Source organism: Capsicum annuum, chromosome 2 (genome assembly GCF_002878395.1).
Source record: "Capsicum annuum cultivar UCD-10X-F1 chromosome 2, UCD10Xv1.1, whole genome shotgun sequence".
In the NCBI taxonomy this organism is placed as follows: Eukaryota; Viridiplantae; Streptophyta; class Magnoliopsida; order Solanales; family Solanaceae; genus Capsicum; species Capsicum annuum.
The window spans coordinates 27999466-28143644 of record NC_061112.1 but is presented as its reverse complement, the minus strand read 5'-3'; the positions used below and the strand labels follow the sequence as shown (position 1 = coordinate 28143644).

Here is a 144179-nt window from a genome sequence, read left to right as displayed (position 1 = left end):
GACGTAAAGATCACTATAAAGAGAAGAGTGAAAAGTGTATTCCACTAGGTAGTCAAGATACATAGTCCAAAATGAAGGCTCTTTTGTCTAAGCTAGTCAAAGGACAAGAAAGTCAAGAGAACTAGCTGAAGGATATCAAAGCTAATCTATCAGGATTAAACCAGAAAGTTGAGTCACATGCTACAACAATAAAGCAGTTCGAGAAACAATTTGGTCAGATGTTAGCCATAGTAAATCAGAGACAGTGTGACACTATTCCAAGCAATACAGTGGTAAACCCCAGAAATGATAGTCAATGACATGCCATTACCACTCGAAGCGATAAAGTCACTACAAAACCACCTGTACCCACTGTTGATGAGTAGAAGAATGATGATGAGACGGTTGATGTAGAGAGAAGTTGCAAGCAGAATGAAGAAGAAGAGAAGGCTATAGAATCTATGCTAAATCCTATTCCAAAACCCCTTCCTCCTTATCCACAAAGGCTGAAAAAAGAAATAAGAAAATGGTAAGTACCAAAAATTTTTATCAATGCTAAACGAACTTTCAGTCAACATACCACTAGTAGAGGCATTGGAGAAAATGCCAGGATATGTAAAATTCATGAAGGATTTGATTACCAGGAAGAGGTCAGTCAGTTATGAACTAGTCAATAATATTCAGCATTGCAATGCTGTAGTTACTAGATCTTTCGTAGAGAATAAAGGAGATCCTGGCTCTTTCACAATACCTTGCACTATTGGGTTCTTTAACTTCATTCGAGCATTATGTGATTTGGGGTTAGCATCAACCTCATTCCCTTTTCCTTATTTAAGTAGTTGGGGATGGGAGCTCCTAAACCAACTACCATGAGACTAGTGATGGCTGCCAAAACAGTAAAAAAGCCTGTTGGTATCCTTTATGGCGTTTTGGTAAAAATGTCTTCTTTTATATTTCCTGCTGATTTTCTTATAGTAGATTGTGAAGTGGACTTTCAAGTCTCAATTATTTTTGGAAGACTATTTTTGGCTGCAGGTAGGACGTTGATTAATCTAGAGAAAGGACATCTGATGTTGAGACTCAATGATGAACAGGTGACATTCAACGTATGCAAGTCTGTAAAGCATCCTGATAAATTAAGAGTGATATCCATTATTGATGTATATGATAAGGAGGCAGACTCATTCTATGATGTTGATGTAGTTACTCTTTGAGATGATGGTTCTGATACGATTGTTCCAATTGAAGAAAGACTAGGTGTTGAAGCACTTGTAGCTGTGATCATAAATTTTGACTCTAATGGTATCGAGGAGTTTTAGGATTTAGTAAATGCACTATATGGGAGTGCTTCTCATAATTTCGTACCAAATAAGATTGACTTAGACTTAAAGAATAGAACGAATCCATCTGGTCGCCCATTCATTGAGTAGCCACTTGTATTAGAGCTGAAGGCCCTCCCATCTCACTTGCGATATGCATTTTTGGGAACCAACAACACTTTGTCGGTTATTATTGTGATATGCATTTTTGGGAACCAATAACACTTTATCGGTATTGAAAATTACCTTACCCAATTTTTGTGAAGGGAATTTGATGTTTTCTAGGGCATGCACATTTTTATCAACAATTTATCAATGACTTTTCAAAGATTGCTAATCCTCTTTACAAACTTCTTGAGAAGGAGATAAATTTTAATTTTGATGATGCATGTAAGAAGGCTTTTGAAATCCTAAAAGAGAATTGGTGACTGCTCCAATCATTGTGTCTCCCGATTGGTCCTCACCTTTTAAGATTATGTGTGATGCTAGTGGAGTGGCCTTAGGGGTTGTACTAGGCCAATGAAAATAAAAGATCCTTCGTCCCATCTACTATGATAGTAAGGCACTAAATTCTGCTCAAAATAATTATACCGTGATGGAACAAGAGTTATTGGCAGTGATTTTTGCCTTTAAAAAGTTCAAATCCTACTTGATTGGGACAAAGGTAATTGTGCACACTATTATGCAGCATTGCGGTACCTAATGGATAAAAGACACAAAGCCTGGGCTAATTCGGTGGGTGTTGTTGCAAGAATTTGACTTTTGGGTGAAGGACAGAAAAGGCACAGAAAATCAAGTTGCAGATCACTTGGCTAGATTGGTGGAGGAAGCTACGCTAAAGATTGCTAATGGTTTGGAAATTGATGACAGCTTTCTAGATGAACAGATACTGCCAGCTTCCCAAGATCTATTTCCATAGTTTGAAAACTATGCAAACTACTTAGCCAGTGATCTAGTCCCGGAAGACCTTTCCTATCAGCAAAGGAAAAAGTTTATGCGTGAGGTAAGAAAACTTTTCTTGGATGAACCTTACTTATTTAAGATTTGTGTAGATGGAATCACTTGCAGATGCATACCTGAGTTGAGATGATGAGCATACTTGAAGCTTGTCATTCATAGCCTATTGAGGGTCATCATAAAGGAGCCCGCATAGCTCATAAAATCCTGCGCTGTGGTTACTATTGGACAACCATATACAAAGATGCGCATGACTACTCTTTTGCTTGTGATCAATGCCAACGACAAGGTACAATTTCTAGAGGATATGAATTACCTATGACTCCTATTTTAGAATTGAAAGTGTTTGATGTATGAGACATAGATTTCATGAGAACTTTCATGAGCTCGTGTGGCATGAAATATATACTAGTAGTTGTAGACTATGTTTCAAAGTGGGTGGAAGCTATTGCACTTCCCAACGATGAATTACGCAATGTCACTAAATTTTTTAGAAAGAATATTTTTTTATCAATTCGGCATGCCACGAGCTATTATTAGTGATGAAGGGTCACATTTCTACAACCATCTATTCAAAATTTTTCTTGAGAAATATGAGTTAAACACGGTGGAAAATGGACAAGTTGAAGTGTTCAATAGGTAAATCAAGTCCTTATTGGTGAAGACTGTAAATGCCAACAAGACTAATTGGGCAAGAAAGTTAGATGATGTATTATGGGCTTACCTCACAGCTTATAAAACCCCCATATGTGCCTAACCTTATTAGTTGGTGTATGGCAAGGCTTTCCACTTACCAATCGAATTTGAGCATAAAGGCGCTCTAGGTGTTAAAGAAGCTGAACCTAGAGTGAAAGGATGCATCCAAGTAAAGGTTGAATAATATCAATGAGTACGATGAATTCTGGCTGTGGGAATATGAAAGTTCAACACTTTACAAGGAAAAGATGAAGTTCCATCACGACTACAAAATTGAGAAGAGCGTATTCAAAAAGGGTGGTCAAATATTGCTCTATAATTCCAAGCTTCATTTGTTTCCAGGTAAGCTAAGTTCAAGGTGGTATGGTCCATTCACGGTGATAAGAGTCTATACCTATGGCTATTTATAATTGAAGAGGACTGGTGAATCCCCGTTTAAGGAAAATGGTAAAAGAGTGAAGCACTACCTGGGAAATACAAAAGACGTTTAGCTAATATTGACCTTGACGAAGACTGAGTAGTCAAGGTAATTGCATCCTTCCATGACGTTAAATCAAGTGTTATGTGGGAGGTAACCCACAAGCTAAGTGGTGAAATATGAATATCCAACTTAGACACATCGTGTCATGAAGTTAAATCAAGCTCTACATAGTAAGTAACCCGTGTTTTTGTACCTATTCATAGATAGGTAACATGATTGTTCGGTGTGCAGGACTAAGGACTGCAAAAAATATCTAGAGAAGTTGTTTTGGTCATATAGACTCCTTACGAGTAGGGCTGTGCAAAAACCGAACCGACCAATAAACCAAACTGAGAAAAATGTTATTGGTTTATTTTTATTGGGTTATTGGGTTAACGATTTTTTAATGATTTTATAAAAAAAATTATTGAGTTATTGGTTCGGTTTGATTTCTTCTTATTGGGTTATTGGGTAAACCGATAACCCAATAAGAATATATATATATATATATATATATATATATATATGACTTATTACATGTTTCTCTACAAATTAACAAACTTATTATTTCAATTATACAACTCTTAATTTCTCCTAACAACATTTAGTTCAAACTTGAAGATTCTTGTAAATTAGAACACATTATATAGGATTTTTGTTTGCAACTAAGATTCAATTTTTTTTTTATGTTAGTTACTACTATTTCTATTATATGAGTATTTTCTTATCGATTAAATCAAAAATCGAACCGTTAAGGACTAAAAATAGATAAACCGAAAACCGATACAAAAATCTTATTGGTTTGGTTATTTGTTTAGTATATTTAAAAATTATAAACCGATAAACTGAACCGATAATATGTAAAACCGAACCGAACCACCCTATGCACACCCCTACTTACGAGTTGTATCTAGATGGTATGACTCGTAAGTAGGATTCGTGCAGACCTGGGAGAAAATCAGAATCAAGTAAAATTTTTTGGAATGAATACGATTCCCAGAATGAGTTGTACCATCAAGGTACGACTCGTCACCTTAAGTCGTACCCAGTCCAGAACAAAGGTAAGTTCTAGGTGTATACGAGTCAAATAAATAAACTATAAGCCTGGGTATGAGTTGTATACACAACTCGTACTTACGTTTACCATGTTGAATTATGGGTTGACCCAGCCCAACTCTTAAATTAAAAGGAAAAGGAACACCCCATCGGGCACCCGGTTGACCCAACTCAAACCCACACCATTTTTCACCCTAATTTCAAGCATTAATATGCATAATCAATGTGTATTCAACTTAATTAAGATACCAACAACTTCAAATCTTTTGTTCTTTGTAATTTAAACTCAAATTTATGAAGAAAGAGAAGTTGAGATCGAGCACAGAAATACTTCAAGCACTAAGTAAGTTCTTAAACTTATTTTTGCTACTTTTCAAGTTGAAATGAGTAGTGTTTGATATTCTAAACTTTGTTTGAATATAAATTATACAAACATTGAATTGTTGGAAACCTAGTTTGGGTACTTTTGTTGAAAATTGGAAATTATGGTAGAACTAGGGTTTGGGAAATGGATTTGGTATGTGTGTATGGCTAAAAATGATGGATATAGCTGAAATATGTAGTGGGTATTTTAGGAAATTGCCTTGGATTCAAACTTTAAAGTTGAACTTCTATGTTGCAGTGGATATGAGACCTCTTACGATATGTACCCACCGGTACGGGAGTCGTAATGGGATTTGTACCCACTGAAAACATGGAAGTCTAACAAATGTAAAGTTCTGGAATGGATACGACTCGATCATACGAGTCGTGCCCAAACCATATGACCCGTACTCTCTTATTCGTGCCTACCTGGGATGATTTAAGTTAGGATAGTTATTCCTGATATGCTTACGATCATTGGTAACCAGTCATACCTAGGTACGACTGGTTAGGAGGAGTCGTAAGCCGACCTGTGAACAAGGTTCATGTACTGAACAAGATATGACTCAGTTATACGTGTCGTACCTAGTTGGTATGACCAGTACCCACCCCTCATACTCGAATCAGAACAAACACATTGAACTTTAGTTTTAAGTTTTCTTTTCTTTACTTAGTTACTAATGAGGGTATTTTTGCAGGAACTATGCCTCCAAGGAATGCGTCCTCATCCAAGTAAGCTACTAAAAAAACGCTAAGCAAGCACCAAAACCTAGTAAAAAACCCAGTGATTCCGAGGTTAAAAGTTCATCTGAGAGCAGCAGTGAGATATATGACGGAACCATAACAAAGAAAGCTTCTCAAAATGGAAAGGAAACTGAGAAATACAAAGGGAATAAAGTGGTTCCCAAAGAATTAGAATCACCTCCATAATGCCCGAGGAGAAAAAAATCCATCTACTTCTCTCTCGTATACACCACTACTTTTTGATGATGAATACTGATGACAATGATAATGATAAAGATAATTTAATTGAATCTAGTTTAGAATAAGTGAGTTATGAACATGTTAACAATGCAGGAGATGTGAATGAGATACCACAGATAGCCCAATAGGACCCACCATTAGCACTTACCACTACTCCGGTACCCATAGTTGAACGATGGGTGTACCCCGGCATATAGGAGACAAACAATAGTGGATTAGACTAGTTTTTGGGTGGTAAATATAAAGGTTCCTATATTTGTAAAGAAGATTGATTACTATAAGGATAATAGAATTTTCTGGATTTGAGGAGTGCTTCAGATAATATGGGTTCTATTGGATGACACGAGCACCCGAAAAATATAGCAAAGTACTTGTTTGCGAATTTTATGCTGCATACAATGGAGAAATTCAGAGGCAATACCTACAAGGTTAATTGTAGAAGGGTGGTGAGTCGATTGAGTCTCTAATGATTTGAGGAGTTTGGGTAAACATTTTCCCCGTACCATTAGGAGGTTTTTATATGGATCAGAGTACCAGACTTTGGTCAACATAAGGGAGATGGATTATTGAACAGAGAAAATAAGGAAAATCACACATAGATCATTAGGTTCGGATGATAAGATGGTTATGTTTAGGTGGATTGCAGAGAGAATCACATCAAATAGAGAAAATGCTTTTTGGATTGTGGGAGGTCCCGAGGTGGTCTTCCAGAAGATTAAGGAGAGTACCCATAACTTTGAGGGTAAAGCATGGTGGAGTTTGGCTCAGCACAGGTGTTCCCGACTATAGGTGATGACGTATCGAAACCGATTAGAGTAACCATGATAGTTGGATTCATAGCCAGCTATGAATTCAATATTGGTGAATTGTTATTTTAGGAATTATGAGATCACGAAGTTAGGGGTGAGAAGTTATTATTGGCTTACCCCTACATGATTACCCAGATATGTTTAGCAGCTAGAATTCTAGAGCTCCCTGGTGTAGATGAGATGAATGAGGCCACTAGGACTACTAATTTGGGCATGATTAAAGATGCAACTAATTCATTGGCTTAGTAGGCACGGTAGGAGCAGATTTAATGACAGGCATGTTCCCATTAGGGAGGCAGGCAGATACTGCTGAGGCTGCTAAGGCTAAAATACAGATAGAGGAATTCCATACAGATGCACCGGGTACTTTTAACACCCTACCGCCAATCTATTTCATGCTACCCAAACATTGAGGTATGCTACCTGGTGTTATGCTTATTTCATAGGCCCTTTGGACTGAAGTTATGATGAGGCTAGCCACATTAGAGGCTAGAGTTGGTCATATAGAGGGCAGTGTGCAGCCATGTCCTGACACTCAGCTTGAGCATCAAGATTGGTGAGTTTAGAGCAGGTTGGATATTTTTGAGTCAAGGATGACTCGACAGTTGAGGGAAAGACAGACGCCTGATGTTACTGAGCTTAAGATAAAGATGGCGGATATCAAGTAGATGATGCATGAGCTTTATGAGAGATCGGTGTTTACTGAGCCTATTATAGAGATAGTGATTCCTACTATCCATGTCCCTAATATTTGGGTAGACTCATCTGCTGCACCGATTGAGGAGAGCAAAGAATAAAGAAGAAATAGAAAGAGAAAGAACAAAGAAAATTGAGCAACCAGGAATAAGGCTAGACATGAGAGTATTCAGGAAGAGTTGGACAGGCACATACGGGTCCAAGAGATAGCCAAGGGAGCTGGTGGATTGAGAGCTCCAATTGTTGATATTGTGGGGATTGATATTGTGCCCCCTACTTTTGTTGATGCAGTCCCAACTGATGGGATGGTTGATGATAAAAGTGGGACCCAATCTGAGGGCCCCTATCCTGATATTGATGTGCCAGTACCTTGAGAGCCTAGGTATAACCTTTATCCTTACTCTATTTTAATTTTTTATAGCACTTAGGACAGTGTAATAATTTTTATTTGGGGTGGGCGTTATTCCAAAAAATCTGGGAGTAGCTAAAAAGCATAAGTAGCTAAGACTTAAAGTCTGTTATGAATTAAAGGTTTGATAAAGGCAACTGAGATAGGGAGAAATTTAGCGCGCCTATGACATCAGATTATTCTATTTTTTTGTTTTGTTTATGAGTTTTTGAGGATTTTGAAAAATTTCAGTTGTAAGGAAAGATTTTGACTTTGTTGTTGATATTTTTAGTTGTGACTATTAAAACACTACTGATTTGACATGTTATTATGCTAAAATTATGATGAAAAAGTTGAGCCCCCACGAAAAATTTTGTTTAATTAATTGCATGCTTTCTATACTTGCGTGAGACTGATGTGAATATGATAATGGCATTAGGATTAGGCATAAAATAGTTAGGCATAGAATAGTTGCACAATTGGATAACTAGTACTTAGTAATGTAACCATGTGCAAGTGTGTGTGAGGTCTACTGAGTTCCTGGTATGTTGGAATCTAGAACTTACCTAGTTGTTTTTACCTATATCTCGTATAGCTAGGTAGAAAGTGATCATAGGCCCTGTTTGTGTGAGTCCACTTGAGCCTAAAATACCCTAATCGAATGCATAAATGCTTCGATCCCAATCTTTGATTTGTATAACCTATTTTTTTTGTTACACCTATCACCTTTCCATTTGTATTACAGTGAACCTGTTTTAGACCTAGTCCTCATTGGATATTGTGCACTTTAACTTAGGCAAATCCCCAAACTTGAGGGTGGCTATCATAGGGGTGTATGATATAAAATGGGTATGAAGACGGTTAAAATAAGAGGAAAGAAAGTATGGCTGGGTGTGGAAGAAAAAAAAAGAAAAATTATTTAAAAAATTGTGAAAAAAAGAAAAAGAAAGACTAAATGACCACACTAATCTGAATATGCTTTCAAATAAAAAGGGAGAAATAAGGGTGGAAATAAAGTAAAAATTGTTTAAGTGTGAACCCCAAAGTTATTTTAGCGTCAAGGAGGTTTAGTCACTTTAAATATCCATATGTATCATACCAGCTCCAAGCCTACGTTATAAGTCGAATGAAGTCCTGTAGTAATCTTACCATGACTGTTTGAAAACTTAGTAAAAGAGCATAAGGGCAAGCCTATGGTATTCTGTGCGCACCGGTGATACTTCTTTGGGAGTGAGAAAGCTATTTGTTAAATCTCTAAATAGAGTAGTTTATCCAAACAAAGAGTGAAGCGGATTTCCTTGACTATGAGCGCTCATGGGTTATGTTGCTCAGTTGCTAGATTGTTTGATTAATGTAATTTATGTCTATGCCTAAGTTTCTACTGGTAATATAATTCCATCATCGAATTCCTTCGTGTTTCTACGTGTGCTAATGTGTTATACGCAGTTTGATGTGAAAAGTTAAAATTAAGAGGGGAACAATAAGGCTTAAATCAGGTTCAAAATTGCTGCCATAGGTTGCTTGAGATCTTCCTATTTAAGCATCGACTTTGTGCTATAAAATAGTTATTTGGTTTTATTTGCTTGAGGACATGCAAAAGTGTAAGTTGGGGATGCTGATGTGGCATGGAAACATGACATTTTCAATGCTTAAAACCATGACTTCCAGAATAAACTTAGGATATTTTGGTAGATATGATGTACTTTGGGGTATATTGAAGGTAAAACAGGTCTACAATAGTGTTTGAATCAAAAGAGAAGGAAAAGACCTAAAAAAAAACAATTCTGATTAGGGTACGAGTTAGCCATAAATCAATAAACATCCTATATGACTCGTACGATGAATGGTATAAACAACAGAACCAAAATCCAACTTGAGGAGCTAAGTATGATAAAGATATTACTCAAGTATCCAAGTTGTATTCTAGGATACGAGTCATACAAATCAGTTGTAAGCATAACAGAAATTAAGCTACCATCCAAAAATTAAAGTCTTAGTAGTATACGAGTCAAAAGATTGAGTACGACTCATATAAGAAAGTCGTACATAAACCAGTGTTCAAATCTTGGAATGACAAAGGTCCCAAGTGGATACTAGTGAAAGACATGAGTCTTACACTAAGGTATAACTGTAAGCGGAAGTCATAAGCTGAATAAAAAGTTAAAGCCTTGGGAATTTAGATGCTGGACTGGATACGAGAAGGAAGGGTAAGACTCGTATAATATCGATATGAGTGATGAATGAGTTGTACCGACTGCCAACATAACTTAAAATTTGCAATTTCTATTAGGATTTTTATGCCATTTTGAGATACTATAAATACCCTATGGTTTATCTTTTATGGGGTTACGTCCTTTTACGCTTTTCTACATATTATTACAATACTTAACAATCATGTTACAATTGCTCTTGAGATTTTAGGTTTTTATTCAATTAAATACTTTGGAGTTTATTCATCATATTCTTGCTCAATTGATTTTATGAGTTCTTCATTGATAATCATGGTTTCTTGCACAAACATGAGCGACTAATCTCCTTAACTAGGGTTGTGAGAACCCTGGCAGATTAGCTATATAGAGAAAGTGTGAGACTCATCTATTCTAGGGTTTCTCCATGTATCTTAATCTTATTCACAATAATTAATCTCAAGTAGCTTCAATAGATTGAGATAGTTTGTATTCATATCCATCCCCACAAGGGAGTTTATGATTGGGCAGTGATTTGGGATTCACCTCCACCTTTTAGTCCTGACCGTCTCATCTAATCACTTGATCCCAAAAAGTTATAGTGAACTGAGGTCGTAGCAATAAGCAACAAGGAGACATCCTGAGACATAATTGGTAAAGTGTGAGATTTATCTCCACACCCATAAGTCAATTGATAATACTTATCTTGTAGACTTTGCATGTAGAATAATAGAATATTTGGGCTGATCACAAGAAATTTACGCAGTTGAGAAGCCAGGGGAACACAAGCCCAATGTTTGTCTCATATTGTATACAACTTAAAAGCACTCAAGATTTGGTTACTACTCATAATTGACACTAAAATTCCCCCATTTACTTTCCTATACTGCTCGTGGATTACATCAAAGCCAAGCAACTATTCACATTTTCCATGTGGGATCGATCGCAACCTAGTTGGGTTATTATATTTGCAATCGACCACTTTATACTTCTATTAAAGGTGTATTATAGGTGACATCAATGTGTCCATATTGCAAAATTGTATGGGAGATCCTTCATTGGTTTTTTTTTTTTTAGGATGTTGGTATTTTGAGCTCTTTGTCCTATGAAGAGGTCCGGTGAGGATCTTAGATCATCAAGTTCACCGGTTTCAAACAAAATAGGTGGCTTTGGTAAAGGTTCAATGGAGGAACCAAAAGTACGATGAAGCTACTTAGGAGGCGGAAGAGGACATGAAGTCCAAGTATCCGTATTTATTTTTCATTTGGTAAACTTGTGCTTGAGGTATATGTTGATCTTCTTAACATGATTTAGGTTTTTGATAGTCAATGGGTTTAAGTCCCTAAAGTTTGAAATGAGCAAGTGTTTTGATAGACAATGGGTTCGAGTGCCAAAGTCAATTGAATGAATGGTTAATTGATAATTATCTCGGCATGTGTCTTATCCTTGTTGTATGTCTTTGTTTTCTAACTTATTAAAGGTTAGTTTGATGTGTTATGATATGTTAACTCATGCTTATGCTTGCCTTACTCATCATTCAAGAACGAATAATCCAAGTGGGGGAGAATTGAAATACCTTGGCGTTGAATCCCTTACAAAATTTCCTAGGGTGGAGATTTTGGACAATATATATCTAGAAGGTACTAGTTGTATGTTGTGATATGGGTTAGGGTCCCCAATTCGTATGTTGCACAGTGTGGTTGGGTTTGGTTGTTGCCCTAGGTATGATTGATCAACATATAACTCGTATGATATTGTATGAGTGGTAAGTTACCAAGTTATATGATGCTATGAGTCTTGTCTAAAGTGTTCTTCCTTGGGTACAAATTTTTGGGTACTACTCATACCTTAGGGTACGAATTAAACATGAGGGATCGTATGTTGATCAATAATGGGTCCAGGGAAAAGTCTAGTGTATGAGTTAGGGTACCACTCGTACCCTATGGTATGGGTCAAGGGGGTGAGTCGTACCCTTCTAGGTTTAATTATTAGCTTTTAAGTTGAGGATATTTTAAACATTTCCCAGCTCTCAACCCTTATAACGCATGGCTTATAACATTGTTTGTTCTTCATTTATCACCTATATAAGATTATAACATTCCAAAATACTCTCCAAAACTTCTCTATCAAGATTGGGGCTATGGTTTATCAAATAGGCCATCTAGAGGTTTGAAGACCAAGAATATTTTTGTGAACCATCTTGTATAAGGCATGTGACTCTTCTCTTATTGTTATTTCTTAAATATCATGTGTTTTTAACCTTGATTATGATTTGTAAATGGTTGTTTTGAAATCAAATGTTGAGGGTTTTGATGCACAGTGATGAGTATTGTTTACTCTTGTTTAACCTTGTATTTATACATATTTTGGGTGATGATATGCATATGTGGGTGCTTGTTGATTATGGTTCAACAAATGGGCCATGAGTAACCCTACTCTTGATAGTTTGCACTAGGGTTTTAGTCATGGTAAAGGTATTTCCTTAAGGTATTTGTGAAAATGTCTAAGAGAAATAACTAGTTACATGCTAATAGTGTTTTGAACTAAGGCAATGGCTTAATTGGTAAGAATTATTGGTAAGTGACTTGTAAAGACATGGACGAATTATTGGTAAGTGACTTGTAAAGACATTATTGTCCATGTGATGAGTTAGTAGGTGACTTTGGTAGATGGTTTGGTCAAAGGGGTTAGAGTTCCTAACATGAAATTGAATTGTGTCTTAAACTAAGGTTTGGTATATAAATTCCAATAAAGAACGAATGGTGCTGTATATGTCTTAATAATAATAAATTGACTTGATGTTGGTTAAAACTAAGGTATTGGCTTAGAAAAATTATTGTTTGATAAGTTATTGATGAAGACCTGGTGGTCATGTGCGGTGTTAAATTGTAGCCTTGATGGATTGAAATGGCTAAGTGGGCTAGAGTCCTTGAGTGCTGAATTAAATAAATGTTAATGCATAGACAAATGGTTAGAGTCCCAAAGCCTACTAGTAATAGTTGCAACATCTCATGGTTAGAGTCCACTTGCTAATACGATGGCTTAAGGTTACAGTCCCTTGCCTAATAAAATGGCTTGAGGTTTGAGTCCCTTGCCTAATGAAATATCTTCAGGTTGGATTCCTTTGCCTAATGAAATGACTTGATATTAAAGTCCCTTGCCTAATGAAATGGCTTGAGGTTGGAGTCCCTTTCCTAATGAAACGACTTGAGATTAGAGTCCCTTGTTTAACATGATCGGGAAGTTCAATCCCTCTAACTTATAAGGTTGGAAGTTAGAATCCTCCAGTCCATGTATCATGATTGGATGGTTCAAAATGCATGTTAAGGCTTTGTTTCCTTTCCTGACACTCAATGTACCTATATATCTACAAATGTGCCTATATATATATATATATAAATGTGGTTGCTTATAATAGTTTTACTTAATTGTGAATAATGATACTATTTTATCCTTACCCTTGCGTTACATGCTAGTTTTCCAATAGTTAAACATCTCCAGACATTGTGTCCCCATGCGACATAGGGGCTGGAGCTTCTTCTTATTTTTCTGTACAATGATCAATTGTTCGAGAGGTTCCTATATTGACTTTAAAGTTGTGAGCTTCCATACATCCAAAGGAATATATTTCAAGGTCTTTCTATCTTATATCATAGACTTGTTTTAGACTTGTTTTTTTTAATATTGTCGGGGGCATGTCCATACATATTTAGACATTGAATCTGTAGAGGTTTGTGGATGACTGTGTACTTGGGTATGTTGTTTAGCAAGTTGATATTAATGCATTGATTAGACACTTCTTAAGTTATGATTATTAGTCTTGTTCCGCTAAGTTGTTATATATTAAGAGTTCATCTGACACTTCTAGAGTGATGTGGTGGTTGGGTTAGGTTAATGGGGCAATCTCTTATTCTTGTTGGGCTCAAGCTGTCCATACACCATGGCCTAGTTTTGGGTCCTATCAAGTTGGTATCAGAGCCTGGGTTCATGGTCAGTTGGGTATCCACAAAATTGAGTCAAGTAGAGTTCTTTTTATGGGTTTGTAGTGCTCCATACTTATAAGAGAAAGGCTACGAGGCATTTTAGAATATTTCACTTTCTTGTTGTCATATTTCGAGCTATAGAGTCTAAGGTCTTGGGTTCTTCTAATTTTCATTTATTCATTTTCAGATCATGCCTCCTCAATCCCAATTGGGGATAATATTTATCGGACTCGCTCTACTTATGAAATCCATACTCAGTCTAGAGGTCTGGTTCCTGATGGTCTGGGAGTTCCTCCGATTCCCTCTAGCCCTTCTCCTCCAGTTTCTCTAGCTAACATGATGAATACTGAGTTTTGTCATTCGATTCATATGATTGCTCAGTTGGTGACTTCTTAGGCTGAGTATGGTGCTTCCGTACTCCATCTTCTAAGGCCATAAAGTTTTACTAGTTCATGAGGTTGAGTCCTCCAAACTTTACCGGATCCTTAAGGTTTTCTGGATGAGATGGAAAAGATTTCTTGAGTTATGCATGCCACTAATACGGAATGGGAGGATTTTGTGGCCTATCATTTAAAGGAAGTGGCATACCAATGGTACAAATAATGGGATTAGATAAGAGGTGATATATATGAGTCATCCTTATGGGAGAATTTCACTAATACATTTATAGACCACTTATTTTCTCAAGAGTTGAGAGAAGCAAAGGTGGAAGGGTTTTTTAATCTAAAGCAAGGAAGGATGTCAGTCAAAGAGTATGCCTTAAAATTCCATCAGTTGTCTAGGTATGCTCTGGATATGGTGTCGGATATAAGGGCTCGAATGAGAAAGTTCACCTCGAGATTATCTCATGAGTTGGTCCTTGAGAGCAAGAAAACTTTGTTTATCAAATAAATGTTCTAGATTGGTAGTGTATATGTAATAAGTAGAAAAAAAGAAAAAGAAATAGGTTGAGTTTAGTGAAAGGCAAGGGAAGAAATTTATCCCTTTTGAACTAAGCGGTAGAGATGGTGGTAAATTACCAAGGAAGAAGTGAGGAAGTTTCAATTATTTCTTCTTGGGTAGTGATCCTTACTCGAGGCCATCAAGTGATTATTAGTCTCAGGTTAATAGTGGGTTCCGAGCATAGGTTGCCCAGTCTCAGGATAGTGGGGCTCAGTCGGCTCCATACTACTCTACTTGTAGATTTTGTGGCCATCATCATTCTGGCTAGTGTGAGAAGGGGAGGAATAGATGCTTTAGATGTGGTCAAATTGGTAAGATGCATCGAGAGTGCCTCTCTCTACTTGCTTCTTTGGCCAAAAGGGCCACTATTGCTACTTCATTCGCTCATGCACTGAAGTGTGATGCTAATGCTTATGCTTCTGTTTTTGGTACCGACACTGGCCAAAATCATTTGTATGCTCTTACATCTCGCCAGGATTCTAAGGCAGCTCTCGATATGGTTACTGGTATGTTGAAACTTTTCTTTCATAAATTGTATTGTTTACTTGATCTAGGGTCCTCTCTCTCTTATGTGATGCCATTTGTAGTTGTGCATTATGGTTTTGGTCCTGAGTCATTGTCGGTTCCTTTTTTTGTTTCTACCTCAGAAAGAGACTCTTTGGTTGTTAAAAGAGTCTATAGGGGGTGTGTGGTAGTTGTTAGTGTTATAGAAAATTTGGTAGACTTGATAGAGTTGGACATGGTCAATTTTGATGTTATTGTAGGGATGGATTGGTTGCATTCATGCTATGATTCCTTATATTGTCAAACTCGTACATGTTTAAATTTCCTAATGAGCCGGTTCTTGTATGGGAAAAGGGTTCTTTAGCGCCTAAGGGGAGGGTCATCTCATATCTTAGAGCCTAAAAGTTGATTTCTAAAGGGTGTTTATATCATTTGATCTGAATTAAAGATTTTAACTCGAAAGGTCCTTATCTAAAATCTATTCCCTTTGTTAATGAGTTTCTTAAGGTCTTTCCAATGACCTTCTTGGTATTTCTCTCGATAGGGAAATTGATTTTGGGATTGATCTTGTTTAGGACACTCGTCCAATTTCTATCCCTTCTTATAGAATGGCTCCAGCAGAGTTGACGGAGCTTAAGGAGTAATTAAAAGATCTCTTTGATAAAGGTTTTATCTGTCCTATCGTGTCTCCTTTGGGTGCTCCCGTTTTGATTATGCATAAGATGGATGGTTCCCTTCGAATATACATTGATTATCTTCAGTTGAACAAGGTAACCATAAAGAATAAGTATCCTCTTCCTAGGATCAATGGCTTGTTTGATCAGCTTCAGGGCATGAAGTGTTTCTCTAAGATTAATCTTAGGTCGGGTTATCATCAGCTTAAGATTATGGTAGTAGATATCCCTAAGACTGCCTTTAGGACCTAGTATGGTCACTATGAATTCCTAGTTATGTCTTTTAGGTTGACCAATGCCCCAGTGGCATTCATGGACTTTATAAATAGGGTCTTCCATCCTTTTTGGATTTATTTATTATTGTCTTCATTGGTGACATCTTGGTCTATTCTAAAAGTGAGGTGGATCATGTTGATTACCTCCATGAGGTGTTAGAAACCTTGAAAGATCATCATTTGTATGCCAAGTTCTCTAAGTGTGAGTTTTGATTGAAGGTTGTGATATTTCGTGGTTATGTTATCTCTAGTGAGGGGATCATGATGGATCCACAAAAGGCTGCAGCGGTTAAGAAGTGGCCTAGACCTGCGACTCCAACCATATCAAAGCTTCTTGGGTCTAGCCGATTACTATAAAAGATTTACGAAAAGTTTTTTTATGATAGCTGCTCCATTGACTAAGTTGACCCAGAAAAAGGATAAGTTCTCTTGGTCAAATGCGTGTGAGGGTCATTTTGAGAAGTTTAAAGATAAATTGACTTTAGCCCCAATTTTGACCTTGGCCGAAGGTAATGATGGTTTTGTACTGTATTGTGATTTTTCTTGTGTTGGGCTTGGTTGAGTATTGATGCAGCATGGTAGGGTATTGGACTATGCTTCTAGGAAATTGAAAGTTCATGAGAAGAACTACCCTACTCATGACTTGGAGTTATTACCCGTGGTGTTTGCATTAAAGATTTGGCATTACTATCTCTATAGGGTTCATGTTGACATCTTTTTAGATCATAAGAGCCTTCAGTATGTATTTACTCAAAAGGAGTTGAATTTAAGCAGAGAAGATGGCTTGAGTTTCTAAAGGACTACGATATGACTCTCTATTACCATCTAGGTAAAGCTAACATAGTTATTGATGCTCTCAGAAGGTTATCCATAGGGACTTTAGCTCATATGGATGAGTATAAGCGGGAGTTGGTGAAGGACATTCATCATTTGGCTAATCTTGAAGTTCATCTCAAGAACTCTGAGGATGGTGGTGTATTTATGCATTAGGTATCACAGTCGTCTTTTGTTGTTATGATAAAGGAAAAATTAATATTGGATCCCTATTTGAAGAAATTTAAGAGTAATGTGGGTCAAAAAATGGTCGTTGATTTTGCAATAGGTGGTGATGGTATCTTGAGGTACCAAGGTAGGATATGTGTTCCCAATGTCGATGGATTGAGGGAAGGAATTATGGCCTAGGATCATGGATCTCGTTATGCTATTCATCCCAGTTCTACAAAGATGTATCATGATATTAGGGAGCTCTATTGGTGGAATAATATGAAAGAAGATATAGATAGATTCGTAGCTAGATGTATGGTGTGTCAACAAGTGAAAGTTGAGTACTTGAGACCCAGAGGTTTGTAGGAAGAGATTGAGTTGACCGAATGAAAGTGGGGGGTAATCAATACGGATTTTGTTACCGCCCTTTCTCTGTCTCAGAATCAATGTAATTCTATTTGTCATTGTGGATAGAATGACAAAGTTCGCTCACTTCTTGCCGGTAAGGACTAGTTATTCGATAGAGGATTATGCTAAGTTATATCGTGCGGAGATTGTGAAATTGCAAGGTGCTCTGGTTTCTCTCATCTCGAATCGTGGTGCTCCATTCTCATCTTATTTTTGAAAGTCTTTTCAAAAAGGTTTAGGAACTAAGGTGTGCTTTAGTACCGCTTTTCACCCACAGACAGAAGGACAATAGGAGATGACTATACAAACATTGAAAGACATGCTATGTGCTTGTATGATTGATTATGGTGGTAGTTGGTACGACCATTTTCCTTTGATTGAATTCGCCTATAACAATAGTTCCACTCTAGCATTGTTATAGCTTCTTTTGAGGCATTGTATGATAGGTGGTTTCGTTCTCCTATTGGGTGGTATGAAGTTGGTGAAGGTAAGTTGCTTGGCCTCGATTTGATTTGCCAATCCTTGGAGAAAGTGAAGGTGATTCATGATAGGTTGAATGGCTCTCAAAGTCGCCAAAAGTCCTATGAGGATGAGAGGTTTAGGGATTTAGAGTTTAATATCGGTGATTAGGTATTCTGGAAGGTATCTCCCATGAAGGAAGTGATGCAGTTTAGCAAGAAGGGGAAGCTTAGTCCCCTATATGTTGGTTCATATTTTATCTTAAAGACGGTTGATAATATTGCCTATAAGTTAGAGCTTCTCTCTAGTTTGAGCTCCATCCATCTGATATTCCATGTGTCCACGTTGCATAAATGTATGGGTGATCCTTCATTGTTTGTTCCTTTGGAGGATGCTTGTATTTCAGACTTTTTATTCTATGAGGATGTCCCAGTGAGGATCTTAGATCATTAAGTTCATCAATTTTGAATGAAAGAGATGGCGTTGAAGGTTTTATCGAGGAACCAAAAGTCCGTGGTACTTAGGAGGTGAAAAAGGACATGAAGTTCAAATATCTGCATTTATTTTCTATTTCCAAAACTCCTGCTTAAGGTATGTGTTGATTTTCTTAACATGATTTATGTTTTTGATAGGAAATGGATTCAAGTCCCTAAACTTTGAATTGAGCAAGTGTTTTGATAGACAATGTGTTCGAGTCCCAAAGTAAATTGAATGAATGGTTGATTGATAATGATTACGGCATGTGTCTTATCCTTGTTGTATGTCTTTGTTTTCTAACTTGATTAAAGATTATTTTGATGTTTTAACTCATGCTTCTGCTTGCCTTACCCATCATTCGAATATGACTAATCCAAGTAGGGGAGAATTGAAACACCTTGGCCTTGAATCCCTTAGAAAATTGCCTAGGGTGGAGATTCTGGACAACGTATGACTAGAAGTTACTAGTCGTATATTGTGATACAGGTTGGGTCCCACTTTTGTATGTTGGACAGTGTGGTTGGGTTTGGTTGCTGCCCTAGGTACGATTGAACATCATACCACTCGTATGATAGTGTATGAGTGGTAAGTTACCAAGTCGTATGATGCTTTGAGTCTTGTCCAAAGTGTTCTTCCTGGGGTACGGATTATAGGGTAATACTCTTACCATATGGTACGACTTCTACATGAGGGGTCGTATGTTAATCAGTAAGGGGTCCAAGGAGAAGTTTAGGATACGAGTTAGGGTACCACTCGTACCCTAGGGTGCAGGTCAAGGGGGTGAGTTGTACCCTCTTGGGTTCAATTTTCAGCTTTTAAGCTGAAGACATTTTAGACATTTCCCACCCCTCATCACTTATAACACACGACTTATAACATTGTTTCGCCTTCATTCTTCACCTAAACAAGATAAAACATTCCAAAACTACTCAGTCAAGATCGGGGCTAGGATTAATCAAAGAGGCTATCTAGAGGCTTGAAGACCAAAAATCTTTTCGTGAATCATCTTGTATAAAGTATATGACTCTTCCCTCATTGTTATTCCTCAAGTATCATGTGTTTTTAACCCTAATTATGATTTGTAAATAGTGGTTTAAAATCAAATGTTGAGGGTTTGATGCATAGTGATGAGTATTGTTTACTCTTGTTTAACCTTGTACTTATACACGTTTTAGGTGATGATTTGCATATGTGGGTGTGTGTTGATTATGGTTCAATAAATGGGCCATGATTAACCCTAATCTTGATGGTTTTTGCTTGGGTTTTGTTCATGGTTAAGGTATTCCCTCAAGGTGTTTGTGAAAATGTCCAAGAGGAATAACTAGTTACATGCTAATTGTGTTTTGAACTAAGGCAATGGCTTAATGAGTAAGAATTGTTGGTAAGTGACTTGAAAGGCCTTATTGTCCATGTAATGAGTTAGTTGGTGACTTTGGTGGATGGTTTGGTTAAAGGTCTTATAGTCCCTAACATGAAATTGAATTGTGTCTTGAACTAAGGTTTGATATATGAATTCTAATGAAGAACGAATGGTGTTGTATAGGTCTTAATAGCAATAAATTGACTTGTATGGTGGTTGAAACAAAGTTATTTGCTTATAAAAATGATTGTTTGATAAGTGGTTCATGAAGACCTTATGGTCAAGTGTAGTGTTGAATCGTAGCCTTGATGGCTTGAATTGTCTAAGTGGGTTAGATTCCTTGAGTGTTGAATTGAATGGATGCTAATGCATGGATGAAGGGTTAGAGTCCTAATGTCCATAGTAATGGTCGCGACATCTCATAGTTAGAGTCCACTTTCTAATACGACAACTTCTGGTTAGAGTCCGTTGACTAATGAAATGGATTGACGTTAGAGTCCCTTGCCTAATGAAATGGCTTGAGGTTAGAGTCCCTTGCCTAATGAAACTGCTTGAGGTTAGAGTCCCTTGCCTAATGAAACGACTTGTGGTTAGAGTCCCTAGCTTAATAAAATAGCTTGAGGTTAGAGTCCCTGACATAACCTAAAATCAGGCCTTGTCCTATGGGCATCTCAAGCCCAACAAGGACTAGAGTTTGCCCCATTAACCCAATCAAACCATTGCATCAAACTACAAGTACCGGATGAACTCCGAACATATAATAAGGTGGCGGAAACATGACTAATGATCATGACTTAATAGATGTCTAATCAATTAATTTACATCAGTATACTAACCAACATACCCAAGTCCACAGTCATCCACAAAGCCTTTACAAATCTGATGTCAATAATATATTAGGACATGCCCCCGACAATAGGCATAAGCCAAGTCTAAGACAAATCGATAACATAAGATAGAATGACTATGAAATTTATGCCTTTCTAAGTATGGAAGCTCACCACTTCAATGTCAACACACGATCTGCTCGAACACCTGGTCACTGCATAGGAAGACAAAAAGAAGCTCCGGCCCCTATGTCGCATGGGGACACAGCGTCCGAATATGGTTAGTGGTTGGAGCACTAGCATGTAATTCAAGGATAAGGATAAAATAGTGTTGTTATTCGAAACCAAGTCAAACCATCATTTTCAACCACATTTATATACATAGGCATATATGTGTGTGTATATATATATATATATATATATATATATATATATATATATATATATAGAGAGAGAGAGAGAGAGAGAGAGAGAGAAACATAACATGCCAAAAAGGGAAGAAAGTTTTTGCATGCATTTTTGGAAACACTCAATCATGAGACATGGAGCGAAGGACTCCAACCTTGCACCTTTATAGTTTAGAATGTTTGAACTTTTAGATTATATTAAGCAAGAGGACCATAACCTCAAGCCATCATAGCTTATATGGCAAGTGGAACCTAACCACAAGCCGTCATATCTTATATGGCAAGTGGACCCTAACTACAAGCCATCATATCTTATAAGGAAAGTGGACCCTAACCAAAAGTTGTCATATTTTATATGGCAAATGGACCCTAACCACAATCCGTTATATCTTATATGGCAATTGGACCCTAACCACAAGTCGTCTTATCTTGTATGGCAAGTGGACCCTGACAACAAGCCTTCATATCTTATATGGCAAGTGGACCCTAACCACAAGTCGTCTTCTCTTGTATTGCTAATGGACCCTAACCACAAGCCATCACGTATATACGTATGAAGCAAGTGGACTCTAACCACAAGCCTTCGTGACCGTCACTATCCGACATTGGGAATCTAACCCCCTTTTCAATTAATTAACACCCATTCAATTCAACACATAAGTACTCTAACATATTTAGACAATTTAAGCCACCAAGGCTACAATTCAACGCCATATATGACCACATGGTCTTTATAAAAGCATTTAACAACCAATCATTGAAATAGGCCAATGCCTTAGTTCATACCAAAATGCAAATCCATTTATGATCATCAAGACCTTTAAAACCCGTTCATTCTTCATTAGCATTCTAATACAAAACCTTAGTTCAAAACACAATTCAATTCCATGCTTAGGAACTCCAACCCTTTTAGTTATCATACCACGAAAGTCACCAAATTAACTCATTACATGGCCATCAAGACTTCCATATTGACATTTACCAAGCATTCATATTCATTAGATTAAAGTCATAATTCATTCTTATTCATTAGACCAATGTCATAGTTCAAAACACTATTAACATGTGACTAGTTAATTCTCTTAGACTATTTCACAAACACCTTGAGGGAAGACCTTTAATAAGACCAAAACCAAAGTAGATACCATCAAAATTAGCGTTACTCATGATCCATTTGGTAAACCACAATTAACAAGGACCCATATATGGAAACCATAACCAAAAATGAATAAATAATCCTAAGTTAAGCAAGACTAAACAATACCCAACACAAAGCATCAAAACCCTCAACATTTGATTTTAAAACCACCATTTACAATACAAAATCATGGTTTAAAACACATGATATTCTGATATAACAATGAGGTAAGAGTCATATGCCTTATACAAGATGATTCACACAAGGAACTTGACCCCCCTTAGCCTTTGGATGAACACTTGAGAAACCCTAGCCTCCAATCTTCAAGAGTTAGTTAAAGAGTGTTTTTGTTGAGTTTTGATCTTCCACTAAGTATTATAGGAGGCCACAATATGATATATATAACATGGGGACTTTAGAGTTTTGGGGTGGGAAATGTCCAAAAGGTTCCCAACTTAAAAGTTAAAAAGTTATTCCCAGGAGGATACGACTTACCCATAAATCGTATCCTAAGGTATGAGTGGTACCCTAACTCATACCCTAGGGCTTACCATGGACCTCTAAACTATCCAAGATAGAATACACATGCATAACTCATACCCTAAGGGATGAGTCGTACCTTACAAACCGTACCCAAAACATTGACCACTAGATCAATCTTAACACATCATACGACTAGGTAATATATGACTCGTACCCTAATATATGACTTGGGATAGGGTAAATTGTACCTTGGATAGAATATAACCCCCACTACACTGCCTATTATACGAGTGAGAGGACATCAAATCGTATTCTAGGTATGAATAGTACCCATGAGTCATACCTTGTCCAGTATGTTCAAAACATAAGAAATTTTGCAAGGGCCAAGGTTTAGGGCATTTATTCTCCCCCACTTAGGATCATTCATCCTTGAATGATGGGTAAGGAAAGCACAAGCACGAGTTAACACATCATCACTCATTAAGTAACCTTTAACAATGTTAGAAAACAAAGGCATAAAACAAGGATAAGACACAGGCCATGATTATCATCGATCCACTATTCATTCCATTGACTTTGGGACTCGAACCCATTGTCTATCAAAGATATTTGTTCAACTCAAAGTTTGGGGACTTGAACCCATTGCTTTACAAGGACATAATTCAAGTTAAGAACATTAACATACACCTCAAGCATGAGTTTTCAAAATGGAAAAAAATATAGATACTTCGACTTCATGTCCTCTTTCGCCTCCCAAGTAGCTTCCTCAGACTTTTGGTTCCTCCATAAAACCTTCACCAAAGCCACCTCTATCGTTTGCAACCGGAGAACTTACCAACCTATGATCCTTACCGGGACACCCTCATAGGACAAAGAGTCCAAAATACTAGCATCCTCTATGGAAACAACCAACAAAGGATCACCTTTTCACTTTCTCAACATAGAGACATGGAAAACCAGATAAATAGGACTCATGCTAGAGGGCAAGTTCAATTCAACTTATACTTTCCCATTGACATATCACTACTAGGGCCTAAATCTAACCATATACTACTTCCATATTCAAGCCTATTTAAAGCAAGAAGGAGTTAACTTAAGCCACGAGGCTTTATTTCTTACATCCATCTATGAACACTACTTAACAAAGCACCCCATATAGAAGATACTTATATATGGTCTACCCCACAAGGAGGACACCCCAAATTCCTTATTTACCCGCTGACAACCTATCTTTCCAGGGAAAACCATCCCTCATATGCATGTAAGAACAAAAACACTCCACCAGAACCATACTAGAAAAAAAGAATAACAATTGGACAACTGTCCAAGATAGGACCAAATGATAACTCAATCCCCCTACCGATAAACTAGTAAGGTCATCAAGGAGAACCTCAGGACATTCATTAACCACAGAAATGGATTCTAGAGAAAGATCTTCTGAGTTAGGATCTTTAAATTGGGCCAAACAATACAAACACCCTTTAAAGATCAACTTTTGGGCCCTAAGATAAGAGACAGACCCCCCTTAGGCACTAAACAACCCCTTTCCCATACAATGACCGGCTCATTAGGGATTTTAAGTATATTCTTGAGGATCTGACAAATGAAGGAGGCATAGCAAGAATACAACCAATCCATCCCCAAAATAACATCAATATCGACCATATCCAACTCTACCAAATGGACAAGAGTTTCTTTAATAACAACAGCTACCACACACACCCTATAGATTCTTTTGACAACCACAAGGTCTCCTACCGGGGTAGAAATTAAAAAAGGAATTGACAGACACTCAGGACCAAAACCAAAATGCATAGCTATACATGAGGTCATATAAGATAGAGTGGACCTCGGATCAATCAAATAATAAACATCACGGGAGAAAAAGTTTTGACATACCTATAACAATATCTGAAGATGCCTCAAAATCCTGGGGAGATGCAAGAGCATACAAATAATTCTGGCCAGTGACGATACCAGAAATAGAAGCAGAGGTAGAAGCAGCACACTTTGGTACAAGAGCAGATGAAGTAGCAATAGGGAACTTGTTGCCCCAAAAAGATACTATAAAGGGGTACTCTTGCTGTATGTGCCTAATCTAACCACATCTAAAACATTTGTTCCTCCCCTTCTTACACTCATCATTATGATACAGACTACAAAATCTATAAGGAGGCATGTTGGCGCTGATTGGGACCCACTGTACTAAGAATCACCATTCACCCAATTCTTCATCTTGGACCACTTACCACTAAACTATTGGCCTCTACTTTGTTCAGAAAATCGAGACCTCTTACTCTGCCTCTCATCAATCTTAATCTATTTCTTTTTCTCTTTCTCTATTTGTTTCATATACACAACTAACCTAGAGATATCTATGTCTTTGATCAATAAATACACCTTACTTCATGAGATAGTCTTGAAGCAAACTTATGTATTCTATCCCTCATGCTAGAAACCATCTAAGGAGCATACCTAGAAAACTGATGAAATTTTATAGCATACCCTCGACAAACATTCTACATTGCTTCAAATTCACAAACTCTTCTATTTTTGCTTCCCTCAACTCTTAAGGAACAAAGCGTTCTGAGAAGGTACTAGAGAAATCCTCCAACACAGCAGAAATAGCATCCTCACCTCTTAATTGTTCCCACACTTCGTACCATTAGTACGCCATATCTTTCAATTAATTGGAAGAAAACTCAACACCTTCTACCTCCAATGCATGCATAATATCAAAATCTACTCTATTTCATTAATGAAACTTTGAAGATCCTACTCAACCTTCATACCCATAAACATAGGAGGGTGTAACCTAATAAATTGGTCAACCCTTGTAGCTTCAAAGGATGAAGCTACAGGAACACTACGCCCAAACTGAGAAGCTACCAATTGAGTCAACAGATTAATAGAGTAGTAAAACTCATCATTAGTAGCATCCCCTTGAGGAGACGTAGAAGGACTAGAGAGAATTGGTGGAACTCCCGGACCATCAGGTACCAGACCTCTATACCGAGTATGGAATCCAAAAGTAAAATGAGTCCCATCAACTTCGTCCCCAGTCGGGATAGAAAAATTTAAAGGAACTGCAAATCTTCTTAGAGTCATGATCTGAAAGATGAGCAAATGAAAACTAGAAGGATCCAAGACCTTAAACTCTATAGCTCAAAATAAGACAACACGAAGGTGAAATATTCTTAAATGCCTTGTAGCCTCTTTCTTATAAGTGTCGCATGCTACACACCCATAAAATAGACTCTACTTGACATGACTTTGTGTATACTCAACTGACCATTAACCTGGGCTCTAATACCAACTTGAAATGATACAAAATTAGGCCTTATCGTATGGGCATCTCAAGCCCAACAAGGACCAGTTATTGCCCCGTTAACCCAACCTAACCATCGCATCAAACCACAATTTCAGATGAACTCCAAACATATAATAAGGTAGCAAAAATAAGACTAATGATCATGATTTAAGAGATGTCTAATCAATTCATTTACATCAATATACTAACCAACATACCCAAGTCCATAGTTATCCATAAAGCCTATATGAATTCAATATTTATATTATGTCAGGACATGCCCCCGACAATAGCCGCAAGCCAAGTCTAAGACAAATCTGTAACATAAGATAGAAAGATAATGAAATGTATACCTTTCAAAGTATGGTAGATCACCACTTCAATGTTAACACAAGATCCGCTCGAACACCTGGTCACTGTGCAGGAAGAGAAGAAGAAGCTCTGACCCCTGTGTCGCGTAGGGACACAATATTTAAAGATGATTAGCAGTTGGAGCGCAAGCATGTAACTCAAGGATAAGGATAAAATAGCATTGTTATTCAAAACAAAGTTAAACCATCATACGCAACCATATTTATATACATAGGCAGATATGTAGGTATATATATATATAGAGAGAGAAACATAACGTGCAAAAATGAGAAGTAAGGTTTGGCATACATTTTTGGGAACACCCAATCATGAGACATGGAGTGAAGGACTCTAACCTTTCACCCTTATAATTTAGAACATTTAAACTTCTAGGTTATATTAAGCAAGAGGACCCTAACCTCAAACCGTCATATCTTATATGGTAATGGACCCTAACCACAAGCCATCATATCTTATATGGCAAGTGGACCTTCAACACAAGCCTTCATAACTTATATGGCTAGTGCACCCTAACCATAAGCCATTATATCTAATATGGCAAGTAGACCCTAACCACAAGTCAGCGATCTTATATGGAAAGTGGACCCTAACAACAAGTTATCATATCTTGCATGGCAAGTAGACCCAACTACAAGCTGTCATATATTATATGGAAAATGAACTTTAACCACAAGTCGTCATATATTGTATGGAAAGTGGACTCTAACTATAAGACATCACATATATATGTATGTATCAACTGGAATCTAACCACAAACCATCGTGACCATCACTAGCTGACATTGGGAATCTAACCCACTTGTCTATGAATTAACACCCATTCAATTTAACTCATAAGGACTCTAACCTATTTATCCAATTCAAGCCACCAAGGTGACAATTCAATGCCATATATGACCACATAGTCTTTCTAAAACCATTAAACAACTAGTCATTTAAAAAGGTCAATGCCTTAGTTCATATCACAATGCAAATCCATTTATGGTCATCAAGACCTTTACAAACCATTCATTTTTCACTAGAATTCTTATACCAAACTTTAGTTTAAAACACAATTCAATTTCATGCTTAGGGAATCCAACCCTTTAGTTATCATACCATAAAAGTCACCAAATTAATTCATTACATGGCCACCAAGGCCTTCATATTGCCATTTACCAAGAATTCTTAGTCAATAGGTAAATGTCATAATTCTTTCATATTCATTAGACCAATGTCACTATTCAAAACTCCATTAACATGTGACTAGTTAACTCTCCTAGACAATTTCACAAACACCTTGAGGGCAGACCTTTAACAAGACCAAAACCAAAGTAGAAACCATCAAAATAAGGGTTACTCATGACCCATTTGTTAAACCACAATCAACAAGCACCCACATGTGCAAACCATCACCAAAAACATATATATAATCACAAGTTAAGCAACAGTAAACAATACCCAACAGTATGAATCAAAACCCTCAACATTTGATTTCAAAACCACTATTTACAAGTCAAAAATCATTATTTAAAACACATGCTATTTTTAACTAACAATGAGGGAAGGGTCGCATGCCTTATATAAGATGATACACTGGAGAAACTTACCCCTCAAATCCTTTAGATGAACACTTGAGAAACCCTATCCTCTAATCTTCAAGAGTGAGTTAGAGAGTGTTTTTGGTTAGTTTTGATATTCCACTAAGTGTTATAGAAGGCCATAATATGTTATATATCATGGGGACTTTAGGTTTTTGGGGTGGGAAATATCCAAAAGGTCCCCATCTTAAAAGTTAAAAATTTATTCCTAGAAGGGTACGACTTACCCAACTAAATTTTATCCTAGGGTACGAGTGGTACCCTAACTCATACCCTAGGCCTCACCACATAAGGGTATAAGTGGTACCATACAGACTGTACCCAAGACAGTGCCCACTAGATCAAGCTTAACACATCATATGACTAGGTAACATACATCCCGTACCCTAACATATGACTTAGGAAAGGATAAACCCTACCTTGGATAGAATATAACCCCTATTACGCTGCCTAACATATGAGTGAGAAGAAAACCAAACCCTATTCTAGGGTACGACTAGTACCCATGAGTCGTACCTTTCCCAGTATGTTAAAAACTCAAAAAACATTGCAAGGGCCAAGGTTTTGGGTGTTACAGTCCCTTGCCTAATAAGATGGAATAAGGTTAGAGTCTATTGCCTAACATGGTCTAGAAGTTCAATCCCTCTAACTTATAAGGATGAAAGGTTAGAGTCCTCCACTCTATGTATCATGATTGGATGGTTCAAAATGCATGCTAACGCCTTATTTTCTTTCTCGACACTCAATATACCTATATATCCACATATGTGCCTATGTATATACATATGGTTGCTTATAATGGGTTGACTTGATTGTGAATAACCATTTCTGGACTTTGTGTCCCCATGCGACACAGTGGCCAGAGCTTCTTCTTCTCTTCTTACACAGGTGTTCGAGCGGTTCGTGTATTGACTTTGAAGTGGTGAACTTCCATACTTCGGATGGCATACATTTTATAGTCTTTCTATCTTATGTCATAGACTTGTTTTAGACTTGATTTTTTTCTATTGTTGGGGGCATGTCCCAAAATATTTAGGTATCAGATTGGTAGAGTATTGTGGATGACTATGGACTTGGGTATGTCGGTTTAGCTTGTTGATATTAATGCATTGATTAGAAACTTCTTAAGTTATGATTATTAGTCTTATTCTGTAGCTTGTTATATGTTCGGAGTTCATCTGACACTTGTGGATTGATGTGGTAGTTGCGTTAGGTTAACAGGGCGATCTCCAGTCCTTGTTGGGATAGAGATACACATATGACAAGGCCCGATTTTAGGTGGTGTTAGTAGGTATGGTTGGACTCCTTCACTCGTACCCACATTATAAAGTGGTACCATTCAGTCGTACCTATAACAGGAGCTAAGACATCCATATACTTTCCACCATATGACTCCCATTGCCCCACTCGTACCCATACCATACAACTAGTACCCATAAGTCATATCTAATATAGAATCAAAGGGGTTGGACACTGTACAATATACGACTCCACTATACCACTAGTACCCTATTCTTACGGCTGATAGTGAGCCACTCATACTTAAAGCCAAGTCAATTTACTAGGTTTCAGATTAAGTAAAGGATCAACTTAACGACTTGTAAACAACCATACGAACTGTACCACAAAATCATAACCATAATAGAAACTTGACCACCAAGCACAGGACATCCTACTAGATAGGTCACCTGACTTATACCCTAACCATACGACTCGTATGGTGAGTTGTATTATCCACAGAAGGCTAAAAACTCAGGAAATTTCCAAGGGCCAAAACCTAGGGTGTTCTAGTTCTCCCCCACTTGGATCATTTGTCCTAGAATGATGGAACAATACAGTACAAGCATGATTTACACCCTAACACCTCGACTCTGACCTTTAACTATGTTAGAAAACAAAGATGCAAGGAATTCAATCTTTCCTTGAACAAAGTTTGAAAACAAAATTATGATAAAGAACATATACCTTTTGCATGAATTTTTGAAGCAGAAAATAGGAACGGAGACTTGGACCTCATGTTCTCTTCAGCTTCCCAAGTAGCCTCTTCAACCTTGTGGTTCCTTTATAGAACCTTGACCCAAGCTACATCCTTGGTTTGCAATCGACGAACCTGCCGATCCAAGATCTCAATCGGGACCTTTTCATAAGTCAAGGAATCCAAAGTACCAATATCCTTGATAGACGTGATTTGAGATGGATCACCCGTACACCTTCTCAGCATAGAAACATGGAACACTGATTAAATGGAGCTCAAACTAGAAGGCAACTCCAACTCATACGCAACATTACCAACCCTTCTCAAAGTTGAGTATGGACCAACATATGGGAGACTGATCTTTCCCTTCTTACCAAAGTGCATCACTTCCTTCATGGGAGACACTTTTAAGAACACCTTATCCCCAACCTCAAACTCTACTCTTTTTGCCTTACATTTGTAAAGGACTTTTGGCGACTTTAGGCAGCCTTAAGACTATCCTGAATCACCTTCACCTTCTCCATAGCTTGGTGAACCAAATCCAAGCCAAGCATATCCACCTCACCAAGCTCGAACGACCCAATAGGAGTTCTACATCTTCTACCATACAACACTTCAAATGGATCTATCCCAATGCTAGAGTGGTAGCTATTATTGTAAGCAAAATCTATATGAGGCAAATACTTAACCCAACTACCAACGTAGTCAATCATGCAAGCACGAAGCATATCCTCCAATCTCTCCACTTGCCCATCTAACTGCGGGTGAAAAACAGCACTCAAACTAATATTAGTCCCCAATGCTTTTTAAAATGACCGCCAAAAGTGAGATAAAACTGCATACCACAATTCGAGATGATAGAAATAGGTACCCCATGCAACTTCACAATCTCATGGAGATACAACCTTGCATAATCCTCCACCGAAAATTTAGTCCTCACTAGTAAAAAGTGAGCCAACTTCGTCATCCTATTCACGATGACCCAAAACAAAATTAAATTGATTTTGTGACCATGGAAGATCGATAATGAAATCCATGTTGATCACTTCCCACTTCCATTGAGGCAACTCAATTTCTTGATACAAACCTCTATGCCTCATGTGCTCAACCTTTACTTACTGACAAACCATGCACTTTCATCTTTCATTTCTAAAGATTCATTTTTACTTACTGACAAACCATGCACTTTCATCTTTTATTTCTAAAGATTCATTTTTAATGTAAAGTTATTATATAGTAAATCTCATATTTATTGTGTTTGTTTACGGAAATTAAATATCCGAACACGTTAATGCACAATACCACATAATTAGAATTTTGTACTAGTTATGTTGATATTAAGAGTACATTTGTGACAACTATTTTAAAGACCATTTGTGGCTTTTATGCAAATATAAATGACACTTTTTTTCAATAAAATGTAAATATTAAAATATCAATAAATTTAAATACACCTAAAAAGCACTTAGTTGTAATTTAATCATGGAATTAACTATCCTAAGCCTCATCCCGTCTAAGTACAAATGTCACCAACAAACATAGAACAATTCCTAGCCTCTTTAGAATCTCTCTATATATACTTGCCTATCTTTTCTCTAATGATCATTTGTATTTGATGCACTAAAAACTCAACATACAAAATCTTACCAGCATGCATCTCTTTGTATTCTTAGCTTGCTACATAAAATATAGCATTGCACCATAACACCTAGCAACAACTATTTAAATGTATAATAACACTTATTATGCACAAATTTAAATATTTTATTTATTTTATTTAGAAATTATGTTCATACAAAAATTTATGAATTATCAAGGTTGTTCTTGTTTACTATGCAAAATTAAAGCACAAGTTAGTAAAAATAAAAAAGCAAATTGCAGACCTACAATTGTATCAAGTATGTCACAAGAAAAAAAAATATGAATATGATAATATTAATTTGCAAATCAATTTATAATCACTATATTAATTGTCTCAAATTTATTGCATTTAGGTTAATATTAATATTAATCTCAACAAAAATATAAATTTAAATATTGAAACAAATAAATTGAATATGATTTTATAAATAAGATACGACAACTATATTATAACCGCACATCGCGTGGGAACTATACTAGTATATATAATAGGAGAGGCAAAACGCCATGTGTCAGCACCATAAAAAAATAACTTTTTAAAAAAAAATATTTTAAAATTTTATTTTTTAAAACTTAAAAATTATTTTTTAAACACGTGTATGGCTCTTTTTTTGTGGGAAGTTGTAAGATCTTTTATACTTATATTTTTACACTATCTTCCCACAACTCCTCTACGGCAAAAAAAAAATGCATTCTGTTTAAAAGTGAAATGTAGAATTAAAAAAAAATAAAAATAATAATCTGTAAAGTCAGAAAATCAAAGAACAAAACTTGAGTTTGAAAATTATTTTAAGTTTTTTTAATATATCCAATCACCCACGAATTAGGAACCAATTTAAACTTGAAAAGTTGAAATTTAAAAATTATTTTAAATTAAAAAAGATAACTATCAAATAATGACTTTCATCCACTCCATCAATCTTAGCCACGAATCTAAGAAGCAGTTTGAAAACAGTTAAAATGTAATATAAAAATAAATTATTTCATCAGTTTCAATTTTCATCTAATTAACCTCCAACAACATCAGAGTCCTTTTCAAACTCTCCTCTTTCATTTATTTTTTTGGGCAAAACTTAGTAGAGTTTTGCCATTATAATGTTTGATTCTATTTCTTTATTATAATTTATTCATATATAGTATGTCATTCGTCTTCTACATTTCACTTTGCAGTTGTATATATATATTATTTCAATGTTTATGATTTTAGATGTGAATTTTTTGATGTAATAATTTTTTAAAAGTCTTCATGATTTTCTTTTATACTTTTCATATATAATGTCTGCATCGCCTGAATTTAGTTGCATATGCATATAACATAAATATATGCACTATCTAACGTGATTTGTGCAGGATAAAAGTACCGATGTTAAATGAAGAAGATTTGCCTAATATACTTTTCTAACATTTATCAAGTGAGATCGGTTAAAAATAATAATATGATCTTAATAACAATATTATGTATTATCATCATCTGTAATTTTAAAAATTTACCATTCATATGTTTGCTTTATAACATTTGTGTTATCTAATTATAATAATCTTTACATAATTGTTTTGTTATATTGTTGTATTCATGTTGACTTTGAAATGCAGGATTAAATCATTAATCACAGTATACTTTTGATGAAATTGAAGAAAAAAAGAAGAATGAAAATGTATTTGTTGTCAAGAAGTTGATAAGAGTAGATGGAGAATATTATGTTACCATAACGTAATATGCAATACGGAGCAGTACAGTTTATGACAACTTGAAAGTCTCAGTATATCATATCAAACACTATCTCGCGATTATTTTCCTTATTTGAATTAATCTTGATTATGTAGAGATTCTTACTATTTGATGATAATTCAGAAAGTAATGTAATGATCTACCAATCACTACCTTAAATTGAGAGAATGAGGAGAGAAATTTAAATATGTGGCGATTGAAGATTACTTGAATAAATATGGTCTGAAATTTCATGATTTTACCAAGCCTTGCTGCCATAAAGGTCAAAGAAGAAGACGTGAAAAGCTATCCAATTAAAAAGATTAAGATAAATAATAAAAGTTAATAAATATATTAAGTTAAAGCAAGCTAATGTGTAGTCACTTTGATACAATAATAGTATTAAGCAGTGAAAAATGTAATTAAAAAATAGAGAATCTTCTCAATGGCTTTTAGTAAAACAAAAAAATACATATAGATTACATAAAGTTCAACACAGGTTAGTAATGTTTTAATTTTATATATTGCTTTTTAATTTTAATTTGTTACTTTCTATTTTAATAGTTTGCAAAATAATGTAGTGCAGTTTATAAAGTTATTGTTATCTGTTATTTTCACTAGATAGATACCAAAGTTTTAGTTATTATTAATAATTTTTTTTCTATTGCTTATTTATTGTAGTTAAAACATCATTATGATATATACTAAATAAATGCTTCCTGCTTTTCTTTTTTCATCTAGAATATAATAAAAAATTCTAAAGTAATTTACTAAATAAATTAAAAAAATAAAATATCATAATTTTAAGGAAGACGAGAAAAATAAAAATGAGTGTAGGGGTTAAATTAAAATTTAAAAAAGACAAATAGAATAGGCTGAATATTGTTAAAAGTTGAGTAGTGCATTTAATTTTTAATAAAAGTTGAGGAGAGTAAATGATTTTCACCTATAAGAAACACTAGCAAGAAATTTTTATTTGATTTATTACATAAGAAAACACCACTTTAAGAAAAAAAAATATTTATTTTGTTTTATGCTATAGTTGTAAATATTCATGATAGAAATCAAATTAACTCGATTATAACTTCATAAGAATATAAAATACATCTATTCATTAAGAGCATGACATACTTTAGGCCACTATTTATATCTGCACTTATCCAATAAGTTGATATTAAATTGATTTCACTAATTTCTTTTTCGGATCATTTAATTAGTTTTGTATCTTTTTTCAATCCTTTAAGTTGATACCCATTAAGAGAAAGTGAAAAAATTGCACAATTAATTTCTAGGTTTTCAATGATAATGATTGAGGTGATGGCAGTGGTACTGCCGAATGACATAAAATGAATTTTCTTTTAGGTATATTGTATTAAAAAACGTAAAATGAAATTTTAAAAATATGTTTAAGCAATTTTATTTATTCTGCTCAAGGTAATAATATTACAGGTTCTTAGAATTAACTTTTTTAAGTACGAACCGTGCATCGCGCGGACATGATTACTATTTATTCTTAAACGTGGTAGCCACAAGTGGTATTTATATGATTTTGAACAAAAAAACGACAACGTGATAAGACACACATAAATTTTAGGAAAATTTTTTGAAATAGCAACTATAGAGTTTTAATTGTAACTTTTATAGCAACAGTTTCATAATTACGAAAAATAGCAAATTATATTTTGTATTTAAGTAAAGTGTTGCTATATAAATACATATACAACAAGATTTACTGCCTTTGTTTTACTCAAATTAGTTGAGTTAAATAAGGAATAATTATCCCATCTAATTAAATTTTCATAAATTACTCTTATTTAAATTAGTAGATTCTTTTTCCAAATCAAACTCAAATATAAATATTATTATTTTCATGATCTTCAAAATTTTAAAATATCATTCTCTTATATCTCTAACTATTTTTTATTGTTAGTTTTTTTATTTTTTATCTTTTTTATTATTTTAATTTCTTTTTCTTTTCCATTTTTTCTTTCCACTTTATTTTCTCTCTTCTACTTCTCTTCTTTTTTTCTTTTTTGGTTTTTTTTTTTTTTTTTTTTTTTTTTTTCTTTTTTACTTCTTTTTTTCCGTATTTTAATTTTAATTTTTATTTTTTTCAATTTTAAAATATTTTTTTTACTCTTCTATCTCTATCTTTATTTTTAAAATATAAATATCTATATCATATATCCATATTCAAAAAATATACAAAATAAATAGACATACAGATCTGCATACGTATTTATGGTAAAAAACATACATATATATCTGCATATATATTTACAAAAATACATATCTGACTCATATGTATATATAAATATATAGGACACAAAATCTCTATAAAAAAAATAACACTTATATACATATACATATAGGTAATAAAAAATACATGATACATATCTTAAACGGTAAAAGAAAATAAATAAGTACATATGTTATCCCCTAAAATGACATAGTATGTACAGTTCAAAGCCAAATCCAACACCGTATAAAATACATATAGCTCTGCATATGTATTTATAGAATACATACCTGATCCATATGTATATTCTTATTTTGTATGAGTCACCTTTATATTTCGCAAACATATATGAAGATATATAGTATAATTATGTTTGATACTATTTAATATGACTATGATATGCATTTTGTAAATACATATCATAGTCATATTTGTATTTTTTGTATAGTAATATACATATGAATCAGACATGTATTCTGTAAATACATATGCAGAGTTATATGTATTTTTTTGTAATGTAATATATATTATGTAAAAGAAAACATGTGCATACTATATATTTTTTATTATATTTTTGTGAAAAGTACATGTAATATAAATTTATGTCATTGTTTTGTTCTATAGGTGTTGCGTGATCATAAATTCATGACAAGAGTACTTCCAAGGTTTGTACCACATATAGAATGTCACACAATCAGTGATATTGAAGAACGTATTAAGGCGATGTTATCAAAGGGGCAGTACATGATTTTTTTTATAAGAATATTTGTGGTATCTATATAAACAAAAAGAAATGCGTAGTTCAAGCGCAATTAGACAGATATATTATGTCACAAATGTATTATAAATTTTTGGGGTGTATGTGCATTTATTTGTATTTTGTATATATAAGTGCATATCTATATGTATTTTTGTATGGTATTGGATTTGTCTTTGAATTGTTCTATGTCATTTTAGATGATAACATATGTAGTTATTTGTATTTTTACTGTTTAAGATATGTATCATGTATTTTCTGATTACCTATATGTATATGTATATACTTGTCCTTTGTGTTATAGAGATTTTTGTATCCTATACGTTTATATATACATATGAGTGAGATATGTATTTCTGTAAATGCATATGCAGATACATATGTATGTTTTGTACTGTAAATACATTTCCAAATATGTATGGCTATGTATTTTGTATGTTTTTTAAATATGTGTATGTGATATACATATTTGTCTTTTCAAAATAAAAATGAGAGAAAGAAGAGTAAAAAAAAGAAAAAAAAAGAAAAATATAAAAAAGAAAAAAAAGGAAAAAAGAGAAGTGAAAAAGCAAAAAAAAAAAGGAAGAAAGAGAAATAGAAGTGTAAAATAAAAGAAAGAAACAAAATAAAATAGAAAAAGAATAAAACGAAAATAGTAAAAGAAAAAAAAAGATATGAGAAAGAAAAAAAAAAGAGAAACAGAAGAGAGAAAATAAAGTGAAAAGAAAAAAATAAAGAAAGAGAAATCAAAATAAAAAAATAAGATGATAAAAAAGTAAGATGAAAAAAAACAAGAAGAAAGAAAAGGTAGAGAAAGACAGTAATGATGTTTTATTTTGAAATTTTGAAGATGGAGATAATTATCTTCAAAAATGAAAAAGAAAAAAAAATTAAAAAGAGAAAAAAAGGAAAAAAGGAAGAGAAATAGAAGAGAGAAAATAAAGTGGAAATAAAAATAAAATAAAATAAAATAAAAAAATAAATGATAAAAAAAAAAAGATGAAAAAAAGGATAAAAGATATAGTTATATTTGGGGGAGGTGAAACAATGAAGTGAAAATAGAAAAATGTAATGTAGTGAGAGTAAAACATACATTTATTTAGTTAACGAGTAAAATAATGATACTCTTGCTATAAACTATAAGTTTACAAAAGTGTTGCTATTTATTGTAATTATAATCTTAACTATACTACTTTTTGTAAAAATTTTAAAATTATTTTAAGTGTCTTCTTGAGAATCAGAACGAATTCAGGAGGAAGCTATGGATTAACTCAATACTCCCTCCGATTCACAATAGTGAATTGTTGAAGTATTTTTTAGTGTTTAAAATAAGTAAATGGTTTACAATTAAAGGTAAATGTTGAAATTTTTTCTAAATTTACTCTCTATTAATATGCATTGAAAGTGATGTATCATTATTAAGGTTTTGAAATTTGAAAAGGATAAAAATGAAAAAACATGATAAATTTATATCTTTATTCTTTCTTAACATGTGTACCAAAATTTAACAATTCACTTATTGTGAATCGGAGAAAGTACTAAATAATACTCATATGTTTAATGTAAATTAAAAGTTCCCAGAACCGAGGTGTTAATAAGTACTGCCTTTTAAAGTAAATGAATTGCTCCATTTTAAAGTAAATGACTTGAACTATTTTTCAATGTCCAAAATAAATAAATTGTTCACTCTTCAAGAAACATGTTAAAATTTCTTTCAATTTTACTCTTTTATTTAATGAAGTTCTTAAATACTTCACATTTTTTAAAGAGTGATTTAAGAACAACTAAAAAAGTAATAGTGAAAATTAACCTATAATTTATTTCCTAAAAGATTTTTCGTGTCTCATACCCCAAAATTCAATTATTTATAGAGTAAGTATATAACATTAACGACATATAAATATAGATTTACTGGTAGTCTAAGATCACTCTGATTTTAATCCCATTTAGTTGTTATAGTCCATGTTTATCCTCAGCTCATTTTGTTCCTTCTCAAGTTAATTCTGCATTGACTAAAATCGATTGGGAGTATTCCCCTTCATAGGCTTTTTAGGACTACCTTATTTAGTTGTAACACCTTCCATCATAGTAATATCACAGCTACAGACTGCATCTAGAGATCTATACAACGACTTCGCCTCATTTATCACAAACAAACAATTACGTACTCCCAAAAAAGGCAACTCTGCCACAGTGGATTTTTCATGGAAGCAGTCGGGATTTTTTGTCAAATTTAGACACTGACGAGAATCGAAAGAGTACCATACAAAAATTCTCTTATTTCTATATGATGAAATATAGCTTCAACTCCTGTTTAACTATGAAGCATGACAAGCTATTGATCTGCATGGCGGACAAGGTAGTTGTACTGCTGGCTGCTCACAGAGAGTTTATGTTTCAGCTTTGACATGAACATCTAAAAGACGGAAAGCATTTAATACTCATCCAAATGCCCCAGCTTATTTCTTGGAGAGTCCATTTGTCTGTGTTAGTGAAGGGAGTTCACTCCCTAGCTGCAGCTCTGCTGATCCTATAACAGTTGCCTGACCTGATTCCAGATCCTTCTGAGGGTAAAATCTTCCACTCCCGCGGACAAGTTCCTTAATAGTTTTTGTGAGATCTTTATCATTAAGCAAGGACTCCATCGTCACATGTACACCTAAGTGCAAAGAAGATTCAGAACAAGACAGGAAAAAAGAAAAAAAAAACAGTTCTACAATATGAGCATGTAACAAAATTGTCCCATCACTCAAGTGTAGACAAAATGTTAACGAGCAGAGTGAAGTTAAACCATTGGAAAAAAATGTTAACACATTGCGACTGAATTTTTCTTGTGTTTACATCCACCTTGATGTATTTAATAAGTACACACCCAGTAAACTCCACAAAAAAGTAAATTTATACTTTCGTCGAGATTTTACATTATAGTCCAACTTATTATTGTCAGGATCTGCATGCACTATTCAACAGACAAAGTCATCCTTCTTCCCTCATCATATACGCAATAGCTTGTTTCAAGTAACACCAAAAACTACAAGAAAGAGCAAAGTATCTAGGCGAAACAAATAATCCTACCTCAAGGACATTGAAAGAGAAGATGCTCTTCATAAGATCATTGCGGATCTTTATAATATGCTATCAGCGAAAAGCAGCCAAAAAGCATGAAACTTCTAGCCTAGTAACAGAAGAATCGCCTCGAAAGCCAAGGAGAATATACTTGTTACCAAAAGTATGTTGTACACCGGTCTACACTGGGTGAAGGTTTACTAGTTCTGGTGACACACTTTTTCTTCTTTTGAAATGGGTAAAGTTGTATTTCTCAGCATCAAGGGTAGGCTGGCCGACTTCAAAAAGTGTCAATGACAAATTTCCTATCAAGCCTACAATCTGACCTATGTCTTCTATACAAAGTTGTTTACACCAAAAAAGTAAATATACTATACAATTCCATTTAACCTTATGAATAGAATTGGATCTATCTTCCCTGCCAATTGCTGAATATGAGGAACCTCATTCACCAGGAACAACAACAACAACAACAAACCCAGTGTATTCCCACCTAGTGGGGTCTGGGGGGGTTAAGATGTACGCAGTCCATACCTCTACCTCTGAAGAAGTAGAAAGGCTGTTTCCGATAGACCCCCGGCTCAAGACACGAGATACCACACAAACACATAGTAAAGCACAGCACAAGATTACATAACATAAATACGGCACCCATAAGTAATATAAAACAGAGGAAAGCACACAGATTTATAATAAAACATGGAACACAGACTCCTAACAAGAAAAAACCCCTACCAAGTAATTCCCTACACTAGCGACTCAAACTGGCCCTAGTCCTCTGCCCTAATTCGCGTCCTCCAGACCTTCCTATCTAGGGTCATGTCCTCGGTGAGCTGTAACTGCTCCATGTCCCGCCTAATCACCTCACCCCAGTACTTCTTCGGCCTACCCCTACCCCGCCTAAAACCATCCAACGCTAGCCTCTCACACCTACGGACCGGGGCATCCATGCCCCTCCTCTTCACGTGTCCGAACCATCTCAATCGGGCTTCCCGCATCTTGCACTCCACTGGAGTCACACCAACCTTCTCCCGGATGGTCTCATTCCGAACTCTATCCCCTCTAGTCAGCCCACACATCCAGCGCAACATCCGCATTTCTACCACCCTCATCTTTTGGATGTGCGAGTTCTTAACTGGCCAACACTCCGCTCCATACAACATGGCCGGACAGACTACCGCCCTGTAGAATTTGCCTTTAAGCTTGGGCGGCACCTTCTTATCACACAGCACCCCCGACGCGAGCTTCCACTTCATCCATCCCGCCCCAATACGGTGCGAGACATCCTCGTCAATCTCACCGTTACTCTGAATCACGGACCCGAGATACTTGAAACTCTCCCTCTTACCTACCTCCTGTGATTCCAGCTTCACTACTACCTCATTCTCCCGCCTCACGTCATTAAACTTGCATTCCACATACTCTGTCTTGCTTCTGCTCACCCTGAACCCTTTAGACTCAAGGGTTTGCCTCCACACCTCTAATTTGTCACTCACACCCCGTCGAGTCTCATCTATTAGAACTACATCATCTGCAAAAAGCATACACCACGGCACCTCCCCTTGAATACGCCGCGTCAACACATCCATCACCAATGCAAACAAAAAGGGACTAAGAGTAGATCCCTGATGCAACCCTGTCCGGACAGTGAAATGCTCTGAGTCTCCTCCCGCCGTCCTCACCTTAGTTTTCGCTCCATCATACATATCCTTGATTGCTCTGATATATGCCAGCGGTACTCCACTCACCTCCAAGCATCTCCAAAGCACCTCCCTGGGGACTTTGTCGTAGGCCTTCTCCAGGTCGATAAACACCATGTGCAGGTCCTTCTTCCTCTCCCTATACTGTTCCACCAACCTCCGTACCAGGTGAATTGCCTCCGTCGTCGAGCGACCAGGCATAAATCCAAACTGGTTTTCTGAAATAGACACTATCCGTCTCAGCCTCATCTCGACCACTCTCTCCCAGATCTTCATAGAGTGGCTCAATAACTTAATCCCCCTATAGTTATTACAACTCTGGATGTCCCCCTTATTCTTATAGAGAGGTATCATGGTGCTCCACCTCCAAGCCTCGGGCATCTTTGCCGTCTTGAAGATTTCATTAAACAATCCAGTCAACCACCTAACACCAGGAAAAGGCTGCTTTTTCCCCAACTACTCTCAAACTAGAAACTGCCTCAAAACGAACTAGAATCACCCTAATCTAACTGATTTGTTCTGCTACAGGCTCACAAAAGATGATTGTATCTGCATTGGGAGCCTCTGATCCATCTGCTTTGTGCTGCAATCTTCATCATGTAGTCAAAACCTTTGCAAAAATGAACAAGAAAGAGGAAGGAGGATCACCCTGTCTCAGTCCTCTTTCTCAGTCCCCTTTCTGACTCAAAAGCCCACAAGTTCTCCATTCAATAAAACAGATAAGCTGGCAGTTTTAATGCACGCCTCAATACACTTCAACCATCTGCATCCAAATCCAATTTGTCTAAGGGTGTTTAGGAGGAATGACCAATTTACATGATCATTGTGAGAAATATTGGAGAAGAATATTTTTGAATTATTTTTCTATATTATTACATTGAGACACTATTTATAGACACTACATTCCAATCTTTTCCAGATACTAGATCCTTTTCCAAGTAGGATTCTATATACTATTCTTATTCCTACTCCTATCATACCAATCCCCCCCAAGTGGTGCATACAGGTCATATGTACTAAGCTTATTATTGATGTAATTAATACGAGGACCAGTGAGGGACCAGGTGAAGATATGTTCAAGAACTGCTCAGGACGTCCAGGCGACCTCAATTGAAAAGGAACAACCAGAAAAAGTGATCGGAAAACTAGTAAACGCTGCCGGAAAGTCGATCTAGCACTGGAAAATGGTTGAAGACTGGTACAAATATATGGACCGTCTCGAAATCAAGAGACGAGTAGACCTTACTGCCGAAACAGGTTCACGTGTTGACGCATGGTTAGATCTCGTGGGAGGTGATGATCTCCTGGGGGCGTGTGGGAGGTAGATTCATGGCCGCGTTGGTTAGGATTTGGTCGCAAGAAGATACTGAACCTCTTGGTGGTGCTGGTTTTCGCACAACACTAACGTAAAGTGAAACTACGTAAATCAGATATAAGGAGTCACCGAAAAGACGTACAAAACTCCGCAAATTAGATCTGAGTGACCTAAAAGGCGCACGGCGCTACGCAACTCGAACATGAGAAAGTAGTCACTGGAAAGATGTTGCTACGTAAATCAAATATGATAAAGTAGTCATCGGAAAAATGCACGGTGCTATGCAAATATATGAGAAAGTAATCATCGGAAAGAAACATGGTGACTACTTTCTCTATTCCGGATGCTTGTAAAATTAGTCCTACTTTCCCTATTCCGAATGCTTGTAAAATCAGTTTCCCTCAGCATGATTGTTTTTTATGCATATATTATTGGCCCAACTTTGCTAACATAATATATTGGCCATATGAAGGGGAACAATCCCAATCGATTTTAATCAATAGATAGGGTGGCTATAGTGTCTATAGACAGCTTTTAGCCTTTTACCGATCACTTTCAATCTCAAAAGAGAATCTTAAAGTTCCAAGCACTAATGTCATTTCACGCAATACAAGTGAGAACTCAACTGGGTTCTTGTTTTTCTTTTTTTTCCTAATGCCTTTTTTTAGTTGCTTATATATCAGTTTGTCCTAAATCTTGACAATCCAGTTGGGTTTATCAAATCATCAAGGTTGGCAGTTTTTCTCTAATATAGCATAGAAGAATCAACTTAAGCAATCACAGTACCACTTTGTGCATGACTACATAAGAAATGAAACGAAATAAGACTCGGCCTTCATATAACAGGAAACGACTATAGACTGTTAAACTTCTCTCAAATTCTCAACAAAATCCCTCTTAACTTATTTCAAAACTCACCTGGTGACAGCTAAGCTTTGATATTTACATACTTTTACTAGTTATTATTTTACCGTTTCGTTTGTATAGTTTTGTTTTCTTGTGAGTATAGTTTGTATCGGTTTGTTGTAGCTTGTTGGTGGATATCTGTGTGTCGTTGTAGCTGCTAGGCCGGATCGGGTATTTTTGTGACTGAATACTGTTTCTCTACTGCTTTCTTCCTTTTCCTTTTCTGCTTTCCTATTGGTGCTTTGTTTTTGGTGTCTACTTGTCTATCGGTTTGGGGCTTTGTTTAGGCTTGGTTTTGGCCTTAAGTGGTGGCTGTAGGGGTGGAATAGGGTCATGTCCGAGAGGGTTGGGGTTGGCGCTGGCTTTGCGTGAGGGTGAAGAGAGGCGTTCAGGGGTAGGTGTGGGGTCTAGGTCAGGTGTTAGGGCTGGGGCGGTGAGCGGTGGTAGAGATAGGCGAGAGGTCAGAGTAAATAGGTTGACGGTAGGGTTTTGGAATATAGGGACCCTGCAGGGTAAGTCCATAGAGCTGGTAAAGATTCTTAAGAGGAGGAAGATTAATATTGCGTGTGTTCAGGAGACTAAATGGGTAGGGTCTAAACCTATGGATGTGGATGGGTATAAGCTGTGGTACTCAGAGAGTGACAGGCGTCGGAATGGTGTGGGGATCTTAGTGGATGAAGAGCTTAGAGCGCAGGTGGTGGAGGTAAAGAGGGTCTGTGATAGGTTGATGACGATCAAGTTGGTCATTAGGGGGTTTACGCTGCATGTGTGTAGTGTTTATGCTCCGCAGGTAGGCTTGGGAGAGGAGGTGAAAGCGGGGTTTTGGGAGGCTTTGGTCGAGGTGGTGAGAGGCGTGCCTAGTTCGGAGAGGATTGTCATAGCGGGGGACTTCAATGGGCACATTGGGGTTGTGCCGGAAGGTTATGACGATGTGCATGGAGGTTTTGGTTTTGGTGATAGGAAAAAGGAGGAGCAGCTTTGTTGGATTTTGCGAGGGCTTTTGGGTTGGTGGTGGTGAATTCGAACTTTTCGAAGAAGGAGGATCACCTGATTACCTTTCAAAGTGCGATAGCCAAGACTCAGATTGACTTTATGCTGCTAAGGAGGGGGGATAGCGTTTTATGTAAGGACTGTAAAGTCATTTCGAGTGAGCATCTTTCGACTCAGCACAGGCTCCTAGTGATGGACTTGTTTATGAAGAAGAGCAAAAAGAGAAGGGTTGAGGAGGGTCGGCCTAGAATTAGGGGGTGGCTTGACGCCAGATAATGCGCTGAAGATAGAAGAGAAACGACGGTTTTGGGGGTGTGGGATTATAGGGGAGACATGGATGTCATGTGGGATAAGATTGCCAGTTGCATCACGGAGACTGCTAGAGAAGTGTTGGGTGTTTCGAAGGGTCGGGCAGGACGACATAAGGGGGACTGGTGGTGGAATGAAGATGCTAAGAAGTGAAGATTAAGAAGGGGGCGTATGTTAAGCTGATTGAGAGTAAAGATGTAGAGGAGAAGAGGAAGAATTGGGAGGTCTACAAATTAGCAAAGAAGGAGGCTAAGCTTGCAATTACGGCAGCAAAGTCAGTCGCGTTTGAGAGCTTGTATGCCGGGTTAGAGGAGAAAGGCGGGGAAAAGAGGTTGTATAGGCATGCTAAGGCTAGGGAGCAGAAGGGTCGGGACCTCAACCAAGTGAAGTGCATTAAGGGGGAGGATGGTAGAGTTTTGGTGGAGGATGCCCATATTAAGAAGAGATGGCAGGAGTATTTCCATAGGCTTTTGAACGAGGAAGGGGGCAGAGGCATTGAGTTAGGTGAGCTAGAACACTCGGAGGAGAGACGTGATTTCAGTTATTGTAGATGCTTTAAGGTTGAGGAGGTCAGGGAAGCTATTCGTACGATGCGAAGGGGAAAGGAGATGGGGCCTGATGAGATTCCGGTGGATTTTGGAAGTTTTCAGGTAGGGCAGGGTTAAGGTAGTAAACTGATTTGTTTAACGGCATTTTCAAGACGGCGAGGATGCCTGAAGCCTGGAGGTGGAGTACAATGATTCCTTTATACAAAATCAAGGGGGACATTTAGAGTTGCACCAACTATAGGGGTATCAAGCTGCTGAGTCATTCTATGAAGATTTGGGAGAGGGTGATGAAGCGGAGATTAAGGAAGATCGTGTCCATTTCAGAGAATCAATTTGGTTTTATGCCTGGTCGCTCGACGACAGAGGCAATATACCCCTGGTAAGGAGATTGGTGGAACAGTATAGGGAAAGAAAGAGGGATTTGCACATGGTGTTCATCGACTTGGAGAAGACTTATGACAAAGTCCCTAGGGAGGTTCTTTGGAGATGCTTAGAGGCAAGCGGGGTCTCAGTGGTGTACATCAAAGTTATTAAGGACATGTATGATGAAGGAAAGACTCGGGTGAGAACGGCGGGAGGGGACTCAGGACATTTTTCAGTCGAGACAGGGTTGCATCAGGGTTCGACTCTTAGCCCGTTCCTGTTTGCGTTGGTGATGGATGTGTTGACGCGACGTATTCAAGGGGAGGTGCCATGGTGTATGTTGTTTACGGAAGATGTAGTGTTGATTGACGAGACGCGAGGGGGGGTGAATGAAAAATTAGAGGTTTGGAGGCAAACCCTGGAGTCCAAGGGGTTCAGGTTGAGTAGGTCCAAAACGGAGTATATGGAATGCAAGTTTAGCGACTTGAGGCAGGAGGACGATGTGGTGGTGACGCTGGATTCCCAAGATATTTGTAAGAGGGATAGTTTTAAGTATCTTGGGTCTATGATTCAAGGGAATGGCGAGATTAATGAGGATATCCCTAACCGTATTGGAGCAGGTTGGATGAAGTGGAGGCTCGCCTCGGGTGTGTTGTGTGATAAGAAGGTGCGACTTAAGCTTAAAGGCAAATTCTATAAAGTAGCAGTTCGTCCAGCTATGTTATATGGAGCAAAGTGTTGGCCAGTCAAGAACTCTCATATTCAAAAATTAAAGGTGGCGGAAATGAGAATGTTGCGTTGGATGTGTGGACTTACTAGAGGGGATAGAGTTCGGAATGAGATAGTCCGGGAGAAGGTGGGAGTGACTTTGGTGGAGGACAAGATGCGGGAAGGAAGGCTGAGATGGTTTTGGCATGTGATGAGGAGGGGCACGGATGCCCCAGTTCGTAGGTGTGAGAGGCTAGCATTGGATGGCTTTTGGAGGAGGAGAGGTAGGCCGAAGAAGTACTGGAGGGAACTGATTAGACATGATATGGAGCAGCTACAGCTTACTGAGGATATGACCCTAGATAGGAAGGTGTGGAGGTCGCGGACAAGGGTAAAAGGCTAGGTCGCGTGCGTGGGTTGTAGCTAGTAATAGAAGAGCTCATGTATAGATGGGTTAGTAATCCCAGGACTATGTCCATAGGTGGGGTCGTACTTTCCGGATGCCATATTTCTTATCTCTTATTTCATATTGCGCTTATTTATCTTATTTCGTATTGCTCTGATTTCTACTTTATTTTTAGCATGCCTTATTCCTTTTATGTTATGCTACCCACCATGCTTAATGGTGGATTACGCTCTTGCATACTACTCTCTATCTTGAGTCGGGGGTCTATGGGAAACAATCTCTCTACTTCTTTGGAGATAACGGTATGAACTGCGTACATTCTACCCTCCCCAGACCCTACTTTGTGGAAATACACTGAGTTTGTTATTGTTTTTGTTGTATGCTCTTCAATTATCAGCTTACAAGAGCTTTCATCGTACCAAATGAAAGGTCAGAGCGTTGAATCTAAAACTAATTTTTTAGGGTTTTCTAGGATCTTTTTTATTCACCGCGGGAACGTAAATGCAACCAAATTTCACCTTAGCTTTTGTTTTGATTACAAAGATCATAGTATCCATCCCGAATTTCTCCGCCAATTTTGGTCAAAGTACCTAAAATCGGTTGATCAAAGCCTGTACGGATCTTGCACTTACCCACGCTATGTCAGCCTAGTTGTGGCACCTAAAGTGAAGAGTCAGAGCAACTTAAATTATAACCTTACTTTGAACATACATTTTCAAATCCTAGTAGCAAGCCAGATCTTTCATGAACTAGGATCCTAAAATCATACAATACTATGATACAGATTGTGATTTTGACAACGTATAACTTTACTTGTAAACTTTGGTGAAATAAGTTCATAGACATTCTTTTAATTGTTTGACTCAAAACAACAATGTGGTTTATAAATGCATATTGTTAGAATCCTATGAATATTCTACAACACATGAAAATATAAAAGGTAGCTTGATTTACTCCTATACTTAGGTATTAAATTAGCTATTGATTTGTACTGATTACGTATTGATTTCCTTTCCTTTTAGGATATGTAAACTTAGCTATTTAAACCCCAATAGCTTGAGGGAATAATCAAGCTGAGTTCTCTCTTATTTCTCTTCCATTTCACATGATATCAAGAGCCTGGTTAAGGCTAACAACATTGGAAGATAAATCTCAAACTCATTTTTTTCCAGCTATTTTTCTTGGTTGTCCGAACAAATGTCTATTTTTGGAGGTGTTGTGATCAAACCAACACCACCATGAGACTCAGACCACTGCGCAAGCAAAACCCAATCAGCTCCGCCACCATTAGCCATCTCACGCATCGATTGGAGCTGTCAAATTTCGATAGACAAATTTGATTTTTTCCATGAAGCAGTTATAGCTCACTGAGGACATGACCCTTGATAAGAAGGTTCGGAGGACGCGAATTAGGGTAGAGAGTTAGTGGATAAGAGTGTGTCGGTAATAGTAGGGATGAGTAATTTGTATTTGTGCCTGTAATTTCTTGTTCATAGTGTTCTGATGATGCTTGTAATCTCGAATACATAGTTTATAGTATTACTTGGTCAGTGTCTTGTTTCTTTTCTTATCTAGTGGTGTGTTAAGCCATTTTGTTGTTTATTTTTATGTTTTTTGTTTGTTATAATATTATCTGTCTTGAGTCACGGGTCTACCAGAAACAGTCTCTCTACTTCATATGAGGTGGTATGGACTGCGCACACTTTACCCCCACAGACCCCGCTTTGTGAGAATCTAAGTTGCGCAAACTCTTCACTTTTGATGCTACACCCGTGTCGGATTCTCTAAAAATACACTACTTTTGAAAAATCCGACACATACCCATTGACATTTTTGAAGAGTTCAAGCAACATAGGAGAGAATACACTGGGTATGTTGTTGTTCTCGTCCTGTAGACAGAACTGTCCAGTTCAATTTTTTTTCCAGATTCCAGTCAATTGTTTGCTTCAAGATTCCTATGATTGCAGATTTTTCCAAATTCGAATTCCAGTCTACTTTTTGCTTCCAGTAGACTACGATTGCAGATTTTCTGCAGATTCGGATAATATCTATAACCTACGTTATGTCCGTCAGTTCATGTGTTTTCAATAAACCTGTGGTTTCAGGAACCTGAACCACTCCATCACCACTGAACCTTGATAGATAGTGCGAACTACTTATATTGGTCTTCCTTCGTCAGCTATGGTGGTGCAAGGGACAAGGGGTTCAGGATCACTTGGTTAAACAAGCTAAGGATGTTGATGAAAAAGATAAGGGCGAATGGGAGAAGATTGATGCTCAATTGGTAGTCTATTATGGAAATCTATTTATTCGAAGTTGATGACGTTGTCCAGGCCATTCCAAACTTGCTTCTTGGTTTGGGAAAAGGCTCGTGAGCTATACACAAATGACATCTCTAGTTTTTATAATGTTATTTCTAGTTGACTAATCTTAAAAAACAGGATTTGGATATGTCTATGTATCTTGGACGAGTTCAGGCAGGTATGGAAGAGTTCACTGAGTTGATGCCCGTTACTCCAAGCGTTGAAAAACAATTGGAGCAATGCGCGAAGATGTTTTTAGTTGTTACACTTGCTAAACTTCCGTTTGATCTTGATTCGGTGCAAGATCAAATTTTGGCGAGCCCCACTGTTCCAGCTATGGATGACCTATTTGCTAGATTGTTGCGATTGGCTGCACCACCTATGTCATCTAGTCACCCCGTGACACCCACAGAGATTTGTTCTAGCATCTCAAACTGGAAATCAACATGGAATCTGCTCTCGGAAATCTCGACCAAGGTGTAGCTATTGTAACAAATTGAGTCATACTCGTGATGTCTGTTATTTTCTCCATGGTACACCAAAGAATGCTCATGTTGCTCAGATTGAACCTGTCGGTAATTCAACCAATCAATTTTTCTTTATTTGAAGTAGAATAATTGACTTTCTTCAGTATCAAACGAGTAGGCAGACATCTCCATTAATAACTTCTTACTGTTACGTTAGCTAATGGTTTAGGGCAATCGGAGTTGGTCAAGCCAATTCCTTACTTCCATTGACTTTGAATAATGTTATTTTTGTCCCTAGTTGTCCTTTTAGCCTTGTACCAATCAGTTGTCTGGCTAAGTCTTTAACTTGCTTTGTCTCATTCTTTAGTGAGCCTCTATCTCACCTTTGAGGTAGTGGTATGGACTGAATACACTTACCCTCCCCAGACCTCACATAGCAGGAATATACTGGATGTGATGTTGTTGTTGTTGTTATGTCATTCTTTAGTCTTTTTTGTTATAAAGTACCTCAGTACAGGAAGGATAATTGGCGAAGGACGCGAGTTTAATGGACTTTATTGGCTTAATTGCCACAACTCCACTACAATTTATTTGGTCTCCGACTCTCCATATTTAATCCACAGACAATTGGGACATCATAGTTTATCCAAACTTCATAAGATGGTACCTAGCTTGTCTAAATTGTCCAAGTTGAGCACACCCGAGCTACTTTTCCACGCAGTCCTAATAATCGTGCATGGTCTCTTTTTCATTCATTCTGATATTTGGGTTCCTAGTAGAGTTAGTTCTACGTCAAATTTTAAGTATTTTGTTACTTTCATTGATACTACTCAAGGTGTACATAGATTTTCTTAATGAAGATCATTTTGAACTATTTTCATATTTCAAACTTTTTGTGCTGAAATACAAAATCAGTTTGTTGTTTCTATTTGCACTTTTCATAGTGATAATGCACGTGAATATTTATCATCTCAATTTTAGCAGTTTATGTCATCCCATGGCATTCTTCAACAGATATCTTGTCCTGCACACCAAAATGGGGTAGCGAAGAGAAAGAATAGGCATATTACCTTCAACAAAATGCCCCACGCTGGCATTCATCTCTTCTTATCCATGGTGGTTGTTCACCATTGGCCTCTCTACCAGTTAGATATTTAAAATGCCTTTCTTCATGGAGACCTCGAAAATGAGGTATATATGGAGCAACTGCCTTGTTTTATTGCTTAGGGGGAGTCTAGTGACATGGTGTGGAAACTACGAAGAGCAGTCTATGGCCTGAAGTAATCTCCTCAAGCATGGTTTGGGAAGTTTAGTATGGTTATCCAGGGTTTGGCATGGTGCGAAGTGATGCGAATCATTCTGTTTTTTATTATCACACTGCTCTAGGTTTATGCTTGTATTTGGTAGTGTACGTTGATGACATAATTATCACATGTAATAATGTTTAGGGAATTACCAAATTGAAACATCACCTTTCCCAGCACTTCCAGACTAAGGATCTTGGTTAATTGAAGTACTTCTTAGGCATTGAGGTTGCTCAATCTGAATTAGGAATGGCCATTTCACAGAGAAAGTATGCACTTGATATTCTTGAGGAAACTGTGATGACAGATTGTAGGGCTATTGATTCTCCAATGGATTCAAATGTTAAACTCCTACCAGGTCAGGGGGGTCAGGGGGAGCATGTTAACTATCCCAGAAAATATAGAAGACTAGTAGGAAAATTGAATTATCTGATAGTAACTAGACCTGATATTACCTTCGCGGTTAGTGTTGTAAGTCATTTCTTGACTACTCCTTGTGATAGTCACTAGAATGCAGTTATTCGCATTCTTCAATACATAAAATTTGCTCCGGGGAAAGGACTACTTTATGAGAAAATTATTGGATAATCAGATGCAGATTCGGCAGGGTCACCCTCTAACATATGATCCACTTTCGGATAATGTGCTCTAGTTGGGGAAACTTTGGTGTCTTGGAAAAGTAAGAAAAAAAATGTGGTTGCTAGATCTAATGTAGAAGCAAAATATTGAGCTATGGCGGTGGCAACGTGTGAACTCATATGGATCAAGCAACTATTGAAGAAGTTAAAATTTGGAGATACTAAAGAAATGAAACTCGTGTGCAATATTGAAGTTACACTTCACATTGTATCAAATTCGGTGTTTCACGAGAGGACCAAAAACATAGAGATTGATCGTCATTTTGTCAGAGAAAAGTTACAAGTTACTCTCAAGAGACATCGTTACAAGATTCATGCGGTCAAGTGATTAGCTTGCAGACATATTCACCAAGTCCCTAGCCAGTCCTAGATATAGAAGGCTAGTAGGAAAGTTGAATTATCTGATAGTAACTCAACCTAATATTACCTTCGCGGTTAGTGTTGTAAGTCATTTCTTGAATCCTCCTTGTGATAGTCACTGGAATGCAGTTATTCACATTCTTCAATACATAAAATCTGCTCCGGGGAAAGGACTACTTTACGAAGACCGAGGACATGAGAAAATTATTGGATATTCAGATACAGATTCGGCAGGGTCACCCTCTAACATATGATCCACTTTCGGATAATGTGCTCTAGTTGGGAAAACTTTGGTGTCTTGAAAAAGTAAGAAACAAAATGTGGTTGCTAGATCTAATGTAGAAGCAGAATATCGAGCTATGGCGGTGGCAACATGTGAACTCATATGGATCAAGCAACTATTGAAGGAGTTAAAATTTGGAGATACTAAAGAAATGAAACTTGTGTGCAATAATGAAGTTGCACTTCACATTGTATTAAATTCGGTGTTTCACAAGAAGACCAAACACATAGAGATTGATTGTCATTTTGTCAGAGAAAAGTTACAAGTGACTCTCAAGAGACATCGTCACAAGATTCATACGGTCAAGTGATTAGCTTGCAGACATATTCACCAAGTCCCTAGCCAGTCCTAGAAGATATAGAAGTCTAGTAGGAAAGTTGAATTATCTGATAGTAACTCGACCTGATATTACCTTCGTGGTTAGTGTTGTAAGTCATTTCTTGAATCCTCCTTGCGATAGTCACTGGAATGCAGTTATTCGCATTCTTCAATACATAAAATCTGCTCCGGGGAAAGGACAACTTTACGAAGACCGAGGACATGAGAAAACTATTGGATATTCAGATGCAGATTCGGCAGGGTACATATGATCCTCTTTGCATAATGAGCTCTAGTTGGGAAAACTTTGGTGTCTTGGAAAAGTAAGAAACAAAATGTGGTTGCTAGATCTCATATAGAAGCAGAATATCGAGCTATGGCGGTGGCAACATGTGAACTCATATGGATCAAGCAACTATTGAAGGAGTTAAAATTTGGAGATACTAAAGAAATGAAACTCGTGTGCAATAATGAAGTTGCACTTCACATTGTATCAAATTCGGTGTTTCACGAGAGGACCAAACACATAGAGATTGATTGTCATTTTGTCAGAGAAAAGTTACAAGTTACTCTCAAGAGACATCGTCACAAGATTCGTGCGGTCAAGTGATTAGCTTGCAGACATATTCACCAAGTCCCTAGCCAGTCCTAGAACGAGTTATTTGTGTAACAAGCTTGGTATATATAACTTGTATGCACCAGCTTGAGGGGGAGTGTTAGAATCCTATGAATATTCTATAACATATGTAAAGACAAAAGGTAGCTTGATTTACTCCTATTATAATAAGGTATTAAATTAGATATTGAGTTGTCTTGATTAGGTATTGATTTGTATGATTTCCTTTCCATTTAGGACCTGTAAAAAGCTATTTAAACCCCAATAGCTTGAGGGAATAATCAAGCTGAGTTCTCTCTCATTTCTCTTCCATTTCACACATATAACAAGAAATACCTTTGGGTAGATGGTGAAGACAACGATTTGTAAAAGAAAAAGTATGGATACACATGTGTCCTATATAGAATAATAAGCCGGAATCACCATAAGAAACCTGGAGTTCAGTTATGAGGCCTTCTCATTGCAGAACAATATTTGCAAGGATTTAGTCCAGGTGCAAATAATTCATGTCCTAATTGTGCTAGGCAAACTAAATTTGAACGAGTAGCTACTATAACTATTAAGGTGGATTTAATAGAAAGGTTACCTTTCTCTTCTCACTTGACCATTTCGAAGAACATAAGCAAGTTAAAATTGATCCAGCTGTGTGGATAAAGGATCTAGTAATGTAAAGGATGTGGGAAAACTTTTCTCAATAACATGTTGCACACCCCAGGCTTTTTTCTGTCTACTTGAATTTAATACCTGATTAAAACTTAGTCTGATCAAACTACAGATATATAAGAAAAGTTCACTCTTATGTTTCTTCTTTTTGAGGTGGGCGGGGAATGGGGGGATAGAGAAACAATGAAGAGGACGAATGCACATACGGTAGCGCCAGTAATGTTTTGAGTTTGTTGGATCATTGATAGTCTCTTCCATTGCAGGCCGCATTGTGTAATCTTCTTTGAGTGCTAGCAAATCCTGTTTACAAGTAATCTTGTCAGTGCTGTGGAAGAAAATACTGAATGTGAGATGAGCATTGACATTAATCTCTATGGGAAGCTCAGTGACATCATACAGGAAATTGCAAATCGTAGCACAACGTCAAGATCACATGCTTCACTATAAATGATACCATGACAAACAAATACCTAATTTTTTTCACGACTGTTTCAGAGTAGAGCAAAAACAGATGCTCATTAGTGGCATATTAGTCACAAAGGTGGTTCAATAGGCCAGATTGAAAAATAGTGCTAAAAAAATTCCATGTGCTCTTGAATAAGTACAAAGTCCAATATTTTGGACACTAGAGGATGAACATAATCTATCAACCATTTCCACTGAGCTACAGAATCCATATACGTCCTTATTGTTTGAAAACATCTCTTCCGAGATACAAATTCACAATCTCTTTGATAGAGCTAAAAAGTCATACAAATCAAAAGAATTTGTTTGGGAATTCTTTTTCTTTTGGGAGTAGCTGGAGAGGATAAGTAATTATTAAGATCTTTGCACAACAGTCCTTTTCAAATTGAATTTGATTGTTTGAGATTTTCTAAAAGCTCCCCAAGGAAGGAATTCTGATTTTTTCTTGCACTATGGACAAAAAGCGTTATCCTTTAGAGGCCTAGCGGGCTAATGCCTTTAGATGGACTTAAGAGATTATCAGAAGAACATAGAACTCACTAATTACCATGATCAGTGGCTTAGAACAATGAAGCTGTGAGGCACATACGGAACGTATCAATTTAGCAAAGATTACTACTCAAGAATTAAAGTACATGCTACAACAAGAGCAGAATCTTTATATCAATTAGGCACCTGAAGCGGAAAGATTGACCACATTGATGGAGCTTCAACATGCTGCCGCAAGACAAAGTGCACAATTTCAGGAGTGCATTGATCAGGTGGCAACTCATCAGATCCCATCACAGTTTGAAAAAAGCGGTGCCTTCTCTCTTCATCTTCCTCCCACCAAGCACGTAGAGTAGAACAGTCATGGCATGATGGAGCATTAACCTAAGTAAGCATCAAGGACTAATATACATTAAAACCAAATAAATACTTGACGACAAAAGCCCTCTTAAAAATCATTTATCAGATATATGAAAAAAAAGAAAGGCATTTTCAAATGTGTCTTGACAATTTTTGTCCAATACATCAACACCAACATACTCAGTATATTCTCACATAGTGGGGTCTGGGGAGGCTAGAATGAACGCAGTCCATACCACTACCTCAGAGGTGAGGTAGAGAGGTTGTTTCCGATAAGCCCCCATCTCGAGACCAAACGACGTACGAAAAGACATAATATAAGGACAAAAACAAAAGGTCGTAACAGGATAGTAGTAGAAACAAGATTATCACCAAATAATACCACGAACAATCAACCTAAAACCACAAACAACACCCAAAAACTCCAAGAAAAAGATACTACCCGTGAAACGCTACAACTACTAGCCCCCATCCTACTAACCTTCTACTCTAATATGCGTCCTTCATACCTTCCTATCTAGAATTATGTCCTCTATAAGTTGTAACTTCTCCATGTTATGTCTAAGCACCTCCCTCTAATATTTCTCCAGTCTACCTCTACCGCACTTGAATCCATCCATAGTCCACCTCTCGCACCTCCGCATTGGGGCATCCGTGCCCCTCATCACATGCCCGAACCATCTCAATCTTGCTTTACGCATCTTGTCTTCTACCGAAGTCATTCCCACTTTGTTACGAATAACTCATTTCTAATCCTATCCATCCTAGTAAACCCACACATTCATCGCAGCATCCTCATCTCCGCCACCTTCATCTTTGGAATGTGAGAGTTCTTAACTGGCCAACACTCTACCCCATACAACGTAGCTGATCTAACCGCAACTCTGTAGAACTTGCCTTTAAGACGAGGGGAAACCTTCTTATCACACAAGACTCCAAATGTGAGCCCCTATTTCACCCATCCTGCACCAATACGATGCGTGGCATCCTCATCAATCTCACTATTTTCCTGTATCATAGACCCAAGATACTTGAAACTATCTCTCTTTGGAATGGCGTGGTATCAAGATTCACTGCCACGTCCATCTCATGTGTCCCCTCACTAAACTTACACTCCAAATATTTCGTCTTTGTCCTGCTCAACCTAAATCCTTTGGACTCTAGGATTTGCCTCCAAATCTCCAATACATCCTGAAGAGTAAACATTAAAAGTAGCACAATAATTAGTCCATGTGATTTTTTTTCATGCTAAGCAAAACTAGAGTATCCATTCTAGTTTCCACTTCCCAATGACTTTTAGCAGACCACTGGAGCGTCAGTATGTTTTCACTTGAATGGTGAAATGATAAAGAACAGGAGTAATAATGACGCATTTCTTTTCACGTCTCCAGGTGCTTTTTCTTACAGCCAGAGGGAGCACTTGAACAAATGTTACACTAACTCGATGTATAATCATGTGAAAAAAGTGCTCAGCATCCAGTTTGAGAACTTAAAGAGTAGCATCCTAAAATTGTTCGGCTTTTTTATGGTTTCTTCATGGTTTGATCAAACTTGTCTATTAGGTAAGTATGGTTTACATTTCACGGGAAAAGGTCTCTGCAGTAGATTATCATAGAAGTTGCTCTAACTAAGACCATCTTTTATTCAAATAAGTTGGATGGAGTAGCAGAAATTCCAGAGAATTTTACCGTCATATAGCTGTATTGAGAAGGAATACCAAATTCTAGATCAGGTTCATTTGGCATGCGTTGAATGCGTAGGCCTACTAAGCCTAATTCTTGCATCACCTGCATTAAAATGGTCATAACTCAAGTAATACATTGGGATGCAAGAAGTGATGTAACAAAGAAATATGATTTCCGAGGAATATTGGTACTGAGTAGCATACAGGATGAACACAGGAGGGTATTAGGCCTAGGTCTTCCCCACAAGCGAGCATATCTGATGAGTTCAGAAGAACAGGCAGAGTCTTCAAGGCATTTTCACGCCAAAGACCTTCTTGTCGGCAGAAGTAGTAATCATAGTATAATCTTTTTAGGACATTTTGACTGCACCAGCAAACAAATCAAAAGAAACCAGAAAAATTAGCATAAATCTCTCAGAAAATAGATGACAAAACCCTATTATTCTTCACATGCAGAAGAAATGTGTAGACATCTAAACGGATGAAAGATATGTACTGGTGTTCACTTTGAAAAAGTTACTGCGGTTTATCAATCTGACATCAGATAGTGTAAACTACAAAAATATGCGTGAGCTACCTGTGCTGATCCAAATCCTTAAAGCTTGTAGTGTCTTCAACATTGAAGCGAGGGTAAAATTTTCTAGGATCTTCTGGATCCTTAATAAGTGTTACATTCTGTGATAAAGATGAGAGGATAGATATAACAATCAAGCATGAGTAGTATAATAAGCACCAACGCAGATAAAAAACATAAATTTTGAAATAGGAAAAGAATAGACAAAATTAGACTTCTGGGCATCAAAGCGTAGCACCTGCAGAAGATCAAAGAGTTTTCGTCGTAGCTTCTCTTCACTCTCTACAAACATGGATGTTTCCAAGAATGACTTCAGCACAGATGCAATTTTCTTCTCAGTATTGCATTCCTCCTTGAACTACATTGAAAAGAGTAGGAACATATTCACTTAGATATGTGCACAGCAACATTGATGAAAGAACACTCCATCCCCGAAGCTGAGCGCCACTAGACTATGGTGTAAAGACATAGGTAAATGATGGCGACAAAGACAACAACAAACCCAGTGTATTCCCACAAAGTGGGGTCTGGGGAGGGTAAAATGTCCGCAGTCCATACCGCTACCTCCAAAGAAGTAGAGTAAATGATGCGACAAAGAGAACTGCAGAAATAAGCCCTTTGCAAGAGAAAATAATTTTTTTTTTGCTTTCGACAAGGTAGGTAGATTCATTTTTCTCTTTTGTTTGAAGTTAGAACTGAGATGATTGTGCATAAGCTGAAAGTAATCATGTAGCAATAAATCAAGAGACAGCAAAAAGAAGAATTCAGCAGCTCTGTCACTAATTCTATTAACGCAAATTAAAGAAGGTAATTTATTTAATACTAATTATTGTCTCTAATTTCTTTGAAATAGGGGTCCAGATCACTTTGTTATCTAAATTCCTGAACTGATTCTATTAAGCAACGCGATTAGTTTAAATCCACTAATTTCAATTTTCAAGTCCAATTAAGTTTCTTAGCCTATCTTTCGGAATTCATGAGCTTTCAATTAATTTATTCTATCTTTATTTTCTCGTCTTCAATTTCAGTATTTATGCTTCCGCATATTGTCTAGTTTCTTCATCTTATTATTGAAACCAACTCGATTCTTATCATCTAGGTCTGCCACTTTTGACTTATCAACTCTGTCCGCGCTCTTTATCCGGTTCAGACGATTCAAACCCGACACAAGATTATTTGCTTGATACGGACTTGCAGTACAGAATTAAGCTTGCAGGTGATACTTTGTGTACCATGTTCATTATTTCTTCTTCCCACATTCCTTTATCTCAATGCACCATAATTCCTCTTCTTGTGCCACTTGCCTCCAAACACATAATCAACCCACCTGCTGCCCCAAGTTCCTCTGCTCCATTATCAACATTTCCTACCAATTTTGTCTACTCGACATTAAATACCATCTAGAATTTGTGAATCAAAAATAACAATTCTTCTTTATTCTCTATTGTTAAGGCCCCGTACGTTCCACGTAATTTTTCACTTCATTTAGAACTGAATGCAAATTTCTTTTCCCCCCTACTTCTTGCACTCCCTTCTTTGAACTTGACATCAAATTTTAAAATTTTCAACTTCCTTGGAACGTTTCTGTTTAGGAGTAGAACAGACGAATGGTATTGTCATCCTTGACTAATCTTCTATTATCAATTTTCATGAATAAGGAAAGAGCTTCCCATTCACATTCTTTAAACTCAAACCCGAACTCTTCACTTAACATCATGACAGTGATGAAATAAAAGAGAAGGATATTATTGAATTATTGTTGTATCTACATTATTACACTGAGACCCTATTTATAGGCACTTCACGCCAGTCCTTTTCCGAATAGGACACTACATTCCAATCCTTTTCTAAGTAGGACACTAGACTAAAATCCTTTTTCCAAATAGGATTCTATATACTATTCATATTCCTACTTATATTCTAACACTTTCCCTCAAGTTGATGCATACAGGTCAATATGTACTGAGCTTGTTATAGATGTAATTAATACGACTAGTGAGGGACTTGGTGAATATATCTACGTGAAAATTGGTAAGGACGTCTGGGCGATCGCAGGTGAAAAAGGCACAAGCTGAAAAAGTGATCGGAAAAGTAGTAAACATCTCCAAAAAGTTGATTACTCACTCAAAAATTAAAATTAGTATAAAATATATGGGCATCTCGAAATCAAGAATAATTCAATAATATCCTTCTCTTACATTTCTTCATATGATATCAGAACCTCTATGATCTTGGTAAATAATCAAAAAACTTCCACAGCCGGTGGACAGTTATAATTCATAAAGTTACCCATCTGGCCAATGATTATGTTAGCAAAAGTTAGGTCACCATCTTTCCTGTGACTATTTTCTCATATTTAATTTGTGTAGTATCGTGCATCTTTCTATACTACTTTTTCATATCTGAGTTGCATAGCACCGTGCGTCTTTTCGGTGACTCCTCAGATCTGATTTGCGTAGTTTCGTGTGTCTTTCCGCCGACTCTTCAGACCTGATTTGCGTAGGTTCATGACATCATTCCGACCCTACCCATATATTTTCTCTTTCTCAATAAGATCGTCGTCATTCCAATCCTACACATAATTTCTCTTCTTCAGTAGGGTTGTGGCGTTATTCCAACCCTACCCATAGAACTTCTATTTTTCAGTAGGGTAGTGCTATTATTCTAACCTTGCCCATATAATTTTTCCCAGATATTGACCACTTTTCCGCCATCAGATCTAATAATCCGACGCCTGAGCATGCTTCGATCTGTTTTTCAGTGACTTTCTTGTTCAAGATCTACTCATCTTTTGATTTCGAGATGACCCATATATTTTATACCAATTTTCGACAAGTTTCCAGCGAATCGACTTTCGCGTGAGCATCTCTCCGGACTACTACTAATATTCTAACACTCATTCTCAAGCTGGTGCATACAAGGCATGTGTACCAAGCTTGTTATGAATGCAATTAATATAAGAATCAGTGAGGGACTTGATGAAGATATTTGACAGAAAACTGGTAAGGATTGCTGGGAACGTCTGGACGATCACAGTTGAAAAGGAACAAATTGAAGAAGTGGTCGGAAAAGTAGTAAACATCGTCGGAAAGTCGATTTGTCGTCGACAAATTGGCGGAAACTAGTATAAAATATATAGGTCATCTCGAAATACAATGACATTCTTATGAACCCATGAAGACGCCTCCAACTCCGCTTTCAGGATTAGTCTCCACCGGTATCGTTTCTACTAGAGTCAAAGAATCTGCAGCATTGAATAGTACTAGCTGGTTTCCGTTCTTTGATTGAAGTTTTGTGCCGTCCAGCCCTTATTCCTGAATTAGAGATATATCTTCTTCAACACCTTGCATGGAATGATATTCTTGAAACTGATGGCAATATCCTTCTGATTCTGTGTTTCACCTTTGGGACATTCACATCATACTGCCAACTTGAAGATCAAATCCTCACTTTCTACTTCAACGACCCTCGGCATCCTTTCTGCTGGACCTTGAACCTTGATTCTATCCCATCTTAGGTGGTTTACTAGCTCAGTCTCCTCCATTCCAACCCATCCACCAAATTTATCACCAATTCCCTGTATGACTTGATGACCATAAATGAAGTGGAAACCCAATAACCATAATTCATAGCCAATCAAAATTCATCTTCACCGGAAAACAACCCAATACAGAGTCCACCATGACCATAACTGCTTGCTTCCATTACCATTTCCCCATCATACTATGTTCTGCTATCTTCTTGACTGGGAACTCAAATAGAAATTGAAAACCACTTCGCTTGTACACCTTGATTCCAGAAGAAAACCACTTTGCTCATACACATTGATTCCAGCTGCATTGTTCCACTTATTGTTTACCCACTACATCAGAACAAGTAGGATGGTCATCAACCATTCCTATGAATCCTCCAACTATGCATCTGTTCAACAGCTCGTTTCCAAATGCAGAGGAGTCAGATGTACTCTCATTTGACTTTCTGAAGGTTGTTCCACCAAGGGATGCTTCCCTTGCTGTCCATCTCTGCTAGCTATGTATAGCCTGGACATAGTTATTTACCTTTTTGTTAGACAATAACTCTTGTATTGGGCTTCTTCTATGAATGAATGTTTCAATTTTACAATTTAGACCCCCAGATCCCACATGTGATGAGATTTCGGGAATAATAATGGCTGACCTTTCTCCTTGGACAGCAACCACACTAGTAAATCCTCCATAATTGTTTTACTTCTAGGACCAAAAGTAGTTAGAGAAACGGTAGCACTTTCTACAGTTGTTTCCTTGGTTCTTTGAGGCTAGATGCATTAAATGACATTCATTTAAGAATTTCTTTAATACCCCAATTTATTTTTAATGAAGGGTTAATTGGTAACTTTAATCAATTATAATTCTTAATTAAGAGACTTTAAAAGAAGTGGGCCACACCCACTCCCTTGTCCGGTTTGTCACAATTCAATAACGTAAGGAATAGAACATTAGGGCTTTTAGTTCCATTATTTTTGGAAGAGAAAAACAAACCTATTGGCAAAGCTTTTGGGGAATTCAAAGACGGCAAAAGTTGCTTCAAGTAAAAAGCTACAGGCATTTAGAATCACTAATAATTTAAAGTGGTACGTGTCATGGTGATGTTGTTCTTGTCAAAGAACTGTTATGTATGATAGAGAGATACTACAATGGGTAGCATGAATTAAATTAATTGTTTTGCAATGAATTTCAGTTAGAGGAATTAGAAAACAAAGAGAAAGAAAGGGAGAAGAAATCATTACTTTTTAGAAACTACTGTGGAAAGATACGTTATTTCTTGTGCTACGGGTGCAACTTCTTTACTTCCAATTTCCACCATTATTATCTAAATCATTTGATGATTGAATAATGATGGATTAATAATGAGGGGCAACATTATATAGCAATGATGGCAAAACATACAAATATACCGGGAAGATAGCAATGGTCTCGTTATAACAACAACAACATAACCAGTATATTCCTACAAAGTGAGGTCAGGGAGGTTAAGTGTATGCAGTCCATACCACTACCTCAGAATGAAGTAGAGAGGTTGTTTCTGATACACCCCCACTCCAATGGTCTCGTTAGAAGAGAAAAAAAAATATAAAGCAAGTCTCAAAAACTTTTGGGGCAAAGGCTGCAGTCTCTGTTTCGCTAATCTTGGCTCTATTTCAGTAATTCTCTTCTCCCTTACTGATAATACCATGTTGGGACAGTGGCGTAGAGATATTATCTTTAATACATGGTGTAGGGTGGAAATTATTAAGGTTTAGCTCTGACTGAAAGTTACAGATATTGACACTTGATCCCAACTAGTATAATTGATATCATTAACTTATATTTTTGCTTAGATTGAAGCTAGTGGAGGCTATTTGGTTGGTGTTCCACGCATTACGAGGTTGGGGAACTTGTCATTAGCTAGGTCAGTGAGACTTTACACTTTGGCTCTCACTTTTCAAACTTTCTTTATAAAAATGTATTTCCCTGCCTAGTCCATGTGTTTGGACAAGTGTGTGCTTGGCGGAATCGATCATCTTTGATCACCGCGCATATGTATTTTGTGAAGCATACTGAAAATCATTTAATGGCTAGTTGTGAGGTGATATTAGGACGTTGGATATCTTTTCTTCGCTGTCGTGATATTGTTATACATAGTTGTCTTAATATGTTAGGAGCATATTTATGTTGCCGTAATATGTTAGGGACCTTTTACATGCTATCGTAGTACACTTTTGGAGCATTATATATGTTGTCGTGAACTTGTCAGGGTGTTAGACTGATCACCCTCACTGCCATTTATGACAAGTCGTGAGAGTTGATTGAGTTGAGATACATAGTGGTTTTTCGAACCTTTGTTTGAATCTTATTGAGCATCATATTATACGAGATATCTTGTGCGTATTATTTATGTATTTGTCGTGCCTTGTATTTTCTAACACTTGTTCCAGGGGTATTAAAGTAGCGGATCGAGGATCTTATTGTATTATACTTATATATAACTCACTCTTTACTTGCACGTCTGCAGATACTGTTGTTAGAGGTGAGAATAGTGGATGAAGGTCCATTTGTGAGGATTTTGTTGCTAAGGTGAGTCTTCGCATTGTTCGTGGAGGCTATCGTTTCATCTCTAGCTATTTTTAGATTGTATCTCTTTTCATTGGTTAACATGCCCAAAAGTTGAAATCATATAACTCTAGTTTAGATGCCCTATGGTCTTGGTGTAGGATTTGGGATAGAGAACTAGTTCTCGAGTGATTGTTGAATTTATCGTTTGATTATGAATTTTGTTGGATTATTATTCATCATTTAATTATTTTTAATAATCATGGTGTTTGGGCCAGCTTGCACGCACCTCAACTTATTCCACGGGATACCTCCCGCTTCCCACCAGCAACAGGTACCAGGTAACTCTATCCACCAAGGTTAGAACAGATGGTAAAAAATCACCTAGTATTTGTGTCTGTTGGGAATTGAACCCGACCTCATAGTGCTCAACCCAACTTCATTGAACCACTAGACCACACCCTTGGGTGAAATTATTCGCTATTTATTGATGCTTTGGAGTTGCATATATCTTATCTTAGTGCTTATTAACTAGTCAAGTAAAAAGAAAATTGGTTCTCCTGATGGGTGGTGTTAGCGGGTGCCAGTCACGCCTAGAGATTATTTTTTAGGACGTGACAAAGTTGGTATCAAAGTCTAGGCTTTAGATCCAGGGTCATGGAGCAGTGTTTAGTAGAGTCTTGTCCATAGGTATGTAGGGTCCTATTCTTATAACCTCGAAGCTACTGAACATCGAGGAAGTTTTTCCCTATTTCATTCATTGTTCGTGCTGTTAGAATATGAGTGAGAATAGTAATAGCATATAAAATCCTATTTGGAAAAGGATTGTAATATAGTGTCCTATTTGAAAAAGGATTGGAATGCAGCATCTATAAATAGGTCCTCAGTATAATCACGTAGATACCACAATTCAATAATATTCTACTATTATATTTTTCACATAGTATCAAAGCCTGTACGATCTTGGCTGAGTATCAAAGAGCTTCTGCTGCCAGCATTCGGCTATTACCGATATATGCTGCTCGTCTAGCCAAATGATCACGTTAGCAAAGTTAGGTCACCTTGCTTCTTTCTGGTGGCTTCTTATATCTAATTTACATAGCACCAAGCATTTTTCCTGTGACTACTCCCTCATATTTGATTTGTGTAACACCAAACATTTTTTTGGTTACTACTTTCTCATATATAATTTGCATAGTACCGTACATCTTTTCGGACTACTTTCTCATATCTGAGTTACATAGCATAGTGTGTCTTTTTGGTGACTTCTCAGATTTGCCTTACATAGTTTGTGTGTCTTTTCGGTGACTCCTCAGATCTGATTTACATAGGGTCGAGCCATCATTCTGACCCTATCCATATAATTTCTCTAGTAGTCGTGCCGTCATTCCAGCCTTACCCATATAATTTCACTTTTTCAGTAGAGTCATGTCGTCATCGATACCTTATGTCGACTAATGTCATATTCTTTAAGTCTCAACCTTACATTACATATTCTGATCTTGATCATATGTTTGAGGTCTTACCTATATCGACTTTTAAGGATCCTACCGTTACTTCTACATCTCCATCCATAGTGTCACCGGTCTTACCTACATCGACTTTTGAGGAATCTACAATACATTCTACAACTCCATCTACAGTGCCACCACTCCTAACTTATCATCGTCGTCCACGTACGGCATCAAGCTCAGATATCCCATCCTGCACCCTGCACCTACTACAGACTTATCTTCTCCGAGTGCACTTCGAAAAGATATACGGTCCACCGGTAATACTAGCCCTCATTATACCCTTTTAAGTCATCATCTATCATCACTTCATTGTGTCTTTATATCATCCTTGTCTTCCACCTCCACCCCTATGTCCACAAAAAAGGCATTTTCTTATGCAGGATGGCAACAGGCTATGATTGAAGAAATGTCTGTTTTACATACGAGTGATACTTGAGAGCTTGTTCACCTCTCTCCAAGTAAATCAATCGTTGGCTATCGTTGAGTTTATGCAGTGAAAGTTGGTTCGAACGGCCAAATTGATCGATTTAAGACTCGCCTTGTGCGAAGGGGTACACTCGGAATTTGGGCTTTATTATAGTGATACTTGCTCTCCCGTAGCTAAATAGCATATGTTCCTCTTTTGCTATCCATGGTGGTTGTTCAACACCGGCCTCTTTTCCAGTTGGATATTAAGAATGTTTTTCTCCATGTTGACCTTAAGGTGGATGGCAAAGTCCTACATACACTTCAGTGATTTGTCCACTCACTGCCCTTCTGTGGAAGGGTATTGGTATAACGAATTTGAATTTCATCTTACCAGGTCTGGGATACGACAAGACCTCTAGCATTTTTTATTGCCCTCTTCGGAATTATGGTGTTCCCCCAAAGAACGAGTCACACAATCAATACTCGAGTCATCATGGTTGCACATGCTATCTTCCACGAAACCAAAAGGGGTGAAGTGGTCAATCACTTTCCTTTGGAACCGGTTATTTTGGCAGACATTTATCAATCTTTAGGGTGTTGTCGAAGTGGACATGGTTATTTTCAAGGATGCAACCTTCTCCTCGAAATGTAGATTGAGAGTGATCTGATGAAGTGGAATGTACCTCAAAACTTCTCAAGATTCGAAGGGTATGATCAGATTGCGAAATTTCCAAACAAATAGACGGTCAAATATGGATGTGGATTGGTCCAAGGGAAAGTAGGCCTGCATTTTCTTGGAACTGAAAGAATGTGGCATTCGATAGATGATTCACCATTCTTCTCCAAAGTTGTTGCAATAGGTTGCAAAGAGAAGCCTTTCTTACTGCTTCTAGAGATCTGAGGGGTTCGACCTTATGCTTCTCAACCATCCAATGGCATATCAGACCTATACCCCCGCTTACTCAGAAGACCAACCAAGACAATAACCCAGACATCTATAATCAGTAAAATCACTCCCAAACTTGTTGAATTCCAGAAAACACCCATGGCTCCAAAATATCCTTCACACCTAAAACCCGAACATCAACCATCCACCAAACCATGTCCCACATACCAGTCCCAATCCAACTATCCAAAATCCCCCTCATGTCCAACCAATACCACTAACTGTGTTCCATACCACCACTACTCCAGAGCCATATAACACCTTCCAAAACCCTGAGGTTGATCACTACAAGGAGAAGGAAAAATAGTGGAGGACCATTAGGAAGGACGTGCTAGCGATGAAGGAAGAGATCGCTAGGATCACCGGATTATGTGGAGCAGCAGACGATTCAGGATTTAGCTATGACGACTTATGCATCCATCTTGATTTGGATCTTCCTGAGGATTATAAGATCCTAAATTTCAAGACATTCAATGGAATTGGGAACCCCACGGTTCATATGAGAAGCTACTGTGATCGAATGGTTGGGGTTGGCAAAAATAAGCTCTAATGCTGAGGCTGTTCAGCCAAAGCTTCAGTGGCAAAGCCCTAACATGGTTTACCTCACAAAGAACTGAAGAAATGGCCCGGTTGGAGGGCTTGCCAAAGACTCCACGGAAAGATTCACTTACAATGTGAAAGTAGTCCCAAACTGATACTCTTTGAATCGGATCATGAAGAAGGATGATGAGCATTTTTGGAAATATGTTCATCGGTGGAGGAAAAAAGGGACCAAGGTTCAACCTCCCTTGATATAAGAAGAGATTGTGTCAGTGTTTTCCCATGCACAAGAAAGTTCTAAATAAAATGATCTTGACAGTCTGCACCATATTCACGGATTTGGTCAAAATTGGTGGGTTAGTTGAGAAGGGCAAGATTAACAAAACTCCATCACAGGATCTTCGGGCTTCCGAAAGAAGAAGAAAGAAGATGTGATCGCAGTATCCTTCAGTCCCAATGCCAAACCGAAGAGGAACTCCAAGCTCAAAAAGACACTCTCTCCACTCATCTACTCTCCACCTCCACAGAACTCCCAACCTATCTTCTATGCCCAACCAAAATAGAAAGCTCCACAGCCAAATTACCAACCCCAATGTCCAAGCTATTCTCCCAAATTATCAGCCTAACATCCAAACACCACAAAACCACCATCAAGAACCTCCCCCCGCCAACCAAAACAATTGCAAACTTCCCCATCCGAATTTTGATAAAAAACCTCCCAGGACTCTTACACCGTTGGCTGAAAGTCGGACAAACTCCGTAAAGATTGAAAGCAGTTGGATATATTCATCTTCGTTCCATCATCTTGAGTCAAACCTTCCCGAAAAGAAATGGAGTAATCTTCAGAGGTTTATTCAAAGAAGCTTAGAGGTATTTTTTTAGGAGCTTTGGAGAGACTTAAGGGTGTTTGATAGAACTTTGCATAGTAGGTATATATTTCTACCTAGAGGTGTTCTACGAAACTTTTCAAAGAAACGGAGTGGATCAATTCGCCTTTGATTCAAAATAGCACACATAAGCACAAAAAACAATTATATCACAAAAACAATACTATAATAAGTGCATGTCCTAGTGGCTGACACTTTTTGAGCCAAGGGTAGGCCTAACATTTTGAAAGATATGTGTCATATCGAAACGTTTGGTTGCCCCCAAGTTAGAGATGCATATATAATAATCAAAAAATTTCCCGAACGGGATACAAAGCAGGACAATAGAAGGGGTACATTTAAGGAAAGGAACTAAAGCATAAAAAGGGCCCTAGCAGGGGCAAACAAAGCAAACCTATGCAGGGGCTTTTAGGGAAAGCTAGAAATACGTAACGATAAACCACGCAGGGGTATGACTAATGTGTTTCTGATGTCGATCCCTCATCCATTCGGAGCCTCTTGAATAATTCTGCAATTTCTTGAAGCTCAAACAACTTCAAACCATACTTGGTTTCGATCAAAATGAACCTTTGTTCCAATGGTAGGTTCAGAAAGCTCGTGTATTCACTGGCCATCCCATTAATTAAAACATTTAACCCTGTTTTCATCTCTTCTACTTCCTGACTCAAATGAATGATAGTTTGTTGGTCTCTAGCCTGTTCTGCTTTCAGTTTAGCTAACTCGTCTTGGAGTCGTTGTAGCTAAAGATGTACCTTGGACTTTGAGCCTATATTGGGATTCAATTCAGTTATACTTTGTGATTCTTTCTTTAACCAAACTCTGTACCCTTCTATGCACCCGCCATTGTACCGATTCTCGGCGGGGTTTTTGAGAATGTTTTCCCTTACGAATACCTTCCAGCTATTACAGACCTCTTTTGTGTCTAGTACTCTGTCATCCTTTTAGTCAAAGATACATCCACCCATGTGGCCAACTTTGGGTTCCGTTTGAATTCTCCCAAATTGCCTCATCACTCTTTGAGGAGCGTAAGGTCAAACCCCTCAAATTCCGAGAAGAACCTAACACAACAACTTTGGAGAAGGGGTGAAGCATCCATTGAATGTCTTCTTTCAACCCCGAGAAAATATGAGCCCACTACCTTTTGGACCATTCACATTCATATTTGACCGTCTGAATTTGTTGGGAAATCGGTAATCCAATCATACCCTTCTAATCACGAGAGGTATTGAGGTAAATTTCGCTTCTTCGGATGAGTCACAATCCACATTTCAAGAACAAGATTGCATCCTTGAAAACAACCATGCCCACTTTTCAACACCGTAGAGATAAATAAAGGGCTGCCAAAATAACTAGAGCCAAAGGAAAGTGATTGACCACTTCACCCTTCTTAATTCCATAAAATATAGCATGTGCGACCATGATGACTCAAGTATTGATTGTGAAACTCGGGCCTTGGGAAAACACCATAACTCCTAAGAGAGCAATAGCAAATGCTAGGGATCTAGCCTTATCCCAGTCCTCGTAAGACAAGTTCAAATTGGTGCCAATACCCTTCCACAGAAGCGTAGCGAGTGTACAAATCACATAAGCGTATCTACAACTTTGATATCCACGAGCATGTTGTTTTATACAAACTGAGGTACTCAACTATTTCATCCTCTGTCGATTTGTTTGAGATGAGAATTGGTGCTTCGAGGCACTATCCTCTTTTACGAACACTCATGATACCATCAAACATATTTCGAATTTCCTCTATGGTTAGAGTAAACTCAATAGTCCTGAATCTAAAAACCATCTGACGTTGTCCTAATAACTCGTAAGGGCTTGTATTAGTGCATGGTGTCCTTTCATATCCATTAGTGATGGCAAATATACACAATGCCGTCAAACCACTCTTTTCTGAAGGTCGATAAAGTCGTGTCACCACATTCAAAATTGTACGTGTGGTTCCAAAATTATGTTGAATGAAAGTAGACCAGCCATCCTACAAAACCATACAATTTATTAACCTATTCCATTTTAGGGGCAACGACATTTTTCTTCCGATACATGTCTTTCATACATGACACATAGGGGTAGTTTTGTCTTTTCGGTTGGGGGCCTTTCAACACAAGGTGTTCTTGCTAATGGGCTCGAGATTGGTTTTGTTCTATCCTAGTTTGACTAGAGTGGTTTTCTTTGAACAAAGATCGGGAACCCGAGTGAACAACCTCGGGCTGAAATGATAACAAGTGTCGAATGACATAGAACTAACTAATTATTTACCATTTTGAGAATTTTGGTTTTTTGAGTAAAGGGAACGACCGCAAAAAATGTGTAATTATTTGTTCTAATGCAATCTAATAGTGTTGTTTGGCGCAATTGGTATGCCATGAATGCAACAGTTTATAACAAACACATATTCATAAATATCACATAACACAAATAGTCGGCCAAATAAATGTTAGTCTCAAATATGTGGTTAGAACCTAGTCAAATCTTCCGCAAAGTCGTCATATCTCTTTTGCGGAAAATAGTTTCGACTTTCAAAATTGTTACTGTTAAAATATGAGTAGAAATAGGAATAGTATATAAAAATCCTACCTAAAAAAGGATTGTACGATAGTGTCTATAAATAGGGTCTCGATGTAATTATGTAAACACACAATTCAATAATATTTTCTTTTATATTTCCCACATGGTATCAGAGCGTTAAAAACTCAGTCACCGTGCGTCAATTTCTAGTGACTGATTTGTGTCATTATGTGTTCTGTGGGTTGTGTGCAAAATACAACACCACCAAGAGGATAGGAAAGCTCAGGCGACAAAAACCCGACCCAAACCACCGAAAAATCACCATCCACACGCTCCCACGTGCCTGCTGGAAATCCGGTGAGATCTGTCATGCCCCGGCACGTGAGCTCTTCTCCGGTAGAGTTTTTGAGTGGTTCGTTTTTAGTTGGGGTCACCGATCTATATTCCAACTCCGACCAATTACCTTTTTACATATTTCGACAAGTCTTTGCAGATTCCGACCGCCGGAACCCTAATTTCGACGACTTCATATATTTTTTTCCTATAAATTTTCAGACATCCAGAATTTGTTTCTTGGTATTTTCACGTCAAAATTTCTAACATGTCTTTTGGGTATGATGTTTTTTCCCCAAAAACTACTCGAATTAGAAGTTCAAGTCTTATGATCACTTTCGAACCATTAATGGGAAGTTCAAATTATTTAGCCTGGCTTCCTCGGTTGAGTTGTGGTGCAAAGGTCAAGGCGTCCAGGATCACTTAAAGATGAAGGCTAGTGTGGTAGATGAAAAGGCAAAATCTAGCGCGGAAAATGCGAAAGCCAAAGAACAATAGGAGAAAATTGATGCTCAATTGTGTAGTCTCTTATGGCGATCTATGATTCCAAGTTGATGCTCTTGTTTCGCCCATTCAAGACATGTTATCTAGTTTGGGAAAAGGCCTATTCTTTATACACTAATGACATATCTCATTTTTACGATGTGATATCTCGAATGACCAACTTGAAGAAAAAGGAATTCGTTATATCTACTTACTTGGGACAAGTACAAGCAGTCATGGAAGGGCACAGATAAATGTTTTTAGTTCTTACACTTGATGGACTTTCTACTGACTATGATTCAGTACGTGATCAAATTTTAGCTAGTCCTACGGTTCCTACAATTGATGAGTTATTACTTTGTCATGTCGCGCCTCTCAGTCACAAAGTAATTTTATCACCCACCGTTGACTCCTCTATTCTTGCATCTCAAACCATAGAAAAATGAACATATCAACCTATGGAGAATCGGCAAGGTCATTCTGGAAAATCTCAATCAAAGTGTAGTTATTATCATAAAGTTGGACACACTCAGGACATGTCATATTTTGCATCGTCCACCACCCAGTTATGATCCTATTGCTGGAAAAAAATATAATGAGTTCCTTCGGAATCGAGCAAGTAAGCAGACATCTCCACAGCCTAATCGACCATCAAATAATGCCCATATTGACCAAATAAAATATGATGAGTTCCTTCAGTATCGAGCAAGTAAGCAGACATCTCCACAAGTAGCCTCAGTTGCCCAGCCTGATACTTCTATTGCTGGTAATCCTTCTGCTTGTGTTTCACAGTCTAGTACTCTTGGATCATGGGTCGTGGACTCAGGTGCTTTTGATTATATTTCTGGTAACAAATCACTTATATCTGATATTGTTTATCCACAATCTCTTCCTGCTATTACTTTAGCCAATGGGATCCAAACAAAACGAACAGGAGTTCGACAAGCCAAACCCCCATCTTCTGTCACTCTAAATTCTATTCTTTATGTCTCTGGTTGTCCTTTTAATCTTGCATTTGTTAGTCATTTGACATGTGTCTTTCATTATAGCATAACTTTTTTTTATGATTCTTTTCTAATGCAAGACCGCAGTACGGGACAGACGATTGGAATAGGACATGAATCATAAGGCCTTTACCATCTTACCTCTTTAAATTCCTTGACAGCGTACTACGTTACAGACCCTCCAGACCTAATTCACAAACATTTTGGACATCCGAGTCTATCCAAGCTACAAAAGATAGTCCATAGTTTGTCTAGTTTCTCCACGTTAGATTGTGGGTCATGTCAACATGGGAAACACACGTGTTACTTTTCATGGAATATTAAAAGTCGTTCGGAGTCTATTTTCTCATTAGTTCATTCTGATATTTGGAGTACTAGTAGAGTTAGTTCAACCTTAGGTTTTCGTTATTTTTGTTAGTTTCATTGATAATTTTTCAAGATGTACTTGGGTTTTCTTAATGAAAAATCATTCTGAGATATTTTCTATATTCAAAAGTTTTTGTACTGAAATACAAACTCAATTTTGGTGTTTTTATTCGTACTTTTCATAGTGATCATGCCTCAGAATACTTATCCTCTTAGTTTCAGGAGTTTATGACTCATCAAGGATTATTCACCAAACATATTGTCCATATACCCCTCAGCAAAACGGTATAGCAGAAAGAAAAAATAGGCATCTTTTTGAGACTGCTCGCACTCTTCTTATTGAATCCCATGTTCCGCTGCATTTTTGGGGCGAAGCAATCCTCACATCTTGCTATCTAATTAATAGAATGCCGTCATCTTTCCTTCAGAATCAGGTTCCCCATTCTATATTGTTTCCACAGTCACATCTCTACTCTATCCCCCCTCGTGTCTTTGGGAACACATGCTTTGTTCATAACTTAGCCCCTGAAAATATAAATTAGCCCCTCATGCTCTCAAGTGTGTCTTCCTTGGCTACTCTCGAGTTCAAAAAAGGTATCGTTATTATTCACCGGATCTTTGTTGCTACTTTATGTCCGCCGAAGTCACCTTTTTATCTCGACCTTACTATACATCTTTTGATCATCCTGGTATCTCTAAGGTTTTACCCGTATCTCTAGTCTTACACGTGTCATCCTTGGTCTTACCAGTATCTCCAAACTTACCCAAACCAACCTTTGAGGAATCAACGGTTACTTCCACGTCTCCAGCTGCAGTGCCACCACTTCTGACTTATCATCGTTGTCCGCGTCCACTGTTAGTCCCAGATGATTCATGTCATGCGTCAAACATTGCTCCTACTGCGAACTTTCCTTCTCCTAGCCAATCAGTTCCACTTCAAAAAGGTATGCGTTCCACTCGTAATGCTAACCCACATTATACTTTCTTGAGTTATCATCACCCCATTATGCTTTCGTATCATCTTTGTCCTCTATTTCCATACCTAAGACTATAGGTGAAGCACTTTCTCATTCAGGATGAAAGTAGGCTATGATAGATGAGATGTCTGCTTTACATGTGAGCGGTACTTAGGAGCTTGTTTCCCTTCCTACAGGTAAATCTATTGTTGGCTACTGTTGGGTTTATGCAGTCAAAGTTGGTCCAGACGGTCAGGTTGATCGGCTTAAGGCTCGCCTTGTTATCAAATGATACACGCAAAATTTGGGCTTGATTATAGTGACACTTTCTCTCCAATGGATAAAATAGCATTTGTCTGTCTTTTCCTATCCATTGTTGTCGTTCATCATTGGCCTCTTTATCAGTTGGATGTTAAGAATGTTTTTCTGCATGGTGATCTTAAGGAAGAAGCCTAAATGGAACAACCACCTGCTTTTATTGCTCAGGGGGAGTCTAGTAGCGTTGTATGTCGATTGCGCAAGTCACTCTATGGTCTTAAACAATCCCCTCGAGCTTGGTTTGAAAAGTTAAGCACAGTAATTCGGCAGTTTGGCATGATTAGTAGTGAAGCTGATCATTCAGTGTTTTATCGACATTCTCAACCAAATCCGTGTATTTATTTGGAGGTTTATGTTGATGATACCGTTATCACCGGCAATGATGAAGATGGTATCACTAAATTGAAGCAACATCTCTTTCAGCATTTCCAGACTAAAGACCTCGACAAACTGAAATATTTTCTAGGTATTGAGATTGTTCAATCCAGATCAGGTATTGTTATTTCTCAACGCAAGTATGTCTTAGACATTCTTGAGGAGATAAGAATGATGGGATGTAGACTTATTGACACTTCATGGATCCAAATGCTAAATTTCTGCCAAGACAGAGGAAACCACTCAGTGATCCTAAAAGGTATAGGCGGTTGGTTGGAAAGTTGAATTATCTCATCGGGACTAGACCTGACATAACATATCCTTTCCTATGAGTGTTGTAAGTCAGTTTATGACTTTCCCCTGTGATAGTCATTCAGATGCAATTGTTCGTATTCTACTATATATAAAGACAACTCCAGGTAAAGGACTACTTTTTGAGGATCGAGGTCTCGAGCATATCATTGGATACACACATGCTGATTAGGCAGGATCACCCTATGATAGACATTCTACCTCCGGATATTGTGTTTTAGTAGGAGGTAATTTGGTGTCTTGGAAGAGTAAGAAACAGAGTGTAGTTGCTCGGTCTAGTGCGGAAGCAGAATATCGAGCAATGTTAAAGCAATTTGTGAGCTAGTTTGGATCAAACAATTACTGAGAGAACTAAAATTTGGAGAAACCGGTAAGATGGAACTTGTGTGTGATAATCAAGCAGCCCTCATACTGCATTAAATCCAGTGTTTCATGAGAGGACTAAACACATAGATTGATTGTCACTTTGTCAGAGAAAACATACTCTCAGGAGATATTATTACAAAATTTGTGAAGTCAAGTGATCAACTTGCAAATATCTTCACCAAGTCCCTCACTGGTCCTCGTATTAATTACATTTATAACAAGCTAGGTACATATGATTTGTATGCACCAGCTTGAGAGAGAGTGTTAGAATATGAGTAGAAATAGGAATGGTATATAAAAATCCTACTCGGAAAAGAATTGTACTATAGTGTCTATAAATAGGGTTTCGATGTAATTATGTAAACACACAATTCAATAATATTTTCTCTTATATTTCTCACAGTTTCAAAACTCATTAAAATTTTGAAAGCTTCAAAGATTTAAAATAGGAAAAATCTCAAAAGTTTCATAAATCTAGGTAAGAGGTTCCTCTTAATATTCAGAGAAGATTTTAAAGGCAATAAGAATATCCACCAACTTGCGGTTATCCGGTCTAAATATCTGCTAACTTGCGGTTATCCGGTCTATTTAAAACTAACTTTTTTGACTAACAACAAAAATGGGGCTTAAATATTAAGACAAAGGAAATTTAAATATGTTAAAACAATGATCAAATTTTGTTTTTGAAAAAACGCTAGCTAAGTTCAACTTCCATTTTTAAAGACTTAATTAAAGTGATTAATCTGAACAAAATGATAGCAACTCTCAAGGGGAAATTCAACCATGTATGTTAGTACCAAATAAATATACATGTAAATTTAAAAAAAAAAAAAAAAAAAGGGGGAGGGGGGGGGGGGGGGGGGGGGGGGGGGGAGGGATTGGATTAAGCTTTTAGCTAATCAATATTTTTTCGTACTTTAGTCCAAAACCTATCCTAGTCTATCTAGGCTTTGGCTCACCTATCGTAATCTAGACTTCCAAGTACATAATCAGTTGTTGCACCTGTACTAATATATTTTTATTGGACTTCCAAGTCCATAATCAGTAGTTGCACCTGTCCTGATTCTGAGCAGCAAACCAAGACTAAGAGACCCGTCGGAATTTCTCTATCACTGCCGGAAAACCCAACTAAATTTCCGTCACCAAAACTCAAGCTCAACGGCATCTTAGAGAGTTCTAGCACTAGAAAATTTTTAAACTAGGCAAAATCCATTTTTCAATTCGGGATTTTCCTTTTTTTATTCTATAATCCTTCCGAACTTCCGCCCTCACTGACGAATAGTGTGGGACTTTTATAGGAATGAATTGGGGGTCATTTCTTTAGGGTTTCCGATGTGGGAATGGATAAAATCCCTTTGGATCAAATGGCTATCAAGAAATCACAAGGAATGGATGAAGATGGGCATACCTCCGTCCGTGTTCGGACTATCAACGAATGAGAGAGGAGCCGGCATTGATTTTCAAGAGCGTTCCTGGGATTTTCGGGGTTTGGGGGGGAAATTCACATAGAGACAAATCGAATTTGGATAAGGTGAACTGGAATCGTATGAAAATAGTATGAGAAATTCAGATTCAAAACTTGAATTGGATTTGGGGTAGATGTTTTGGGAAATTCTCATTCCCAGGAGCTTCTTCGTACTATCCTTGTGCTAGTCACACAAGTGTGTACAAATTTGAGGCGTAGAGAATCGATTTGAAGGCGGCAAAGGGTTTTGGGAATTTAGGATTCGCCGGGTTGAGCTATTGTTGCTGATGTCTTGTGCTGTTGTTAGGTTGAAGAAGAAGGGTTTGGCCCATGTCAAATGATTTAGGCTTGGGCTGGGTCGGTTCGTGAGAAAAATTAGGCGTCAACAAAAATTTTACATTCAATTGTTTCAACTATGACATCACTATACAAGTTTTTCCATTTTTCATAAGTTCTAAAACTGCAAACCAGATATTGCTGTACCTTTCCGGTGTCTCTTGATCCTAAACCCATCCTCCAATTTTGTATGTTAGCTACCAAACAGGTACTTATTATATGGGACAGATTAAGAACTCGGGGCAAGACCTGAAAAGAGAAACTGCACACCTCACCCCATTTTGTAGTTTTTGCAACTGAAAGGTTGAAATTGCATAGACTCATGCACTTCGACTAAATAACCATTAATTTTTCCATCAATCTTACAATGGAAATCCAGCAAACATCTGATAACATAAGTCAACAATACCTTTACAGTGGCAAAGCAGGCATCATCCAACAAAGGTATTGACACCTTAAACTAGCTACGGCTCGGAAACAGTGCACAATGACATAATGGGAACTTGAAGAACTTTTTTAGCTTACCGAGCTTGGTGAGCACATCTATCTTCTGCTAATAGCATATCATTACTACTATCATAATGACCTGCACTTTACAGGGTTCCCTTCCAGCGAACAAGATTAGGATTATAGATTTCCATAGTAACACTTTCTTTACCTATGGCCCCTGCCTGCCCTCACAGAAGGGCAACCACATACAGGATCGAAATATTTCATTTTACCAACCATTTCAGGATTTCAAATGTTTGTTTTGAACTACTAAGAAGTTGTTTGAAACAGATTTCAAACAGAACTAAAAATAAGGCAACAGATAAAGAAATTTCAGCAATATGTCATCTCAAAAAGGACATTCACCTCATAAAAGCCCTTCTGATATTCATTCAAAAAAGTAGAGGCTATTATTGTCCAAGAAGCTCCGAATTTTTCCTGTAAATTAAGCAGGGAAAGGTCAAAATTGAACATATCAAACAAATATTACAAGGACCAATAGGAATGCAGGATTCTGTAATATAAGAATAGGAATAGGAATCGGATTTGTATATAGCATCCTACATGAATATTATGGACAATCTTCCATACCAATTTCTCAAGGACGGTTAACTATGATGCTAAAGTAATGTTCTGGACTGGGATCCAAGAAAACTGCATTAAGCCAAGGAAATAACCAACCGAGAAATGATAAAGTGAAGATTGTCACAGTAATCTATTCTGTTTTTGTTTTGGGATGATGAGAATTGTGAAAATAGTCTTTTTTAATTGTAAGTAGAAACATTTCGTGCCTCCTTGGTTTCTATGTGGTTCACAAAGATTCTTACTTTTGCAGACCGAAGTTGATCAAGCAAATGTAGTTTTGGCCACACAAATTGCTAATCAGTTGGGATAAGGGTTAATTAAGTGCGTCAATGGGGAATAGATACTTTAATTGAAATCAGCTATTTGGGTGGATTTGGGGGATTCTGTCAATTGAGGGGTAATTTTGATAAGTTTCATAGCGGCAGGGGGTATAATTGGCTCAATAGTATAACAAGGTCAAATTTACTAATAAATGAAAAGTAGAAGGGCATTTTTTTACCCTTTTCCTGATAATAAAAGTACTACTGCTTTTACAATTATTCATCCTAATGTATAGGCTCGTACTCAAACTATTTATTTGTCTAGAAATCAATGGTTTGTTACCTTTATTGATTGTCGCGCTAGGATGACTACGGTGTGTCTACTAAAGGACAAACATGAGTTCTCTTTCTTTTAGTCATTTAATAAGATGATTTATCCCAATTTGAGGCTAATATAAAAATCTTCTGAAGTGATAATGGCACACAATTCATGGACAGAAGATTTTGTTCTTATCTGAAGTTTAATGTGATAATCCAGCAAACTAGTTGTCCCTACACCGGTGCACAAAAATGGGGTTGTTGAAAGGAAAAATAGGCATTCGTTAAAAGTGGCAAGATCTCTTATATTTACAATGCCAATCTAATTGTTGTCTGTCTTATCAATAGAATGCACATAAACCCCTAAATTTTCAGAGTCCTCTAGAGGTCTTAAAGGTTGCGAATGAATATATTGTTCGTCTGAAGGTGTTTGGGTGTGCCTGTTTTGTTCACACTATGAATTCTGGGAAATTTGATCCTAGAGCCTTTAAGTGTGTCTTTATTGAGTATCCTCCTAAGAAAAAAGGATATAAATGTTATTATCCTCCCTTCAGAAGATCCTTTGACAACATGGATGCTACCTTCAAGAGTGAGAACCCTATTTCGGCATTGACCATCTGAGTTTCAAGGGGAGAGCAATAAGGAGGAAGAGATGATTTTTCCCCGGTTTCATATGGTAGTGGGAATTTGGAGAAAGAATTCACGGGGGGCTGGTGGGGGTTTGGGTAGACCTGACTTGATAACATACTCAAGGTGAGATAAAGCAGAAGAAGCCATTATGAAATCTGTTGAAGCTGAATCCTCTCCAGTTTGCCTATTGCTTGTAGAAACGGAATCAGATCGTGTACCAAACATACTTTATCTAATTTTGTCTCCTATAATTATTGTCAAAAAAAAAAAAAAAATTGTCTCCTATAATTCCCTGTATCCCTCCTATAGAGCCTTTGCCTTGTCTATTTCTTTTGTGCCTGTTCCCCAAAATTGGAGGGAAGCTTTTGCAGATCCTAAATGGAAGCAAATTATGATTGAAGAATGAAGGCCCTGTTGATAAAATAAGGCTTTGGAACTTGTCGCTTCACCACCTGAAAGTTAGTTGGCTGCAAATGGTTAGTTGGCTGCAAATGGTTCTTCATTGTGAAATATAAAGCTGATAGTCAATTGAAAGATTGAAGATTGGTGGCTAAGAGATCCACTCAAGTTCATTATTAGAACACGTTTTCTCTAGTTGCAAAGATGCTATCAGAATTTTTTTGTCATCTAAAGCTAATTTTGATTGGGACTTATAAAAAAACATTTAGAAGAAGAGGTATATATGGAGATCCCTCCTAGATTTGATACTGAACAAAGTAGGGGGAAATTGTGCAGATCGAAGAGAACTTTGTACTGACTGAAACAATCCCCTAGAGATCGGTTTGGTAGATTCTCCAAGGAGATGATCTCTTTCAGTTACCAACAAAGTAATGTCGATCACGCCCCTTCTCAAAAGACATCAAAAGGGTAAACTCACTCTTCTTATCATTTATGTTTGTGAGAAATGTAAGAGAAAAATATTATTGAATCTTTGTATCTACATTATTACATTGAGACACTATTTATAGACACTACATTTCAATCATTTTCCAAGTAGGACACTACATTAAAATCCTTTTCTAACTAGGATTTCATATACTATTCCTATTCCTACTCTAATTCTAACACTCCCCTTCAAGATGGTGCATACTACTCAATATGTATCAAGTTTGTTAAAGATGTAATTAATACGAGGATCAGTGAAAAACTTGGTGAAGATATCTGCAAGAAATTAGTAACGTCTGCTCGGGACGTCTTGGCGATGATAGTTGAAAAGGAAAATTGCCGAAAACTGGTATAAAATATATGGGTCACCTCAGAGATGAGTAGATCTTGAACAAGAAAGTCAACAAAAATTGGTCGGAACATGCTCATGTGCTGGATTATAAGATTTGATGGCTAAAAAGTGGTCAAAGTCTGAGAAATTATATGGGTAGGGTCAGAATGATGGCACGGTCCTACTGAAAAAGAGAAATTATATGGATAGGGACGGAATGATGGGACGATCGTACTAGAAAAGAGTAATTGTTGAACTTTCAAAATCAGGCTCGAGGAAACTATTTTAAACCATAAAATTATATGAGTGGTGTTGAAATAATGGCACAACTCTACTGGAAAAGAGAAATTATATAGGTAGGATCGGAATGATGCCACGACCCTACATAGATCAGATTTGAGGAGTCATCGAAAATACGCACAAAATTACGCAAATCAAATTTGAGGAGCCACTGTAAAGGAGCACGGTGCTACGCAACTCAAATATGAGAAAGTAGTCAGGAAAGATGCACAGTACTATGCTAATTAAATATGAGAAAGTAGTCTGGAGAGATGCATGGTGCTACTCTAATTAGATTTGAGAAATTAGTCACCAAAAAGATACACTCTGCTATGCAAATTACATAGGAGAAGCCACCCGAAAGAAGCATGGTGCCTCAATTTTTGCTAACATGATCATAGGCCAGACTGGCGGGGGCATATATGGGTCACAATCACTCGCCAACAGCGGAAGCTCTTTGATTTTCTACGAAGGTTGTAGAGGCTCTAATACCATGTGAGAAATATAAGAGAAGAATATTATTGAATTGTTGTGTCTACATTTTTTTTTTCCTCCTCCATTTTCCCTTTTCTCTCTAAACACTCAAAATCCATTAATCATTTTCAATTTTTTCATACATATATATTAAATTCATCTGCAAAATCAATTTCTCTGGCACATCAAATAAGGAGAAATTTGTAAGTGCGAAGCTATTGTTATCATTACTTTGAATTTTTTCACTATCAATTTCGTCTGAAAATAATTTTTTAGCTGAATTTGCCATGTTAAGAGAAAAAAATTAAATTATTTTGCAAGTGTGGAAGCTATTTTCATCAATACTTTGAATATTTTCAGCTGCGGAATATCGAGAATTGTCGTTCATTTGTAGTATCAATTTTGGGAGAAAACAGCTTTTTTTTTTCATGTGTGTAAGCTATTTTCGTCATCACTTTGAATGTTTTCAGTTGCGGAATATCGAGAATCGTCGTTCATTTGCAGTATCAATTTTGTGTGAAAAACATTTTTGTCCCTGTAAGTGTTTTTTGCAAGTGTAGAAGCTATTTTCATCATCACTTTGAATTTCTTCAGCTGCGGAATATCACGAATTTTCCATTTGCAGTATTAATTTTGTGTGAAAACAATTTCTTTTTTTGTTCCTGTAAGTGTGTTCAGTATCACTTTGAATGTTTTTAGCTGAGGAGGATAATTCATGAGTTTTAATCTAGCGAATCATCGTTTCATTTTGTAGTATCAGTTTTGTGTGAAAACAAAATTCACATAAATTTGTAAGTGTTGAAGCTATTTTCATCATCACTTTGAATTTTTTTCAGCTGCGGAGTATCGCGAATCATTGTTCATTTTGCAGTATCAATTTTGTGTGAAAACAACTTTTTGTAACTTTCTGTGATTTGTAAGTGCCGGGGGTCTATCGGAAACAGCCTTTCTACTTCTCCGGAGGTAGTGGTATGGACTGCGTACATCTTACCCTCCCCAGACCCCACTACATGGGAATACACTGGGTTTGTTGTTGTTGTTGTTGTGTCTACATTATTGAAGGGGAGCCTTGGAGTAACTGGTAAAGTTGCTGCCACGTGACCAGGAGGTCACGGGTTCAAGCCTTGGAACGTAAGGCTGCGTACGATACACCCTTGTGGTGGGGGCCCTTCCCCGGACACCACGCATAGCGGTAGCTTTAGTGCACCGGCCTGCACTTTTTTTGTTGTTGTTGTGTCTACATTATTACATTGACACGCTATGTATACACACTACATTTCAATCCTTTTACAAGTAGGGAACTACATTAAAATCCTTTTCCAACTAGGATTCTATATACTATTCCTACTCCAACTCTAACAATGTTGATGACATAGTCATGATAGGAGATGACAGAAGAAATGACCTAGTTAAATGAGTTGTTAGCATAAGAATTTGAGATCAAAGATCTAGGGAAGTTGCATTATTTCTTGGAAGTTGCTAGATTTAAAAGAGGAATTTTTACTACACAAAGGAAGTATATTCTAGATCTCTTGAAAGAAACTGATTATCATGTTGCAAGCCAGCGAAATTGCCTATGGAAAGCAATCACGTTACAAACAGGGTTTGGAAGGTCAATTGATAAGCAGAGATATCGGAGGTCCTTTGGAAGAATCATTTATTTCTCTCACACTAGACTAGACATAGCCTATTCTATCAGCTTGGTGAGTCAGTTTATGCGATATCCTCGAGATCCTCATATCATAAGCAAGTTATCTTACATATTTTTAGATATCTAAAGTTAGCTCAGGTAAAGTTTTGCTTTTCTACCTCCAGACAGAAGCTTTTCCAGACGTGGATTAAGTTGGATCTTTAGATGAAAGAAGATCTATCTTCGGTTACTGTATATCATAAGAGGGAACCTAGTTACTATGAGAAGTAAGAAGCAAAGTGTAGTTACAAGATCAAGTGCAGAAACAAAATATAGAGTATGACCCAGGGTGTTTGTGAGCTTCTTTGGCTACAAAAGTTAATAGAAGAATTCAGATTTTGTAGAAAAGGGAAACTTCCCTTGTATTGCGATAACAGAGATGCAATCAGTATAGTTCAGAATCATGTCAAAAGAACATATTGGAATCAATCGGCACTTCATCAAAGAGAAAGTTACTAGTGGCACCTTGAGTTTACTTTATGTACCATCAGGAAAACAACTAATGGACATGCGTACAAAAGGCCGCAGCAAAAGGACTTTTCGACATATGTGATATCTTTCCTCCAACAGGAGGGGAGCGTTGATTGTGTTAAACTGTCAGTTAATTAGTATGATTTCCGGAGACTTTATTTCTTCTTTTCCTAGGGTCATTATATAAGTAGAATATCCTTTTATTGCAATCGATTGCCTTTCTTTAATTAGTTAGGATTCACTTATATAAATACCTCTTCTCATGGAAAGTAAAGACATACTAAAATACAAAGAAGTCTTTCTTCTTTCTCAAATTCTACAGAAATTCAATACCTGTAAAAGCTCTTGTCCAATATAAGGCTGGGTCAGACGGTTGAAGTCCCATAATCCTTCTGACTCGAGTTCTTCCTGCAAAGAAACTAGTTAGTGCATTTAATACAAAATCTCTTTATCTAAATGATATAAGAACAATCTAAACCTTACAAGTATTGTAGACGTAACCGCACAACTTTTAGATACCTGACTAATAGGAATAGAAGGTCGAAATTTTCCACAAAGGCCAGTCATTGCATGCTCTGGGAGCTCCCATATTCTAAAGAATCCCAATATGTGATCAATCCTATAAGCTGTAAAGTACTTCCCCATCTGTAAAATGACAACATTGATACAGTTCGAAATAAACACCTAAAAGTTGAAGTACCAATGTTGAAAAGGATAAAAAACGGAACTAAGTAGTAAGTTTTAGGTACCTGTGTTAGACGAGCACGCCACCACCCATAGTTATCTTTTGACATTTCTTCCCAATTATAAGTGGGGAATCCCCAATTCTGGCCGTTTTTATCAAAATAGTCAGGGGGTGCCCCAGTTGAGGTGTTCATGCGAAACAAATTTGGGTAGACCCAGGTATCGACACTATTCCTATCAACACCAATGGGCAGGTCACCTTTCAGCACTACACCTTTCTTTCGAGCATATTCCGCAGCTTCTGATAACTGATGTGGAAAGCCCAAGCGGATAATTGCAGCTTTTCTTATACAACTGTGAAAAATGGATCTTGGGTCTAACTCAACCCCAAAAGCTAGCTCATGAGGGGAGGATTATTCAAGTCCATATAAAGAGACCAATTACCCATCCCTTTTCCGATGTGGGACTCTTAACATTCCCGCACGCTCAAACCTTGTTAACTAGAGCGTGGACAATATAATATGGGGGCCCAACATCGGTGAATATATATTTGGAATGGGTCTGGCTCTAATACCATGTGAATTAGAAGAGAGATAGAGAAAACTCAGCTTGATTATTCCCTCAATCTATTGGAGTTTAAATAGTTTAGTTTACATGTTTTAAAAGGAAAGGAAATTAATACAAATAAATATCTAATAAATACCTAGTTATAATAGGAGGAAATCAAGCTACCTGCTATATTTACATATGCTATTAAATATTCATAGGATTCTAAGCCTGGTTAAGGCCAGCAACATTGGAAGAGAAATTTCCAAACTCAATTTTTTTCCAGCTATTTTTTGGCTGTCCGAACAGATCTCTATTTTCGGAGGTGTTGTGATCAAACCAACACCACCACGAGACTCGAACAACCGGCGCGAGCAAAACCCATTCAGCTTCGCCACCACCAGCCATCTCATGCATCAATCGGAGCTATCAAATTCAATAGACAGATATGATTTTTTTCAGATTCCAGTAGACAGACCTGTCCAGTTCATTTTTTTCCACATTCCAGTCGACTGGTTGCTTCAAGATTCCTACAATTGCAGATTTCTTTTTTCCAGATTCAGATTCTAGTCAACTTTTAGCTTTTCCGGATTCCGATCAGATCTGATTTTTCCAGCGACTATTTCTGTTTTCCAGATTCCGGCAACTGTTTGCTTCCAGCTTCCTGTAAATTGCAGAATTTCCAGATTCGGCAACATCTACATTATGTCCATCACTTCATTTATTTTTAGTTCTAAACCAGTCGTTTCAAGTAACCCCAACCACTCCATCACCAGTGAACCCTTGATAGGTAGTGTGAACTACTTACCTTGGTCTTCCTTTGTTCGGCTTTGGTGCAAGGGACAAGGGGTTCAAGACAACTTGGTTAAACAAGCTAAGGATGTTGATGAGAAAGAGAAAGGCGAATGGGAGAAGATTGATGCTCAATTATGTAGTCTATTATGGAATTCTATTGATTCGAAGTTGATGCCGTTGTTCGGACCATTCCATACCTGCTTCTTGGTTTTGATTACATCTCTCGTTTTTATAATGTTAATTCTCAGTTGACTCATCTTAAAAAGCAGGAGCTGAATATGTCTACATATCTTGGACAGGTACAGGTGGTTATGAAAGAGTTTACTGAATTGATGCCCGTTACTCCAAGTGTTGAAAAACAATTGGAGCAACGTGTGAAGATGTTTTTCGTTGTTACACTTGCTGGACTTCCATCTGATCTTGATTCAACGAGAGACAAAATTTTGGCTAGCCCTGTTGTTCCTGCTATGGATGACCTATTCGCTAGATTGTTGTGACTGGCTACACCACCTAGTGATCTAGTCATCCGGTGATACCTGCAGAGTTTTCTTTCTAGCATCTCAGACTGGAAATCGACATGGACGCCACTCTAGGAACCTCGGCCAAGGTGTGGCTACAGTAACAAATTGGGTCATACCCGTGATATATGCTACTCTCTCCATGGTAAACCAAAGAATGCTCATGTTGCTTAAACTGAACCCACTGGTAATCCAACAAATCAACTTTTCTCTTTATCTAAAGTAGAATACAATGACTTTATTTAGTATCAGGCGAGTAAGCAAACATCTCCATCAATAGCTTCCGCTGCTCAGGCAAGTAATCCCGTCGCTTGTATTTCACAATTCACCACACTTGGCCCTTGGGTCATGAACTCGGGTGCTTCTATTCACATTTCCGATAACTACTTTAGTGACTAATATTATTTACTCTCGATCCCTTCCAACTGTTACATTGGCTAATGGTTCTCAGACTAGGGCAATCGGAGTTGGTCAAGCCAATCCCTTTACTTCCACTGACTCAGAATAATGTTCTTTTTGTCCCTAGTTGTTTTTTATCCTTCTGTCAATCAATCGTTTCGCTAAGTCTTTAAATTGTTTTGTCTCATTCTTTAATGACTTCTTTGTTATACAAGACTTCACTCCAAGAAAAATGTCTACGAAGGGTGGGAGTTTGATGAGATTTATTACCTTAATTGCCACAGGTCCACTACAATTTGTTCGGTCCCAAACTCTCCAGATTTAATCTGCAAACATTGGAACATCCTAGTTTATCCAAACTTCATAAGATGGTACCTAGTTTGTCTAAATTGTCTAAGTTAGATTGTGGGTCGTGTCAATTAGGGAAGCATACTCGAGCCACTTTTCCCCACAGTCCTAATAATCGTGCAAAATCTCATTTTTATTTAGTTCATTCTGATATTTGGGGTCTAGTAGAGTTAATTCTACATTGGGTTTTAAGTATTTTGTTACTATCTTTGATGACTACTCCAGCTGTACTTGGATTTTCTTAATGAAAGATTGCTCTAAATTATTTTCCATAGTTCAATTTTTTGTGCTGAAATATAAAATCGGTTTGCTGTTTCTATTCGCACTTTTTGGAGTGATAATGCACGTAAATATTTATCTTCTCAATTTCAACAGTTTACGTTTACACATGGCATTCTTCAACAGACATCTTGTCCTTATACTGCACAACAAAATGGGGAAGCGGAGAGAAAGAATAGGCATATTGTTGAGACTGCACGCACCCTTCTCATACAAGCAAATGTTCCATTGCATTTTTGGGAGATGCAGTGCTCACCTCCTGTTATCTGATTAACTGTATGCCTTCCTCTGCTATTCAAAATCAAAATCAGGTTCCACACTCTGTTTTGTTTCCCAAGTCAACCCTATTTTCTCTTCCACCATGTGTGTGGAAGCACATGTTTTGTTCATATCCTCACTCCAGGAAACAACAAATTGGCTCCTCGTGCTTTTAAGTCTCTCGGTTATTCAAAGGTACAAAAGGGATCTCGATGCTTCACCTCACCTGCAGTGATACCTTATGCCTGCTGATGTTAATTTCTTTGAAGGTCAACCCTACTTTACATCCTCTTCTTCTGAACAGTTAGGCATTTTCGAGGTTTTACCAATTCCATCTTTTGGGGATCCTGCCATAGTCTATCCTTCCACATTACCTTCTACAAGTCCATCTCCCACTGCTGCACCACCACCGCTTTTGACTTATCATTGTCGTCCTCGTCGAGATGATACACGCCCGCCACCAAAATCCTTGCATGTTGAGAACAAGATACGGGAAGTGAGGTTAAGATGGTTTGGGCATGAGATGAGAAAGGGCACTGATGCCCCAGTTCGTAAGTGTGAGAGTTGGCCTTGGAGGGTTTCAGTCGGGGTAGGGGGAGGCCGAAAAAATCCTTGCATGTTGAGGACAAGATACAGGAAATGAGGTTGAGATGGTATGGGCATGAGATGAGGAGGGGCACTGATGCCCCAGTTCGTAGGTGTTCGTAGGTGTGAGAGTTGGCCTTGGAGGGTTTCAGTCGGGGTAGGGGGAGGCCGAAAAAATATTGGAGAGAGGTGATTAGACATGACATGAAGCAGTTACAGCTTACTGAGGACATAACCCTAGATAGGAAGGTTTGGAGGACGCATATTAGAATAGAGGGCTAGTGCAGGTGGATGAGTCTTAGGCAGTAGTTAGAAGTGTTGTGATGTAACTTGGCTAGTAGTCTTAGGGCCTTGTGCATAGGTTGGAGCTTCTAGTTAGGAGGGTTGGGGGAGGTATGCCTTTGGTTTGTTAGTGTATAGTATTGTTTTGTGAGGGTTGTATCGCTGTTATTTCTCCTTGTTTCATGATTTATGACGACTTTGATTACTGTTATTTTATCCTAAGCCGGTGATCTATCGGAAACAACCTCTCTACTTCTTCGGGGTAGTGGTATGGACTGCATACATTTTACCCTCCCCAAACCCCACTATGTGGGAATATACTGGGTTTGTTGTTGTTTGTTGTTGTTGAGGACTTGCTTACATAGAGTCCTTCCATCGCCACTCGAAAAGGTAATCTCTCTACTCTTAACCCCCCCATCTTATCTATTTTGAGCTATCATTTGTCACCGACCCATTCTGCTTTTGTGTCATCAGTATCATCTTTATCTGTGTCTATTCCTACGACTACAGGAGAAGCTCTTTCTCATCTAGGCTGGCAACAAGCTATGATTGAGGAGATATCTGCCTTGCACTCTAGTAGTACTTAGAATCTTGCTCCTCTACCTCCAGGTAAGTCTACAATTGGTTGTCGATGGATATATAACATAAAGGTTGGCCTCGATGGATAGATTGATCGCCTAAAGGCTCGACTAGTGGCCAAGGGTTATACACAGATTTTTGTACTTGACTATGGTGATACATTCTCTCATGTGGCTAAGATTGCTTTTGTTCGTATCGTTTTATCCATGGTAGTTGTTCGCCATTGGCCTCTCTACCAATTAGATATAAAAAATGTCTTTCCTCGTGGAGACCTCGACGATGAGGTATTTATGGAGCAACCGCCTAGTTTTGTTGCTCAGGGGAATCTAGTAACATGGTGTGCGAACTACATCGCGCACTCTGTGGCGCAAAGCAGTCTTCTCAAGCATGGTTTTGAAAGTTTAGTATGGTTATTCAGGAGTTCGGCAGGTAGTGAAGCAGATCATTCTAGGTTTTATTATCACTCTGCTCCAGGTTTATGCTTGTATTTGGTGGTATATGTTTATGACATAGTTATCACAGGTAATGATGATGAGGGAATTACCAAATTGAAACATCACCTTTTCCAGCACTTTCAGACGAAGGATCCTGGTGGATTGAAGTACTTGCATCGAGGTTGCTCAATCCAAATCAGGAACTGCCATTTCACAGAGGAAGTATGCACTTGATATTCTTAAGGAGGAGACAGGGATGATAGATTGTAGGCCTACTGATTCTCCAATGGATTTAAATGTTAAGCTCCAATAGGTCAGGGGAGCCTCTTAGCGATCCTGGAAGATATAAAAGGCTAGTAGGAAAGTTGAATTATCTGACAGTGACTCGACCTGATATTACCTTCCCGGTTAGTGTTGTACGTTAGTTCTTGAATTCTCCTTGTGACGACCACTAGACTGCAATTATTCGCATTCTTTGATACAGAAAGTCTGCTCCAGGGAAAGGACTACTTAACAAAGACCAAGGACATTAGAAATTTGTTGGATGTTCAGATGCAGATTGGGCAGGGATGATCCACTTCCGGATATTGTGTTCTAGATGGGGGAAATCTGGTGTCTTGAAAAAGTAAGAAACAAAATGCGGTTGCTAGATCTAGTGCAGAAGCAGAATATCGGGCTATGGTGATGGTAACATGTGAACTCATATGGATCAAGCAACTACCGAAGGAGTTGAAATTTGGAGATACTAAAGAAATGAACTCGTATGCAACAATGAAGATGCACTTCACATTGCATCGAATCCGGTGTTTCACGAGAGGACCAAACACATAAAGATTGATTGTCATTTTGTCAGAGAAAAGTTACTCTCAGGAGACAACGTCACAAGGTTCGTACAGTCAAATGATCAGCTTGTAGACATATTCACCAAGTCCCTAACCGATCCTAGAACGAGTTATTTATGTAACAAGCTTGGTACATATAATTTGTAGCAATAGCTTGAGGGGGAGTGTTAGAATCCTATGAATATTCTATAGCATATGTAAGTATAGTAGGTAGCTTGATTTCCTCCTATTATAATTAGGTATTAATTAGATATTGATTTATATTGGTTAGTTATTTATTTGTATTGATTTCCTTTCCTTTTTAAGACACATAAACTAAGCTATTTAAACCCCCAATAGCTTGAGGGAATAATCAAGCTGAGTTTTCTCTATTCCTCTTCTAATTCACAACAACAAAGATAAAATTCAAAAAGGAATACAGAATACATAAAGCTTTGTTTACTTGTAGATGCAGATGGAACTGGACGTAGTAATGAAAACTAACAACTTCATAGTGCAAGTTTTCTTTTGAGACAAGTTTCTCCAGCTGCAGAAACAGAAAATACATTGTACGTAAGAAAGTAATAGGGGGATTTATGAGACTACCTGAAATTAATTGTTTCTATGCTTGAACTGCAGCGGCGTTACCTTCTCTTTTGAAAATTCAGAAAACCGACCCCATTGACTGCGCTCAGATGTTTCAAAGAAGTCCCGCAGAAAACAGAAAGCAGCATAGGGTTTCAACCATTCCTGCACTCATCAATAAAGGACCAATGCAAAAGCATAATTAACATTATCATATTCCAGTCAATTTGCAGGGGGAGGGGGGGGGGAACGTAACTGTTTATGCTTACAAGCTAAATTTACATGGAAAGGATCTCAAGGTCGTTATCTTTTCTTCTTATTTATTTTCCTCCAGCCAGTTATTATAGTAAACATAGCCAACAAATGTTACTAATCTATAGTTCTAAATGTATTGAAATTATCTTTAAGCACCTGATTTTCAGAAAAGAACTCCTGGAATGATTTTGAATTTAGTATGATCTCCTTCTCATGAGCGAAAATTTTCTTGGCAATAGAAAGTTTTGTAACCATGGAAGCCTCATAATCTACATCCTGCAATAATCATAGGCCAGGCAAAAAGATAAGGAAATTATCAGATTTATGAATACATATGTCCTTCAAGATGGAACTGTTTGACCTAAAGAAGATGTTCTACAAATTTACACGAGATGCTATGGAGAAAAGAAAGTTATGCTGTAGTCATGGTGGTAGATTGGTAGTGGCAATGTAACACAGTCGCATCAAATCTAGTATGGTTGCAGTCATGGTCTAGGAGATTTAAGAGATCCATTGTGGTGTATCAAAAACGTCATAGCTAGGTGATCTGACAGGAATTGGTTGCATACAAGGAGCTTGTATAGAAGCAGCAATCAAGATGAACATGATTTCCTGGAATGCCTTTGTGCCCAACAAACTGTGGAAGCAGATTTAAAAACAAAGAATTTTCGGAATACCTTTCTATCCAACTGAACTCTTGCCTCCCTGATCTCTTGCTGTAAATGAGTTGAGAATAGTTACTCAAGTACAAGACATAAAAAATGGGATTTTCACTGTTCAGTTGATCCAACAAAAAAAGGTGTTTTATATACAGACACAACATAATAAAGACTAAAATGAACACCTTGATATGCTCCGGAATGTTTTCAGAAATTGCCTCTACCCTTAGGTATAACGGGTGCAAGGCAAATACCGAAAGTGAGCTGCATTGCCATCACGCATGAAAATGGAACAAACTAATATCAAATTAGTACTCCTACATAACAGAGCTTGAAATAATAACAGAAAATTCATTAGCTCACCTAATAGACAAGGTTAAAGGAAAAGCAAAAGACTAAACCCGAAATATATTAATGCTTCACTATTAAATTGGCCAATCATATGAACTGGGGTACAACAAATATTTCATGCCCTCTGTTTTCTTTGAAAAGATGCAATCATTCTATCAAGACTACCTTGAACTTGTGACTGAAATGAGCCATGTTAAGCAGAAAGTGACAGATGTAAGCCACCTTTCTAAAGTGGAACCAAAATAAGCTAGTCGGAATAATTAATTCCGATTTATGCAACTTTTTTAAAGGAGGAGTTAACCGTGTTGAACAGTTAAAAATGTGTACAAAACGGAGTTAATATTTCTGCCATATAAAACAGAAATAAAAATTCCGATTTATAAAATGGAATTAAGTTCCGAGTTATAGAACGGAATTAAAAATTCTGAGTTATAAAACGGAGTTATATGTCGAAATTAAAAACTCTGATTTATAAGTCGGAATAAAAGATTGGTTCAAAATGAATTAAGTCAGATGTGTAGGGCCTATCTAAGCTTTCATTAGGGGCAAAACATGACGAAAACGAATTTTTTATTTGAATAAAATATTGGTTCAACAAAATTATCATATTTATGTCCGAATCAGTCTAATTTAGCACAAAAGATGCAGCATATTATTATAAACAGATTTAACTAAGTTGTATTGATAAGATCGATTATCAATTAAATGTCTGCTAAATAGATACACATGAAATAGTAACTCAAATATTAGAAAATCAACAACAAAACTGCACTAAAAGATGAAAGCATTTAACGATAAACAATAAGTTAGACTAATCATCACTGCATATGAATGATAATAAGAAAGAATAACAAGAACATATAGTAGTACAAAACTTAGCACTTAATTTGTAACATCACAACATTGATTAAAATTGAATATAACTAAAAGGGAGTTTTTAATAGAATACCTAAAATTAGGAGTGTGCAAAAACCGAGTCAACCAATAAACCGAACTGATAAAATGTTATTGGTTTAAATGTATCGGGTTATTGGGTTAACGGTTTTTAAATGGTTTTGTAAAACTTTTTATTGGAGCGGTTCAGTTTCCGGTTTTAAAGTTTTAGTTAATAGTTAAACCGATAACCTAATAAGATTATATTAAAATTATATTTTTATCGATAATTATATAATACCCTATTATTTTTTGCATTTTATAGTTGTGGTCTTAGCGCTTGTAAATTGTTTAGCCTTTATGCATGAAGATAGTGCAAAACAAATAAAAATAAAATAAAACAAAAAGATTTAGAGGAGCATTTCTTATAGGTTAAATCGAAAATCAAACCATTAAGGACCAAAAAACGATTAACCGAAAACTGATAATGAATATCTTATTGGTTTTGTTTTCGGTTTGGCGTGTTTACAAACCAAAACTGATAAATAGAACTGATACACACAAAATCGAACCAAATCGACCGCTACGTACCCCTACCTAAAATGAAGTGGCAGTTGCGGATTCAAATTTTATTTTGGATCTTGGATCTGGTTTCAGATCTTCGTGGATCTAGGAATTTCAATTTTTTAATGTTTTTACTCGTGGGGGACCACTGGAGTATAATACATATATGGATTGGCTGAATATTATGTATTGGAATCAGAACGACCGTGTGGGGTGATTCAAGCTCTTTTTGTTCGTTAATAGTGGGAGGGCCAAGGTTGAAGATGATACTTTTTAATTAAAGCCGGAATCTTTTATTCTGACTTACAAATCGAAATTTTTATTCCCGTTTTATATGTCGGAAATTTTAATTCCATTTTATACACATTTTTAAGTTTTAACTGTTCAACACAGTTAACGCCTCCACTAAAAAAGTTGCATAAATCGGAATTAATTATTCCGACTAGCTTATTTTGGTTCCACTTTAGAAAGATGGCTTATTTCTGTCACTTTCTACTTAACCTAGCTCATTTCAGTCCCGAGTTCGACTATCTTATTGGTTATGCAGTTACAAACCCCATCAGAAAGAACTCAAGAAATGCATATAATCAAATTTTCCTTTTCTGTTCAACCTAAAAAAGGAGCCCTCTTAATTGCCAGAGTTCGACTATCTTATTGGTTATGCAGTTACAAACCCCATCTGAAAGAACTCAAGAAATGCATATACTCCTTTTAAATCAAATTTTCCTTTTCTGTTCAACCTAAAAAAGGAGCCCTCTTAATTGCCAAATGTAGGATCAAATATGAATCTCTGTAGCATCATTCCTTTTTTAATCAGCTTCAGTTTTAGATAGAGGTAAACTTAGTGTGTTACTGTCGAAAGACATCTCAATTTGGTATATTCCAGGTTTGCTATCCCTGTCCATACACTTAGATTTAGAACTTGAACTGTATTTCTGCAGCTGACAGTCAGCATTTTTACTGATTACAAAGCAGAGTTCAAAAGCACTAAGCTGGATAAACAATATTTTGCCATCAATCTACTATTTATGTTATTGAAAAATTATCATGATGGAATCGATCTGATTCGGAGCTCAAATCTAAATACTTAACATTGAAAATTACCTGTATGGATACGAATCCCACCACATACAGTTGACTGATGTATCATTGATGGGCAAAAGCTGAACCAAATGAAAGCCAGATTCAACTGCCCAATCTACGAGTAACTTCAGGTCAAGAAACTCCCCAACACCAAGATCAGCCTCTGATCGTATGGAAAACATGGGTATGGCGACACCAGCTCCCCTCCAAGGCATTTCCTGATAATAACACACATTGGCTTTCTTTTCATCTTATATTCCTGTATCAGTTTGAATAACATAGCAAGCCATTGATTATATCTTATAGTTGACTTACCCGCATTAAACCATCTGAAAGAACTACAACTCTAGATTCACCTGTTGTGACATCAACAGAAAGCTCACGACTGGAACCACATTCCACTGAGGTTCCAGCCTTACTATATTTGCAGTACTTGTATGTTTAGAGCATTAAGGAAGAAAGAGTGGAAGCGTAAGAAATTACTATCATGTATATGATAGAATGGAACTTCATTTAGCCTACAACTCAGGCAGACAAAAGGATATTTTAAAGGAAAGTCATCTTTTCCCATAACACAGTCTGCCTGCCAAAACGAATCTCCAGCATACACGAGCTTAAGTCCATCCTGAATCTTCCATTGCCCAAGTTTTAAGGAGCTACCAATCACATATATCTACAGGATAACATGCATGTCCGGTGTGACTTAAAGATAGATTGCGAGGATATTAATGGCCACATAAACAAGAAAACATATGTATTTAAAATCACAAAGGTTTGATCTGTGAAAAGAGATCTTACGGATGTTCCTTCCTCTAAATAGGGGCAGCAGATTCTGAATTGAAGAATGACAGAACCTGTTTCAGCAGCAACATTAGAAAGCACATCCCAACTAAGATTGTTTCAAAGGCAGAGAATCCAACAGAGAAAATTACCATCCTGGTCCAGCTTATTCTGATTGATCCCCAGGGGCCTTTCAACATCCAAACTCCGACTTGTCCTAAAGATAACATCCTTAAATGCACTTCTAAAAGGGATATTGTCAGAACCAGTCTGCAACAGAAGAAAAAAAGTAAGTTGCTAGAGCAAAGTCAAAACAAAAGGAATTGTTGAAATGGGTAGTTGCTTACAAAGCGAAATCAAATATATAAGAAGCATGTTTGAGGTGAATTTGCAGAATATATTGCAAATCATATGAGCTAACAACAACAAAAACAACAAAAACAAAAACATACCCAATTTAATCCCAAAAGTGGGGTCTGGGGAGGGTGGTGTCTACGCTGCTTTACCCCTACCTTGTGAAGGTATAGAGGTTGTTTCAGATAGACCCGCGTCTCAACTAAAGCATATCAACATCCGCCTTGCTCATTGACGTCGGAGATCTCATGAGCCTGACCAACCCAAAAGGCACGGCCAAGTCCAAGACGAGCATCAACAATAAAAAAGATTAAGATAGAAAAGAAAATTTGTAGAATGGAGTATTGATGAGCTTATAGCTTCTTCTTACACCCATGTCTGTGACTAAAGCAAGCTTATCCAAAATTTTCTCTACTTATACAAAGAGTCAAACAGTTTGCTCGTCTACCCCATAAATTTTGTGAGATCATTTTGCATTTAAAGCAAATGACCATTTTGTCATCAATGATAATGAAATTCTTCTTGCCAAGCTGGGGGTTCTAAAGGGAAAAAAGACGGTTCAATTATGTCAAGGCAAGGCGCATTTGGCTTGCAAGTAAGAAGTTTTGCAATTTTTGGGAGGTGGTAATACAATATCGTAAACATAAACCACCAAATAAATAAACTGATTGGAAGCAGAATGTTGATAACATACATAGTGATCAGCTTCATACAAGTCATTCCAAACTCCAGAACAATTATGTTGAACTTACCAAACGTAGGCTCATGCAGTCGGATAGTGATCATATCAGAAACAGGTGACTTCGGTGTTCACGCATGTCACGGAATGGAAAATCATACATCTCAATCTATGGAGACCAACGAAGAGGAGGTCATTTCGGAAGAACTCGATTCAACTGTAGTTATTATAATAGGCTTGGACATACAAGTGAAATATGCTATCCCCTACAAGATCGACCACCCAAGACTACTCATGTTGCTTAGCCTAACACTGCATGTCACATACTCATGTTGCAACATAAATGTATTCTTCTATCCCATGTCTCTGACCATCTCTTTTCCTATACCATTATTGTTGCTTCGTAAATAATAAAAGTTCTCTTCTATCATCAGAGAGTCAATTTCAATGAACTTTCAAATGAATGCAACCAAAGGACTGACCAAGTGGTCAGTAAAGTGTGTTAAGAACTATGAGGTGATTCCACTTTCCATTTCCGAAAGAATTCCAAATTTTGGTTTGCTTTCGACCCATTTTGAAATGACGGAGGTGATGCCATTGTGGAATTGAGACTTCGTTTAGCACACTTCTCCCATTATTTGCCACCAAAATTCTTGCCCGCTTCAAATGGTTTGTAATTATATCTATGCTTATGTGGTGACCCATCCACAACATATTTGGCCAGTTTCACAGAAAACAGTATGAGCTCAGAGGTGAAGGGAAACCCCGGCTGCTCTAATCCAAGTCACCTTTTCAATAATGGAGTTCTATGTGCAGCCTACCGTCAGCGACCACCTCACAAGGTTGAATTTCGTTTTCTTCTAGCTCCATTGGCTTTGCAGGACTTGTTCAGCCATCTGGTTGTTGGGGAATTTGAGCAAGAATTTGTCACCATACGTTAAATACATGTTGACCCCAAAGGTGTTCTTCCAGCCAAGATTTGACCACCTCCTTTTGTCTTCTAATGTAGGTTTTTCCTTACAATCTGCTTCTAGACTAACAACAAGACATCTATTTAGCAGTCTTTCTCCTTGAGAGTCAATCCTTCTATTTCGATTTTGCCATTCTTGCTTTTCACCTCTACTTTGCGAATGATCTTGGATGGCCATGTGCTTTCCTATACGGCTTTAGCATGGGGATAGTTGATTTCTGTTAATCTTGAGGGGAAAAGCCATTTCCTGCCCTTTGGGAACTTTAATGAAGTTCTCTGTCTTAAATGCAATATCACACCAACCGGCATTTACAGCAGTTTCTAATATAATCAAAACAGACCGTACTCCTTTATTTATGGAAAGAATGCTCATAAATCTTCCATGCTCATTCTCTTTTCTTGTACTAAAATGATCTGAATCTCTTTCTGTAGCTTTCCATCTCCTAACTACATTCTTCTGATCTTTAGAGACTTCTCTTAGCGTGAAGCAAATACACTCCATGATCTTGCTACTTAACGAAGTTCTTCTCACCAATTTATGACTCCTTTCTACCCATTCGCGCCATGTTGAACTATCGAAAGTCCATCTTGTAATATCACACTTAAAACCAGCATTGAAATAGATCCTATTCTTGTCCATTTTGAAAGAACAGAAAATGATAGAGGCACTAGTTTAGAAGAAATTGGGAAGATAAGCTAACTCAGAAGAATTAGCTTAGGGGGATATTCCGACAATCTTCCACCTGAATAGAATCAAGGGTAATCTCTCTCTCCACTAAAAAGTAGGAGAGACTGTTTTTGGGGAATGTGCCTGATAGCAGTTTCATTTGCCAAGAGGGGTGATATTGATACTGTTTTTGGGGAATGTGCCTGATAGCAGTTTCATTTGCCAAGAGGGGTGATATTGATGGCTGAGAACTTCAGAAAAAGGAAGATTATTTATGTCTTGTGATGTTATATGTGTGGAGGGTTCGAAAAATATGTGGATCAATGACATCTTCTCCATTGTCAGCTAGCTTCTCAATTATAGATGGAAGTCTTGAGTTGGTTTGGAACACAACGGGTGATATCAGGCACAATGAAAGAACTTTTATTCACCAGGAGTTATGGAAGACCAAAGAGAAGACACATGGCATGGAAGTTTGCTCCACTTGCGCTTTTGAGGCTCGTCCGGAGAGAGAAATAGGAGAGCGTTAGAGGGTGTAGAAATAGATTTTGTACATTTGGGCATAGCTTTTTTCCTTTATCGCTTTTTGGTACACCCATGATATTGCTTCATATGTAGAAGATACGGTGACATTCATAGAATACAGCTTTTTTGAGGTTTTCTACTTTCTTGACACACCCCTTTTATACAAGTTTTATGCCCCAACTTATAATGTAAAATCTTATGTTACTTTTTGGGATTTTAAATGAAGTGAACCAAAGCTGAAGGCTTTAGAAGAAGAATGCATAACGTCAGACAACCATGATAAAGTAGCTTTTTAGCAAACCCACACCTCACAGCTTGTGGCACTTTGAATATTAACCACCCATCTATACCACTCTCAATTTAAAGTGATCAACACAAATGGTTAATTAGGATATGCTACCTCTACTGGAGGAGGTAGCTACCACTACTGGAGGAGGAGAAAACCGTCACAAGATTCTAGGATCCCAACGATGAGAGGAAAAAGGGAGAAATTCAAAACTATCATTAACTCTTCTTTTTTTTGCTGGAGTAAAAGTAAGCACCGAACCACACCCAAAAGATGCAATCTTTTCAAGGATATAGAAATGAAATTACTAAGAACACTTGTGAGACTTGCAGTACTATTTTAGGCCAATTTCCCCTTGTTCCCTCTGCTGTGAGTTGTAACAGTATATATCCAGTAAATGGTTCATCCCTATATTTATCATTTACATTCACTTCTTGTGTTTTATATATTTAAAAAAAAAAAACTAATATCTTCTTTTTTGTGTGATAAGGTCAAAAAAATCTAGTATCTTTTACGAATTAATGTAGAGTCATTTGGATAAATAATTTAGGATGTCTAGAAGGTTTTACTAATATTCTCCTTTAAATTATATGTTCAGCAATTTTTCAAATACAACTTCACTGGAGTGATGAGGGGAAGATCACGGAAGATTGTGAATATATAGAATAACAGGCGGAGAATGCTTCAGAGTGCCTAAATTTTTCCGTACTTTTTTATTTCAGGAATCACAATTCAAAGAGCACTAAACGTAAGCGACCACTGGGTGTGTGGAAATGCATGTTTTTTGAAATTTTAGAGCGAAATAACCAAATGAATCAAGAATGAGGATTGAGAATACTACACTAAGATTGAGGTACACATGCAGATAATGAGAAATAGAGAAAAGAATTTAGAACAATTTTGTCATCGTTTAGTTCATACTAAATGTCTTTGACAACTACATACAAGTGGAAGAGTTGTATGCCATAAAAAAGAAATTCAGGAACAACTTGTGTACCTTCACTTCTCATAATTAAATTCATCCAAGGAACAGGCATCCTAGGTGTTGCAGTATTCATGAAACAGTATGAGAAAGAGATGCAGACAACTAGCATATCTTCCTTTCTCAGAAGCCATAACAAAGTTCATCCAAGGGACACGCATGCTAGGTGGTGTAGTATTCACAAAACAGTATGAGAAAGAGAGGCAATGAAATTAGCACCTGCCAGAGATCACGGAGTTCTAGTGACTGCCCATCCTGAAGCCCATCAGGCAACAACAGCTTCCTTTTCTTTCCAACCTCCGATCGCAGGATATTTCTTCTATCATCTACCACATAGTAACTGTATTCACTTTGGAATCCAGGAGGAACAGGAATGCTTCCAGACCATATCAGCTCTTCCCCTTGGTGAGAGGGCTTCAATAATAGACCCTTTTTCACATTCCATGAACCAAGCAACCGCTCTGAACCGCAGATCAGAAGGTTCTGCCCCCACTGAGTATAGTATGGGATTCTGAAGCTCACCTTCCTTGACTTGAGGGAATTCACCATCTTAAATTGAATCAAAATCAAGTGGAACTCCTCAAAATCTAGAAAAACCAACTAATTAGCGCGCAAAAATTCTACATATAATTCACGAACAATGTCACTCTTAAGAGTATTCAATGTAGAGACTCAATTTGCATAATGGTAACTGTAGAGTACTCAAATGAATGAACCACCCTACTTTCAGACTCCCTCAATTGAACTTCCAAGAATGAAATCCTTGCTAATCAAAATTTAACCCTTAAAAATGAAGAATATGCAAGGTTATATTAAATATAAATTATACAGAACTTTAACCAGTCAAACCCAATTAAAAGAACAACTCAGTAGATATGGGCGTTTTGAATTTTAAGCTGATTAAACTTAATCCTTGTACTATAGAGTGTAGACTCAAGAAGCCTAGTAATGATTATTAGAGCAGAAAGTATTATTAATGGTAAAAAATTATAAGAAAGTGGAAAGCAGGGCAATTCCACGAGTTGAATTTTTTGTTACCTTTAGTGAAGAGATTTATGAAGAAGAAGATGAGGAACGAGAAAACGGGTCTCTGGCTCTGGCTCTCTAATAAAAATATACAAAAAAGAATCCAAAAATATCAGAGATATCTTTTATTAGGCTGTAAAGTGAGTGCAAGCCCGTGAGAAAGGGAAGTGTTCGTCTTTTAGTGGGAGAAAAGCAAGTAATTGAGTGGCTAACGCTTTCACGAGAGGGAGCGAGAGAGGAACAGCTGATGATCCCCACTTTTCATCTCTTCTTTCCTTTTTTAAAAAAAAAAATAAACACTAGCTAGTACTAGTGCGAGCGTAAATTTTGGGCGACTGGATCTTCACTCACTCACATGCCATTATCCCCTCAACTGTAGGATCCTTCTTTAATTAACAAGCCCCCAACATTTTATCTTGAGGTTGGCCAAAACTGAGTCCGGTCCATTAACAGTAAAGGGTGTTTGGCGTGAGGTATTAAAGTAAATAATTTTAAAATAAAATAATTATTTTGGAATTAAAGTTTTGGTACGTTGTTTGATTACTAATATTCTAAATAATTTATTCTAAAACTAGTAAATTGCTTCGAGATAAGTTATTTCTCATGCTTCGTGGTATAATAATTCCATCATAATTTATACTTGGAATAAAATTATAAAATGATAAAATTACCCTCAAATTCCTTATTTTCGCTTACACACGTATGTGTTATTTGGATTAAAAGTTAGTGCACTTTCTTGATGTGTGCCGTTCTTATATATGTGAAAGGCTGGCAACGGACCAGAACCGAAACGTCGAACCGATTTAATTGATACCGAAATCGATACCAGAACTTCCTTATCGTTTTTGCTGTCAGAACCGGTGTTACCGGAATTTTTTCGTTGTTTGCATTGGTCCGCTTTCTACCGGTGTGGACTGGAGCGATACCAAAATTATCGAAAATAAATTATGTAGTGTACAGTAATACAATTTTGTGTTAATTTTTTTTCCCATAATTGCTACAGTTTTTGTTTAAGAACTTATATAAATTATATAAAGTTTTCCATAACTTTTTTTTGTTACAGTTTTTGTTTTACAATTTTAATTTAAATTATCTATATCTTAACTTAATGGATTAATATATAAGTTTTATACATATAATAACTTATATAATTTATATATTTTATTAATATATCTTAAAAAGTTTATAATTTTAACATAAAAAATATAAGTTTAAGTTAATATAATATTTTTAATAAGTTTAACTAACTTTATAAAGTTTTGTATTAATTTTTTTCCATAATTGCAACTAACAAAAGACAAATTTTAAAACAAAATTAGGCGAATAGCCGTTATATTTATTCAAATTTCGTACGTTGTACATTTATTACAAAGATATTAAATGAAAATCTAATCTACGCAGCCACCTTCTATGAAGGGTTCTGTTTGAATTAGATCTTTATTGTAGAATCTTATTAATATCTAAATTATCTATAATTTTTTTGGCGTAACTTTTCAATGTCTTCGGCGGATAAATCTTCCGGAATTGGTCTATTTCCTTGTTCCTCCATTGCTTCCATTCCATTATCACTATTTTCCTCAAAAATTTCATCTATTTTGTCTTCAATATGGAGCGGTAATTTGGGGAGCCCAAAATTTCTTCGTTCGGCATTAATCCAATCTCTAAATAATATTGAAATCTCCAAACTATCTCTTGCTAACGAATACCGATGATCTCCTATTATAAATCTTCCTGCACTAAAAGCTTGCTCCGAAGCAACTGAAGAAGCTTGAGTTGATAGTAAATCTCGAACCATCATTGAAAGTTTTGGAAATTGTCTGATACGGGTCTTTAACCACGATAAAAGTTGTTGTTTTCTAGTTTCATCTCTAATATTTTCCCGATCCTGCGAAAGATACGAATTAAATTCATTACTCCTACAACATTGAAGACCAAGTTCTTCGCCCATCTCGTCATCTAAATCATCATATCTATGTCTACAAGTAGGAGGTTCGATCGGCCCAATATTTTGTTCCATAACTTGATACAAGTTATATAAACTCCTAGCTGTAGATACTATGCTAGCACAACAAGTATCAACTGATGGTTTTTCATGACTTCCAATTTCTAAATTGTTGTATAATTTTCTAACCAACATCACTAAACCATGTTCTTTATAAAATGGGTTTAATAAATTAGTTGTTAAAAGAATTTGTGGAATAGGAAAATAATATTTTTAAAAGTTTTCAATCATAGCTTCAATTTCCTCTTTGTTAGGACATATTTTTTTATATTCAGCAAGTACATTAGAAATAGCAGTTATAGTTACTAGAACAGAAGAAATAGTTGGAGTATATTGAGCAAATACTGTGTTCGTAGCTTGATAAAAAGTTTTAAAAATTTACAAAGTTCTTTTACTTTAGTCCAATCATCTTCATCTAGCATTAAATTAACATCCTCATCATAAGAATTATAAACTAATTGTATAGGTTTATGATATATAACAACAACTTAAAACATTTGAAATAAAGAATTCCATCTAATAGGAATTTCTTTTGGAATTTTTCTATATGGAAGGTCATATTGTTTACATTTACGTTTAAAATCATCCATTACGCTCTTTCTTTTATTTTTAAACATATAGCTACAAGTAATTCGCACTTTAAGACAACCATCAAACAAATGAATACCATCTTGTACTATCAAATTTAAAATATATGCAGAACATCTAACATGAAAATGATCTTCATACATTAAACATAATCTAGTTTTTAACTCGTCCATAGCTTTTAAATTATTAGAAGCATTATTTAATGTCCATGCCATAGGTTTACCAATAAATCTAAAATATTTCATGCTCTCCGCTATTGTACTAGCTATATACATATCGGTTTTAGACTCGTCAACATATTTATAAGCAATAATTCTTTTTTGCATGTTCCAATCGTGGTCAATCCAATGAGCCGTGAGAGTAAAATAATCATTACCGACAACACTAGTACCCATATCAGAAGTAATAGATATTCTACCATTAAATTAATCAAATAAGCAACAAAGAAAATGACAATGTTCAGCTTGAAATTTAAAAATATCATTTTTAATTATATTTCGTGAAAAACCTTTAAAAGAGAGATTATATACTCGTTGAATATAATGAATAAAATCGGGATGCGAAGGAAAACTAAAAGACAAACCCATAACAACAACCATTTTCGCTAGTTCTTCTCTATCTACATCTTCACTATATGTCGATGATGAACTTGCTTCAACCGGTTAAACATGTCTAAATACGTTTAAACCATATTACCTCCTACAGATTAATGTACAAATGTTGTACTATCTTTTTTTGCCTTAGCCTTATTTTTTAGACGAATAAATTCTTTATTACATTTCATCAAATGCGTAGTTAGCAACCCTGTCCCGCCATTTTTTTTCCCAGTCAAATATTTAAAAATATCCTTGCATTTATTGCAAGTAGCAATCCCTTTTACCCTATCATGCTCCATAAATTTTCAAACTAAAGACTTTTTAGTACGTTCGGTACCTTTGGCCCTAGTAAATTCCGGTAAAGGGGGAAGTTCTTCACTGTGTTTTGGTAATTTCGTAACTGGACTAGTAGGGGTAGGGGTATCACCTAACTCTTGTTGTTCTATATCATCTTCCTCCGGTAAGTCTTCGTCAAAATTATTATAACGCCTACTTAGGGTCTCATTATCTAATTCCATACCGATACCAACATCAAAACCATTAGATTGTGATAAAGAAGTTTCATTAAATGTAGGCGGTAATGAACTAGTACTAGCCTTACTTTTTTTATTTCTACGAAAAACCTTACCAAAGCTTATTTTTTTAACACTACTATTTTTTCGAAATCCATAATTTAAATTAAAATATTAACACAAGCAATACAAATATTATAAATTACAAAATTAATGTAAGTAAACAAATTTAGATACTAAAAAATAAAAATATAGATATTAAAGAAAATAAAAAGAGCTTAAAGTTAGAACGATTATACCGAACGTCTGCGTAAAAGAAGACGTATACCAAATGTCAGAATTAAAAGATGATAATTGAGGGTTATAATATTGTAATAACCCGTATTTTCGTGCTAAAATTCTAACCGTCGATCTTACGCGTCTAAGCTCTAATCCAAATGAGTTGAATGTGAATACAAGTTTCATGATCATTATCCTAGTCTATGGAGTAGTTTAGAGGTGAAAAATATTCATAGCAATGACCTAGAACAAAGTTGAGCTAAGACCAATTGATTCATACAAAGTTTGACATTCAATTCTACAAGGGTCAATTTCAAACGTGTATATCTCTTAATATACATGGAATTTTTCATTCCAAGACCTATCAAATTGTATATAATTGAATTATCTTTCCAACGATACCAATTTTACAAAAATCTGATACTCGACCGAAGAGTTATGCCCATTTTCGTGAGAGCTAGTAAGGGTGTGCGATTGGTTAAGCGCCACCCAACCAAACTTAGGTAATTGGTTAGGCGCCGCCCAACCTGGCTTTTGCGATTACTTGGGCTCCACCTAAGTCAGTTCTAAGTGCCAAAAACACTCCGTTTTGACTTATATCAAGGGTGTTGAAGTCACTTCATACCCCTAAACCGTCCCTAATGACTCCAAATCGTTGATAAGGGGTTTTTAAACACATAATTACAATACCTAAGCCCTAAATTAGTCAAGTTACAATCCAAAACCCTTTCTCTCTTCCCAAGAACAAAATCTAAGTTTACCTCTCAAGAATCAAGAAGTTAAGCTCCGAATTTAAAGTTCTCTACAAGGATTCTTTCAATCAAGCTTAAAGGTCCAATCTTTCAATGAATCCATTACCATAAAGGTATGTAGGGTTTTTTCAAGAAGAACACTCTTTCGTTCTTGTGCCCAAAAATACTTTTTTTTATGAAGTTATGAATTTCATATGTTTTACTATGATTTTGAAGCATGAACTTATATCCTATATTGATTATCACGAGATTATGATATTTTTGATATTTTGGAAGCGGAATTATATGAGAATGATGATATTTTGTGCCTTATAACTGAATTTTCCAGATTTTGAAGGGATTTATATATGTTTATGATGTAAATCTCGAATCTTGATAAGTTTTAATGTGATATTGAGACATGAGTTTTGAACTCTATTTGAGATTGTTGTTTTTGAGAAATCATATGTTATAAACACCTTGATTTTGAATGATTTGAGATGATGAAGAAGATTTGACCTTTCTGTCGTAAAAAGGGGTGTTTTTGAACCCGAGATGAGAAAAGAAATCCACTTTTATTTATTATTATGAAACGGGTAGCAAGATGGCTCCCGTTATGAATTCTTGAACTGTTTATTAGTGGATTTTCTTTTGAAAAGATATGAGCTAAGTCCGGGAGTAGTCTTTAGCACCGAGCGGGAGGTATAGCTGTTTTGGTACTTCCCTAGAACTACGTGCCCCCATAGGATGTGAGCCTGAGGCTGATTTATATAGTGATCACTAGTGTTTGGATTGATGATTTAAGGTCCTACTCTGATGGCAAGGATAGGACAGCTCTCCCCAACGTGGGTTAGACGTTGAACTTCATGTAGCTCACATGGTTTATGTCGGTTGTAAGAGACTCCCAATGTGTGTGTGTGTGTATTCTCCTATCTAATATGAAAAGTGTTATTCTTCTATCTGAGATGAAAACATATTTGTTTGAAAGACAGAGTTTGAGAAAGTCATTATTTTTGAAAGATTTAATAAACATATATTCCAAAGAGAATAGTTATGAGATTGGATTGGTTTGATGATTTGGAATCGAGATAGAAGTGAATTGAGATTTATTATGATGACTCACATATTTCACCTGATATATTTTACTCTCTTATGATTATGATGATTTTAATTCGAGCTAAGTGAGTCATTTATATCAGCATGCATAATTTTATAAACTGTGATGATATTAAGATATTATTTTATATATACATTGCACCCCCATATGCTCGGTACGTTTCCATGGTACTGACCCACATATTCGTATGCGGGCTACATTTTCTTGGAATGTAGGTACAAGGTATAGTGTACATCTTCAGATCCAGTCAGTTCGCGGCATCCAGTCAGCAGGTGATGAGTCCTTTTGATTCAAGGACTTGAGTTAGTTATACAGTTTGAGAAGTGTTGCATTTTCTTTATTCAGTCGTATTGAGTTGGGTTAGTCGGGAGTCATAACCCGACTACCTACAGTCAGTAGTAGTAGAGGCTTCATAGACAGTTAGTAGAAGTTGATGTATTCTGTTTTAGTTTTGGTTGTAATCTTGTAAATTTAGTTTTGTATCTATCATATTTAGAAAAGAGTTATTTTCTGCAGATTTATATAGATTTATACTTTTTGTTTTGTTGCTTATGAGTTATGCCAGCAGAAGGGTTAGCTTGGGGTCACTTGTGATCCTAAGCACCGTGTGACATCTCGAGACTCGATTTTGGGGCGTTACAAACTTAGTATCAGAGCACAGAGTTCAAGTGTCCTAGGTTGGGGTCATTTTTGACAACGCTCAAATTATATTCTTGAATGGGTGTAAGAAATCATTGTCAATATAAAACCCAACTAGGTTGGGGTCGAATTCCACAGGGAATATTGTGTGAACTTCGATTCGTTTATGAAATTCTTTACTGATAGTTTACTGTTTCTGAAAGATGGGGGTTTAAGTTTCACAAAAATTCAAATGTCACTTTCAATACTTCAGTGTTTGTAATCAAGATAAATGGGAAACCAGAGTTATGTTCACTATGGCTTTTGGGAGTTGACAGATACTAGGTAATGATTAGGATTCTTGAAGTACGTAGAACAGCAGACTATCCTTGACTATGATACTTTCTGACTTATCTCTCGACCTCACCAGACAATTTATTATCTAATTCTCTCAAACTTAGATAACTTATCTATTTCCAAAAGGATGTTATCTCGGGTAGATTAATCCAGTTACGGCATCAATCATTAAACAGAAGGTTGGTAGCTTCTGAGTCCCTATTGATAATTCACGACCTCTAGTCTATTTCTCCATTAGAAGCAAATAAAACCTAAGGCATGATCTAATGTTTCCAGCCACTAGATTTTAGTTAAAACAACAGAATTTCAAGATGTTCTACTACTCTTTGAATCTGTTAAACACCTAGCATCATATCAAACCCTAATCCATGGATCACATAACTTCAGCTAATGAAATTAGCCGCTTATGATTTGATGAATGAAATAACAAGTTGAATTCATGATGATAAGGATCAAATTATGAATAGATGTAAAACAACAAGTAGTTCCTTCAATTTAATCACAAGGTGGAAAGCCAAAAATAGTTGATAAGAAACAAGAAGAATAATTTATGAAAGAGAGCAATGTACGTCCCTCTCTTCTCAGAGTTAATGTATGATAGATAATGACCAATAATAATCTTTAAAAACCCTAAAACAAGTCTTTAAATAGTCATCCCTTAATAAGAAAACAAAATTAAAGTTTCAGTTTTCTCTTCAGATTAGACGACGATGCTTTTGACGGCGCATCAGACACCTAACGACGTGTGCGAGATATCGTCAAAGATTCCAATGAATTGTTATCTTCTGACTCTTCAGACGGTAATCCTAACGGCGTGTCAAAGATCTTGATGGCATTTGCAAATTGGTATCACACTTCACTGGAAATCAGCATACTCTGCCCTCTGGTTGACGGCATTTTTGACGAGATGTCAAATATTTAACGGCCCTTTCGAATCATCGTCATAGTTCATCTAATCTTCTCAGGTTCTGTCTAATCTTAACGGTGACTTTGACAGCCTGTCCCATGTATGACGGCGCTTCAAAATGATCGTTAGATACATTTCAACTTATTTCCACCAAATTTCAACTATTTTATTTTTCTTTCCTTTGGTTTTCTCCCCGATCACTTGTATCTGCATTAACACACAAAAACGATCAAAAACAACAAAAGTTGCTTAAGACTTCACAATTATTCAGAGTTAAAAGCTTTAAATATGTTAGCATCGGCTCACACATCAACACCCTCAACTTAAACAATTGCTTGTCCTCAAGCAACCAAAACATAACTAGGAGTAAACAAAGTACAATTCGACAGCTAACTACTCTTATCAGTTCAGAATACATGCACTATCTCCATGATCAATCAAAATAAGATCAACTGTGTCTAATATTTGAAAACAACCATGTAACTCACAAGCATCTAGATATGGAAAAAATCTCAGCAATAACAACCTAGCACATACCCAAATTACATTCTTCGAGCAAAACAGTTAATAACAACATACCTGGTGTGCCCTCACAATAAAGAAATCCCTTTTTTACTTAGATTTACATGTATTAACATAGGTATGAACGTAAGAATCACTCTCAGAACGAAGTTCCAACATTGCGCATCGAATGCCATAGGCTTTCCCTTATAGTCAGTACCGAAGTCTTCAGATAAGTCAGTTAGGATCACTATAGGGCTTTTCTAAGCTTGTAACGTAGGCTAGGGATTGGTATGACATTCAAGGGTATTTCATAGTGACTACACCTCCTTGGCACTACATTAACTCACGGGGTTTCAATTTTTGACCTTATTTTCTTCCCTCTTTTATTTGTCAAGTAGTCTCAAGATGGGTATTGTCTGGTCAAGCATTAGATCAACTTTTTCAGTTTTCTCTTTTCTATTTGCTTTTTCACTACACCCAACTTGTTATTCATTTTCCTTATTTTACCTCTCTTCATACTCATAATGCATCACGCACCCCTATAGTAGCCACCCTCAACTTAGGCTATTTGCCTAAGTCAAGGTGTACAGTGTCCAAGGAGGACCAGGGCCAAAATAGGTTCATTGTGATGTAATGGGAAGGTGAAAGGTGTACAAGTAAGAATTAGGCTATTTAGGCTCAAAAAGGGATCAAGGGATATTGTTTACACTTGGATCGTCATTTAAGCTAAAATGGGTTAACATGCAAAAACAACCTATGATCCTTTCCTAAACGCATATCCTATGACTATGGCACGACTAACTGGGAAAGTTCTAGATTCAACGCACAATGGGAACTAAGTAAGACCTTACACGCACATGGCACACAAGTATATAACATATCACTACTCATCCATTTTATGCATTTGTTTTCTACAGGTTATTTATTTGCCACGCTAGTGCCACAAACAGATACACAGTGGTCACACTAGATGCACTTCACATAGTTCACAACATATCAAACCACTGGAGAGGTACTCAAAATTCACAAAACGAGCTAACTACCTCAAGTATTTGCACTACTCCTAATTATCCACAGAATGTGTTACAACAACAGTTTCCCTATACCCTTAACTTAAAATCAAGAAATAAAAAAAATCACCAAGGGTTAGGATATACCTAAAAACATTCAAGCCTGTGAGTCCTGGGTCTCCGAACCTGCCATCGCATCATCAACTGTCTTTTCCCCACTCGTAGCACTGCCTTTGTAGTAGCTGGAGCCTGGCTTTATGAAGCACCTGCAGCTCTAGCTCTGATGGCTGCTTCCTATTTCTCTGTGTCAGCTAGAGACTCCAATCTTGCCCTTTTCAAGTTCTCCTTCTCTGCCTTCTTTTTTGCTTTCTTTTTAGTCTTTCTCTTTTCTTCACTATCAGGCTCATCTATTTTGTTTTTGCCTTTATTTTCCTTTATTCTCTGGGGAATCCACAGTAAGATCAAGTATAGAAATGTCTTCCTCTACATCATGCATGGCTGAACCCATTGACATTCTTTAATAGGCTTAAGTGGAGGCGAAGTCTTTGGACTAGTCCTCTTTCTTTTCCATTTGAGCAAAGGGTCATCGTCTTCATAATCAGAGTCCTCATTGACAAGTTGTCGAGGTACACTCTCTTTAGCTGCTTTCTTTTGTATGGTTGGATTCTTCCTCTTGGGTGCCATGCTCAATTTTAAGTGTCGACACTTAGTTGATGCACTTTGAGTACTTAGAATTTCGAGTGAAAAAAAACTGAGATGAGAGAGAGAGAAGGTTTCTTAACTTAATCCTCAGGCTTCAACAAGGAAAGTTTTAAATTTTTTGCCTTAAATGGAAATAACTTTGACGAAGGAAGGTAAATAACTCACTAAGGAAAGAAAATTAAAACTAATAGGAAAAGACCTATGGTACGTGGGAATGTGAGCAGTTGTGGCTGGGCCGGGTTAGCCCAAAATTTTTAAGCTGGGCTCAACTCCTTTGAAGAAATTTTTGACGGCGCGTCAGATACCTGATGGCGCTTCAAAATTATCGTCAGCCTTAACAGAATAGGGCTTTAACTTGAGTATTTTGACGCTATTTCTCACGGCTTGTCATACTTGTGACAACCCGTCAAAATTGACGGCAATCCTCCTCAAGTTGACTAAAACCAGTTCACCTCCTTTGTATGACTCTTAGCTACACATATTAAAAACACAAGTGCAATAAAATTAAATATTGGGTTGCCTCCCAAACAGCGCCTGATTTAATGTTGCGGCACGACTGGGTTATCTCGACTACTCAAACGTCATTAAGATGCCGTATCACTACCTCATTACCATCTTTCTGGAATACATCAATAACCGAAAAGATATTCATCTCCTCCAACTGCTTTATAGGAGGATGCATTTTAAATCTGGCCTCTCTTTTTCCATACCTGAACTTTAGCTCATTGAGTTCCATATCAACCAACACTCTTCCCGTGGCTAATGATGGTCTACCTAAGATGATGGGTACCTCAAAATCAACATCACAATCCAATATCACGAAGTCTGCAGGCAAAATAAAGTCATCCACCTTCACCGGCACATCGTGCAATATACCAACTGGTCATTTCACCGACCTGTCTGCCATCACAAGACTCATCATTGTGGGGGTAGGTTCTCCCAATCCAAGCTTTTTGTAGATATCAAGGGGCATCAGATTAATACTTTCTCCTAAGTCACATAAAGCTTTGGTAAACTTCATAGACCCAACAGTGCACGGTATGGTAAATGCTCCAGGGTCAGGCTTTTTTTGTACTAAGGATTGTAAGAAAACAACGCTACAGTGATGGATGTTGTCCACCAGCTCACAGCTTACCTTCCGCTTCTTTGTTAGCAATTCCTTCATAAATTTAACATAGTTTGGCATTTGCTCAAGTGCCTCCATCAATGGCACATTCACTGTCAGTTGTTTCATTATTGCCATGAATTTGCTAAATTTTTCGTTGTCTGCTTTCTTCTTTAATCTCTGAGGAAAGGGAGGTGGTGGTCTTGGTATTTCTTTCAATACCACTTCCCCTTTCTTTTCGTCTTCTTTCTCTAAAATATCAACAAAACCATCTATCTTCTCAGACTCCACTGGATTGCTTTCTTCTGATTCATCAACATTTACCTCCTTCTCCACAGCTTTGCCCATAGAAGGGCCAGATAATATCTTTCCACTCTGAGTGGTAATCGCTAAATAAGAGCCATCAGTCTGCGGGTTCTGAACCATATCACTAGGTAAAGTACCAGTTTTTCTCTGGTTCAGAGTAGCCGACAGTTGGCTCATCTGTTGCTCCAACTACTTAATAGAAGTAGAGTGTGAGCCAACCAACTGACTAAGGGTAGAAATTCATTTTTCATAGTAGTTACCCCCGAGTTGGTAGCTTCAACTTCCTTTAATAGCTTTTCCATCATGTCCTCTATGGACGTCTTGCCAGAACTAGTCGTCGCAGCATCCCGACTTCCAGGAGGAATATACATACCACTCTTGTCATTATTATTTCTCCAATATCCCTGCTCCCTATCTTTAAAATCAGGCTTGTCATAGAAAGGCCGACCTTGGTTCCCTTGGCTATTGCCTTGAAAACCCCCCTGATTACTCACATAGTTTGCCTTAGCATCAGCACCTGTAGACACAATACCCTGAGATTCCACAGCTTTAACCATTTCAGTCTTGCTGGATAGCAAGTGCTTGGCCAGCAAGTCCATCTAAATCTTTAAGTGGGCCATATCCTGATCTCGCTCCTCATCCCTTCTACGCCGCTCCGCAGTAATACCACCAGTAACAGTCGGGCTAGACACTACAGAATCCTTGGTGTGCCAAGCCCGACTTTGCTTGGTCATTCTATTCAGCATGTCAGAAGCATATAGAAAAGAGAGGTCAATGAACGAACCACCTGCAGCATTGTCAACAATAGGCTTCGTCACAGAGTTAAAAGCTCTATACAAAGTCTCTATCAAGTAAAAATCCATCATATTGTGGTTCGGATATTATGCAAGTTTCTTCTTAAATCTTTCCCAGGTTTTGTGTAGTGCTTCAGTCGGAAGCTGTCTAAAGTTGCTAAATTTGTCCCTCAACTGTACTCTTCTAGAGGGTGGAAAGAGCCATTCTAGGAATGCATCTTTCAACTGTCTCCAGTTTGTTATAGAATCGGGCTCTAACTCATTCAACCAAATTGTTGCCTCCTCAGACAGAGACAAAGGAAACAATCTCAACCTGATCGCATTCTGTCTCACTCTCGGATTGTCAAAGGATTTGCAAATGGTGATGAAGTTCACCAAATGCATGTTCAGATCATCATCAGGAAAGCCTCCAAATAACCCTTTCAGATTCAGGAGTTGGATCATGGTACTTGTTATGCTGAATTTTGCACCTGGTGCCAACAGTGAAGGAATGATAGCACCCGTTGCACCAGCTCCATCCATTCCTTCATCATCTTCATTAGCCTTATATTGCATAGGCTGTTACCCATATCTTCCTTGGACTGGATGATTTCTGTTGATATTTCACTGCACAGGTACAACAACTTGTTCAGCTCGCCTTGGGTTTTAAGGATTCAGCAATTCCTCATCATCCAAGTCTTTATCATCAGGGTTCTGGTGACGTGCTTATTGACCCAAATTTTGTACATTCACTTGAGCCCTGGCCATAGCAGCTAGTCTTTCTGCTTTCTGTTGTTCAGCCACTCTTTCTATCAGTTGAGGTTCCGTATTGATTGGTAATAGTGGTGCTCCAGAACTTCTTGTGTTTGGCATAAACAACACAGTACCTACAATAAACAAAAACAACAAATAAACATAAATCAAGGAAACTTAACTATTAACAAATTTTCACGCATAAACTTTTAGTCTATAACCGTATTCCCCGGCAACGGAGCCATTTTTGACAACGCTCAAATTACACTCTTGAATGGGTGTAAGAAATCGTTGTCAATATAAAACCCAACTAGGTTTAGGTCGAATCCCACAGGGAATATTGTGTGAACTTCAATTTGTTTACGAAATGCTTTACTGATAGTTTACTGTTTCTGAAAGATGGGGGTTTAAGTTTCACAGAAAGTCAAATGTCACTTTCAATACTTCAGTGACTGTAATCAAGATAAATGGGAAACCAGAGTTATGTTCACTATGGCTTTTAGGAATTGACAGATACTAGGTAATGATTGAGATTCTTTAAGTACGTAGAACAGCAGACTATCCTTGGCTATGATACTTTCTGACTTATCTCTCGACCTCACCAGACAATTTACTATCTAATTCTCTCGATCTTAGATAACTTATCTATTTCCAATAGGATGTTATCTTGGGTAGATTAATCCAGTTATGGCATCAATCTTTAAACAGAAGGTTGGTAGCTTCCGAGTCCCTATTGATAATTCACGACCTCTAGTCTATTTCTCCATTAGAAGCAAATAAAACCTAAGGCATGATCTAATGTTTCCAGCCACTAGATTTTAGTTAAAACAACAGAATTTCAAGATTTTCTACTACTCTTTGAATCTGTTAAACACCTAGCATCATATCAAACCCTAATCCGTAGATCCCATAACTTCGGGTAATGGAATTAGCCGCTCATGATTTGATGAACGAAATAAAAAATTGAATTCATGATGATAAGGATCAACTTACGAATGGATAAAAAACAATAAGTAGTTCCTTCAATTTAATCACAAGGTGGAAAACCAAAAATAGTTGATAAGAAACAAGAAGAATAATTGATGAAAGAGAGCAATGTATGTCCCTCTCTTCTCAGAGTTAATGTTTGATAGATAATGACCAATAATAATCTTTAAGAACCCTAAAACAAGTGTTTAAATAGTCAACCCTAAATAAGAAAACAAAATTAAAGTTTTAGTTTTCTCTTTGGATTAGATGACGATGCTTTTGACGGCGCGTCAGACACCTAAAGACGTGTGCGAGATTTCATCAAAGATTCCATTGAATTGTTATCTTCTGACTCTTCAGAAGGTAATTCTGACAGCGTGTCAAAGATCTTGATAGCACTTGCAAACTGGCGTCACACTTTACTGGAAATCAGCATACTCTGCCCTCTGGTTGACGACAATTTTGACGATATGTCAAGTATTTGACGGCCTTTTTGAATCATCATCACAGGTCATCTAATCTTCTCAGGTTTTGTCTAATCTTGATGGTGACTTTGACAGCCTGTCCCATGTATGACGACGCTTTAAAATAATCGTCAGATACAATTCAGCTTATTTCCACCAGATTTCAACTGTTTTATTCTTCTTTCCTTTGGTTTCCTCCCCGATCACTTGTATCTACATTAATACACAAAAATGATCAAAAATAATAAAAGTTACTTAAGACTTCGCAATTATTCCTTTAAATGTGTTAGCATCGGCTCACACATCAGTGACTATGCAAAAACTTTCTAGCAAACACTTATCCAAAGATACAAGGGAAATAGAAGCCTCCAACTTCACATGTTTGACACTATTAATTGGGATTCTACCTGGAAAAGCTTGAAAAATGAGAATTTTGACTCCAACACTAACTGGGCAGTCTTTTACCCTTTTGCCTTTGGCACCTTTGGAAAAATAGGAATGCCAACCTATTCCAAAGCTCTTCCTCCCATCCTTGCTTTAGCATACCTTATACTGAAACTGTGGAATACCAACACCTGAGAATTAGCCATGGACCCCTCAGTAGAAACATCATTAGCCTGTATTGGACTCCTCCTAACCCCTATGCTTTTAAGCTCAACACTGATGGTTTATCCCTTGGTAACCCTGGGAGGGGGAGAGAGTTGGAGGAGTTATTAGGAATGATAGGGGAGATCGGGTAGTGGGGTTTAGTAAAAGCTTCACCCACTCCACAAACAACCTCATAGAAATAAATTATTACTCTCGCAGAGGGCCTCGAGCTGGACCTCCATCAGAACCTTCGACCTTTAGAAGTTTGTGTAGACTCTATGGAAACCATAAATATGATGCAAAAGGGTAACCTGCTATGTGATCCACTTATTTTGAATGCAGATCTCTACTAAGGAGCCTGGGGAATCCTCCAGTTTACCACACTTACCAAGACCAGAATAGAGTAGCGGTTCTGTTGGTAAAGCACGGAGCATAACAAATTTTTTTTGAAAGACTTTATGTCTATGCCACTCCACCAGCTAGTGTAGGAGTAGTTTTTTAGGAAGATTTGAAGGGTAAATCTTTATCCCGCTTTGTACCTAGTATCGGTAACTCAACCCCAGCTTCTTTTATTTTCGTGCCTGACTAGGCATGTTGCTTTGTAATGAACGCTCCTTTTTTTAATGCGCATCCTTCCTACCAAAAAAAACAAGGGAAAAAGGTATTCAAACGCAAAAGTGATGATCCATCAACTACTTGAAACTTATAAAACATATATGTGTATATGCTTATGTTTACATTATTATATTAAAGTGTGAAAGATTTTTGAAAAGTGATTTGAATTTTTACACTTAATTAAAATCTCTGCAATAGATAAACTTATTTAATTTTAAATAATCAAACGTTACACATGCAAAACACGTACGGTTAAACTAGTTGAATAAAAGGAGTGAACTCTGTATAGAATGACTCAAGTGAACCTAAAAAGTAAAACACAAAAAATGAAACTAAAAAGAAATATAAATAACATAAATATCAACCTTTTAGAATTAATTACACTTTCTCCCACCTTTTAATTATTTTACTCTCTCTCCCGATTAATATACATCCGCCAGCCGACATATACATAGCAACTCCCTGCCATTAAGGATGTAATTAACACAAATAATTTAATAAGTGGATTACTGCATCCCTTAAATTATGTAACAACAACTGAATTTCAAAATTTGAAAACAACAAATACATAAATTTCAAATCTAACAAAAAAAACCTAAATCAAATACAATTGAGCTCTATTTTTTGTTGTTTTGGGACGAAAAAAATTTAATTGAAATTCAAGAAGATGAATATTGTTATTCTTTTGAGGCACTCTGGTCAATGAAGAATCAAAACAGAATATTTGAATTATAAAAGTGAAAGGATCGTTGTCGCCGCATCAGTAAATTATTTGAGGTTGATTTCGTCAATTGCCGCCGAATTAAACATTGACGAAGCTCAAAAAAAATATTGATGTAAGGTATGTTGTCGACAACAATGAATCACCTTTTCATATCCGTAATGATAATAACGTTCAGTTGTATGTCGAGTTGAAGAAATCTCAACCAGCATTTGTGATGTATCCATTATGCATATCAACTATTGATAAATATCCAGAGGACCTAGAGTTTGATAGAGAAACAAGAGTTGTTATTTGCGTGGAAGGTGTTGAATCTGATGTTATGGCTCTCGTTGTTGCTGAGACACAAAATCAATATGCTTTGTATGTGTCGGAGATTGAAGTTGATAACTTAATTTGTGATAGCAAGAGTATTGATGTGAAGGTGAAATAGATGTATAAGGATAAAAAAAGCGCTCGTTTCAGTAATGTCGAAATATGTGGTGACTTATGAATTCAATGTCAAAGCAAAACATTCAGACAAAAAAGGTAATATGTTATCTTGTTCTGTTAGTAAATTTATTTTTCATGTGTTTAAATTCTAAATTGAACCATATTTGATATGTATAAATATGAATTTATAACTAAGCAGCACATAATTTTAATTCTGGTGTGAGCATTTTTGTGATGTTTATATTTGTATGTCATAGATTGTATTCATTTTTCTGACAAAAATGTTATATAGAGTTGTATGATATTTTGATGTAATTGAAGTTTTTATGTAATGAAGTTATTGCGAAGAAAAGTCGCAAAAAAGAGAATCTATGTGGTCATATGAAGAACTTATTGTAACTTAACATATACATTATATGTTTTTTGTGTGTGTTAAGCTATGCCATTGTAAACAGAAGCATGGAAACCCTATTTAAAATTACAAATGAATAAGTGGTTATCTGGTTGCATATACATAAACATTTTCATGTATATTCTATTGTAACAAACACAAAATTCCTTTAGTATTCTATACAATAAAAAATATTTTCTATTAAGTCGCATGTACATGGACTGTATTTGTAAAAAATGCTTAATGAAATAATTTTTATCATGTTGATTATTTTATACGTATTGTTTAGCAGTAAAAATGATTTATGTTTAATTTGTTTATAAATGTATAGTCATTTTTCTATGTTGTATATGTGTATTAAGAATATGGTAAATTATGTTGTGATGTATATGTGTTTTTTTTTATTGAAGTATAACGGATTTGTAACATACAAATCCAAAATTTATGAATTGCTACAAATTCTAATCATCTGAATAACTTTTTTATATTTCATCTATGTCCTCCGATGCTACAAAGAGGATTGTAAGTGAACGTTCGAAGCATCTAGTTACAAAAAAATAGATGTTTTTATAATTTAAAGATTTAACCTAGAACATACATGCCCTTTGAGTAATAGGGTACTGAAGAATATTTTGGCGACTACTGTTTTTGTCTATAAATTCACGTCTCCTAAGTTAGTTAACCATAAGAGAAGGCACGCATCTGGGGACATCATCAAGGAAATAAAAGTTATATATGGTGTTGATATAAATTATATAAAGGCATGACGTGTAAAAGAGCGTGCCATAGGATTCTTAGGGGCGGTTTGGCTGATGGTTATAGACAGATGTTGAGATACATTTATATGTTAAATAATGTGTATCCTAATTCACACATTGCAATGCACAAGTCATAGGATAATCGGTTCATAGATCTGTTTATAGCGTTGCATCCCATGATAAGGTTTTGAGTATTGCAGACCTGTTGTAGTTATTGATGGTGCGCATTTAAGTGGACCATTTAAAGGAACTTTCCTCTCAGCAAGTACTTTAGATGGTGCAGGTATGTAAAAAGTTAACATACATTTTTTTAAAAATATATTGTATTTCATGCAAAAAGTTAGTTAAGTGTATGAAAAAATAGTTTATACCAATTTTTTATTTTTTTGAAAAAAAGCCTTTGTGTTGTCTTTTACTAACATAGTTTATACGTAACGTAGGATGCATACTACCGCTTGCATATGGGGTTGTGGATACTGAGAATGACAACTTATGGACATGGTTTTTCAACTAGTTCAAAACTACACAATTTATGGACATGGTTTTTCAACTAGTTCAAAACTACATTCAGAGAACATGACAGCATGTATGTTGTACCTGATAGGAACAAAAGTATTATTAAAACTGTAAGTGTTGTATATTCAAATGTCCCACATCTTTCATGTATTTGACATCTTTAAAAAAAGTTTGTAGTTACTTTCGAAAGAGCAAAGAAAGTATCAGTGATTTATATTATTCAATGGCTAACGCTAATAGAAAAGATGAATTTGACAACTTAATGACAAAGATTGAAAAAACTGATCCGAAAGTAAAAAAATATCTACAAGAAATTGGATATGAAAAGTGGATTAGATGTCATTCACTGGTAAACAGAGGTCGGATGCTAACATCAAATATTGCTGAGTGTATTAATGGGTGTTTGGTAGAGACTCGGAAATTACCAATATATGCATTCTTATAAGAGGTGAAAATGTTATTTGGTTCTTGAAACTGTAAAAACAGTGAGATAACTTCTTATACAAGTACGACTTTGGATCATAGATTTGAAGAAATTTTAACTCTCAACAGTGTGAAAGCTTTGAAAATGACGGTATGTATAAAATTTTAGTTTTCTGATTATGCATTTATATGCAGTATTTGATTGACTGTAAAGAAGTGAATTTAATTTTTTTTCCAGAAAAAAATGTGTGGTTGAATTTTGCTTTTAATTATTCAGGTGAAGGCTTCCTCAACCTATATATACCCGGTTTATGAATCTGGGAGAAGATACATTGTTGACCTTGAAAGTGGCTCATGGAACTGTGTGCGATTTCTAATAGATCAAATACCTTGTCCTCACGCTATAACTATCTTGAAGTCTAAAGATGTAAAAGATTTTGGTCCATACTATTTAAAATACTACAAGTCAAACACTTTGGTGAAAACTTATGAAGTTTCAATCATTATGATATCAGATAAGAAAGACTGAAATATTCCCAATAGTGTAGATGTGGAAGAAGTGTTGCCACCGATATACAAAAGACTTACAGAAAGATCGAAAAAATGGAGGAGGAAGAATCCAGCGAAACACTTTAGTAAAGCACAAATCGTTGTAGACGATGCAGACATGAAGAGCACAGTAGGCGTTCCTGTAACTTTTTTCCAAAGGAGAACTAACTTATTGTTATACTCTTGAAGAGTAATCACTGAATTTTTGTTATCAATTACATTATTGAACTGTTTTAGTATCGTATTTGCGTGTTGAAATAAATTTGAGTTTACTTCAGTTTAAAATTTAAGTTTGGTGTATTTTTTTAAATTTATGTTGTGTATGTAGTTGTTGCGTTAATTAGATTTTTTATTATTTCTTGTACGTGCATTGCTTATTCAGTAATGTTTGTAATCATTTGTATATAAACACATCTTAATTAGGACAATCAGTGTACTTGACAATGTGGCTTATAATACTATATTTTAGTAGAAATTAAATTATATGTATATGTAAATAGTTACATATATAGAGATTATATAGTTATGAGTTTTTTATGTTAATATATTTAACAATGTTATGTATATAAGGTGCAAAATACGTAACACATTGTATGTATGTTATGAACATACATAACACAATTATGTATATTATCTAACATATATAACCTTTAAATATAGACTTTAACTCAACTATGTATATTATCTAAAATACATATACAGTTATGTATATTATCTAACATACATAACTAAGTTTACTCATGTTATCTAAGATACATTCAATGTTATAAATACAGTGTTATGTACATATACACGCATATAAAAAATGCAGTTTATTAGTTTTCCTATATTCTTGAAAACTAGTCATTTGATTTATTTTAACAGTGTAGTTTGTGTGTTGATAAGTTAAAATAAATATGATTCTTATTTAGTGTACAGTTAAAATATGCATACGTTAAAGTTATGGTACATATATATATGAACATTTAAATATTTAATAATTTTGTAATTAATTTATGTTGAATATAAATTCTATGTATAGGCGATCATATACACGTTTACACCCTGTAAGAATTATATGGGATTGACAAATTTATGTAAAAAAATATTTAAACTTGTTCTACAATAGTTATGTGTATATGTTCAAGCTATGATATTATTTTTGCAAACTTAAATATATGTATATCCTATAGTACATACATAAAATTCGATATCAAATGTACAAAATCCTATACTACATATCTATGTATATGTTTTCATATGCAAGATTCGATATCTAATGTATAAGACATAATAATCTTGCTGAATTTTTTTATCCATAATCCACATACATTGGTTAAAATGTGTTATAATAGTATTGTGCCATACAAAACATCAAGTACTTTAACATTCAATATTCCTAACAAATTCATAGAAAAAAAGGTCTTTACCATAATCATCTTTAAGACTACTAAATGCTAACTATTCCACTTTCACCAGAAAGTGATATAATTTTTGTTCTTGGTCTTGGAGGGTGATCATTTTCACTAACATAACCTTTATTTGCTTTCGAATACCATAATTTTGAAGGAGTGACACGTATTGCCTTCAATGGTATTCTGCTTCAAAACCAACAGAAGGTACATCTATTCCTTCACTTAGGTATTCTGCATACCCAACAACAAAGAATTCACGGTCCCTGGTGTACATACAAAAGCATACACGTTATTCTGTAGTATTTACAAGTAAAGAAATAAATACGTTATTTTGTATAGCACATATACAGTAATAGTTCATAGAAAAATATAGAAGAATACTTACACGCTGTCACATTCTTGTTGCATAATATTTTGCACATACTTAACCTCGAATGGATGTTGATTCACTAACTGTGTTCTTTTACTCATCTTATCCCTATATGCTTCAAGATTTGCCCAATCTGTATGAGATATTTCTTAAAAAAAATCCACTATCAGACAGATAAATTGGCAGCATCATAGCCAACTTGTGAATTCCGAGTGATGATTACATATTTTTTAGATTGAACAGTGAGTCATATACGCGTATGTGTCTATCCTTTTGAGCAATAGCAACTAATACCCAGTGAAACTTTTCATTGCAATTGACGGGAACATACACCTCACTAACTAGGTGCTATGGTAACCCAGCTGACATGAAAAATTCCTTGATTATGTTTGTTATTGCCTCTTCATTTTGGACCACAACAATAGACTGAGCATAATCTTTCTATGTAGAAAGTATCATATCCGAATCATCGGGATAATATCTACAGTACGTCTTCTCCATGTAGTTTTTGAAAAAGCATCTTGTTGTTATGAATTTGTATTCTTGATCTACCTTTAATTCTGATTTCTTGTGCAAGTGATAGAATATCACATCAATATGCTACAAAATTAAAATACAAAGAAGACGTATTATGTCGTAGATAATTGTGAAGATAATATACATAACACACAGAGTAAAAAAAGAATTTGAACATACATCTCAATAAACATGCATAAACATATAATAAGGCAGACATATAACAATTACTTGAAAATATTGCACCTTTCACTCGAGCAAACTGTGAACATATTTATATGTTTGTAATAAGTTATATAAGAAAAAAGAGTACATATAACATTTAAGGTAATGTACATAACATGTGGGAATAGGTATCTATAAATTGGTAGTGCATATACATAACATGCTAGAATAAACATACGTAGACAATCATTAGCATTTGGACATAAATGTCAACTAGCAATCATATACATAGAATAAGGCATACATATAGCAAATACAAACATGTATTGTACTTTGCAATTAGGTATATATAGGTAACCGTCAACAGTAGGTATACATAAGCTTTTCAGGCAGACAAATATATAGATATTGATAATTCACATACATAACAAGCATACATATACATAACTTTTCAGCGAGTACATAAATAATTATTGTACAACCGACTCTTTCAAAAACCTTAACAAAATTTTGTATATATAAGTCTATTGATCTTAGGTATATGTATGTAAATATAAAAGCGTCTTAAAAAAAGTTTAAATACCTCGTCGTTCCAACATGCATTTGTTTGAGACATCAAGTAAAATCAATTCTTTGATCGTGCATGAGCAACAACAAAATTGATTTCTTGAACTCCAAGAGTAGAGACTTTTGCTATGTAGTGATCATCATTCATTTTTCTATAAGAAATTAAATTTTGTTTGCACGAAAAAAATTAATAGTATATATTGACAAAAATTTTTTAGTTTAATAATGTTAAAACTTACTTTTTAGCATGAAACTTGAATAGACCTACCTCAACCTACTGCTTGTACTCTTCAATTACACCCCCCGGCATATCATCAGATATTACAAAATCATCAAATATAAATTTCTGTTTCATTTATCCAGTTTGGTCCTCAATGAATTTTGAACCAGAAGAAAATTCTGTCAAGTATGGTGATCTGAAAACTTTGAATTTAGTCCTGGTCCTCTTAGTAGGATTTTTGCAGCTTTGATAAGCCGCAACTGCATCAGAAAAATTAGGAGGAATCTGACTATCAGATATGGGGTAATGATTCATAATTTTTCTGATGGATTAACGACTTTCAAAGGTAGTTCATCCACCGGTGCTGCCAGACCCTCCAATATGGCATCTAACTCGGCTTGAGCAGATTCAGAAATTATACTCGAGTAATCATCCTAATAGTAAATATTATGTATTTAGTGTTAGTCTTGGTTAAACGCATTAGTAAGAGTAGTGTCATGTGTAAAAAATTAGACATGTATATTGAAAAAAAATGACTGTGAATTTACCCGCTGATCTTTATGAATATGCATGATGCTAGATGTTCCAACATTTGCGTTATCATGTTTTTTATTTTCTGCAGCTTTGATGAGAGAATCTAATGTGGCAGTTTCAATATCCACACTACATCCTTTAATATCCTTGAAGAGATAACATAAAACATACTCCCTCCGTTTAAAAAAGAATGACCTACTTTCCTTTTTAGTCCGTTTAAAAAAGAATGACCCCTTTCCTTTTTTGGCAATACTTTAATTTTAACTTTCCACATGGCATGTTTAGGACCACAAGATTAAAGGGCATTTTGGTACAATTGATACAACTTTAATTTAAGGTCACAAGATTAAAAAGTCTTCTTTATTTTTTTAAACTTTGTGTCAAGTCAAAGTAGGTCATTTTTTTTTTAAACGAAGGGAGTATACAAAAGTAAGTTTATTATTTTAATTGTAAGAGTTAAAATATGAGATTTTTAACATATTTGACTTTTATATTGAAAAAAATGACTTTATGTATTTACCAGATGATCTTTATGGATATGCACGGTACTAGATGTTTCAATATTGACGTTATTCGATTTTCGATTTACCACAGATTTGACAAGAGCATCTAATATGGCCGTTCCAATATCCTCACTACATCCTTTAATATTCTTATACATATAACATAAAACATATACACAACTAAGTCAGTTTATTATTTTAATTATAAGCATTAAAATATGAGATTTGTAACCTCGAATTGTTATTATATAGGACTGCGGTTTTAATCAAAATAAGCATCATCCATTGTATTATCACCAGACTCAATGCCTATTGATTTATCAGTGTTGCCGACAACCTACAAATTAAAAATGAGAATTGCATTGTTTACTAAAGCCTTCACATTTTAATGTGCTGCATATGTATATTATAATAATATGCATATAACCTATCACATATACATTGTAATACTAATAGAACTGTCAGACACATCATTCAATTTTCACCATATTCTCAGCTCAAAACATATCATAAAATTAAAGAATCAAAGAAAAATTAAGATAAATTCATATGTAACAACCTATGTAAAATTATTATTTATGAAAAATACCTTTTGTTCTTTGTCGTTCAAGGCTGTGACGATAGAAATATCTTCAACATCGTCTTTAGATGGTACATTTTCTATTTTAAAAACTTCCACTTCCTAATGCTGTTGAAATTAGTATAGTATATGATAAGGCTGACAACGGATCGGAACCGGTACTGTCGAATCGATTTGAGTGCATCCGATACCGAAACTGCCTTACCAAATTTGTCGTCGGAATCAGTATTACCAAAACTAGAATACCAAATTTTTTGCCTGGTACGCACCGATCCGTTGATTATCGGTGTGGAACCAGGTAGGACCGAAACGACATCGGAGCTATACCAGAAGAGAAGCCGGAGCTGATAACGTTATGTACAGTTCTTGACACATTTTTTTCTTTTTAATTTAAATTATATATATTAACTTATATAATTTATATAACTTATATTTTATTAATATAATATATTAATATAACATTTTTTATTAACTTTTTTTAATAAGTTTAAGTTTAATATATCTTAAAAAGTTTAAAATTTTAACTTAAAAAATATATTTTAAGTTTAAGTTAAATAAATATAACATGTTTTAATATATCTTAAACTTAAAAATATATCCTTAAGTTTAAGTTAATATAATAATTTTAATAAGTTAAATTATATTTATATAATTTTAAGTTGTAAAGTTAAAAATTTTCCTAACTTTATAAAGTTAAAAGTATTAAACTTTTTTTCCTATAACTTCAAAGTTATAAATATAACCTTTATAATTTCATCTAAGATAATTGCATCAAACAAAAGATAAATTTTAAAATAAAATTAGGTGAATAGCCGTTATATTTATTCAAATTTCGTACGTTGTACGTTTATTACAAAGATATTAAATGAACATCTAATCTACGCAGCCACCTTCTAGGAAGGGTTCTGTTTGAATTAGATCTCTATTGTAGAATCTTATTAATATCTAAATTATCTATAATTTTTTTGGCGTAACTTTTCTATGTCTTCGGCGGATAATTCTTTCGAAATTGGTCTATTTCCTTATTTCTCCATTGCTTCCATTCCATCATCAATATTTTCCTCAAAAATTTCATCTATTTTGTCTTCAATATGGGGCGGTAATTTGGGGAGCCCAAAATTTCTTCGTTCAACATTGATCCAATCTTTAAATAATATTGAAATCTCCAAACTATCTCTTGCTAACGAATACCGATGATCTCCTATTATAAATCTTCCTGCACTGAAAGCTTGCTCCGAAGCAACTGAAGAAGCTTGAGTTAATAGTAAATCTCAAACCATCCTTGAAAGTTTTGGAAATTGTCTGATACGGGTCTTCCACCACGATAAATGTTGTTGTTTTCTAGTTTCATCTCTAATATTTTCCCGATCCTGAGAAAGATACAAATTAAATTCATTACTCCTACAACATTGAAGACCAAGTTCTTCACCCATCTCGTCATCTAAATCATCATATCTATGTCTACAAGTAGGAGGTTCGATCGGCCCAATATTTTGTTCCATAACTTGATACAAGTTATATAAACTCCTAGCTGTAGATACTATGCTAGCACAACAAGTATCAACTGATGGTTTTTCATGACGTCCAATTTCTAAATTGTTGTATAATTTTCTAACCAACATCACCAAACCATGTTCTTTATAAAATGGGTTTAATAAATTAGTTGTTAAAAGAATTTGTGTAATAGGAAAATAATATTTTTAAAAGTTTTCAATCATAGCTTCAATTTCCTCTTTGTTAGGACATATTTTTTTATATTCAGTAAGTACTTTAGAAATAACATTAATAGTTACTAAAACATAAAAAATAATTGGAGTATATTGAGTAGATACTGTGTTTGTAGCTTGATTAAAAGTTTTAAAAAATTTACAAAGTTCTTTTACTTTAGTCCAATCATCTTCATCTAGCATTAAATTAACATCCTCATCATAAGAATTATAAACTAATTGTATAGGTTTATGATATATAACAACAACTTAAAACATTTGAAATAAAGAATTCCATCTAATAGGAATTTCTTTTGGAATTTTTCTATATGGAAGGTCACATTGTCTACATTTATATTTAAAATCATCCATTACATCCTTTCTTTTATCTTGAAAAATATAACTACAAGCAATTCGAACTTTACAACAACCATTTCCAAACAAATGAACACCATCATGTACTATCAAGTTTAAAATATGTGCAGTACATCTAACATGAAAATGATCTTTATCCATAGGACATAATCTAGTTTTTAACTCTTCACCAGCTTTCAAATTATTAGAAACATTATCTAATGTGCATGCCATAGGTTTACCAAAAAATCTAAAATATTTCATGCTCTCCGTTATTGTATTTGCTATATAGATACCGGTTTTAGACTCATCAACTTATTTATAAGCAATAATTTTTTTACATGTTCCAATCGTGATCAATCCACTGAGCCGTGAGAGTAAAATAATCATTACCGACAACACTACAACCCATTTCAGAAGTAATAGATATTCTACCATCAAATTTATCAAATAAGAAACGAAGAAAATGGCAATGTTCAACTTGAAATTTAAAAATATTATTTTTAATTGTATTTCGTGAAAAACTTTTAAAAGAGGGATTATATACTCGCTGAATATAATGAATAAAATTGGGATGCGGAGGAAAACTAAAAGACAAAACCCATAACAACAACCATTTTTGCTAGTTCTTCTCTATCTACATCTTCACTATATATTGATGATGAACTTGGGAAAGTCGGGTTAAACATGTCTAAACGCGTTTGAACCATATTACGTCCTACAGATTCTTGCGCAAATGGTGTACCATCTTTTTTTTTTACCTTAGCTTCATTTTTTAGACTAATAAATTCTTTATTACAATTCAGTAAATGCGAAGTTAGCTACCATGTCCCGCCATTTCCCCCCCGGTCAAATGTTTAAAAAACATTCTTGCATTTATTGCAAGTAGCAGTATTTTTTACCCTATCATGCTCCATAAATTTCCAAACTAAAAACCTTTTAGTACGTTCGGTACCTTTGGCCCTAGTAAATTCCAGTAAAGGGGGAAGTTCTTCATCGTGTTCCGGTAATTCCGTAATCGGACTAGTAGGGGTAGAGGTATAACCTAACTCTTGTTCTTCTATATCATTTTCTTCCGTCTTCCTCAAAATTATCGTAACGCCTACTTAGGGTCTCATGATCTCATTCCATATCGATACCATCATCGAAATCATTAGGCTATGATAAAGAAGTTTCACTAAGTATAAGCGGTAATGAACTAGTAGTAGCCTTACTTTTTTTATTTCTACAAAAAACCTTACCAAAGATTGGATTTTTACTACTGCTATTTTTTTCGAAATCCATAATTAAAATTAAATAAAATAAAAATATTAAAACAAGTAATATAAATATTATAAATTAAAAAATTAATGTAAGTAAACAGATGTAGATACTAAAAAATAAAAATATAGATATTAAAGTAAATAAAAAGATATTAAAGTTAGAATGAATATACCGGACGTCTGCGTAAAAGCAGACGTATACCAATTGTCGGAATTAAAAGATGATAATTGAAGCTTATAATATCTTTAAAAAATCTTCGACTCCAACTAATACAATCATTATAAATATTTAAAGAGAGTGTGAGAATATTAAGAGAGAATATGAGAATTGAGAATATTTGTGTAAAAAAAGAATAGAAATAAAGGATATTTATAGTAAAAAATTTAAGGGGATGGTGTGGGGTAATTGGGGATAGGGTGTGTGTGTATGTGTGCAACGGCTCAATTTCAACGACCAAAAGAGTCATTGCTGCCAACCATTCCAATTCCAAATGACAAAAATTAAAAAAAAAAGAAAATAGTAACGGTCTTTACGTTGCCAGACCGGTCAATCGGTCAACCGATACCAAAACCGGTCTATCGGAATCAAAACAACAAGAATTTTTGAATGGTTCGCACCGATATCATATTCCGGATCATTGGGTACCGATACACCGGTACCAACCGATACTGTTGTGTTACTGGTATCGAAACGTCACCAAAATGGAGTAAACGGACCGAAACAGAAAATTTTGGTTCCGTTGCCAGCCTTAGTATATGGTTAAGAATAATTTTGATATCATCAATCTATGATAAGTAAAATGCATATTTATAAAAAAAATTTATCCCTTTTTCTTTGTCTTTAACATTTGGCATGATATTCATCTTATCAACTTGCTCCTGTGATGGTTTATCTCCGATTTTTGAACCTTCCAAATTATGATCCTGTTGATTTTGTTATAGAATATATGTAAGATTAAATTTAAAAATATCAATTTGGACTAAAAAAAAAAGGTAGAAATAACCTTAAAATGATTCCAAGCTGTACTTACATTGAATGCTCCCTTTTCTGTCCAAAGATTTGATTTTTCACCGTCCTTATTTAATAACAAAAATATTGATGACATCCAAAATAAGATATTTTTTTTCTAATATGAAATGACTTATTTTATCTAAAGATATTAAATAATATACATGCAAAACAAAAAAATATGCATCACACAGTTATGTATATTCTCTTACACACATCATACAGGTTACTCCTGTTATCTAATATACAAAATAGTGTTATGTTTATAGGTTACAATATACATACCTCATTGTATGTATGTTATGTAATATACATAACACAGTTTACTGTTAGTCTCTGGACCTTTTCGAAGCAATTTGTCCCAAAGATTATAATAGAATATTCGGTATAAGGCAAGAATTTGTTGAGTGTCATAGCCTATTTCTACAGACCATCGATGGATCCAAGGGATAGAGAATTCTATGTAGAAATACATCTGATCAATTGTATCGATTTTACAAATGTGATTTGAAAGATATAATTCGGTTAAGAAAGGGGAGGATTTTTTCCATGAATTGTACAGAGAAGAATATTCTGGAGGTAATATTTTGACTGTAGGCCCATGTTGAGTCCACCATTGAATAAAGCAATTTGGAATAGGTTTTTCAAATACTTTAGCACAAATTTTTATAAACCAGGTGTGTTTGTGCTTATAATGGGATCTATTGAATCTACTCTTGCCTATGGTCCTGTATATTTTAATACTCAGCCAAATTCACAATTATCTCTGACTGATGTAAATATTCTTCATGCTTTAACCTTAAATGTGAAAACTCATAGATATGATTATGCCCCTGGATCTGAACTTATAGGATTATCTTACCGCATATACTATCGTTTATTATCAACTTTAAATCCTCGATGTAAATTAATAGATGATAATTCTGATTGCACTATGCTTATTGAAACTAATTTTATAAAATCCTGGGTTACTACCCGAAGACCTATTAGATGGGATGAAATTGACTTCCCCAAAACATGGATTTTAAACTCAGTCACTTCCCCTAAACAATTGGCGGAGGATGTGACTAATTCAGAGTTAACCCAAGTAACTCAAAATTCAGATGGACGAATTTGTCTACAATTTGATAATAATCCCCCAGTCTATAGAAATTCTTTTTCACTACCAAGAAGACTTTCTTCAATACATCTTCTTTCTCCTATCGAACCTGATTATGGTCCAGCTAGGAATCGAGCGGCATCCTTACATACTATTAATTCTGCATATTCGCATGTAACACCTAAAGGTGTAGAAAAGATAAAAATCAACTCCAAAACTAATATTGTTCAAGATTTTGATAATGAAAATCCTACCCCATCTGAGATGGATTTTGATATCAATTCTGTTTAACTATGATGACACAACTTATTGATTTTAGTCCTGGTTCTCAGGCAAGGAAATATATTCAGAAAGAATTTTTTTCTGAAAAATGGAAAACCTTTAGGACATGGTTTTTCGAGACTTATAATCCTGATGAATTATGAAATATTTTTGAAAAATTCTATGAAATATGTGTCTTGTATAATAAAATTAATTTTTTTGTACCATGGTTTATGTATGCAATTTTGCCGTCATATATCAAACTAATTGAAAGATCTTATCAAAATTCTGATGGTTCTAGAAGTTCTAATTGTCCAGAATTCGCCTTTTTCGTAACAGCAAAATGGGCTAGAGAGACACAACTTACTAGACGGAGTCACAGAGACAAGGTTAACATAAATGTATTGAACTCGACTGTACCTCCATTTTGGAACCAAGTCAAAAAATTAGAAGGATTTTTTTATATTTTGATAGAGTCTGGAGATTTCATAGTTAACATATCAACGAAGTTAGGTCTTCAACATAGATATAAGAAACCTTTCAGTCGGACATAGTCACGGCTGGGTTAAGGTAGAAGTTTAATTAAATGTACACAAGTAAGAAAGAGATATGTACCTGATTAGCCGGGAACCAGAGTGAAATAGTAGTAAACAGTAACTTCTTCTTTTATTGAATTCTTAAATATGTTACAAAGAGAGAGAGAGAGAGAGAGAGAGAGTTTTTAGAAAATAAAAGGAGAAAACTTCTGAACTCCTGCCTCTTCACAAGAATGAGGCATCTATAAATAATAAAAAAAGGGAATCTTGCACAGTAATGGATGGGTCTCTGTGCACAGTTATTTTACTATAGCAAAGAGGAAAAATTAGAGGGGTCTTTATCAAACAGTCATATCTTGTCTTTTCCTTTCCATTTCTTGATGAATGCTTCAGCCTTTTCAATTTCTTCCTCTTCTATCAGAATTTTCGGAGGTTGAGAATCGGTAATATCTTCAGTATTTGCTTCGGTACTATTCATTAAGATATCTAAATTTTGGTCAATAGTTTGAAGTAATTTGTCTCTGACTTCTGATAAATATTCTTCTATCATTTGCATTTTATTCTCATCATGTGCAGATATTCTTCTAGAAACATAGTTAAGACTCCCCACTTAACATATTTACTATGAAAATTCACAGGCTAGAAGAAATGGGGAATGCAGACTTTATCTCGACGTATATGAGTATTTGGTAATTTATAGTTGATATCAAGAGTATGACCAGATGCAGACTTGACTATGTGAGTAGTTTTTTCACGGTTATGGATTTACCCGAAAGTAAGTATGACCATTGGAAAGCTAAATTCATTGATGGCCTTCCACCTTTATTTGCTGAAAGAGTTAGAAAATCACTTAGAGGATCTTATGGCGAAGTCCAGCATTCAGAAAAGACTTATGGTCAGCTTATTGTAGCTTGTACTCAAGAAGGCTTAGCCTTTTGCAACGAATTAAAATTATCCAGACAAATTAAGCTCGACAAACTCAAAGAAGAATCCCAATTAAGAGACTTTTGTGAACAATTTGGTATAGATAAACCCTTAGCACGAAAAACCCAAAGATATTCCAAGCCTAATAAATCCTATAGAAATAAACGTTCTAGGCATAGAACCAAAGAAGAACGTGAAACTAGAAAATCCTTTCGTAAGTCTACCAGGTTCACGAAAAATAGATCAAAAAGAGAGTTAGCCAAAATTAAGTGCTATAAGTGCAACCAGTATGATCTAGCATAAGGGTATAGACATCATCTGATCGTCCTGCCCGAAGTGATCGACTTAGATTATCTTTTCTAGGTTTATCATTGGTGGCATTGAAAATATCCTCGCATTTATCGTCGTCTAGGAAATTATCCCACCAGCCTCGAAGTTGGCCAGTAAATCCCGCAACAGTCATTTTACAAATTGTTGGGTCTTATAATTTGTAGTTTGGAGCTATATGACCATACTGGTTGTACTTATAGCACTTAATTTTGGCTAACTAGGGCTAATTAAGCTTGCCATCGCGCAAATATTAATTTAGAGGCATCATGTTTAAAGTCTTTCTTAAACATAAATTTAACTGATTGAGCATCAGTTCTAATTATAAATTTTTGGTTATACAAATCATCTTGAAATTTTAAAACACATTTTACAATAGTTAACATTTCATAGGCTACTGTGGCGTATTTTTTCTGACTTTCAGTCCATTTACCAGAATAAAATCAAATCAAACATTCTATTTTTGTGTGGGGATTAACTTGTTTAAGTATTCCGCCATACCCAATATTAGAAGCATCAGTTTCAACGATTTTCAACCAGTTAGGGTTTGCAAGAGATGTACAAGGAAGAGTTTGAACTCGGTTCTTAATTAATTTTACTAAATCAGTATGGATTTGAGTCCAAGGAGTTTTGTGATCCTTTTTTAATCTATTATACAAAGGAGCTAAATCTCTAGACAGATTTTCATAAAAAGGGGAAATATAGTTAAGACTACCGAGGAACCTTCGAAGTTGTTTTTTATTAGTAATAATATTAGGGAATTTTTTTTGCAAATTCTAGAACTCGTTGTATAGGCTCAATAGAACCTTGAGAAATATTATGTCCTAAAAATCTAATATTTGTCTGGAATAAACTTATCTTTGGTTTGGAGATGACCAAGCCATTTTGAATAATTATTTGTTTAAACGTATGCAAATGTTTAAAATGAGATTCAAGGGTTTTTGAGAATACTAAAATTTCATCAATATAGACAATGATAAAGTCCATATAGGGATTAAAAATGTCATTCATAATTTTTTGAAATTCAGAAGGAGCATTCTTTAAAACGAATGGCATAACATTCCATTCATACTGTCCAAAAGGGACATTAAAAACAGTTCTATAAGTATGTTCTTTATCAATTTGAATTTGCCAATACCCAGATTTTAAATCAAATTTAGAGAATATATTAGCATCATATAATCTAGAAAGTAAATCTTTTTTATTCGGTATAGGATATCGAATCCATTTTAAAACTTTATTCAGAGGTTTATAGTTTATAACTAGTCGAGGTACTCCTCGTTCCTTTTCAGCAGCATTATTGACATAAAAAGCAGTACAAGACCAAGGGGATTTTGAAGGTTTTATAAGACCCTTTTGCAGAAGACTATCAATCTCTGTCTTACAGAATTCTACTAACTCTGTATTCATTTGACAGGGTCGAGATTTTGTTGGAATTTTTTTCTTCACTGAAGTCATTTTCATAAGGAAGAGAAACAATATGCTTCTTTCGGTTTCAGAAAGCATTTGGATGATCCGCACAAATATCAAGAATCAATTGATTAGAAATTATTTTTATTTTTTCTTGGACTTTCACTGATTTTAAAGTATCAAAAATATTAATACTCATTAGTTCTAATTGTAAAAAATTAATTTGCTTTTGTTTCGTACTGATAAGGGCATTTATATCCCTTGTTACAGGATTAGTAATAAAAGGATAAGAGATTTGTTTATTCTTATAAGTAGCCTTAAAACCATTTACATCAATATGTGTATAAGGATATATAACATTTATAAAAGGTGTTCCTACTCAGGCACTATATCCTCCTCAGTCCTCCTTTATATTACCCAATAATACTGGAATGACTTTTTCTGCTTTCCAAAAATTTGTTAGTGAAGATGTTAGAAAAATTACTGTTTCTGAAATAAATAACCTTATCTCCCAAAATAATTATTTGAGTCTTTATGTTAATGTTTTAGGAGAACATATTTCCTCTCTTGATAAAAAAACTGGACGAATTAATTAAGTTAGTCAACAAACTTAGCCCGCAAATGAATTCCTCTAACATTCCTTCTACTTTCGAAAACAAAGAAGAAGAAGGATATATTTTATCTAAACCTTGTATCGAAAGACCTCCTAAAATAGAAGGATTTGAAAAGGTTTCTCAATTAGACCAATTGGAAAAACTTTTAGATAAAAAGTTCTCTCGTTTAAACATTCAACCTCTTAATATTTCAGATGATTTTGTGCAAAAACTCGAGTCTAATTTTGCTGATAATATCAAATCTACTCAAAATACTGGAGATGTAATCTCTTCTGAGCTAAATAAGCTAAAAGGTATGATTAAAAAACAACCGGAAAAAAAATACGCTGATATTCCCCATATGTCTACTGCATATTATCCACGTCCAACTCCTCAAGATGTTCTGATAGAGGAAAGAGATTGTAATTAAACAAATACTTCTTATAGTGGAGAAGCTATTTATGAATGGAATATTGACAGATTATCTGATGGACAAATCTCTATTCTTATCCATCGGATATCCATGTATGCTACTATTGCCACAGCCACTGCTTCGCCAGAGAATCGGGCCAATCATACTGACCCAACAATTTGTAAAATGATTGTTGCGAGATTTACTGGCCAACTTCGAGGCTGGTGGGATAATTTCCTAGACGACGATAAACGCGAGGCTATTTTTAATGCCACCAATGATAAACCTGGAAAAGATAATCTAGGTCGGCCACTTCGGGAAGGATGATCAGATGCTATCTATACCCTTATGCTTACAATTATTGAACATTTTGGAGGAAGATTTACCAATCAGTATGAAAACATTAGAACTCTTCTTAATGGTTTAAAATGCAAACACTTAGGAGAATTTAGATGGTATAAAGATACCTTTCTTAGTTATGGATTTACTCAAAAGTAAGTATGACCATTGGAGAGCTAAATTCATTGATTGCCTTCCACCTTTATTTGCTGAAAGAGTTAGAAAATCACTTAGAGGATCTTATGGCGAAGTCCAGTATTCAGAAAAGACTTATGGTCAGCTTATTGTAGCTTGTACTCAAGAAGGCTTAGCCCTTTGCAACGAATTAAAATTAGCCAGACAAATTCAGCTCGACAAACTCAAAGAAAAATCCCAATTAAGAGACTTTTGTGAACAATTTGGTATGGATAAACCCTTAGCACGAAAAACCCAAAGATATTCCAAGCCTAATAAATCATATAGAAATAAACGTTCTAGGCATAGAACCAAAGAAGAACGTGAAACTAGAAAATCCTTTCGTAAGTCTACCAGATTCATGAAAAATAGATCAAATAGAGAGTTAGCCAAAATTAAGTGCTATAAGTACAACCAGTATGATCATATAGCTCCAAACTACAAATTACAAAAATTCAAGTCCTTAGGACTTTCTGAAGAAGTTCATGACCAAGTTTATAATTTATTATATACCTCTGATTCCGAATCTGATTCTACATCTGAAAATGATTTTGAATTACCTAATTCTGATAGTGAACTCAATCAGGTTGATAAATGTAATGATTGTGATAATGATATTTGTAATTATGATGAAATGATGTATAAACTTTAAGTGCAATTCGAAGATCTTGATTTAAATGTTCAAACTCTTACTGTTGATAATGTCCTTGAATTACTGAAAGAAGTTACTGATGAAAAACTTCGTGAAAAAATCATTAATTTTGCTACTCAAAAAACTTCTGCTAATACTAGTATTTCTAAAGATAACTCTTATGATAATTATCACATGTCATATTCCTTAGCCGAAGTTAATCGACGTCTTGCGTTGAGTCAAACTCCAGGTAGAGATACTACCTTTAATGATTTAAAAATCGAAGTTGAACAATTAAAAAAAGAAATTGTCTCCTTAAAACAAAATAAGATGATCTCCGATCATAGAATTTTGAAAATTGAAGAAAAGATTATTGACATCCCTGAAACTTCTATTACTTCAAAAGGAAAAGAAAAGAATTTGGAATACTCTGAAAATTCTGAAATTGATAAACTTAGTCCAACAGAAGATTTAAAAAGGGATTATTTCTTGGGGATGATGCAAATAGTTACTGCTTATAAATGATATATAAATTGTACTATTCTGATAAATAAGGAATTTTCTATCACTAATATTGCTATGATTGATAGTGGTGCTGATGTTAGTTGTATTCAAGAAGGACCAATTCCAACCAAATATTTTGATAAAACTACTCACATAGTCAAGTCTACATCTGGTCATACTCTTGATATCAACTATAAATTACCAAATACTCATATATGTCGAGATAAAGTCTGCATTCCACATTTCTTCTAGCCTGTGCATTTTATTTAATATTCATAACACATTGTATGTATGTTGTATATATGTATATTATCAAACATACATAAAAAAACTAAAAATACATAACACAATTATAATCTACAAAAATGATAAAGACACAAATATAAATCAAATAGAAACACAAATTCGTTAATTATATAATGTAAATCAAATTTAGTTTACCTTTTCTTTTGTGTGTTTGTTGTGTGTCAACATGTGCATGAGTTCGGCGTGTTGTTTATACATTTTTTCATTTGAGTCTTTATGTTGTTTAACAATTAGATCATGAAGAACGTTGAATTTTCTGTCAACCTGTATAATCAAAGACAATAAACATGTTAGTGTTTTCACAAATTATTTTATAGTGTTGACCATATGAATAAACTTACATAAGACTGTAAAAACAATTTTATCTTGTCCCACTTTTTATTAGAATTATGCTGATGAACAGACTTGCTGGATGATGATGGAGTTGTCTTTGCTGCATCAATACACTCTGAACCAGAAGTTGGTGTTTTTTCAGTTGGCATAATTCTTCTTGAAACAGTAGATGATGTTTTCTCACGGTCTTTTTCCTCAAAAGTTTCATCATCAAAACAAACTATCCTACGCATCTTTATAGGTTGTGATGCTGATGCATCTATAATCAAACCTGCCTTCTTAAGAATTTCTGGAGGTAGGACTGTACTAAAATCCTCAAAACCTTGTATGTCGAGGTTCGAATATGAATATATGTCGACAACAGGACTTTTACCAGTATGATCGACAACAGTACCATGTATGAATGCAGATTCAACATTATTTAATTCAAAGCCCTCAATTATTGGCAAATCAAGACTTTGCACTTCTTCACGAGTTGGCCATAAATTTGTGTATATAAATTATTAAGCAATAAAAAATGGCAACATTAACACTCTGTTAAAATCAACACATTGAAATATAAACATAAACTCGAAATAATATACTACATACTTACCTTGCTGAACATACCACCCATAAACTTCTCGTACTTTACCTTGATCCCAACTATCTTTTAGTTAAAAATTCGTGGAATTAAATTTCCCACCCACTCAGTTATCATAATTTATACCTTAAAAAAATATTCATACATCCAACCGTTCAGCGTATGAGATATTTCTCCCATCGAGTATAACTGTAATACCCCGTATATTTCTAAGCTAGAAAATAAACCATTGTTCCTTTGTATCAAACCTCATATCCTCTGATTTGTATTTGAGTACATGACTTATAATGAGTATCCCAGTGAGAAGAGAGCTTATGATGTATTAAGCGTGTTCATAAGAGTCACTTAGAGTAAGGTAAGCTAAGAGCTTTTGAATCTATCAAGTTTTAGTGTTTGATTTCGCAAGAGTCATATTTGAACCAGAATAACTTGATGTATATGTGGTAATTTGGCATATTTAGACCCAGCAAATTGTAGAGAATCTAATTATCTTTTCAACGATACCAATTTTACCAAAATCCGACACCTGAGCAAGAAGTTATGGCTTTGTAAAGTAGAGTGCGTCGCCTAACAAATTGCATAAGGCTACTGAAATAGTTATGCCATAAGTTGTGCGACGTACAACCTAACTTATGTCATAATTTATGTGACGCACAACCTAACTTAGGCGATAAGTTGTGCGCCACTTATATTATGGCCCATGTGACGTAAACATCCCATTTTTGAGTTATTTTAAGGGCAGAATGAGTATTTCCCACCCCTATATAAGCCTATAACACGGGATTTAGCACCAATTCAACCAAAATATCATCACGTCTCTCAAAATTCTCTTAAGAACAAGTTAGGATTCTCAATTGGGGATTCAAATTCAAGAAAATTCCACCGTAAATCTTCGTAGAATAACATACTAAGGTATGCATAGTCTTCATTCATGGATTTCTTTCGTCCATGAAGCCCAAGAATCAAGTTTTAAACTATAGATTATGATATTCATGCTATAGGTTGATTATGTTCATGTGGTTGTTGTTGTATGATTCCCAAGTTGGAATCCTTATGTGTTTTTATGGAAATATGTTAGCATATGAGTTGAAAACCATGAATTTTAGTTGGTTATGATATGTTAATTTGATGATTATACCATGCCTTAAGTCAAGCAATCTAAGTGTTTGATAAAATGTATAAGAGACTAGAAATTATGTAATATAGCTCAATTGTGATTTATGTGATGGATTCATATTTTACCCTTATGTTCAAATGACTCCCATGCTATTGATGTGCAATGTAGATGTTTGTTGGAATGCTCATGATAATAGAGTATGAAATTTTGACATTGAGTATATGCATTCCTACCATGTACAAGATTATGATAACCATATACTTCATGAAATCCCCAACTTATTGTATTGTAGATTATTGATGTTGGTCATGTATTCAAGAATGTCATGCCATGTCGGTTTCTCTTTTTTGAGTCCTAGGGGTACTTGTACCCAACAATTAAGTTGTGTTCCTAGAGCTAGTGTCATGTTTTCACGATATCCTTAGTCAAGCCATGTTCAGTAGAATTCAGTCAGTCATGTGACTCAGGAAAACTCAGTAAACTCAGTAATCCCAGTAAATCTCAAAAAGCTCAGTTATACAGTAATCTCAGTAGTATTCTGTCAGTCAACGAAACTCAATGAACTCAGTCCAGTTCAGTTCAGTTAATCATGTTTAGTGTCTATTCAGATGGGAGTAGGATTTAGCACCGAGTGAACCCAAGGATGAGGACACACACTGACAGTTGAGGGTGTGATCCTTAGAAGAAATCCTTGCATTCCAGAACTATGTAGCCAACATAGGTTGATACATCAACACTAACAGATGAGGGTTGATGAGGTGGATAAACACTGTCAGATGCACCATCATGACCTGAGAAATTGGGTTGTAACAATACTGGAATGGTAGATATTACACGCAAACTTTGCCAAAGCTTGATTCTACTCCCACTGACCTCCAAAGTCTATAACATAAGTGCAGAGCATATCCTTCAAAACCTGAATAGTCTGCTCTGACTGACCATCGATTAGGGGGTGAAAAACTATGCTAAGATCAACCCGAGTATACAACTCCTCCTAAAATGGCTTCTAAAGTGATATGTGAAAATAGAACCTCTATCTAAGATAATCAACTTTGACATACCATGGAGATGGACTATCTCACGAATGTAGATATGGGCCAACCTTTTAGCACTGAAAGAAATCCAGATTGAAATAAAATAAGTAGATTAGGTCAATTGATCCATGATAACCCAAACACTATCTGAGCCACAAGAAGTATGAGGAAACGCCATCATGAATTCCATAGTGATTTGTTCCTTTTACACTTGAGAATGGGTAACCTCTGAAGCAAATCACCAGGCCTCAAATGCTAGGATTTCAGCTATGGCAACATTGTCAATGAGCTACAAAATCTGCTGCATCCTTCCTCATACCACCCCACTAGTGGTGTTGTCTCAAATCAAGATACATTTGGTCACTCTCGGGTGAATGGAAAACTTACAACTATTAGCTTTCTCCAAAATCAATCTCATCCAATCACCCACTCTCGACATATAAACTCGATGCCCAATCCTTAAAATACCATCGAAGTCAAGTAAGTATTCCTTATCCTTGTTACTAAACCCTTATCCCGAATCACTCTAAACCTAACATCATAAAACTAATGAGCCCAAATCTTCTCCATCAAAGAATACCTAGCCTTCACAAATGTCAAAACACACCTAGGAGTTGAATTATTAAGACTAACTATCTAGTTAGCCTAATATTGAACCTCTAATGCCAAAGGTATCTCCTGGGTCAAAAGATGTGCCTAGATTCCCATATTAGTTGACTTTTGGCTCAAGGCATCCAGAACTACATTAGCCTTGCCAGGATGATACTATATAGTAAGGTCATAATCCTTAAGCAACTTAAGCCAATGACGTTTGCTCATATTTAGATACCATTGGGTGAAGAAATATTGAAGGCTATGATTATCTAAGAATATCTCACAATGGACTCCATACAAGTAGTGCCTCCACAACTTCAATAAAAATATAACTGCGCACAACTCTAAATCGTGGGTAGGGTAATACTTCTCATGGGGCTTCAGTTGAAGAAAATCATACATAATAACCTTACCCTTCTACATCAACAGAAAACCTAAGCCAACACCAAAATCATCACAGAAGATGGTAAAATCCATGTCCTCCCTGGGAAGAGTTAAGATAAGAGATGAGGTCAACAAATCTTTAAGCTTTTAAAAGCTTGCCTCACAATCACCAGATTACTAAAAAAAGATCTTCTTTTGAGTCAACTTAGTCAATAGCGTAGTAATAGATAAAAAGCCCTCAACAAAGTATTGATAGTAGCCTGCTAAACCAACAAAACTTCAAATCTCAAAAGGAGAAGTAGTCCTAGCCCAATCACGAACAACTACAACCTTGGATGAATTGACCATGATACCATCCTTGGTCACCACATGACCCAAAAAAGAAACAGACTCTAACCAAAAATCATACTTAGAGAACTTAGCATATAACTTCTTATCTCTCAATCTCTAAAGTACAATCCATAAAGCTCCTTATGCTCAACCTCACTCTTACACTTAACAAAGATATCATCTATAAATACAATGAGAAAAGAGTTGAGATGCGAGTAAAACACCTGGTTCATCAACTCCATGAACACACTTGGGGCATTGGTCAACCCAAAGGACATGACCAAGAACTAATATTGACTGCATTAAGTCTGAAAAGCTATCCTTAGAAGATCCAAAGCTCTAATCTTCAACTAGTGATATCAAGACCTCAAATCAATCTTTAAAAATACCGAAGCATCCTAAAGTTAATAAAATGAATCATTAGTTTGAGGAAGGATACTAATTCTTTACCTTCACCTTGTTCAACTGTAGATAATCAATACACTATGCATAGACCCATACTTTTTCTTCACAATAAAGACAAATGACGAAACACCTCAAATTTTGGCCCTTGAAAATTTCTTAAGCTTGGGTCTTACTGCCTTAATTATGACTGGATGCTAGAGTCGTAGGGTGTCTTAATGACTTATTGAGATTAGTTATACCCAAACAAGTAAGTTTAAGGCTTGATTTTTCTTTGAGTATGAATGAATCACTAAGATACTTATGGATATATCATGAGTCATAGGTTCAAATCATAGGATGTCAATTTTTTGATTTATTTGGGTTCTGTGTTGCTCACGAGTAGGACCCTATGAGTCGTAGGGTTATGTTATAAGTTGATGAGTTAAATCAAAAGGATAACAATGTTAATGGTCCTAGAGACTTCCCTGTTTACAACACATGGTCATGAGTCAAGGGGTTGGCTCATAACCAAAGATGATGCTTTTCCAACTTTTATGTTGGGGGTAGTTTAGACATTTCCCATTTAAAACCCTTTAGACCCCACGTCCATAATACACTTTTAGGGCATTAATTCTACACCTTAACAAAATAAACACTCTCTCTAAATCCTCTCAAACAAGTCAAGCTAGGGTTTTACGAATTTGGTCATCTAAGGGCCCAAGAGTTGATTTCTCTCATTAAATCTTTATGATTCAGTCATGTTACTCTTCCCTCATTATTAATTTAAAAAGGCATGTGATTTAAAGTATTATTAATAAGATTATTGTTTGGTTTTGAAAACAAAGGTTGAGGTTTCTAAATATTATAAATTGAATAATGTTTCTCATGGTTTATATATATGATTTCCATGCTTTTAATATGGTTTTGAACTTATGGGTGCATGGGTATGGTGAATGAACTAGGGAATTGTAATTTTTCCAAACTTGTGGCTTTGAAGTAGTTTTAACCACAACCCCTTAATGTGAAATTGGTTTTATTTATGAACTGCGAGAATTTGTAAAAATTGAACTAATCTTGAACTATTACATAATTTAAAGAAGTATTTAAAATAGAATGGTATGATTTTATGAACAAGAGGAGTCGGTATTCCCCAATGTGTATTAATGAACAAAGGGAGTTATTCTCCCCATGTTAATAGAAACTATTTTGGCATGATATGTTACCTTACAAATGTAGTTGGTATGACGATACCAACAATGGATGCCTAAAAGTGTAGTGTGGTTCATTGAATGGGAATATGTGACAATTGTTTTAATTGGAATTTAATACGTATTCTGTGGCTGAATCATGAAAGTGGAGGTTCGAGCGATCAATACTGGAAAGTATATTTTTCGACAAAAGGGTTAAAATGACCAGGGAGGTTCGAGTCCCCCTTAGTATTATTTATGATTAGGGAGGTTTGAGTCCCTCGTACATCATTATATGATTGGGTTATTAAGTATACTTGGTATATGTTGAAGGGTTTGAGTCCCCCTGTGCATATATATGAGATTACTCTTTGATTCATGAGGCTATATGCACTGAGGCCCAACCAGAGGGTGAGAGATGAGGCCCACATAGCCTGTGTGTACTATTATGTGATTGTTTAGCTATACAATCCATGCTAAAAATTTTAAATATATGTTAAGCCTTGTTTCCTAACCAGTATATAATATATATACATATATATATATGTATACATTTATGCATTTGATTATACAAATTGTATTTGAATGATTTTAAATTGTTTATCATATCATTATGTTATCCTTATCCCTGAGTTACATGCTATCATTCACCCTGCTAACCATCTTCGAGCGATGTATCCCCACGTGATGTAGGGACTGATCATACTTCTATTTTTCTTTCTTAGTGACATAGATTCGTGATCAGCTAGTGAGTCAGATTGAAATGGTGAGCTTCTATATTTTGGAAGACCCCATTTTTTTATGATTTCCTTTACATTTTAACTATTCCTTTGGATTTAGTTTTTAGCTATAGTCGGGGGCATATCCCAACTAGATATTCCATGGTTTTGATTAGAGGCTTTGTCAGACTATTGTTGGCATGGTGCAGTATCGGTATTGGTATTGGTATTGGTATTGGTATTAGCATTGATACTGGTATTGGTTGGTTTTGGTTGTAGACTTATTTTAATGTCTTTAAATTAATATTCTCTTAGCTTGTTATTTGTTTGAAATTTAGCCTACTTTAGGGTATAGTGTTTTTGGTTTGGTTAGGTATAGGGGGTGATATCCGATACACATGGGACTTGAGATACCCTTCATGGCCAAGCCTTGGTTTGGGTTGTGACAAAGGTGGTATCAGAGCCTAGGATTGGTGTCATTAGGTGTTCGACAAAGCCATGTTGAGTAGAGTCTCTTTTATGGGTGTGTAGCATGCCACACTTATAAGGAAGAAGCTCCGAGATATTTACAAATATTTCCCTTACTTGTTCTATTTCAAGCCATACAGTCTAAGGTCTTGAGTCTCTCTATTTTCTATTTGCTCTCTTTTTAGATCATGTCTCCCAGGTGATCTGAAGCTTATGGAAATTCCTCTGTCATTCTTAAGGATAAGGCTGATGTTGTGACATGCCTTGATTATGGGAAACAAACGCAGTCTAGGGGTCCAATTCCTGATTGCCCTCCTGGAGTTTTGTTGGTCCTCTCTAGTCCTCCCCTTGCTCCTTAGGGTGATGTGTCTAATGTGGAATTTCATCAGTATATTCATATGTTGGCTCAATTGGTAGCTTTTAGTATAAGCGTGTAACTTTTGTTACTCTATCTTCTGAGCCCACAAGGGTTGTCCGGTTTATGAGGTTGAGTTATCCTATGTTCACTGGTTTTAAGGTTGAAGAGAATCCTCAAGATTTTCAATGAAATAGAGAATATCTTCTTTATTATGCATACTACTAATGTGGAAGGTGTAAAATTCATTTCCTATCAATTTAAGGATGTCGTATATAAATGGTATGAGAAATATGAATCATCAAGAAGAGATGATGCCAAATTAGCACGGTGGGATAATTTCTCTAGTGCTTTTTTAACCCTTTTTTTCCTCAAGAGTTAAGAAAGGCAAAAGTAGAACGGTTTGTTAATTTGAAGCTAGGTAGGATAACGGTCAAGGTTTATACCTTGAGATTTTATTAGTTGTCCGAATATGCTCCCGAGTTAGTGTCTAGCATGAGAAAGTTTGCTTTTGGGTTGTCCCATGATTTGAATTTAAAAAGTAAGGCTTCCTTGTTAAACAGAGACATAAACATCTCCATATTGGTTGTGTATATGCAGTAGGTTGAGAAATAGAAGAAGAAGCGGGTTGAAATTGAGGAGAGGCAAAATAAGAAGTTTAGATTTTCTAATCAGGGTGAAGGTCAACAGTAAAGTGGTAGAGGTGGT

At 36.0% G+C, this 144179-nt stretch overlaps 1 protein-coding gene across 2 annotated transcripts; it reads right to left on the bottom strand.

Moving 5' to 3' along the window:
• Positions 1-38538: 38538 nt before the first annotated feature.
• Positions 38539-100439, bottom strand: LOC107858464 (4-alpha-glucanotransferase DPE2). 2 transcript variants are annotated; one of them, XM_016703127.2, is made up of 23 exons: positions 100014-100439; positions 99195-99562; positions 94665-94782; positions 94531-94586; positions 94278-94405; positions 94048-94171; positions 93754-93950; positions 91047-91125; positions 90880-90918; positions 90359-90478; positions 90011-90112; positions 89826-89909; positions 83584-83826; positions 83354-83479; positions 83168-83242; positions 77278-77349; positions 57470-57589; positions 57235-57332; positions 56862-57021; positions 56662-56760; positions 54800-54997; positions 53866-53959; positions 38539-39055 (listed from the first exon to the last, which is right to left on the bottom strand). In XM_016703127.2, exons 2-23 carry the CDS (start codon positions 99522-99524, stop codon positions 38856-38858), a joined length of 2862 nt encoding a protein of 953 aa, XP_016558613.1. In that variant the 5' UTR covers positions 99525-99562; positions 100014-100439; the 3' UTR covers positions 38539-38855. The 2 variants fall into 2 exon arrangements, with proteins under 2 accessions (XP_016558613.1, XP_016558615.1); XM_016703129.2 differs by having other exon boundaries at positions 99195-99524; positions 100014-100359.
• Between the last annotated feature and the right edge of the window lie 43740 nt (positions 100440-144179).

Bases quoted from the DNA above. Each gene is read 5' to 3' on its own strand.
- LOC107858464 (XM_016703127.2), bottom strand. From the start codon at position 99,524: ATGGTGAATTCCCTCAAGTCAAGGAAGGTGAGCTTCAGAATCCCATAC. The intron at 94,172-94,277 runs ATATCCTTTTGT...AATGCTCTAAAC, and splicing joins AAAGATGACTTTCCTTTAAA to ATACAAGTACTGCAAATATA. The intron at 90,113-90,358 runs GTGCTTAAAGAT...TGATGAGTGCAG, and splicing joins AGTTCTTTTCTGAAAATCAG to GAATGGTTGAAACCCTATGC.